At 46.8% G+C, this 131,586-nt stretch overlaps 1 protein-coding gene across 1 annotated transcript; it reads left to right on the top strand.

Moving 5' to 3' along the window:
- Positions 1-4,332: 4,332 nt before the first annotated feature.
- On the top strand, positions 4,333-52,598 carry casz1 (castor zinc finger 1; the record flags this gene model as incomplete). Its single annotated transcript, XM_084339575.1, is given in 19 exon segments — positions 4,333-4,404; positions 4,406-4,958; positions 15,549-16,449; positions 19,286-19,351; positions 21,147-21,227; positions 22,648-22,738; positions 26,056-26,220; positions 28,013-28,185; positions 28,589-29,457; positions 33,324-33,462; positions 34,379-34,442; positions 36,388-36,548; positions 37,077-37,199; positions 37,302-37,631; positions 38,402-38,600; positions 39,576-39,747; positions 43,867-44,015; positions 44,943-45,159; positions 48,803-52,598. Coding segments are annotated over 19 exon segments (5,805 nt in total), but the record flags the coding sequence as incomplete, so codon positions are not given.
- Between the last annotated feature and the right edge of the window lie 78,988 nt (positions 52,599-131,586).

Raw genomic sequence — 131,586 nt, forward strand, 5'->3', positions numbered from 1 at the left:
ACACGTCTCCCTGGAGAGGGGGAGACACAAAAGGCTCCCTCAGCTCCCCACCAGGAGCTCATGCCTTGTCGATTAATCTGCCAGAGGTTTATAAAGTTGTAAGCAGGCTTTTTAAAGAGCCATAACAACTCTCTGTTCCATATTGAAAAGTAATCCTCAGCTGTTGAGACACCGCACAGAGGCCCAGGGTTGGATTAATTAAGTGGAGATATTGCCTGAGTTTTGTCCTCATGTCAGTCAAGGTGGCGGAGCCCAGCAGGAATCTGCAACAAGGCCTGTACCCATGTTTGATTAGGTCAAGACTAGATAAGCTTGACTTTACCAGGTAATGGCTACACCTCTGTCACACACAGGCTCTCTCTGGTGCGTTCTCCATAGAAACTGACAACACTGCAGGGAGCCGCACAGCACTTAGACTTGGAGTGAGCTGTATGCCTCGAGTCCCTCCCTGCTCCTATATGGAGTATAATAGGCTTTTAGGTGCCATCTTTATCATAATGGTTACACATGTCCATTGTTCCCTGTAAAGGCTGATAGAAAGGGGGCGGGGCCACGACCCTGCCAATCACAGCCATTGTTAACACCCTTTTCCCCGCGGCTGCTTGATTACAGTCGGTGCACGTTGACACAAATAATGCACCTCGTTCCAACAGCGTTATTACTAGGATTCGAAACGCCACTTGATTGGGCACAATATCATTCTGGCACCTACTGTAAACTGAAGACTGCATCAAAAAGCCCAAATATCATTCTGGCACCTAAACTGAAGACTGCATCAAAAAGCCCAAGCAGACACTGTGTGGCTCCGTTTGAGGGCTAGATCTGAATACAAGCTGCGTCACCGATAGTTCATCCAGTTCTGAGCAAAAACAGGGCCTTAAAAATAACTTTGCTGCACATCTTTGCTGCACATCTTTTGAGCGTAGATGAAAGGGAGCCCTCAGTGCAAATAGAAGGTTCAAACATAGTTTATCCCCCCCCCCCCAGGTTTGGCCTTATACAGGCAGCTCCTTCCCTGCACTGCACTGTTTCCAGTAAATATACAAAAAAAATACGTGTCCACTGTTAACATAAGCAGTCTGAAAAAATTAGTTTCAGTTGTCGTCCTCCAGATCAAACCTGCCTATTCTTTCCAACTCCCAGTGCTTCCAGAGGCGTCTCCTCCTTGACAATTAGCACAGCGTGCTAAAACAGAGTGTAAATAATGTCCGCCGCGTGTGACAGCAGCGTTGTTTTCCTCTCTGATATTCATTAATAAGGGAGCGCGCTCGCCGGGCTCTCAGGGAGGTGAGAGAGCCGGTCCCAGAGGGGCGAGTTGTTCTCTCATGTAGGTCCCCACTGATTCTATCTCCTTCTACGCTATCATGCACACAAACGACTTGAGGTAAACAGCCGCGCGTTACCATAGCAATCCCTCCTGCAAGCCACGGCAAAAAAAGGCTGCCGTTCTCGATAACATAAATAACAAGTTAGACAGTTTGCGCCGTGTGCACGTCTTGTGAACCACACAGTTCATCCGCACGCACAATTCGGATGTATACTTCACTCTTCTTTTACAAAAAAAAACATCCTTTATTAAGCGCTTGTGTCTGTGTTTGTGTCTGATGATTTAGCCGCGGGCCTGGTAAGGTACTCAGACTGCAGTCACGCTCGCTCATTGTTAACACAGAAATGCACATAAATAGTCACTAATGGAAAGAAACAACTGTGTAGGGGTCATTTCCTACAAGGGGCTGGAGATTGCAATGCAAAGGAAATCGGTAGTTAAAGCATGAAATAGTGAGCCCAGTAAACAGAAAGAATGACCTCCACTGCAACACCCAAATGACCTCAATCTTCCTTGGGAGGGGGTTTCTGAAAAGGTGGGGGGGGTACTCTAAAATTTATGTCTTCCACTTCCTAATAGTTTTTCCAGCTGAAATATTTTTTTTTCTTTTCAAAATTGCTGTCCTCTTAAAAGCTGACCCTTTCACCCCTGCCTGCGATTGTCTAACGCCAAATTGTACAGTAATGCGCCATTGATCCCCCCCCATTTCCAAAACTACATGATTCCTGAAGTCATTGTTTCAGAGAGGAAGCCCACAATGTAAATACAGTAACTGAGAAAGCATGTGTGTTGGGGGGGGGGGGTACAGGGAGCATTGTCTGGTGTCGGAGCTGATCTGTAAACTCACTCAAATTGTATATCCCCTAATGATTCCACAGCTTTGCAAAAGAAAATGAAAACAGGATTTTATGTTGCACCGATGTGATTTACATAATGCCAGCAATGGCTCATGCATGATTGTGCTTGGCTTTATGGCTGGGGGGGGGGGGGGGGGGGGGGGGGGGGGGTGAAGGGGCCCTATACCCATTGTTATAGGAAGTGAATCGAGTCTTTAAGACAGAACTTTGTTTTCCTCTAATACCACACATTCTTCTTGGTCGAAATAATGTGCACAAAGCACAAATATACCGTATTATCTTACCACCGTGTGGCTGGGTGAAGACGAGGGGGGAAGATTGCAATAGAGATTTCACTTTACAAGATATGAAAATACCTCTTCTATGGCACAAAGGTTGCCAATATTTCACGGAGCTTCAGCTATCCCTGCCGTTGACCAAGCATTTCTTTGTGACAACTGGAAATAGAGAATAATTTACAAGTAGATAGTTCTGTTTCCAATCCTGGTGGTCCTGTAAAAGCAGTAAAAAGAAAAAAGAAAAACACAGAAGGAAAATATCCTACACGTCATATTTCTCAGCAAGCATCTAAGCGTTAGTCTTCGCTTGTTCTAATTCCTTTACAACATGATAAAGATCTCGGGACCTGATTTTGAGCCTGGAAAACTCTGTTGGAAGGTGAACTCTGGTGGCGGTGGTAATGAAGTGAAAGGTAACAGAGTGCAGTTTCTGCCCTAAAAAGGCAGCCCTGGATATGGAATGCCAGAGGCAGCTGCTCCTGCCTCATCAGTGGATGTGTTTTAAAGATAGCCCCGCTTGGGTTGAAATAATGCCACCCATTCCTGCCCCAAAGTACACTCTATCACCGCCATTGTTCAGCCAGACCGCACTGGGGGGCGGGGGGGGGGACGGACGCAGAGACAGTATATTCTGCTCAGTAAAAACTTGTAAAAGGTCGGTAAATACAACATTCTTTACGACAGTTTTGTATTAGGTTACTGCCAACAGTGTCAGAGATAGAGAGAGTTTCTCGGATGAACAGTAAAAGCGAGACTGAGACTAAAATAGGAGGCATGATTGTTATGCCCTTGAATAAAGAAAAAGAAACAGCCAACTTTTGTGAGGGGGGCCAACCTCACACGACACCCTGCAAGAGCGCCTCTCCTAAAAAGCCTCTAAAGTGACCAGCCTTCCCACTCCAGAGCCGTGACAGCTTTAACGCTGAGCAGCCCCCCACTCAGTGGCAGGACCACAGGCTCTTGAGGTGGGAGAGAAGATAACATTTCAGGGGTGTCTGTATAGCGCTGTCATGTGAAGGATTATGTAGCCGTGGATTTGCTGCTTGTAGTACCGTAGGGGGTCTGATACCAATCTGCCTGTTTCCCTATTCAGCCTCCTGGGCTTCTCTCTCTCTCTCTCTCTCTCTCTCTCTCTCTCTCTCTCTCTCTCTCTCTCTCTCTCTCTCTCTCTCGCTCTCTCTCCCTTGCTCTCTCTCGCTCTCTCCTCTTTCCCTCTATCTCTCTCCCTCCCCACTCTTTCCCTCTCTCTCTCTCTCCCTCTCTCTCTCTCTCTCTCTCTCGCTCTCGCTCTCTCTCCCTTGCTCTCTCTCGCTCTCTCTTTCCCTCTATCTCTCTCTCCCTCTCTTTCCCTCTATCTCTCTCTCCCTCTCTTTCCCTCTACAGTATCTCTCTCTCTCTCTTTCTCTCTCTCTCCTTTCTCTCTCCTTTCTCTCTCTCTCTCTCTCTCTCTCTCTCTCCTCTCTCTCTCTCTCTCTCTCTCTCTCTCTCTCTCTCTCTCTCTCTCTCTCTCCCCTCTCTCTCTCTCTCCTCTCTCTCTGTTTTATTTAACCATGGCTTTAACACTCTGAGCTGACAGAAATATGTTCAGTATCTCTTGTGTGTCCTTCCCAGTCTTATTGTTAAGTGGCAGTGGTTTTGGGTGTATATTAATAGCAGCTGTGGACTGTTGTTGTCGTATGCCACTTTTGTTTTTCCGTTGTTGAAGCGTCAAATCAGCACAACTGAGCGACACTTGAATAGGATTGGTTCAATGGTGTGTCTGTTGATGATGGAGGGTGTGTCTAGCCCTCATGTGAAAAAACATGCTTTATTTATGGAAAAAGGGCAGGTGTATTATTTTCTTTACTGTACAGATCACTCCTGATATGAGACATCTTTGACTAATGTCATCTCTTTTCTCTCTGTTTTCTCCCCATCAGCTGAAAGGAGTTTATGCACTGAAAAAAACCTCAGGAAAACCCAAGATGGCCGCCAAAAGGAAAGGTGGCCTAAAACTCAATGCTATCTGTGCCAAGCTGAGCCGTCAGGTAGTGGTCGACACAGGCTCCCAGAATGCAGAGGGAGACCAGAGCATAGCGGAGAACAGCGAGAACAGCGAGCGCGGCAGCTCCCAGTACGACGACAGCGAGACCAACTTCCCCGAGAGCCTGAGCCTGAACCAGAGCCTGGAGGAGGACCACAAGAGGCGCCAGGCCATCGAGAAGTGGGTCAACGGTGAGTACAGAGACGAGCCGCCGGCGCCCGTCTGCGGCGAGGAACAGGAGCACGGACTCAAAGTCAGCCATGACGAAGACTGCCCCCCGGAGGGCGTGTACATGGTGCACCCCAAAGGCTGCAGCGACGACGAGGACAACGGGGATGAAACGGAGCCCCTGCTGGACTCGCACGATGGCAGTTACCATGACGACAAAGACTCAGACGACGGGCCTCCCAAAGAGGAGGTCTACATGCCACCGAGCCACGCCCCGAGTCGCCAAGCCCCTTTCTCCTCCACAGGTACCCTTCCTCTCACTATCCCCCTTCTCCTTACTCCTCACCAGGTACCCTTCCTCTCACTATCCCCCTTCTCCTTACTCCTCACCAGGTACCCTTCCTCTCACTATCCCCCTTCTCCTTACTCCTCACCAGGTACCCTTCCTCTCACTATCCCCCTTCTCCTTACTCCTCACCAGGTACCCTTCCTCTCACTATCCCCCTTCTCCTTACTCCTCACCACGTACCCTTCCTCTCACTATCCCCCTGCTCCTTACTCCTCGCCACGTACCCTTCCTCTCACTATCCCTCTTCTCCTTACTCCTCGCCTTCCTCTCACTATCCCCCTTCTCCTTACTCCTCACCACGTACCCTTCCTCTCACTATCCCCCTGCTCCTTACTCCTCACCAGGTACCCTTCCTCTCACTATCCCTCTTCTCCTTACTCCTCGCCACGTACCCTTCCTCTCACTATCCCCCTTCTCCTTACTCCTCGCCTTCCTCTCACTATCCCCCTTCTCCTTACTCCTCACCAGGTACCCTTCCTCTCACTATCCCCCTTCTCCTTACTCCTCACCAGGTACCCTTCCTCTCACTATCCCCCTTCTCCTTACTCCTCACCAGGTACCCTTCCTCTCACTATCCCCCTTCTCCTTACTCCTCGTACCCTCGTCATACACTGATTTAGTGCTACTTCAACTTAAACCAACGCTGCCTTTGCCCTTCAGAACATTCCACTCCATAGTGTTAAGGGGGTAAAGACATTGAGGACGGGTGACATATCCACGTCCACATAAGCTTAAGCGAGCCTGTTATTGGAAAGAGAAGGTCTAGGGTTACAATATGAATAGCCAGTGACCGTATTGCCCTAAAGACAGAGGCAACTGGCAGGGCTGGGGAAAACTGGAAACATTTAGACGCCCATACGGTGGAGAACTGGTCAGACGGCAAGAAGACATGGAACAGGAGGCTGTAGTATTGATCGATAAGGAGGACGATTCATAGGCCTATTGTTATGAAGATGAGTATGGAAGCTATGGTATAGAGTAGACCAACCCAAGAGGCAATCCCCCTCAAATAAATACACTGTACGCTGGCAAGTGGTTTAACGTTAATGCTTGTTGGTGTGTAATTATTGCGGCATATTACAGTGGTACAGCTAGCGGGCGTTTGTGCTGGGCAGTGGAGTGAATATACTATGGCCAATGAAAACCTAGCCGGTAGACCCTCCTGCATATCATCAGTCCCAGGCACGATATAGTCGGGTCCTCTGGGATGAATCCATAGGGAAGGTCCAGAGATGAAGACACTGCAACGTACAGTAGATGCAATCTGTTTAGGTGTGACTGTAGATGTGTGATCTGTAGATGGCATCACTTTTATTGTTGCTCGCCTCTGAAGTAGCGCTGTGGAGTGTAGTAACTTGGTGCATTGATTATTCATGTAACGTGACACGGCTTCTGTTTTTCAAAATATACCGATTAGAGCCAAGTTGAGATACAAGTGCTCTGGACTTCTATTTTGAAGAGCAGGAGCATTATCACATGCTGGAAATAATCAACGTACCTACAGTCTTCCTTAATATGCAGCAGAGAATAAAAGTGAGCAAATAGATTTGCAAGAATCTGCGCGGCTAGCCGGCTACACTCATAACCTCACACATTTACAGAGACCTGAAAAATTCCCCAATGGATTTATTCCAGACAGTTTGGCCAGGGATTCGCCATAATACAGGAGGGTGTAATGAACACTTGTAACGTTAAGTCCTATCGTTGTGGGCATATGTGTAGGCTGCCAGCTAGGCTCCACTGACAGAAGATGCTATAGTATTAGACGTATATCTGTGCGCTGCACATAGCAGCAGTCTGGCTCAGTAGGCAACGACACTCACCTGCGTGTTTCAACGTTGAGGAGTCGAGACTCATGCACACATATGACCACTTTAAATAGAAAGAAAAAAACACTGGTAGTCTTGCATAGCCAGACCTTTCTCCACACTGTGTTAGCACAGTGCCAGCAGTCCACTACTAGACTAGTAGGAGCAGCCATAGAACTATATAAGGGAACAACAAATTTTTTTCTCCCTCCATCTCATGATATGATGATATGATATTTTCATTTATAATGCACCCCCCAGCCAATTTTTACATCTGTCCGGGGCGCAGCCCGGGGGGAAGAATATTATTAAACTTTATTTGTATAGCATCTTTCATACAGAAACTGCAGCTCAAAGTGCTTCACCACAGAAAAAAGACAAGCATAAAATGAGCACATAAAGTGCAGACATATAAAATCACAGTTTTTCACATTAGGATCTAACATCCCAACAGGCCACCTTGTTTATGGTTTGATTCAGTTTTAAATAGACAATAATAAAAAGAGTAAGATAAAATAGACAGAGTAAAATAGTGCAATAGTGCAGTGCAATACATTTTTTGAATATAATAGATAAAAATATATATATATTTTACAGTGCAATAAAATAGTTCTGGATTACTGTTCAACAGTTCAAAGTCGTCTTTACCTTCTCTGTTTGGTATACTATCCACAGTTTAAAACTTGACAGTCTTCCCTCCTGTTTTATACCCACTTTGACCCTTCGAACCTCCCACCCAGGGCAAACCTCCCTCTCAGGGCGCAGTTCCCTCTCTCAGGGTGCAGTTCTAGGCCTGGGTCCTACACAGTTTTAAAGCCTGACAGTAATATGAATAAATGGACAGGACAATGTGGACAGGGAACCAGGCAGACGGACAGACAGAGAACATAAGAACACCTCAGACACACAACACAACAGCAAAGTAACTCAGTGATCATCCAGAGCGAAAAGGTGGGTCCCCCCCCCCCTTCAGTTCGCCGGGCCCCCCCAAGGGGGGCGCGCCCCACACTTTGGGAACCACTGCAGTAGGCTTACACTGCAAGGCCCCCTGTGCTCTCCCCCCCGGCAGCTGTAGGCCAAGAGTGCTTGGCAGGGCCAGGCTAAGCTTCATATTACACCCAGGATTACATATTGAGTCTTTGATTTTCCCTAAGCTCACTAAACTTAGCCGCCGCTCCAAGCCCCTCTATTACACGCAGTAGTAGCCTGCCGTGGAGGAGTTCAGGTTCGTTCCTGGCAAAGATTAGCTCGTAGCCCTCAAATCCCAGAGATCGGTTGTCAAATAAAGTCAGAAATAGAAAGAGATCTCATTTGTTGCAGCAGCCCGTTCTCACTGTGGAATCATAGTTCAGGGGTGTATTATTATCTTCTGACAAAATAATAGTAGTTCAGTGCATTTATTGTTGACAGTTTTTTTTTAAGGAATATATTCCCAGCATGTGCTGTTTTGACTCACAGGCCTTTTCCCCACGGCACTCACTCACTCACTCACTCACTCACTCACTCACTCACTCACTCACTCACTCACTCACTCACTCACTCACTCACTCACTCACTCACTCACTCACTCACTGATCTGGCTGGATGTTTTGTAGGATGCATGCGCAGGTGGTGCTTCTAGTGATGCCTTTCTTTGCATTTCCTAAAATCATCACCTCGCCTGCCATCATCCCACTTTCACTTGCAAAACAGCTGCTTCTGCTAACGCCTTTCTCTGCATCTCCCAAAATCACCACTCTGCACTGCATTACGCTCCTTACACACGATTGTTTAAGCCTACTGTTACTTTAGCTGACCCTAACATGTTAGACTAGACTACTTTAGTTAACCTAGTTAGCACGTACGGATGCTACAGTATCCTGCATGCATGGGTAGGAGCTGAGGACACATAGCTACAACCACTGATACAGAGGTATGGACACACGAAGGACAACAAATAACGTTACAAAGGACAACAAATAACGTTCAGCCAAGTTTTACTCATGACACTTTTAGGATATGACTAATCCCTGGAACACAATCAGTACTTGCTGATTGTATTATGTAACGCTACTCTATGCTAAACCCATATCACATATTAGCTAGTGTTGCATATTGTTACATATACAGCGAGGAACCAGCTAAATTGCTACCACTACTAGTTGTTCGGCAATTCATATAATTCGTACCTTTGGGTAATGTTAAATAATACACATATATCCAGCACTGCAGCATGACTCTAAACCGGCAGTGCTTGAAACTCTCGTTATGCTTGCCACGTCTTCCTTGCCAATCACTGTCTTGACCGCAGATGTAAGTCACATCATTCATCCATGTTCATCCTTGCCAAGACGGGTGGTGGAGGGGGGGGGGGTGCAAAAGAAAACTATATGCCAGCCCCTCTGTCTCATAAAGTTCCTTGCCCTCCCCAGAGCTAAAATGATTGAGCGGCCCCTGACCTCAAACACCTGCAGGCCTGGGACAGCTACTTTTAAAATGTGTTCTATTACAGATTACTGATACCTTGTTTAAAATGGTAACTTCAAACATTATCAATCCCCACGTGCTGCACCGTGGCTGCCTACCAGGTACAGTGGGTTACATGCAGATGACGGTGACCTGGTATAGTGCCCCACACCTACAAGCCTACTGTATGTGGCATAGAAAACCCTTTTTGTAGCCTAGATAACAACATCCTCTTGTACAGGATGAAAAGTAAGCCAGTTTACAGCCTTGTTGTCCTGGACTGCACCTGATATTAGTTCTGCAACGCTGCCTTGTTGAACAACACGTGGAGTACAGGTGAAACGTGTGTCCGGACGGTTTTCGCTGCTTTGTTAATTATTACATGATGTTCCTTTGGTATCATTCAGGGATTATCAAATAGATAAGGGGTGGCACACACTTCCAGCCAGTCGTCCTGAAGTGGCACCAGTATGTGTTAACAGTCTTTGCATTGTTTACAGGCTTGCACCCAGAGACCTGCCGTTTCTGAGAGACTGGCCTGTTTACAAAGAACTCAACACAAACCACAGTAAAAAGAAAAATTCTAAAAGCAGGGCTTGATAATAGGAAGAGATAAGGCCTGTTTCACAGACAACAGGAGGAAAACAATGATGCATTTTTTGCAGTTAAGGCCAGTTGTTGTGATAGGAAAATCTATTTTGTTTTGTGCTTTCTCCTTTGCAAGTTATCTTTTTTAAATTTATTTATCGGGGCTAAGGTGTATTTCTCAGGGTCATGTGAATAATGCAGATTTTCTTCTTCTCTTCTCTTCATTTCTTTTTGTGTGTTTACTTCACTGTGGTCTCACACACACATACCCGAGGGGGGGGGGGGGGGGGGGGGGGGGGTGCAAGGGCTTCTCAGAAAATCAAGCAAATTCCTTTCAGAGGCGAATGAAGACTGCTTTGTGGTTTTAATGAGTCATATTGTGTCTATTTCATGGCCATAATAAAAAATAAAAGGTCTGTCTGTAAATCTGTGTTTGCGTTGTGAAACAGGCACCTTTTCCTCCGCTCCTCTCTCTTCTACATCTCACAACAAAGCTCACACTGCATCAGTCTCTTGTCTTTGGATAATTTTCCCCCCGCTCAGAGTTGCTCTTTGTTGATTGTAACTAGGGCATCTATATTGCCATGGTTCTGCGTGGCTCACAATTAAAACATATTTTTTTCTCTCGCTCTCAGCCGCTGTCTTTCAAAGGCTGATGCGGAGTGCGCATAATTATGCATATAAACATAGTGGCTTAATTATCTCTCACAACATCAGTGACAATGTAATTAACAAACATTGCAAGATCAATGAGAGAAACGGCGACCTTCAAAACATTTAACTCCTCACATTGAGGCACTGTGCAGATTTTCCTATCAGTGTAAAACCCCAGAATTCTTTTCCTAGATCATTTTGATGTGGCATTATTAGAGCTCTCATAAGCCCAGTCAATGGAGAAACCGATGAATAAGAACTAAATAAAAGCAATGACAAACATGCTTGTGGGGATCAGACAGGGCTGACCATGATTACCAATTACGTTTCTGGGTTGATTGTAAAAGGTTCTGGTTCATTTCAAGTCCTTTCAAAGCCTGCCCTATTTACTGTCTGGTAATTAACTGCTACCAAACAGGAAGTTCGGGGGCTCCATGCTGTTCTGTGTCTCAGTCGTCTCAAATTAGTTCATACCGATGCACAAAATATCCCATTCATCTGAACCAACACAATTGGTGACACCACTGCCCCTCAAAACAAAAAGATATTTGCTCACCTAAATCAAAATTACTTAAAAGACAAAAGAAAATGTATAATGCATTAATTCATTATTCTCCATTAATGAACACATTGAATATTAAATACACATACTGTATGTATAAAAGGAAATGGATAATAATTTCTTTAATATAAAATAAAATAAACGATTGAATAAAAATGCCCTTTTTTACACTTTAACTGGCCAATACTAATAAACAATCTGTTTTATGAAAGACAAAGTTTGTCTGAAAAACACAGAATCCACCTCCCAATTAACAAGAGACCGTTTTCTCACCAACTGCTTGGCATTAAGAATGCCTCCTTTATAACCTTTAATTTTTTTTTCATACAGTGTATCCCAACTGTAGATTAGACCATATATAGCCAGTGTACCATGCAACTTGTATCATCAGCGACACCTCTGCCTCTCAGTCCCAGGAGAACAGAAGCCCAGCCTGCCACACCGATGTCCATGTTTGGTCAGTCAAAAGGAGATATAATGCCCATTTGTTATCACATCTGGGAGGGAAAATTTTGCCTAATTGCCTCAAACGGATTGCCTTGGGCCTGTGTCGGTCGTGTTGGAATTTTGTCGGCATGAAGTGGCAAGATTAGGACCCACTTCTTTTTATATTTTCCAGTGACACCAAAGTGAGTGGGGTGTGGTTGGCGGGGGGGGGGGGGGGTGAGAGAGAGACACACAGAGAGAGAGAGAGACAGGGAGCAAGAGAGAACAGTAGCAGTGGTGGGGCCAATCTCACCCCAACCCGTAAGCCACGAGGTCCCCCCTCCCGGCGTTCACATGACATCATTAAGAGGTGGCCAGATAAGGCAGGAGAAGAAAAGTCATTTACATGGTGTTTTAGAAGGTTATCTCCTGTCGGTCCCACATAATCCTTTCACTTCAAGTCCAATCATTTGCCTGCCATTGATAGCATGTCACATGGCTCCGCCGCTGAATAATGTGACTTAGCTCGTTTTTTTTTCTCCCCCTCTTTACTATGACGATAATACACTAAGCAAATTAAAGAGATTATGATAAAATGGATGTCAGTACTCCCACTGCTAAAGTCATTTCTGCAGTATTTGACCCTTGACTCCGCCGCATAGATCACACATGTTATCATTATTACTCTACTGTTGACTACTTCAAAGGCATAATAGGCGTGAAGCTAATCAAAGTAAACACATAAGCATAATAACCTTGACAATAACGAGGATAGTAGTGAAAATGGTGTGAATACCAACGGTGGTAATGAGGTTTGATCAGAGGGATGTTTTCTCCAGGCAGAGGATATTTCCAGGTCTTTGAGTTATTTCTGGTGTAGCTGGGAAGCTGACCTGTTTCTTATCAGCCCTATCTCAAAGAGTAAAGTGCAGTAAAGTGATTGGGGGGGGGGGGGGGGGTCTGCCCTAACTTTAGAGCTATATGATATACCATGACCTGAGATGCCCTGTTCAACACATTAACACTTAATTTACCATGTACTGTAGGAGGGTTACCAAGGAGGGTCAATGAGTATGCATTGAACACTCAAACCAAACAGCAGTTCAAAACCATTTAAATGTTGAAGGTTTTGACAAAGTAGGATATTTTCTTATTTGTATTTTATGCCATTTACTGTTTAATCAAATCAAATCAAATGAAATGTATTTGTAAGGCCCGACAACACATGTTAATGTCCCCATGAGCCGGACACGTCTTCTTTAACACTTTAAGGACCAGCCACGAGTTTATACGTGTTACGGTGCCATGCGTTGTGGACGAGAGCCACGAGTTAACTCGTGGCGAGTTGTTATTGTTTTATTCCATATTAATAACGCTATTAACGTCCCCGATCGACTTGCAGGACCTACCCGCATATTTGATTTTCGAAACATGCAATACCGGCCAGATCCGCTTAGGGGCGCCATCGCTCCACTGCAGTATCATTGAGGGCGATTGAAAAAATAAAATGTTACTGTCTGTGGGCGTTTCATATGAGCCTCGATCCCAGCCGAACATACTCCATCTTTGATCCCGTTACCGAACGCAGATTTCAGCCTGGAATAATGGGATTTATGATCAGCCAATGGACATATCGATCTACCAGATTCTGATGACTAATGACGAAATGCTGCCGGCGATCACATGGGCTGACGGTAGGATACTATTCCCCCAAATTACAGCTGGATTGGACATTGTTTTAAAACGCAACGTGAGCGATCAGTGAAAATGGCTACTTGAACGCACACTCTATTGCTAATCAATAATAGTAATCGGCGTCCCCCGCTACCCCCATTTCATCCATAGATGCTCTGTAATAGTCTGGATGCTACGCAGTTTGTTTTATTTCATTCGTATATATACAGCAGAAATGGCGTTTGATATAACGTGACTAGCATTTAGCCTATTATCTAGCTCCCCAGAAAAAAGACGAGGCGAAAACTGCGATAAACCTTATATTCACGGCGCTATAAAATGACAACCAACCGATGGATTTTTATTTTCTTTAAGCCATTATGAAGGCACGGTTTATGCACTCAAGTGACAATGAGAATGTACAGATAGCAATACTATAAAGTATATATATAGCTGCTTGGCGGTTTGTTGACAAAGCGTTGTCCTCCAGCCATATATTACACTGCAAGCCGTGGTTGTCAATGTGTTAAACAAGTCAAGAAGAAACATCACAATAAATCAAGAATAAAACAAAAACACCATGAAATCCAAAATAAAATGTAAAGTAAATAAATGAATGCAACACTCCCAGACATACCCCACGCGAAGGTAAGGAAAAAAACTCACTAAAAACCTAGCAATAGGAAAAAAGCACCATAACAAAAGCACCACAACAGCAGAAACAAACAAACAAACAAACAAAACCCAGCAATAAGTACTTAATTGCTTGGTATTTAACCAAGTAAGAACATGTCAATTTGCACCAGAATTGCTCCTATGACATCCATCTGTCTTCATCTGCGGTACGTGTTGAAAACATGCTAGATTGGACCAAATGATCCGTGGCAAACATGTAGGTATTTCCTCTCAAATCCCTGATCCATTTCTCTTACATTTTTCATGCCCTTTCGATCCGTCGGATCCCCTTTCATGCCGATGTGACCGCGGAGTGAGGAGCGACCCCGGCGCAGGGGACGGAAATTTGGGGATTATTTTACACGCAGCGCAGGAGATGTGAAAAGCAGGGGGAGAGAGACCGATTTAGCAATAACACAGAAATACGAGCTGAAATATTTTGGTATTAATTACCGGTGCGGCGGCTGGTATTACAGCTGAGCAGCAGCAATGAAAGAAGAAGAGAGAAAAAGGCAATCAAATAAATGAAGAAACGGTCTGCCCCCCCCCCCCCCCCCCCCCCCCTGGGACCGTGCCAAGGGTGAGACAAAAAGGCCAAAAGTTTTACGTGACAGCCGAGTGACGTTGTCATATGGTTCATACTGATGGATTTACGCGCTGATAGCTCTGCCTGACGCGCTGACTGACACAAGGTGAGATGTTTGGAATAGGTCAGGATCAGCAAAGGACTAGCTTTCCCTAGGGATTCTCTCTCTCTCTCTCTCTCTCTCTCTCTCTCTCTCTCTCTTTCTCATCTTTCTCTCTTCTCTCTTTATCTCTTTCTTTCTTCTCTCTCTCATATTCTCTCCTTGTCTCTCTTTCTCTCTCTCATCCTCTTTCTCTCTCTCTCTCTCTCTTTCTCTCATCTTTTCTCTCTCTCTTTCTCTCTCTCTCTTTATTAATTAGGGCCAGTTATGCAGAGCTTTGTCTCCTTTTTGCTTTCAGGCAGAATAATTTTCCCCTCTTCCCACTCTCTGACCCCTCATGCTAACCTGGATGAAAGTTAATGGTCCAGAATTAATCTCCACATAATGCAATCCAACTATACATTTACTACATTTCCCGTGTCCTTGGGGAGGTTGTCCAATTGAATGGACTCTTAAAATAAAAAGTGATGTTTCAGTTCACAATGTAAAAGCACATACCGTATGTGGCCTCCGCAGATCAACGGACATGATGGACTTTCAGATGTATTCTGGTGTTTTAAAGGGAACCCAGTGGAGGTGATCAAGCAAGGTTGTTTTGAAACAACTCATCCCCCCAACGCGTGTGAATTGTCTTGAACATGTACAGTATCCATTGTGATTTCTCAGAAAAATGCAGACAGGCGTGATGCCATCGTTTTCATAATCATTTACCTTTGGTTATTTAATATGACTATACATGGGGAATTCCACTGACATGTTGTTTGCAAAATTTCCAAAATGTTGTTAGAAAAAAAATATATATTGCGACAAAAGAAAATCTTATCAGTTAAGCATTATTGCTTCCCCTTTTCCAGCGTCATGACGGTTCAGTAGAGGAATGTAACTTCTAAAACGTCCTTATTTATATTTTATGTTACAATTGTTGCACTGTATGCTGTAGTTCTTACCACAATAGCTATTCATGCAGGTTTAGAACCTCTCACGGCAGCCATCTCACACAGGAGTGTTCCCCTCTCTTCTCTCTGCAGGAGAAGCATCAGCCCTGCGAGACTATGCAGCCAACACCATGAACGAGTTCTTGGGCATGTTCGGCTATGATGACCAGCAGGTGAGAGATGAACTGGCCAAGAAGATCAGTTTTGAGAAGCTGAAAGCTGCTACCTCAGACCCCTCCTCCATGAGCAACGACGAGGCCTCTCGCCACGCCCGCTTCTCCAAATACGAGGAGTACATCCGCAAGCTGAAGGCCGGCGAGACCCTGCCCTGGCCCATGCACGCTCCCCCGCCCAAACCAGAGGACCTCAATTCCAAACTGTCCCACGACAAGAGCGCCGCCATGCTCCAGACCCCCGGGTGCCTCCCCGGGGCCGAGGCCCAGGTTTACCCCTCCGCCCTGGACCACAAGCAGCCCGGCGGACCCCAGCTGAATGCCCCTCAACCACCCAGCCCCTCTCACATCCAGAACCTGGCCTCCCGAGCCTCCAAGTATGACTTCTTTATCCAGAAGCTGAAGATGGGTGAGAGTCTGCGGCAGCAGAACGGCAACGCCTACAAGCGGCCCTCCAAGTATGACCTCGAGAACGTGAAGTTCCTGCACCTCTTCAAGCCTGGCGAGGGCAACCCTGACATGGGCGGAGCCATCGCCTTCAAGACCGGCAAAGTAGGCCGCCCTTCCAAGTACGACATTAGAAACATTCAGAAGCTGATGCCGGGGAAGCCTGAGGCCTTGCTGATGCCCAGTGTCCTCTCCACAACGCCGGGCGCCTCGGGGGCCCCTGGCGTCCCTACCGTAGGCGCTGTTGGAGCCGGTGTTCCCCCCGGCCTGACCGTGGACCAGACGGGGCAAATTGCCTTCCACACCTCCGACTACTTGAAGGCCAGCTTCTCCAAGACTGACTCCATCACCACAGGCACAGTGTCCTCTGTCAAGTAAGTCAGTTCAAATATCTGCATCTAAAACCACCACATAGACTAGGGCGGCTATACTGTGCATGGAAGGAAGGAGATGGAAGTATTCAACATTATATTTCTGTAACTTTGTCCTCTCAATGCTCTCATTTGTAATTGTGAAACTTGGCAGTTTATTTACAGAAAGGTTGCACCAGTGTGTTTGCACCAAGTGCTTAAAGTCTGGCTAAAGGAAATTCTGAAGTTTGTTTCTAAACACATTATATCACTACTGAAAACTGTGAACTATGTAATAATGAATTGAGGAGTTAGACCGTTAAACAGTTTTTCACCATTTTTGTGTTCATGATTATTTTTGGGCGGGCCTGAAATCATGGCTCGATGACACACTGGAGCCATCCTTAGCATAACCCCTTCCTCAACAATATATAAATACATAGAGAGCATTAGCATGGTTCTCCCGGAATTGATAAGTAGCTCAAGAGTGTAGCATAGTGAAGCTAATGCTAACCGTTTCATGTAAGTGGATGGAACCTGCTAAAACACTTCACGCTTCTTAGTCCGGTGGTATAGTTCAATAAAAACACAGATGTGGGCGGATTACCCTAGTCTGTTAGTCTGTTAGTTAGTCAAGATAACTAGCAGACTACTGGGGTAGTTGATAATAACTAGCAGACTACTGGGGTAGTTGATAATAACTCAAAGGTTTTGCATAGAAAAAGCGCTAATGGAAAATGCTAGAACGATTAGCGCCACACTCCGGAAATACTCCTGACATAATTTCCGGCTGCTCCTGTCTCTCCAAATTTGCTGCAGCTATAGGAAAATTAATGCACTATTAATAGATCGCTCTTTGCTTCGTCTGTGGTTCATTCAGGCTGTGGTCCCGTGAAGAAGGCCTTCTAATATACATTTCTCTCTCTGATAAGGCAGCGGAATTAGAATTCCGAAGCGGAAGTTTCAAATCACAAAAAAAATTGCTTGGCATCGCAGATCAGGCCACCAGCATCAGTGCATTTAGGGTTAGCAATTTGCCTTTTAAAAATTGGAACGTTAACAAATCAAAAAATCCTTTGGTGAAACGCAATTTTTCCATTAACCCCACATGCAGTATCAAGAACAAAATGACTGGTAAAACGGGAAAGAAACACACAGGTGTGAGATGTGATCTGGGTGGTCTAACCTCGTTTTCTAGTTAGTGAATTAGTAACTTTTTCTAACCAAGTAGGGTCTATTTGATAGATTTGGTAGTTTATAGCTAAACATTTAAAGTGATTGAATGGAAAATAAAATGAGCAGCCAGATGAGCTGTTTTTGAGCTGGGTTATATAATAGTTATTATCATTCAAATTTGGCTGGGTGGTTAATAACACATTCTTCTGTGGTGTGACAAACTCAGAACACATATCCATCATTGCCTTACCCGGATTTTAAAACAATGAGCACCTCCAATCAATGAATTATTTAACCACACGCATCATTATAACCTATAGTTTGCAGTGAGCTGATATTTGATGTCTGTCTACTTCTCATTGATAGTCTCTCAGTGGAACACCTTGGAGCTAATGTGCTCCTCACATACACTTAGCTGACACTGTGAGGCAGTTAGCCTAACGCAAAGGTAATTGCAACCTCAACAACAGCCAACGCGAATGTAGTGTGAAATAGTGCATGGCGCCCAATAGATCCACGACATGATGTGTAGCGAAGGCCCATGAAGTGTTTACTCGCCAGAGCTCTCCATGGAGAGTGATTTAGCACAGTCATCGCAAAGTGACTGACTTCCTCCGTTCGGCTGGGGTGTAACAACTCTCCTTTAATTACTTTGGAGCCGTGACTAACCTCCCGGAGAGTCACAGGGGCCGACTCCACGCTGCCTGCCGAGTGCACTTTAAAGCCAGCAAACAAGGGGTTTAGGGAGCTAGCCTAGCGTCTGGCGCGCTAGCATTAGGAAACAGCTCCCCGAGCCTGTTTGATTGGTGTTTGACCTTGTCTCCAGTTAGTCAAGGCCTATCAAAGTCCTCGTTCCCCGGGCCCTCGGGCAGCTGTCCCTCAAGGCTTTTGTCGGGATGGGTCTCGGCGTAGCCACATGCTAGGCTAACTGGCCCCGAGCCTGGTGCTCCTGGATTGGGGGGGGGGGGGGGGGGGATGCTGGGGAGACTGTCTGTGAGTGCAGCCTCCCTCCGGGGCAGATTAACCCCAGGTCATCCCCCTGTGTGGAGCTGCTCACATGGAGCTAAATGCCAGCACTGAGAGGAAGCAGGCGGGACCAATACTGTGTTGTGACTGTCATTCTATAGGCAGGGTTACCGCCGTGGCAACCTAACAACCTGCATTCTTCAGTACGCCTGTACTGATATGACTGTTGTTTATTCACCTAAAGCTGCTTGAGTATCGACAGGACTAGTGGGATCCCTCCCAGTGATGAAGCTGCAGTATACAGTGGGGCTTCTCCCCTCATACGAGCCCTGTCCAGACAGAGACAACATGACGTGAGGCTCTGGAGGCTGGGCGATCAGAAAAGACACTTTCACTGCTTTTATCCCACATCCCATTATCTAGTTTTGCATATGAGCACTCACCAAAATACCCCTATAAAAGATTAATGGCTTTTTGCTCCTGCGTTTTGCCTTTTCCGTCAGCCCGGGAGGCCATGCATCAAACCGCGCTCCCCTATCCCTCCCTGATTCATACCACCGCATGAAAACGCCGCTCCGACACAAGAAAATGTATATTGATAGCCCAAAGTTTGGAAGCGGCTTGTAAGTAAATATTGTGTCAGTTTGTTTTTATTAACAACAGACGGCCCACCGTCCCCATTAATCCTGTCTCTTTTGTGTGTTTTGTGCTGCGTTAGGAACGGCCTGCCACCGGAGAAGCCCGCCAGCGACGACATCAACCTCTACCAGAAATATATCGCCAGGTATGCAAATCCCTCCCGGTCGCTGCTGCTGCTGCCGCGCCGCCGGTGGAAAAATACACCCAACATTGAGACAAACCTGTTTATTAATTGATGGTGCGTTTCACTCAGTGATGTAACTTGGATGGTAGATTGGTATGAGGTTTTCTTTTTTTTGTGTACGGTGAGTGAATTAAGAATAAGCTCTTTGTGTGTATAAGTTTATGTGCTAGGAGGGCATAAAAGGATGAAAGAGAGAGTGAGAGTAATGGTCCCCCTGTAACATACTGTAAAGGGCTGAAATAATGCTCATAAGCTACATGTAGCATCGCACTAAAACGAGCTAGCGTCGCACTAAAACACTGAGGCGTCAATGGAGAACTCTGTGCTGTTAGCGATGAATGAGGTGGTGGTGGTGGTAGTGGTGGTGGTGGTGGTGGTGTTGGTGGGGGATATAAGGGTAGAGGCCATGGTTCTTTTTGGGGGCTGGGGGAGGGGGGTTTTGGGGCTGACTGATCTAAACATCTCACACCGGTAGAGACAAAACATTTGGGAGAGGGGAGGTGTCTCGCGTTTCAATGGACACACAACAATGTCCCCTATTCTGGGTTGATTTTGAGCCACTAGAAAGGTGATTATCACTTTGTTTGTTTATTCGCTTTAAAAAGAAAGAAAAGCAGCATTTGAACAGCCAGAGTGGCTTTGGCGTTAATGATTACTTATCCAAGCCGTAACATGAAGGGCACAAATCAAAGCCTTGGCACTGACAGACAGACACACACACACACACACACACACACACACACACAAATCCTCATCTGCACACACACATACACACACACAAAACCCCTTCCTTGGACTGATTACATTTTGCAAGAAGATTTAATTAAGGAATTTTTAATGAGGCTTCTGCTGGCACTGCCAAGAACTGTTTTGATATTTGCGCTGCATAATGCATAAAATTTGTCTAAACATCTCGGCAGTTGATGCACGGGAGGCTGCAGATAAGCCCTGATACAGTTTCAATTTCCGCGTTGGGGTAGAGAGAGAGAGAGAGAGAGAGAGAGAGAGAGAGAGAGAGAGAGTGAGGGAAGAGGAGGAGGAGGGCTGGGTAAAAAAGAGAAAAGGAGGGCTAATAAAAAAGGGCAAAATGTAGACAGGAACATGTCTCCGGAGCTACGGCTAATGAGAGCACACTTATGCTAAAAACCAGCTTTGTAAACGTGTTCGAGTCCCCCCCCCCCCCCCCCCCCCCCCCCCCCCCACCTTTACGAAAAGGGAAAAAGTTCTGTATCTCGTCGCCGCGCCACTGTTTGATATTTTTTAAAGAGCTTCCCCGGTCGCGTTTAGTTGCCGTTTTCCCTCTTTAACTGCTTTCATGCGCCCACTGTTGCCTCGGCACTTTGATCCGCGTGTCTCCATTGTAACGGGAGATGTGCCGCAATCTCTGTATCGTGGCGATATTAATATTTAATCTGCTGCTGAATAGCAGCGGCCCATTAGGCCCCCTGACGCGGCAAGTGGGAATTGTCCAGAGGCAGAGTGATACAGCTGGGCAATGAGCAGCGAGGGGTGGGCCGCTCTCCCATGGGGTCGGGGCTCTGTGTACACACACACACACACGCGTGCACACACACACACACACACACACACACACACACACACACACACACACACACACGCACAGTATGGAGTGAAATGGGGCTGAGGAGAGCACTGATGGTGGGGGGGCGTACATGTTATAGCGTTGCGCGCGTGTTTTTTGTGTTTGCAGGCATATAATGCTACTTCCGTTTTTTTTTTTGTCTTTTCTTTACAGAAGCCGTCAAACCTTCCCAAAGCCCCCTCTACCTCCACCCCCATACCCCGAGCCCCCCACCACACAACCAACTTTTAAAAGGTAGTGGATTTGCCGTTCAATTAGCTTAATGAACTCTGCAAAGTGATCTGTAAATGCAGCCCTGGGATAATCCTAACAAGCTAAAAAAGGAAGAGAAAGAGAGATGAAAAAAATAAATCTATTACTTAGCCCCCGTTTCCCCCGTCTCTGTTCTGCACTTGAAGCAGATGGAGCTCTTGGCAGCCACAGTGCAGATGTTTATTTGTGTGTTTTGAGTGGTAATTGGAGGTTTCTAACAGTCATCATCGTAAACTCAGGCCGCACTGTAACCAACTGGTTGGTTCTGTTTAACTAGCGCCAATCTGGAAGAGTCCAATCTTGGACTCAGACTGAGAGAATGCTGTCGGGGGGTCGGGGTGAGAGGCCCAATCCACTCCAGCATTTCCATAGACCTAACCTTTTTTCTCTCTGATTAAAGCACTGTGGTTAACCTATGGAGAACTGCACATTGATTTGGCAAAGGGCTTTGAAAGTGTGGGCAAATTAAGTGTGTGTGTGTGTGTGTGTGTGTGTGTGTGTGTGTGTGTGTGTGTGTGTGTGTGTGTGTGTGTGTGTGTGTGTGTGTGTGTGTGTGTGTGTGTGTGTGTGTGTGTGTGTGTGTGTAGGTGTGTGTGTGTGTGTGTGTGTGTGTGTGTGTGTGTGTGTGTGTGTGTGTGTAGGTGTGTGTGTGTGTGTGTGTGTGTGTGTGTAGGTGTGTGTGTGTGTGTGTGTGTGTGTGTGTGTGTGTGTGTAGGTGTGTGTGTGTGTGTGTGTGTGTGTGTGTGTGTGTGTGTGTGTGTGTGTGTGTGTGTGTGTGTGTGTGTGTGTGTGTGTGTGTGTGTGTGTGTGTGTGTGTGTGTGTGTGTGTGTGTGTATGTGTGTGTGTGTCAAGGGAAAGGGTTACAGTTTAATAAGTGTCTCTACAGCCAGCTTTGGAAAATAAATGGAGCTAATTCGGTTGAAATTGGTGTGACAGACGGGTAAATGGTCGCGACGGTGTGGAGAGCAGAACTAGACTTGAAGGTGTGAGGCTCGTCGCTTTGAAGGTTAGACAAGCTTTTTATTTCTTTTTTGGTAACCGGAGAGTCCTTGAGGGCGGGGGGGGGGGGGGGGGGGGGGGCGGGGGGGTCCTCTTGGCGTTTGAGATCACGAGTACCTGAATGATTTCGCACCAATGTTTTTTCTTCTTCTTCGTTTTACTCCATATAACCACTCGGCGTACAGCACAGAGTTAGCTTGTCCATTAACTTAGCCCTTTATAAGCACATAAACATATTTTACTGCCTGGTTCATCACTCCTGATCTGAGCGAAGGAGGGACTCCTGACTTGTTTCCCCAGGGAGAAGGCTTGAAGGAGTGTGTTCCCCTGGTCCTCTGATGTGTCATTCCTTCTCCTAGTGCTGCTCTCTGTGGAACGTCTCCTGTCACTTGTGTGTTCCAGGTTCTCGGGGAGTCAACACTGCGGCCATGTGCACTGTGCCTACCAGTACCGAGAGCACTACCACTGCATGGACCCCGAGTGTAACTACCAGGTAAGAAGACACATAAAGCTGAGTGGGGCCGCAAGCATTAGATAGAATAATTGATTGAATTAATAAAACTGATTGATCGTGCCCACGAGTCTTAGATACAGCTCTGTGAAATGATGAAAATAAATAAACAACGGTAATTGATTAAATTAATAAAACTGATTGATCGTGCCCACGCGTGTTAGATACTGGTCTTGTGAAATGATGAAAAACGAGAAAAGAAAGAAAACGAATGAATAAAAAAAACGCTATTTTTCCACACGCTCCCCGATGTACACGGCTAGCTTGTTCCCCTCGTGTTTCACCACAACCTTCATGTCTGTTAACTCCGGAACTCGACAGTTGAGATTCTCCAGGCCGTGTCACAATGAGATGTGAGATAATACCGTTTGATATACCGTTTGATAAACCGTTTGATAACCGTTTGATAAGGAAATGAACAGCCCAGGTTCATCACCTGTAAGCACACGTCTCCTCCTGCTCCATTACATCTAAAGAGCAGCAAGAGGAGGCTGTTGCCTAACAGTTAGCTAGAGATGTCTTCACAAAGTCCCGAGTCTCATTCGCGGCTATTGACCATATTCACACGGCGGCCATTTTGCTCTTATGTCATGCTTATGGGGGAACAGGGTGGAAAGGAACCCAACCTGAGCATGAGATGAGAGCAAAATGGTCACCGTGTGAATATGGCCATTGGAAACCGTCCAAAAGCTAGCTTTTTCAAGCAAAACCCTCCGCGTTTTCAAGATTCAAGAGGTTTATTTGTCACATACATACCAGGGCATACAGTGAAACACACTTCAGGACAGGGACGGAGGGGAGACGTCAAAGATTCCCCCGGACACACGGGGAGATGAATCATGTGTCATCACCTCATATCTGGTCACACCCTACAAAGGCTCGTGTAGATGAAAACTTTATTGACGTTGGGTCTGCTGAACAGGTTATGACTGTTGGCACAAATCCAATTTCAGAGCAAAGACTCTCCGTTTCCCCTCCCTCGTAAGCTGATTCCGGGGGCACTGTCAGGTCTCTGACAGTTGGCCTTTTATTTTGGGGCGGGTTAATTGTACAAATATGCTTGAAATATGGCTCCTGTGCGATCTCTTTTTTTTTCTGGAGACATCTGCCACTGCCAGGGGCCTGCTTTTAATCCCCTTTCACATTATTAATCTTGTCCTGGTCCTGGGAGTTGTCCTGCATGGCACAGGAAGGGGGAAATATACTAAGCAGACCATAATACAGGCCTTGTGTTTGCGATAGCATAATGGTCTAAAAGAGTTAGACAAACACGGTTCGATTTGTCAAAGACGCCAGGAATCCTCAGGCGGCAGCAGTGCGTGTGTTTTTCCCTCCCTTCTTGACGATTCTCTGAATTAAGGCGTCTTCAACTCTAATCTTCCTCATCTGTTTCTGATCAAGAGAGATTACCACTCGATAAATATTGTTTGCGTGTCGAGGAGCATTACAAGCCCGGCTTTCATTTTCCCGCCGCGAATCCCACTTCACAGCTTGACGAGACGGGGTTTCTTTCGAGGGAACACAAAGGAGAATCATTTCGTGTCATTATTTAGAATATTAGTTCAGGTTATCATGGCAATTTCCACGCTCAACCCCACATTTCTCACTGGCTTTGTGTCGCGTGGAAACGCAGATATGCCTCGGAAACCCGTCTCTCTGGATGTCAATATCCTGGAGGAGGGTGGAGGAAGGAAGAGGGGGGGGGGAGAAAGAGAGAAAGAGAGAAAAAAAATCCAGCCAAGCTGAGATGAGCTGCCCCTTTAGAAGCGATAACTCATGAAATGTTACATGACACACACTCCTGGAATATTAGACCACTGCCAGCCTCAGGGCCATTGGCTGAGTCCGGACATTTTCCTTTCATGGGCTTGTGTGTGTGAGAGAGAGAGTGGAGTGTGCATCTTGCCACACTAGTGGGAATCCTAAAATAAATGTAGCAAGTGGCTCCCAACCTTCATCACCACTCAACTGAAAATGAGCTCTTTTCACCCCTACAACCCTCCCCTCCCACCCCCGCTCCTATTTTGGACACCACCGATGGATCGAATGTACTGTACTATGACCGCAGTTCAACTTGTCATTTACTGCACTGAGAACCCCCCTCCCCACCCAAAACAAAACACAGAACCAAGCTCAGGTTTTCAGGGTTTCTTTGAAAGTCACTAACTTAATATCATTAATTTGTGATATTGATAAAAAAAGAATTATAATAATAAAATAAATCCACAATGAAGTGTTTGCCCCCCCGGTTTACGGCGAGAGCTCTCAGGAAAACATGCGTTGGGACAGAGGCCAAGTGCTGTGGAATGAACAGCTGTGCGAGATCCTAGGGTTTTTTACCCCGTGCATCGACGGAACACATGACGCAAGGCAATTACCCTACTTTGTACAGCAATTAGTTGTGTTTTTAGGAGGATTCTTTCTGATATTTTAGATAAATATGGATTGAAGACACATCTCATTGATTTGTCTCCTGTTACCGTTCTTCCAGCATCAGCTTAAGCCCAATTACAGCAGATTTGGTTGCCGCCGGTCTCTGAGGAGTGACTTTCCTGCACTTCCCTCCCGACTCCTGGGTGCAGCAGGGATTTTTTAATTTTAGACGGGATGGGTATCTTAGCATATTCTCTCATTATTGCGGGCGAAGCCGGCACCAAAAGCGAGCGTTAATGCTTTAATTAAAAATGGAATCATATCTCGGCGAGGGAATTGAAAGGGAAACCGTTTCTTTTTTTTCCTATTTTTTTGGCTTGTTTGTTTGTTTGTTTGTTTGTTTCTGTTGTCTCTGCCCCCCCCTTCTCCCCATTCTCCCTGCGTACATCTGAAAAACCATCTACACGGAACATAATTTTTCCAAAGCCAGAAACATCATAACTGTGATCTTGCATGTCAAGTGATCCGTCTTAATTAAAAACGAAAGTACGGAGGGAATGTAAAGTAATATAGCGGCAGGGGGAAGTATTTCATGTATAGTCTGGAGGCTTCTCTCCTATTCAAAACAAAAGCCCCAATTCTCAGTCAGCCAGTTCTTTGATGTTGGCATTAGGATAATGTCAGAGCTTATTTATTTAAGATAACGTTAAAAGGTGATTCAATAACAATTGAAGATGGCACCTTTAAAGACGGCCCCGTCCCTCAACCCATCGCGGTGTATACAACCACCACGGTTGCCAATTGGCTCCCAGCGCTCTGCAGCTGCTGCTTACCGCTAACGGAGCGATAAAGTGTCTTGTTGCTGATTCTGTGGCTGGTTTTAAATAAACACCGTCTCTCGATGCTGTACATTCTTGTCCGGGCAGAGGTTTACCAGCAAGCAGGATGTGATCAGGCACTACAACATGCACAAGAAGAGAGACAACTCCCTGCAGCACGGGTTCATGCGATTCAGCCCCCTGGACGACTGCAGCGTCTACTACCACGGCTGCCACCTCAACGGGAAGAGCACCCACTACCACTGCATGCAGGTAGCCTACGTGTCCACACACGCACACAGACGCACACACACACACACATGCACGCATGCACGCACACACGCGCGCGTGCACACACACACACACTTATGGCCTTAGTCATCCACCGGCATTACCGACACTCATCCACCAGCATTACCCACCCCCACCCGTGACCCATTGTCACCTATGCAGATCCCGAGCTTCCGGTGGAAGCGGTCTCATGCATAATTCATGGCGTGGCGTTCCCGGGCCTCCACCGCAACACCGGATATACAGTAAAGACTGTGGTCATTTCCCATCGGGTATTCTGATATGAAATGGAAGCGTATTGTCATCCTGAGCCATAATACCCAGCGCGGGCTCACTTTGTGTGTCCATAAAGAGCCTAAATGCCATTACGGAAAAAAACACAACTGACTTTGAGTTATTGTTGGCGCCAATGACACCATTTAGGGGCAATGGGCTGGGATGGGCACGGAGTAAAGATAGGACGGATCTGTCACACGGTGGAGTCAGACCAGGTCCAGGACTTTAACTATATCTATAAAAAAAGGGAATTACTGTTCCTCCACTTTATTTCCATGGATCCAAAATTGCATTTTAAGAGCAGTTTCATTAGTTTGGCAAAAAGGTGCTATAAAGTAAATATAAAAGGGGGGTAAAAAATTAAAAGAAGGAACACACACGTGAGGCAGCCCTCAGCCCTCTTCCTCCTCCTTTCTCTCTCTCTCTCTCTACCTCCTTAATTGGCATGGATAAAATTCAGTTAGGTGTTTATATAGACTACACATTTTTCATCTTTTAGTACCAAGCGACTATTCCCCCCTCCGGATTTGTTTAATTTTTTTTACATCTGCTTATTTTCAAGGTGTCACCGCACTGAGAGCTCTCTAGCCGGCGGGGCAGCGGGCCCAGCACAGGATGGCCCCAGATATATTCTTTTTTAAACCCCTCTAACGGTGTAATTGTTATTAAGACGTTTCAGCCCTGACTGTTTTAACAGTCCCTGAGGACCTGCAGATGTTGGCATCAGCACCTCCTGATTTACAGAGAGAGAGAGAGGGGGGGGGGGGGGGGGGTCAGGGAGAGAGTGGCATTTTTTCCATTGTTTGACTCAATATGGAGAAGTTGCCCCGTGAAAAGTGCCAGAGATGATATACAATTGTTCCTTTAATTCAAACATTAGCTGTTTTCCCACCTCCTGAGGGCTTCTAAGTACCAGGCCCTCTCTCTCTCTCTCTCTCTCTCTCTCTCTCTCTCTCTCTCTCTCTCTCTCTCTCTCTCTCTCTCTCTCTCTCTCCCCGCTCTCTCTCTCTCTCTCTCTCTCTCTCTCTCTCTCCCGCTCTCTCTCTCTTGCTCTCTCTCTCTCTCACTCTGCCCCCACCATTTCCTCATCCCCCACTGAAAAAAGGTCATTCTGCAAGTTACAGTAAGGTTGCGGTAACCACACTCGTAGCTCTCCAAATATGAATTGCATTTTCGACAAGGCACCTCTCTGAATCGAAGCTAAGTTTCAACCACACTCCAGGTCACTGTGACCACTGCCTCTTTCAGTGTTAGTCCTTCCTTTTTTCCATTTCACAGTCGTGACATCGTTTCAAGCCGACCAGAAACCCAGTATACACACATCTGGTGCCTTGAAACCATGCACCGATAGGGCAAACTGGAGATAAAGATGCACTTCTAGGTCACCAAGCGCTTTGCACTTCACCATCACCTAAAAGCGATAGTTCTCTTAAAGAAATGGACGTTCAGGAAACCGTTCTTTGGTAATGCCATAACGCCTTTCGTTTGTGCCACACAGATGGGCTGCAACAAGGTGTACACCAGCACCTCCGACGTCATGACCCACGAGAACTTCCACAAGAAGAACGCCCAGCTGATCAATGACGGTTTCCAGAGGTTCCGCGCCACCGAGGACTGCGGGACGGTGGACTGCCAGTTCTACGGGCAGAAGACCACCCACTTCCACTGCAGGTAAGGAGGCTCAGGGTGGCGCGCGTTCTCTCAGCCAGTCACTTTATGTGTTGCCTTTCCCCAGGTTTCAATAGACATTCACTCAAACCTACTACCAGGCTTATGGAGCAGACAGAAGGCCTCTGTGAATCCAAATTGATCAGTTGTATGTATACTGTAGTCGTATTGAATTGGATGAACTGAGAAATTATTGAAAGTCATATGAAATGGCCTGCGTGGCTCATGAAACAGGCTGTAATGGAATGGATCCCCCTGGCAAAGGTCGACGAAGTGGCGACGTGTCAGCGAGTCACTGGTGTGTCAACTATTTACCATTGTCTCTCCTCCACGATTCCCACAGCTCCATGCTAGTAAAGACGCTTTGCAAGCAGCAGTCGTATCTAATCTTCCCTGTTTCCCTCAGACGCCACGGCTGTACGTTCACCTTCAAGAACAAGTGTGACATCGAGAAGCACAAGAGTTACCACATCAAGGACGACGCCTATGCCAAGGACGGCTTCAAGAAGTTCTACAAGTATGAGGAGTGCAAGTACGAGGGCTGCGTGTACAGCAAGGCCACCAACCACTTCCACTGCATCCGCGCCGGCTGCGGCTTCACCTTCACCTCCACGAGCCAGATGACCTCCCACAAGCGCAAGCACGAGCGCCGCCACATCCGCTCCTCCGGAGTCGTGGGCATGTCTTCCTCCTACCTGGTGCCTAAAGAGGAGCCCGAGGAGTCCAGCAACGACGACCTCATGGACTTCTCCGCCATCAGCAGCAAGAACTCCAGCCTGAGTGCATCGCCCACCACCCAGCAGTCGATCACCGTACCCCACCTGTTGGCCACACCCACCACCTCCATCTGCTACTCCTCCGCCTCGGGCCACAGCCTGAAGCTCACGTCATCGCTGTCCACCGCGGGCCAGCGCATGTCCAGCTTGCTGTCCCAGGCCCTGCCCAGCAACATGCCCGTGGCCCTGGCTCTCTCCAACAGTGCCCTGGCCGGCTCCAACCCGTTCTTCCCCCTCATGCCCAGGCTTCCACTCCAGCTGCCCCACTCGGCTGCCAGTCTGATATCGGCGGTGTCCTCCGGCGCCCACTCCATGCCTACCGACTCGCTGTCCCAGGGCTGCTCTACGGCAGGGGCTGACGGGGCCATGGCCAACACCCCCACCTCCTTCGCTGCCTCCTCAATCATGGAGAAGATCTCAGCCAGCAAGGGGCTGATATCCCCCATGATGGCCAGGCTGGCAGCCGCTGCCCTCAAGCCCTGCCACAACCTAGACACAGGTTAGTCCTTTCACACTTATCTATTAACATACAACCCAAACACAGGTTAGTCCTTTCACACTTATCTATTAACATACAACTCAGACACAGGACACAGGTTAGTCCTTTCACACTTATCTATTAACATACAACCCAAACACAGGTTAGTCCTTTCACACCTATCTATTAACATACAACTCAGACACAGGACACAGGTTAGTCCTTTCACACGTATCTATTAACATACAACTCAGACACAGGACACAGGTTAGTCCTTTCACACGTATCTATTAACATACAACTCAGACACAGGACACAGGTTAGTCCTTTCACAGTTAGTCCTTTCACACTTTTTATGAGGGGGCACTTTTGATTTAGGGATTCTGCTTTTTAATTACTCTTCTTCTTTTTGCTTCTGGGAAAAAAAACAAGAAGTGAATTCTGTGTTAATAATGTACAGTCAGCCAAAAGTAGGAAAATGATACGGCTAAATAAACAATCTGACCACTGCTGAACCATCTGAATAATCGAAGAGAATGGAAGTCGTGTCTGTTGAAAAGAAAAAGCCACAGCTTCCTTCTTTTTACGAGCACGGACTCCATCCACTCCAGCCCCACAGAGATCACCCAGAGTGCACTCAGAGGTCACTCCTATCACTGTCTCACAGTAGAGAGAGAGGGAGAGAGAGGGAGGGAGAGAGGGGGAGAGAGGTAGGCAAACTGGTGGTTTCAGGCTTTGAGGGGACATACTGTTGGCATGGTCCTCTCTGCTCCGGGGCGTGTTATTGTGGTGATGGTTTGTCAGATACCCACAATCCATTTGCAGATAAATGCGCTGACAGGGGAGAGTACAGCCTGTAAAAGTCTCTTACGGCGTTGGGTGGGGTGGGGGCTCCCGGGGGCTTGTGTCGAACATGTTTCCTCATTGGCTCTTATCTGTGGCTGCCGCTCGTTCCCAGCAAATGGAGCTGGAATGAAATTAAGTTCAGAAATTGCAAGAACAAAAAAAAAGTGTTTTTTCTTCTTCTCCTCCTCTACACAAACTGATGTAAAAACGGAAATCGCTCAGGCAGAAACGACTCAATGCACTAGAGCTGAGACAGAGAGTTTTTTTTTTCTTCACCTAAACAAGATCACACAGACTCACAAACACACATACACATTTTTTGCATGTTTTGAAACCTCTCGTTCTCGCAAGAAAAAAACTAAACAAAATACAAATCTCAATTTCCATTTAGCATATAATAAACACACTTCACATAAATATCGGAGGTAATTGGCCCCCGTCTTTGTTTATCACATCGCTCTGGAAACAAAGCTTGTGGAAAAAACGACAATGAAGTGAAGGCGTTAAACTAATAATGCCCTGCTGCAGCGCGCGCTGCTCTCCCCCGTGCCGCTCTGGGGCCTCCCCGTGCTCCTGAGCCCGAGCAGGTGGGCTGCGGAGGAGGAGGTAAATTGGGCTGAACAGGGGAGCGTCTCCGGATGCGAGGGGCTGGGGAGGATTAGGGTGCCCAGTGGTGTTTGCGGGGAGAAGGACAGGCCCTGGGAGAGAGAGCCAGGGCAGCTGCTCTGGGGGAGCTGGGGCTGAACCCGGGCTGTCAGACGGAGCTCCACCTCTGGGCCCCCAGCAGGTACCACCCTCCCAGAACAGGGAGGAGAGAAAGGGCCCCGCTGATGGGTGGGACCTCCACAGATGGTGCCACCGCCAAGTCCCCCCCCCCGCCCACTCCTCCCCTGCAGCTCCCAGCTCCATGCTGGATAACAAAGCTGTCCTCCCCACTGCTTTAGTGTGTGAAGAGCTGCCCCGGTTCAGTCACATACCAGAGTGTGTCGGGTGTCTAAAAACAGAAGCGGACGACAAGAGGGGCTCTTGAGGTTTTTGTTCCTCTGAACTATGTCGTGTTTGCTGCACAAAATATGTGTGTGAACAGGACATTTGGGGCTAAATCGAAGAGGAAGTGGTTTGTGCTTCTGTGTCACAAAAGAAAAGGTGTGAGAGAAAATCGACATTGTTTATGGATATTTTCAGTTTCTTGGAAGGGGGGCTGTAAAACATTGTCTCTAAATGTGGTGAATTATGGAGTTTTTCCGTCTTCCTGTTTTCTGCTTTCAGTATCAGTATTTAATTTTTTTATCCTCAGTGTTCCACTCTAATTTAGCCCTAAGTGTTTTTCCCAGAGATCCAGAGCTTCTGAAGGGTTTACTAATTAGACACAGCGTACAAATGATCTTTCACAAGCTCTGTATCTTATCCGGAGTAATTACATGGTGCTGCATTATTCCTGGATAATTTCCAGAAAAAGACTCTGCTTTGAGTCATGCTCATTTGTTTGTCTTTGGGAAGTGAGGGTGGGGGGGGGGGGGGGTCTCTGAATCCTGTACAACCATATATGAGACTTTCCAACCATACAGTCCACCTTGCCCAGGCAGCCAGTTTGCCCTTGCTAAGCTGGCAGCCGCGTGGCTTTATTGTGTCTCGGTCGGTGGTCATGTGTGTAGATCATATAGGGGGTAGTTCTCCTCGCTATAATGTGCTCTCATTTGGCCATTGGGTTGATGTAATTACCTATGACAAGGCAGGATTTGTCTGGCTAGTTAATTTTGGGCATCCTTTTATCAGGTCGGGGGAGGGGGGGAGGGGTCGGAGGAGACTTAGTAAGCATTCAGTGACCTCACACCAGCCCCACACAACTGTTTAACTACCCCCCCCCCCCCCCCACCTCACTATAGTCAGAGTAAAGTGACACTGACACGTCCTCATCTCCTTGCTTTCAGCTGACATGGCCCAAGACTGGCTGTTCCACTCCTATTCTGTCTGATATGTCTCTGGGTCATCTTGAGGCGCGGGGGGGGGGGGGGGGGGGGCTGCTTTCCGCCTTACGCAGGGCGTTGTTGTTGTTCCTCTCCAGCAGAAGAAGGGAGGGAGAGAGAAGGAGAGACAGACAGAGAGAGAGAGGCCTCGCCAGGCTGAGGGGCCAAGGACAACGCACTTGGTTGCCTGCGACCTTGCCTGTCACAATCCCTCAGTACCAGGCCCCCATTTCCTTAAACAACATACCACCAAACCAATCACTGTTGCCGGTGCTACTGAAAGGCCCTCACCAGGGCCCTCCGCACCTCACTCTCCCTTCTCTCTCTCTCCCTCTCTCTCTTTTATTTTTAATAAAACACCACTTACTGTCTACCAAAAGCCCAGCTTTCTCTGTATAGCCTCAGGACAAATTAATATTTCAATCACTTGGGGATTGGTGGGGCGGGGTCGGTATGGGGGGGGGGGGGGGTGGGTTAGGACTCACCTTCCTGTCAGCGTTTTCCACCCCTCCCTCCTCATCTCCTTGTCTTTATTTGTTTCGCTCCTCCTCGTCCTCTTCTCCACGCCGTCCACTGAATACCTATTTGGAGGAGAATGCAATCGAGAGGTCACGCTATTTGAACTGATCTGATTGGCTGTCATCTCCAATCTGACCGACATAGGCCCCACTGTTCCTCGTGGGCATGCTCAGTACTCGTTGTCAGGCCAACGAGGAGCCGGGGGAGGATGGAAAAGAGAGAGGGGGGTCGGGGGGGGGGGGGGGACAGCCAATCTGAGGCTGCCACTTTCCCTCAGCATTAGCATCTCCCATAATGACCAGTTAAGAGGCAGCCCAGTAAATGAGTTGTGACATGTGCTGTAGAAAAAGGAGTCTTTTTCCCTCATATCTCCCGCCTCTCAATCACCATTAAGAAGGCTTGGCGGCCTGACATCATTCCACAATAATTATCACTCTGAGTATTGTTTTCGTGGGCCGGGACAGAAGTCAGATTGGATCTCGTCACAGAGGGTAATAATGCTGACCAACAATAACTTTGTTTGTCTCTCTCTCTCTCTCTCGTCTCGCTCCTCAGGGAACGGGCACCACCAGCACGCTTCAGCCAGCCGGTTCAATCTGGTTCAAGTGAAGCAGGAGCCAATGGACGCCACCTGCGGGTCCTCCCAGGATTCCATGCAGGAGCATAGCCTGGACCTGAGCAAGAAGGACCACAGGTACTGTACCACCTGGGATATTAGTATTTACTACTAGAGAAGAAGTTAGATCTCAAGTGTGGCTGTAATGCACGTATATATGTATATATATGTATTAAACAGAAGGACCACAGGTACTGTACCACCTGGGATATTAGTATTTACTACTACACTGTAAAAAAAATTATGTTTTTTTTCACGGGAAATTCACTGTATTATTTTACAGATTACTTTTGTTTTTCTACTTTAAGTGTAAATGCTATAAAAATACAGTAAATGACCTTTTATCAAAATATTAACCATTAAATAAAGGTTGTAATCTGTAAATGTATTTGATTTTACTGTAATTTGACAGTAAGTATTTGGCAACCATTGATGCCAGACATTTACTGTTTTCTTGCAGATTTTTTTCTTACAGTGTAGAGAAGAAGTTAGATCTCAAGTGTGGCTGTAATGCACGTATATATGTATATATATATGTATAATATGTATTAAACAGAAGGACCACAGGTACTGTACAACCTGGGATATTAGTATTTACTACTAGAGAACACTTTGTACTTATCAAACAGCAAAAGTAACAAAGAATCTTGGATTGATATCTGATTTCTATATCAAAGAGCCATTTTGGCAGCCGGGTGCTACACCAGCATTGATTTATCAAAACCATTACACTTATCACAATTTGCATACCAATTCTTTATGACGACCCCCCCTCCCCCCAACAAACATATTTCTTCATTTCTCTCCGAGAAGGGATGTTTACATAAACCTTCAACTCCAATCTTCCCCCTAACTTACAAGTAGATTCTCATTTCTTGAGAAGCCAGCATTTTTCTTCTTCATTATACACGCGTACACCTTGCCATGATAAATAGTAATATTTACTGTTCTCATGCAAATCCCGACTAAACATTGTTCATTTTCCTTGTTCCAGTAATGAATCAAACGGACACCCCGTACCGGCGAACACCTCCCTTTTATCCTCTCTTATGAATAAGGTAAGATCCATCCATCAACCGCTTTTTCATCCCCAAGACAAATTAGCGAAGGGAGCGCGGAGGGGCCCTGTTTGTTTTTTAATGTTTCACCGCTAATAAGATGAGTTTGTATCATTTAAATTTTCCAGCCATTTTTCACACGGCGTAATTTCCACTGCACCTTCTCACAAATTAATGTAATGAAGCAGTAGCTGACTGCCACGCCAGATATATAGAGATGTTTGTTTTTTGATGAGCTGTTTTGAACCTGCCGTCCATTTTTTCTCCCGTCTTTTCTCTCTCTCTTTCTCTCTCTCTTGCTCTCTCTCTCGCTCACTCTCTCTCTCTATCTCTCTCTCTCTTTTCCCCCAGCCTCCTCCTCCTCCTCCTCTTCGGCTCTCTATTTATTTATGGAGTTAGTAAATTATTTGATTAAAAACTCAGAGGGAAGAGAGGAGAAGAGAAGCCATCACCCCTCATTTTTTACGGAGACTAAATGTTAGGGGATATTCAAATGTGTGTGTTTTTGTGAAGATTAAAGTGGACATTGTTTTAATCATACATCTTGTGTGACTGATACAAATGCTGCTGGGTGTGGGTTCCATTACCTTGATGATTTAGTGACGGATCAGCCACTGCCTCCTCCCCCCCCCCCCCTCCCTCTCTCTTTCCCCTATCCTGGGAGAGAGGGAGACATTCACGGTGACGAGAGGGAATACTGGGAACTGGTAGTGGACTTCGTCACATGGTGCGATAAAAACCACCTGCAGCTAAATGTGGCGAAGACCAAGGAACTGGTTGTGGATCTGGGGAGGAGGAGGAGTGCACCTGTGACCCCTGTTTCCATCAGGGGAGTCGATGTGGACATGGTTGAGGTGTACAAATACCTCGGTGTGCACATCGACAACAAACTGAACGGGTCAAAACACGCAGAGGCACTGTACAAGAAGGGTCAGAGCCGACTCTACTTCCTCAGAAGGCTGAGATCCTTCAATGTCTGTACAAGGATGTTGAGGATGTTGTTCTATGAGTCGGTGGTGGCGGGCGCCTTCTTGTACACTGTGACCTGCTGGGGCAGCGGACTGAGAGCAGGGGACACCAACAGCCTGGATAAGCTGGTCAGGAAGGCCAGTATCGTGGTTGGGGTGGAGCTGGACTCTCTAGCGAGGGTGGCGGAGAGGAGGAGCCTTGCTAAGCTCCAGGCCATCAGGGAAAACCCCTCCCACCCACTATACACAGACTTGGCTGACAGAAGGAGCATGTTCAGTGCTAGGCTCACACTACCCAAATGCAGCACTGAACGGCACAGGAAGTCCTTCATTCCAACAGCCATCAGACTATACAATGCATCACTGTGCCTCACTGCATCACTGAGCACAGAGTGGCAGTTACCATCTTCCTGGACTTAGTTTGAAACAGCACTGTGCAATATTACACCTACTGTAGACCTCAGTATATTTTTACTGTATTTATTTACTGTATATTATATTCCATTTTTATTCTATTTTACTCTACTCTTATCCTAGGCAACTTGATTTGATTCGTTTTATTATTCTAATTCGTGACCTGTTCTGTCTAAATGTTTAAATGTTGAGCGATTTGCAGTGTCAAATTTCCCACAGGATAATAAAAGTATTTCTATTCTATTCTATTCTATTCTATTCTATTCTATTCTATTCACAAGTCATTGAACCCTGACAGGAGAGCGGCTAGATGACCCCTTGTCCTACAGCTTTCCCTTTCATGTCGGCCCATTCATGTCCCTGTTCCAAACCACCACGTCACATAAAGGGTTCACAATCGCCCGCAGTGGATCCTTGGCACACTTGCACACTTGGCCTTCGCTCAAGCGAAAAAGCCAAATGCAATGTCTGGCTGAGGCTGTGAGCTCATACGTATGTTAATGCGAGTCAGCGTGTCTAGCTACCTGCGCTCAGCTAACCCGGCTCTGTGTTTCCCCCCACAGATGTCGCAGGTGAACCCCGGCCTCTTCAGCGCCATGAACCTGAGGACGGACCTGGAGGCCCACGGAGCCGACACCTCGGAGGCGGCCCAGTATCTGAGCCGAGTCATGAAGAGGCCCATACCGGACAGACCCAGCGACATCTGGAGGACATACCTGCGCAGGTACCAGGCGGCTTACAATCACTGGGGCTGGATTCACTTCACTGCAACTTAAATTGAGGGGAAAGGAACGCAGTTAACTGGTTTCAAAAGTGAATATTTATACAGAAAAGAAAACTGAAAATGAAGAAAATCTTATTTTTTGTTCATTTAAAACAGCATGCAATTTTCTGACACATAAGAGGATTTTCAAGCAGCATCCTCCCAGGATGTACTGCTTATCTGAGCACATTATGTACTTAGAGTGTCTCCCAGTATTTAATTTAGTTTATATCCCATATAATTGTATTCAACCTCTTATATACAGTTGTACAGCCCTGGCCTATATTTTATTTCATAATTATATTATTCTATTGTGCTTAACTTAGCTCATATTTGTGCTTAACTTAGCTCATATTTCATTTTATTTTACTCCACCACTTTATTGTATTATCTGTCTGTTAATGTATGTCCAAAGCAAATTCCTTGTATGTGAAAAGTATACTTGGCAATAATGACCTTTCTGATTCTGATTCTGATTCTGATGTTCAGGTTTGACACGGATGACTTCTGCGAGGCGCAGTGTGACTTCCTGCAGAAGGTACACTTCCACTGTGTGGTGGAGGACTGCGGGGCTCTGTTCAGCACTGTGGACGGGGCCATCAAACATGCCAAGTGAGTGACTGACTCAAAAGGTTCATTACTGCACCACCCAAGGTCTTATACGACACATTTCCGTATTTCGAAAGCTCTTCATGGATCCTTGTGTCGTCTCAGCTTCCACCTCAGAGCCACGCTGAAGGTGAAGTCGGAGCCCATGTTCGGCGAGGCCAGGGAGTCCAGCGACGGAGCCCCCCATCTCCAGCCCGCTGCCCCCGTCACCATGGGAAACAACAACAACGCCTCTGTGGACATGGCCAACCTCACCTCCAGCACCGGCTACGGCTCTCCCCCTCCCTCCCTGCTGGCCTGGAAGCAGCTGACGGGCAGCGTGCCTCAGATGCCCGCCTCCATGCCCAACCTGCCGGCCAACTCCCCGCTGGCCACCACCTCTCTGGAGAACGCCAAGCCGCAGTTCAAACCCGGTTTCCTGCAGTTCCAAGACAAGTAGGACACACATCCAATGTGTCTATATATACTACAGTTCTGATGTGAATGTATTTAGTAGTAAGTAGTAGTAGTAGTAGTAGTAGTAGTAGTAGTAGTAGTAGTAGTAGTAGTAGTAGTAGTAGTAGTAGTAGTAGTAGTAGTAATAGTAGTAGTAGTAGTAGTAGTAGTAGTAGTAGTAGTAGTAGTAGTAGTAGTAGTGGTAGTAGTAGTAGTAGTAGTAGTAGTAGTAGTAGTGATAGTAGTAGTAGTAGTAATATAGTAATAGTAGTAGTAGTAGTAGTAGTAGTAGTAGTAGTAGTAGTAGTAGTAGTAGTAGTAGTAGTAGTAGTAGTAGTAGTAGTAGTAGTAGTAGTAGTAGTAGTAGTAGTAGTAGTAGTAGTAGTAGTAGTAGTAGTAGTAGTAGTAGTAGTAGTAGTAGTAGTAGTAGTAGTAGTAGTAGTAGTAGTAGTAGTAGTAGTAGTGTAGTAGTTGTACAGTAGCTAGTAGTGTAGTAGTTGTACAGTAGCTAGTAGTGTAGTAGTTGTACAGTAGCTAGTAGTGTAGTAGTTGTACAGTAGCTAGTCGTTTTATTCAGTCATCACACACAATATAATATGCACATTCCAGACTGTCAACGGTCTTTGATTTTCAGTGACTGAATTTGAACAAACACACTCATATTCTCTCTCTCTCTCTCTCTCTCTCTCTCTCTCTCTCTCTCTCTCTCTCTCTCTCTCTCTCTCTCTCTCTCTCTCTCTCTCTCTCTCTCTCTCTCTCTCTCTGTCCAGCGATCCCTGTTTGGCCACTGACTGCAAGTACTCCAACAAGTTCCACTTCCACTGCTTGTTCGGGAACTGCAAGTACGTGTGTAAGACCTCTGGCAAGGCCGAGTCCCACTGCTTGGACCACATCAACCCCAACAACAACCTGGTCAACGTGCGTGACCAGTTCTCCTACTACCACCTGCAGTGTCTCTGTCCCAACCAGGTGGGTGTCAGCTGATAAAGCCTCAGGCCCGCTGGCCGGGGAGCTCAATCACCAACTGTCATATCCCGGAGTTCTCTAAGCATGAAGTATGCTATCTATTAGACCTGTATTTGAGGTTATTTGACTCAAGGCTTTCACAATCGCTCCCCACCGTCTTCCATCTCCGCGGAGGAAGACAGTCGACTCACCCCCGTAATGCCTGTTTATATGTCAATGATGTCATTTTGACTGGCGCATTCTCCTCTCAGAAAAGGCCAATTTAGCTGATATTACCCAATAAATCATTGTCAGCGGCACAGTAAACAAGGCTGTCTGGAATAAGGGCAGAAATCAGGGGAATGCTTGGCAAATGAAACCTAAATGGCAGCCCCTGCCTGCTCCCACGAGCCCGTATTTGGAGAGCCGTTTAAATGAATTCATTAATGTGTCGAAAATCACCCCTCTCACCAAAAGCTCCCGCCCCCACCCACCCTCCCTTCCTTCTCCTCCCCGCCCTCCCTCTCCTCCACCTCCTGAATGGTGCAGATCTTATTTGGTCCAGTCCTCTGGGACTCGGGGCTCCCAGACAGATGGCGGGTATACAGACATGTTAGAGGGGAGACAGAATAAAGGGTTGGATATCCAGGACCCGACACATGCACAAGGAAACAGAGGCTTTTTTGGAAGATCCACAGTGTAGTGTTATGAAATCAATATCAAACAACTCCATGTAGGTCATGATTACATTTTGATCATTTTGATCACTTGAAACGAGGGCCGCGTGTCGATCATTAAATGACGTGCTGCTTATTCCACGTGAGTCGAGTCGTCCACGTGAGTCGAGTCGACGCGGTCCTCGTTTGAAATTATACACAAATCTCAGTTAATCTTTAAATATTCAACACTGTCTGACTGATAGAACTGGATGTGGTTCGTCTCGGGTTTGGTGGAAACGGCGCGTGACGTTGAGTGTCTTTCTCCCCCTCCTCCGCGCAGCACTGCGAGTTCCGGATGCGGGGCCACTACCATTGTCTGCGACCAGGCTGTTACTTCGTCACCAACATCACCACCAAGCTGCCGTGGCACGTCAAGAAGCACGAGAAGGCAGAGCGCCGCGCCGCCAACGGCTTCAAGTACTTCACCAAGCGGGAGGAGTGTGGTAGGCTGGGTAATATCTGTAATACATACATACTGATGCTGTCCCTCTCAGCCTCTCTCTCTCTCTCTCTCTCTCTCTCTCTCTCTCTCTCTCTCTCTCTCTCTCTCTCTCTCTCTCTCTCTCTCTCTCTGTTTCTCTCTGTCTATCTCTGTCTCTCTCTCACTCTGTCTCTCTCCCTGTGTCTCTCTGTCTCACTCTGTATCTCTGTCTATCTCTGTCTCTCTCTCTGTCTATCTCTGTCTCTCTCTCACTCTGTCTCTTTCTCTGTCTCACTCTGTATCTCTGTCTCTCTCTGTCTCTCTCTGTCTCTCTCTCTCTCTCTCTCTCTCTCTCTCTCTCTCTCTCTCTCTCTCTCTCTCTCTCTCTCTCTCTCTCTCTCTCTCTCTCTCTCACACATTCCCTTTCTGTGTCACTCACTCCCCACCGCCCTCTTTTCCAGCTCCTGGTGGTGTTTTGCCAGGGGGAGATGTATGGGTTCAGGGTGTGAAATCAGGAAAGATGTAGATTGATTTTCAGTAGCCGTTGCGAGCGGATATTCTCTCTCTCTCTGTTTACAGAGGGGGGGGGGCTGCTCCCAGTGTTGGCAAACGCAGTGTCACGCTAACAGAGCGATTCACGTGGCATGAAACAAGTCTGGCTCCTACCTTTTGTTGCAGCGCTTTGCATATGTGGCGTGGCCCCTCCTGTCCCAGAGGTGCGCTGGCCTGCACTGTGCTATGAGCGACAATGAGGTAAAACGGGGGGAAATCACACCCAGGTTTGTTTCCGTCTTCCTTTCGCCCCGTCAGAAATGAGCAATTAGTTTTGTGTTTGTTAATTATCCGGTTTGTCTGGCTCAGCCTGTCTGTTCTCTGAAGCTGCGCCTCACAGCCTCTCACCGCCATCATCGCCCAACAAATGAATTAAAAGTGATCTCTTTTTTTCTTTTCTTTTTTTTTCTTTTACATTTTTTTTTTTTGCTTTTCAGGCCAGACACACACACACAAAGCAAACAAAAACGGGTCCTAAACAGCTGTTTTTCGTCCCCCACAGCCTGATCTGGCCTGTTGTATTGTTTCCAGCACAGGGAGAAAAACACAGAGGATTAGCAGCGCTAGTACTCCAGTCATAAAGAATTGATGGGTTACCGGTATCCATGGCAGCGACATTAAACCGAGCCCTGGCGGTGTTACCTGCCTCCTCGCTCACAAAAGGCCCTTCGTGTCGCAGGGGTTACTGTTATTTGCTCAACTTTGTGCGTTTAAAGCATTGTGTGTACAAAAGCTTTTTGATGACACCGTCGTTGTTTTGCCCTTGACTGGGTGCCATGGTTACGGACATGCTAGCACCTGCCCAGCATGTTACTCTTTCAATTATTTCTGGCCTGCTTTTATATAATGATATTTGATTAACCGGGCACAAAAAGAGAACATTCATTTAATTTGAAATTGTAAAGCAATTAGAGCACGGAGCGCTTTAAAACAGGGGGAAAAGAGGGGTGAGAAACCAGACAGCAGCCACAATAGCAGACAAGAAAGGAATGACAACAATGGGGGAGATTTTGAAATATGAATTTAATATGGGAATAATTGTATATTTACTTTGGTTTGCAGGGGTGCATTATTGGCCCTTGGAATATGAGAATTTATTTATGTAAATTCCTAATTGAATAAAGTATGTCGGTGTAATAAAAGAGCTCCACAGGTTTAGTCCAGAGAAGCCCAGACTTGCTCAGTGTGACATCGGAGTGATCTAATATTCCTCCTACGTGAGACTCGGAAACACTTTGAGACGCCATCCCTCTTTTGTCCCAGACCTGTGTCAACGTGTGTCAAAGTTGTATCACAAAACGGGAAAAGGAAAGAATTATGAATCTGAAAATGCATTTCTCTGTTTGTTTTTCACATCACACATCACACACACTCGAGTCCCAACCGACACCGGTGCCGGCCTCAGCACAGGGAGCGGGTGTTGACGTCTATAATTGTCTGGGAGTAAAGCCATTAACGCACGTGAACTACGCTTGGTCGAATAATCCAATAGCCTTTTTAATCGACAAATCGGTAGAAATCACTTTCCCATATTGTTCTGAAAATTAATGCAGTCACACAGGCAGACCTCATTAAATATAGCGTTTATTAAAGACAACAGCATATATATTAATGTAAGTGATGCCAGACATGTGCTCATAATGTTTCAAGAAGTAACTCATTATGCAAGAAGACTAATACGCAACAAAATCTTTTTTTTTACATCTGAACCCTTCAGATTAACACTTCCGGCGCTAAACAGCAGAGGGCGATGTGGCCCTTCAGCGCCAGTGCTTTATCCAATGTAGGATAGGACTTATTTGCGAGTGCTTAAAATATATCAAATATAATAGCAATAGATATAAATAATACAGTGATCGTCAATGAGTTGCTTCCAGTCAACATGCACGAAACAGATAATTTTTTCATACATACATTTCCGTTTTATACCGTGATGAATATCAATATATTTCTAGAGCGTTCTGTCTCATCTCAATAAACTCCAGCAAATCGAGCTTCAATGTATTTCGTTAGAAATCATGCCATTTGTCACTTGATCTATGAATCGTTTTCAAATAAACGCTAGATTATTGATATTATATGTGTCCTCATGCACGAACAGAAGCAGGGTCTGAAAAAACGCTTCTCCGTACTTTGGTCAGCGCGAACCTCACACACACACAAGCGTGTGCGCACGCTCCAATGGCGGTGAAAGGAACATCTTATTAACCCAAGATTCGTAACATAAAGTCCTTACCTCACTTCTGATGTCCTGCAAAAAGATTAATCCAATTCCTGATCGCCATTCCAAATATTGATCGATTATTGATCCAACGTTATATATCCAAAACACATAATCCACGCTGCTCCGAGTGTCCCCAGTCAATGTGTTATAACGATACTGCATGCCCGAGAAGTAAAACCTGGACCGGACCTCTTAGATCGATGCACAGCCCCAGCCAGAGGGATTCCAATGATGTGCAATACCATCCGGGAGACGATGGGCGGCGGTATTTGCCCTTTGCGAGCTTAGACCCATTCCCAATGATAACGTCAGGCTGGATGGATGAAAAATGAATGGATATAGCGAATAAAAGAAATATCGATTAAAACCAGAGATTTCTCGGGTTTGGCCTCCAAAGGGTTAACCGAATCAGCCAATTTTTTTACCATATCAGCCCATTTATTATTATAATTTTTTGGGCTTTCTGTATTTTTCACCCATCCCAATTTAGTCGTTATGCCAATTCCCTTCCTGGTCATTGTGTGCATTGCCCCACTGTCGGCCTGGGGAGGGTGTAGAACTACCACATGCCTCCTCCGATACATGTGGAGTTGCCAGCCGCTTCTTTTCACCTGACAGTGAGGAGTTTCACTGGGGGAACGTAATGCGTGCGGAGGTTCACGCTATCTCCCCCAGATCCCCTCCCTGCTGAACAGGCACCGACCAGTAGGAGTCGCAGTTTACAACAACCAGGACACATACCCCACCGGCTTCCTACCCGCTAATACTGCCAATTGTGTTAGTAGGGACGACTGACCAAGCCGGAGGTACCGCTGACAGCTGGATTCGATCCCAGAGTCTCTGCGGTGGTAGGCGAGTGCTTAGTCCACTGCGCTACCCAGATGCCCATATCAGCCCATTTTAACCATAATTATTGGTCCATTTTTAACCGTTTTGAATCGTATCAGTTTGTTTTGATATTCTTTGAACATCCCATGTATCTGCAGTTGAAAAGTCAATCCAAATCACTTTGAGTGTGAATTAGCCAGGAGTAACTGGTATGCATGTCATTGTCATATAGACCTTAAATACATCACCAAAAAGTACTCAACCTCGCCAGTCCTTAAACGGTAACGGTTAGAAATAGGGCTAGGGGTAAAAAATTCTCAGCTTACCCTTAAACTCAAACCCCCAACGCCTTCCCACCCGCGTGGGAAGTCGTGTTCGTAGGGACGTCTGACCAAGCTGGAAGTACCACTACCGGGGATGGAACCCGGGTCTCTGCTTTTACCTCTACTTTTAGGAGCTCCCTCTGAAACTATGACTCGACTGAACTAAGTGGCCTCATTGTAAAAGGAGTAACCAGGTTGCCTGTTTATGTCTGGTTGTTTGCAGGCTGCAAGTACAACCAGGTGAACAGCCACTTCCACTGCATCCGCGAGGGCTGCCACTTCTCCTTCCTGCTCAAACACCAGATGACATCACACGCTCGCAAGCACATGAGGAGGATGCTGGGAAAGAACTTTGACAGAGTTCCATCACAGGTACCAAGACACGTCGCACTACTACACACATGCACGCGCGCGCGCACACACACACACGCGCACACACACACACACACACACGCACGCACACACACACACACACACACACGCACACACACACACACACACACACAGCTGTTACCTGTTCTCAAAAGTATCATTACATTAGAAAAATGGGTAGGTACAGTAGTTTCCATGAAACCGGTCCTGATTTGCATAGTGTGATATCAGGTTTTAACATTTATCATTCCACTTCCTGTTCCTTGGGTCTACTGTGGATGGGCCGTCTGTAGAACCTGTGGTGACAAGCAATGATGAATGGCATGTGAAAATTCCTTTTGTTATATTTATTCAACATTCATAGGCCTAACCTCCGCGGTATGTACAGTATGCGGGTGAGAGATGTATACATGTGGAAGTTCTTGTTCCACATACTCTTTCTCACCAAGGTTAGGCCTTCTCTTCTCAAGTAATGCCGGTCGAATGCCAGAAACACTTACAGCAAAGCATTATGATTACGTGTCACACGTCTGCCCGGCATGTGTTTGTAACGAACCAAAAGAGTTTCATGTGTTGTTGTTTTTTATTTTTTATTAATAGTTTGAAACACAAAACAGCTCAACATAAATACAGTACAATACAGACAAAACAAAACACACAAACATAGTACAATACAGACAAAACAAAACAAAACACACTAACAAATGGGGGGGGGGGGGGGTGCAGATCAAACACTTCTACATTCAGTCATACAGTCTATTCTCTAGATAATTATGTCCTTCCTTATAAAGATCCAGGGACCATCCTCCCCATGGTCATATTCAGCGGGCGTTGAAGCTGCTCGTTCCATTGTCAATAGGTCCATGCGTGCGTTTGTAACGAACCATAAGACATATCAGTCACCACCGTGTCAACCTTGACTTCCAGGCGATGCCCCACGGTCAGAGGGGGGAGGACATGCACATGTCAGGCATGACCTCTGGGATGTCTGGCCAGCACGGCTTCTCCAGCATGATGGAGGAGACGGACGACTACATGGACTACATGGGCGGAGCGGGCAGCCCTCTGGGCCTCTCCTCGGAGTCCTCCAACCAGGACCGCAGCTGCACCAGCACCCCTGTGGGCAACGAGGGCTCTCCATCAGGTGAGTTCCCCAGGACAGAGTGGGGGATTAGTACGGAGTAGCTGGTGCACCTGTGTGTGAGATGGACCGTTAAAAGCTCCGCTATGTAGGTTTGGGAAGATGACCAAAACATTTACTTTTTTTTTATCCACTTTTTCTCATAATTTTTTCAATTTTTCTCCCATCCCAATTTAGCCGTGCCAATTCTCCCCTCCCCTGTCTTGATCGTTGCTCGCATGTGCCCCCCACTGGCCGGTTGTAGGGAGGATAGAAGCCCATCACATGTCCCCTCCGATACATGTGGAGGCAGCCAGTCGCATCTTTTCACCTGCCAGCGCGGACTCTCATTGGCGAGGAGTAACGTGTGGGAGGCTCACACTGCCCCCGCCATTTTCCTGTCTTTTGCTGTGCAGGCACCCTGACCGACCTGTAGGAGTCGCTGTTCACAACGACCAGACTACCACCCATTGACTTCCCTCCCGCTAACTCTGCCAATTGAGTCAGTATGACGGCCGGCCCAAGCCGGAGGCAACGCTGACAGCCGGATTCGATACCGGTGTATCTTGCGTTGGTGACGAGCGCAATGTCCGCTGCGCCACCCAGCCGCTCCAAAATATTTACCTTGAGAATCATTTGTTTCAAATTCTTAGAACGTGTTTCCTAATTTCAAGAAGTGGTTTTCTGGATTCAGCCGGTGTTTCCTCGGATTTAGTTCTCTTCTTGGGACACTTGATTTTATACCTGTGCGCAGGACGATATTGAATACTAAGAGTGCATTAACCCTTTCACTACCACACTACCAAAGGGTTAACCCTTTCACGGCGACAATACAGAAGGTTAACCCTTTCACTGCCACACAACAAAGGGTTAACCCTTTCACTACCACACTACAGAAGGTTAACCTTTCACTACCACACTACAGACGGTTACCGTCTATAGTGTGGTAGTGAAAGGTTAACCTTCTGTAGTGTGGTAGTGAAAGGGTTAAAAAGTAGTATGTTGTTGAACCATGATCGCACGGCCCATGTCTCTCATGTCATCCAATCCCAGCATTATTATTCTATAGTCATGCATTTCCTCAGAGTTAAAAACAGTCAGTCAGTTGGTTAACCGTCTGTAGTGTGGTGGTGAAATGTTAACCTTCTGTAGTGTGGTAGGGAAAGGGTTAAAAAGCAAACAGTGCAGTATGTTGTTAAACCATGATCGCACGGCCCATGTCTCTCACGTCATCCCATCCCAGCATTATTATTCTATAGTCATGCAGTTAAAAACAGTCAGTCAAGGTCGGCCGGTTAGCGCAGCGGACTAAGCGTCTGTCTACCACCACAGAGACAGTGGGATCGAATCCAGCTGTGGTGCTTCCGGGTTGGCCGACCGTCCATACTGACACAATTCGCAGTGTTAGCGGGTGGGAAGCCGGTGAGGGTGGGTCCTGGTCGTTGTAAACAGCGACTCCTACAGTTCGGTCGGGGCGCCTGCACAGCAAGGGAAGGATCTAGGAGAGGTAGTGTGACCTTCCACATGTTACACTCCCCCAGTGAGAGTCCACGCTGCCAGGTGAAAAGAAGCGGTGGGATGGCTACACATGTGTCGGAGGAAGCATGTGATAGTCTCCGCCCTCCCGGACCGACGGTAGGGGGTGGAGTGAGCAACGACCAGGAAGGGGATTGGGAATTGGCATAACGACTAACATTGGGATGGGAGAAACACGGAAAAAGAAGGGATAAGATAATAATAAAAAATTAAATAAAAAGTCAGTCAGTGGCTTTAATGAGCGATCAATCATAATGTAGGAGGTATATATTGATATTCCCGTGTTCCCTTATAGTCACCCAGGCCATCCTCCATAAATCATAAATTTTCCTACTTTAATGGTTTGAGTTATTGCTCTGTGTCTACTATATTACACTTCCTTTTCACCTGAAAGCCATCCCTGTGAGACAGACCTATGTCTATTGAAGCACTTTACTGTAGTGAATTGACCCATCTCAAGCTCCGCCCTACTTTCTTGACCCTCCAATCACAACCGTTGTTTTGAGCTAAGAGAGGGCGGAGCTTGGGATCAGTCTTGTTTTTCTGAGACATTCTGCTCTGCTTTTCTTCTCTTGCCGTCACTCAATGATTTTCACATTTCTTCATGTGTTGCCAATATGATTCACGACTCTCATAGTTGTTGCTTTTGGCTGGTGTTTGGTTACTTGTCTTGATTCAGCTTCATTTTGTATCATTCTCTTATCTTTTCCTCCTTTTTACCTCCCATCCCTGTGTGTGTTTGTGTGTGTGTGTGTGCGTGTGTGTGTGCGTGTGTGTCTGTCGTTGGGTCCCTTGTTTTTTGTGTCTTCCTGCCTGTCTGTCTGTGTCCTTCCTCTCTGTCCGTCTGTCCTCCACCTTCCCTGGTCAACCTGCCCCTCCAGGACAAGGCTACCTCGTCACCTCCTCCGCTCCCTCCACCCCCGCTGACACTAGCGCTCCCCAAAACGCTCCTCCTCCTCCTCCTCCCCCACCACCACCACCTCCTCCTCCTCTTCCTCAGCCCGGCTACCAGTCCCAGGCCCCGCCACCCCTCTCCCCCGCCCTCCTCCGCCCTTCCCTCTCCTCACTCCCATACCTCCTCTCTCCATCCTGTCTGTCATACTCCCTGCTCAGCGCCTCTCTGGGAGCCACGCGGAGTGTTGTCATGCCAACCAACACACCAGCTTTCAGCCCCATCATTGCCACTCCGTCTGCGGTTAAAAATGACGTCCCTATAGTGCAGGATGCTGCAGGTACTTATCCCCGGCGCAAACCGACACTGCAGCTGTCACTGTCAATAGAGTCCAGTTATAGTGTGTTATCAACTCTCACTCTGCGCTACTGATGTGGGGGGAAGGGGACGAGAGGGAACTTGAAGCATGCAACATGTATAGACAGTGTGGAGAAATGCATGCCTTACTGGGATTGGGTTAAACAACAGGGCATCTCGCAGAGGCAAATGTAGGTAATTAACTCCTAGCGTTAAAGCCATTTTCCCCGAGGTCACACCAAGTGCTCCGTTCTCTCACCTTCCCCACTCAAGTTTTTACTCGTGTGTTCCGCTCTCCGGTATTTACAAGGCTTGGGAGAGACGGTGCAGTAAATCCAGCACCTGTAGTCCAAAGTCTTGGCCTTGTTTAGCCTCCATTAACAGGACTGCATCAATGGCCTCTTATTTTAATCACGGCCTGGAGTTTTATCGGGGCCCCACCGCTTCCTGTCGCATTGGAAACGGGGATCACATCATTAGCACTGACCCCAGGGTGGCAGGGAAGGTGGGCGCCCCCTCGTAAAACAACACCGAGATAAGAGGGACGGTTAAGACCCACAGCTCCGCCTCTGTTCGGAGGCTGTAGACACCCTGTAAAAGTGTCATGTTCCTTTTAGCAACAAAGTCAATCTATCATTTCCCCCCCTCCTCCTCCTTTAATCATTGTGGGAATTAGGAATATAAAAAAAGAAACATTCTGTGTAGTGTGTATGCTTACTCAGCTGCAAACCACTTCTGGCTGAGTATGGAGGCATATTAGAGTTTGAACCGATATGATCCCCGTCATGTAAATAGCTTGTTGTGGGTAGATGTTGCATTGAGTGCTGATCGATTAGGATTTAACGTTCTCGCTCCCCTTTTTGTCCCCCGCCCCCTTCATAGGCAACACCATCTCCATCCCCACGGCCACCGGCGCCAAGAAGCGATTCTGGATCATCGAGGACATGTCCCCCTTCGGCAAGCGGCGCAAGACGGCGTCGTCGCGCAAGATGCTGGACGAGGGGATGATGCTGGAGGGCTTCCGCCGCTACGACCTGTACGAGGACTGCAAGGACCCCGCCTGCCAGTTCTCCCTCAAGGTCACCCACTACCACTGCACGCGCGAGAACTGCGGCTACAAGTTCTGCGGGCGCACCCACATGTACAAGCACGCGCAGCACCACGACCGCGTGGACAACCTGGTCCTGGACGACTTCAAGCGCTTCAAGTCCTCCCTGAGCTGCAACTTCCCCGACTGCCAGTTCTCCGGCAACAGCACCCACTTCCACTGCCTGCGCTGCGGCTTCCGCTGCACGGACAGCACCAAGGTGACGGCGCACCGCAAGCACCACGGCAAGCAGGACGTCATCACCGCCGCCGGCTTCTGCCAGTTCAGCTCCAGCGCCGACTGCGAGGTGGCAGACTGCAAATACAAGCTCAAGTGCTCGCACTTCCACTGCACCTTCCCGGAGTGCAAGCACACAGTGGTGGGCATGTCCCAGATGGACTCCCACAAGCGCAAGCACGAGAAGCAGGAGCGGGGCGAGATGCCGTCCGTCTCCCCCATTCAGGAGATGCGTCACCTGGGCGGAGGCATGTCTGTGGTCCCGCCGGCCTCCATGGGTCTTCCTTCTCCTCCCCCCGTCGGCTTCCACGGGATGTCCCACGGCAACAACGCTCCCTCCATGCTCTACCCGCCGGGCGGCATGGTGTCGGAGTACAGCCACCCGTACACTTCCTCCATTAACCTGGACAGCTCCCTCAACCTGGGCACTGACGCCAGCAGCTCGCTGTTCTTCCTGAAGAACGCGGCCGGCCTGGGCCTCAGCGACTCGCTGGACCTCAGCAAGAAGACGTACCGCGACTCGCCCCCCAGGGTCGTGACCTCCACGCCCAACCCCCCCGCGCCCCCAGTGTGCCTGTCGGCGCCTCAGGACGACACCACGGGGACATCCGGCGACGCCGAGGACGACATGTCGCCAGAGGAGGAGCCCAACGCAGAGGAGGAGGAGGAAGAGGAGGAGGAGGAGGAGGAGGAGCTGGCAGAGGAGGACCTCAACACTGACTCGTATGAAGACTCCAATGCCGAGCCTGACGGAGAGAAGGACAATGGCGCGAGTTTGGGTGCTTCCGTTAACCACACTGATACTTCCCAACTGGAAAAGCAAGAGGCCGACCCTTGAATTAAATCCTGAGTGTACAGGAACTGAAGAATCCTGTGTGTACTATGAACAAACAGAAATGAAAGTGGCCTCGTTCATCATGGTTAGAGACAGTCAAGATGACAACACGAAGACAACAACAACAACAACATGGAAAAATGATGGCCCAAAATGATTTATTGTGATGTTTACAAGATGACCAACATTATTAATTCAATTATGCATTAAAAAATGAACGGAGACACAAAGAATCGGGGCCCTCTTTTCCACACGCAAAGGGAGGGGCAGCAATGTAAACATTTGACTACACATCAGTGTGCGTGCATGTTTGACTTTAATTTATTTTTATTTTTATTTTATTTTGTTTTCACTTTTATGTGTGTGAAAAAAATAATGATAATAAGAAAAAAAAACGAAAAAAACTAAATCTCTCTATATAACTATATGTAAGTGTGTGCGTGTGTGTGCGTGTGTGTGTGTGTGTGTGTGTGTGTGTGTGTGTGAACGTTGCTACTGTATACAAAGGAAGTTGCCGATGCAGGCTATGAGCCGCGGGCCCTGGTCACTTAGAAAAGGGAAAATGAATCTTTGAGGAGGAATATGTAACAGAATGTGTTCAAACATTTGATCCTTTTTTCTGTATTATTAATATTATTATTATTATTATACATTGAGAGGGAAAGGGGTCTGTACACGTCTCTCTCTCCACCCGTTGCAAGGTGTTTGTTTAATTCTGACATGTAGAATTGATCAGTGACTGTGATTGTCTGGGCTGCGAATGGCGACCCTCGACAAGCATTGCTATCAGTATATACAGTTGTCTCTCTCTCTCTCTCTCTCTCTCTCTCTCTCTCTCTCTCTCTCTCTCTCTCTCTCTCTCTCCCCACCCACTGACATTCTGCTAGGCCACGTCCCTAGCACCAAAAACCAAGCTTGCCCCTGTAATGTTGTCCCCTCACCCCCACCCATGTTGAGGAATCAAGTTTGTGTATGGATAGTGCACTTTTATATTAGCTGAAGATGATGACGATGATGATTACGATAATGATTACGATGATGATGATAGATACTTCAACATATATTTAAAAAAAATATTTTTGTTACCATTTGCATCATTGCATTACAATTTCGTTCTACGTTGTGTTGCATATCGATTTGTAAAGCAAGCAAGGTCATTACTAATGACCGATGGCGTGTGGGGGGGGGGGAAGACGAGTCACTCAGATGCAATGAGGGAGTGTGTTTTATGTCATGAAATGAAATGTACAGACCGAAAATGACGTCTCAAACGGCATTTTTCTTTTGTTCTTTTGTTCTTTTCCATTCACTATGGCTGTGGTTGAGCTCCTATTGTAAACGGTTTTTATTTAATATTTATGTGACCTTGCAATGAGAAATTTTTAGGGTGTTATTGCACTTTTTAGGTTAATTTTTACCTTCTGAAAAAAAATATGACATATATCTTTTAAACAGGGAATTTTTGCTTTAAGATGTTTTTAGTTCACTTTTGCTTTGATGCACAAGATAGATGTTAGTGTGACAAAAGAACTGTTGTTCTGTGATTTTATTATTTAAAGTAAGAAGACTTATTTGCTTCTGTGATTGGACGGTTTTAAAGAAAAGAAAAAGAAAGAAAAAAAGAAATGAAACGGCCTCACCCCGGAACACGACGAGAAACACTAAAATACAAACTGTTATTTAAATCGATTCTTTCAAATAACTGATACTGTAGTACTAAAAATTACAAAACGGTCAAAAAAACCACCCCTCAGGTTTTCCATGGAGTGAATGTGGAGCTGAGGAGTGGTCATAATTGTGATGATGAGTTTTCTCCTGAAACCAATAATCCTCATATAGGATACAATGTGTGTAGATGATGATGATCCTCCAGATATTGTTTTGAGAAGACAAGGAAGGAGAAGAAGGAGAAGACACAAAAAGGCTGTACAGTATTTTCTCTCTGTATAAAAATAACTATATATGAACAAAATGCTCTTTGATGATCAGCTTCCTTTAAAAAGAAGGAGAAAAAAGGAGAAAGGACTAATAAAGGTTTAAAAATTGAAATAGCCTCACCATAGTTTGCTTGTGTGTGTGACCTGTTTTGTTTTTATTGTTGTTATATACTATATATTTTTTATCATTATTTTACCCCCAGTTTAGATTTCCAGAAGAGATTAGAGTCCTGGTTGTTCATAGCACTGGCAGTAAATATTTTTTTTTTCTTTTTTTTTTACATTGTCATTTTTGCATCAGAATTTTGTTTTCCTCGCCCCCAAAAGATGTTTAAAGCTCATATAAGAACTCATTGATTTGAATTCATTCATGGATTATTTAACAAACTTGTTTTATTCATTTCCGTTTTGTCATTTATTTTGTGTGTGCTTTTTCTTTTTTTTCTTTTTTTATTGAAATTCTTGATTTCTATTTACTTTGCTGTGGGCATGCCTCGCCTCACAGAGCGAGACGTCTCCCCAAGCAGCGTATTTACTTTTATTTTTGTTTTGTTTTCTGCTACATTGTTGAAATAGCTATCAGAGGTGGGGTGGGGATGGATTGGGCGGGCTGGGAGACTTTGTGCACTTGAATACAGTTGATGTGTGTGCGTGCGTGTGTAAAATAGCAGGATTTGTAAAAAGTTGAAAATAAAGAAACTCTAATTATTCTACCGATACATATGTACTGCTTGATAGTGCTTTAGCCTGAGGACATTTTGGGGTATTGTGCAGAGATGGTGCTGGTGGGACTTAGCCACCAGGGGAGGGGGGGGGGGGGGGGGTTAAACCGACAACCCAAATAGCGACAGCAGAGCATAAGGTCACTGAGGTGGTCACCCTCTATGTGCTACTACTGAAGGAGGGTGTGTGTGTGCACGTCTGGTCGCTTCCCCTGAGAAAAGACAGACTGGCTACTGTATGAACACAGACCTGTTGGAAGCACTCCGGCTGCCTCAGTGCCGTAAGGCTTCAATCCATATTTCATGACCTCACAGCGTCCCCCAGTGCTTTGAAGCAACAGAGATGGAATTGAGATAGTTTTTCCCAGAATTCGTAACGAGGAATCAACAACATTTGTTGTCGGGGGGGGGGGGGGCTTTCTAGTCTGAGAAGATCAATTCTGGGACCATTTTAGAGGTTTTTTTAAGAGGCCGGCAAACAAGATGGCTCCCCGTGTCTCGACCAATAGGATAGGTGCACATGTTTAGGTTCTGGTAGTCTTGGTGTGCTCCCCCCCCCTCAGTGACACACAGTGGCCAGCATGCCCCCCCCCCCCCCCCTCTTACAGCTGTTCCTCCATCTCCTCCTACTCTTCTTGTAATGTTTCTTTAAATAAAAAAGCGGGTAAAGGCATCACCATCTGTCAGCCAGCTGGCATCCTGTATATAATCTACGAGGGGGGAGAGGAGGAAAAAAAGAATAAACATGAAAATTATATTACACAAAAACCAGACGGAAACGACCTCCAAATCTTGCATAGGCTGCTGCTCAAACGATAGATCGTTTTACTGTTTTAATTAACGGGAGAAAACATGGTATAAAAGTAGGAAGGGGGGGGTAAACTGAGATGTATTTCCTCTCCAAGGAGCAAATATGAAATATGAAAGGCAGTCTGACTGCGGTGTAGTGGACAAACAGAGCAACGCTTTAGCCTTTGTAATATATATTGCACTTTTGGACTAAAAGCCATCTCCAGTTAGCAGTCAATTTGGCTCCATTTATAATAACCATCCCAGGAAGTCCAATCAGACGTTTTATATGAAAAGCAAACAATAAAGCAATTGAGAGAGGGGGGGGGGGTGTTTCTCTACTACTTGAATTTGCTGCCCTCTGCACTACTGTTCCTACTGTTCATATTGCGTATTTCCACTTGGATGTAGTGCTGTTCATTGTGCTATATTTATGTTTCTTTGTTTTTTTTCTTTTCTGCATGTCTTATGCAAAATTGAGCTTTTCACTCAATTAAATAAAAATGTACTGAACAAATTTTAGGCCTGTTTCAATGTTGGTGTGTTTTTAAATTGCAGGTACTGTACAGTAGTGTACAACCCCTGTGTCCACGCAGTGCCCTCTACTAAAGAGACGTACTGTATGTACGCCTTTACTATACTGTGTCGTATGGGGGCCAATATGCACGCAAGTTTACGAGTGTATGTCTGTCTTATGTGTGTGTGTGTGGTTTGTGCACGTACGTGTCTATGCGTGTTGGCCACCCCTTGACGTGTCTGGGGTTGATGTGCCAAGAACAGGTTGTGTGGGCGGGAGGCGGCACAGAGAGAGGGAACACACACACGACAGGTGTGCACTGCATATGTGGTCACATGGTGCCTATAAGGCAGATTAGGGGTCCAAACAGATGAAGCGCTGCTTAATGGCAGCTTTTATTAAGTTCACAAAGCGAGGGGAGGGGGTTGGGGAGAAGAGAGCAAAAGCAGGTGGCCTCTGTACAGACCTACAGTTGATGAAGATACATACTGTACGGGGGGGGGGGGGGTAGAGATGGGTGGCCATTGTGGGGAGATTTACGACTGTTTCGCCGCCCTCGCCACACCGCCCTCCTGTCCCAGAATTCTGCTATATAATGGCCATAACGGAACTTACTGGAAACGCTCACAGAGAAAAAATTTCCCTACCGAGAAATATATAGCCATTGACACTGATCACATCATGTATGTAGTATGACAGAGTGCTAAGCTGTACCTTCCATTCCGGCTCTGTGCCGTTGGACGCTTTCAACCACAGTTATCCCATCTCCCTCCTCTCTTTTAATCCGTTGCCCTTTTCCGATAGGTGTCCGTTTATCTATTTCTGAACGTTTATTTTGGAAGGGCCTCGGTCACACGGTATGAAAAAAAGAAAAAGAAAAGGCTGCTTTGCCTGGTAGCAGCTGTTACTGCTGAGCCACCCCAGAGGGAAAGGGGGAATTGGACACACATTCAGCCAATTTACCATTAACAAGACCTTATTGGAGGCAGGACCACAAGACCATGCAGCTTTGCCGTATGGGGCTCTGTTTATATATTCTGTAGTTCCCCTCCTTCAGATGTATGGCATGGATGGAACCGTCGTGAGATACGTGATTGGACATGCGAATGTAAGGAAGCAAATCTCTAGTCTGTGAACAGTCAGGGAAAAGTGTTCAGGTCGAATCCGCTTCAAGGCCCTCGACCTGGCATATCCTGCGGCGAAGGGAACGGCTCCCGCCTACCTCCGGTCAATGGTCTCTAACTACACACCCTCAAGACCCCTACGCTCTGCATCCTCTGGCCGCCTCAGACCTACTCCTATCTGAGCTCCGGGAGGGTCATCAAAGAAAAGTCGCCTATTCTCGGTCCTTGCCCCACAATGGTGGAACGAACTTCCCACCACAGTTAGGACAGCCGAAACCCGTCCAATCTTTCGCTGTCGACTAAAGACGCACTTCTTCAATCATTATCTGAAATGAAAAAGAAAAAATCTAACCCTAACTAACCTTACTGTCATGCACTTGTCCTAATATACTAACCAACAATATTAGCACTCAACACTTTGATGAACATGGTTACTCAGCTGATAGAGTTGTACCCTTCCTGCTGTCTTGTTGTACAAAACTTGTAAGTCGCTTTGGATAAAAGCATCAGCTAAATGACAAAATGTAAATGTGAATGTAAGTGTGGAGTCCATTGTAGTTATTATATAAAATAAAGAAGACTTTCATTTATTTTCAAATACAGTAGAGTAGGTATGCACATTTCAGCAGTTCTACAGTGTAAACTTGTTTCTAGTACTTATAAGCATTCAAACTAGCTGCAACATCAGTCTGTGTCTCTGGAAGAATCACTAGTTAGACTCATACGTAGGAAAGTCTGAGCAGTTAGCAAGATGAGATAATTTCAAACATCAAACACGAGAGTTGGTCCTGCAAAGATCTGCAAAGGCAGATTTCCTCCCCTTTTCTATTTTCCATAATAAAAACTAACCACACCAAGAGAACTCGTGTTTTTAACATTTCAACATAGCAACCGCCGGTTGAAGGACTTCAAGGACCATGATTTCATCCATTAATAAATGTATAATTATCTATTAGGGGGGACTTACGCTGTATAGACATAGAAGTATAATATGTTCTTGTGTTATTTCTTTATTTTTTATCCACTTTTTCTCTCATTTTCAATTTTTCTCCCATCCCAATTTCGTATCGTCCAATTCAACCCTCCCCTGTCTCGAACGCTGTTTCTTGCCTCCCACAAGCCGGCTGCAATGTGGACGAAGCCATACATAGCACGAGTCCCCTCCGATACTCGAGGTAGCAGCCGTCGCATCTTTTCACCTGCGCGGCCCGATCTTTCAGCGTCTGGGGTCTGCGCTTTGGAGGGGCGCCGCCCCCATCGCTTCTTGATTCTACTGCGCAGGCGCACCAACCGACCTGTAGGAGTCGCTGTCCACAACGTCCGATCCCCACCCCTCCGTTTTCCCTCCCCCTAATACTGCCAATTGTATTAGTACGGACGACCAGCCAAACTGAAAACAATGTGGAGAGCTGGGCTCAAACCCAGTTCTTGTGTTATTTCTTCAGATAAAGGCTACTTTTCTTCTTGCCTCACCTGTACTTGATGTTTCAGGTTGGGTGACATTTCCCAACCTGCCCTTTTTCTGTAAACACACCTTTCCAGATCTCTAAATCTCTGCCTTTCAATACATATTTCTGTCAAGGCGTAAAGATAACAAGACATTCTTTTCAATGTTTTCCTGGAACGTTCTGTTAGTTCAACAAACCGTCTTTGTGCTTATTCACACGGAAAACCAGAAAAACTGGGGGAGAAAAATTCTCGGCCAAAAGTTCAGCAAACGTCCCCTGAAGACAGAGAGGAGTTTATTTATATAACTATGAATTAGTATGTGATGATAATAGAAGAGACATAACATTTTATCTAGATCAATATCTAGTCGATGTACCTAGAATTTTGTGATCAGTAGGGTGGTACAAAAGAGGATGTAGGAAAATACTGTAGTTTGAGGGCCTTGTGGTGCTTGAGTGCAGCACCTTGAGGGATATGAGGTGCTTGAGTGCAGGCATGTTGAGGGCCTTGCGGTGCTTGAGTGCAGCACGTGCACAGACAGGGTCTAAAGGTTGCCCTGATACAAAGTGTCCTCATAGAAAGTGCTGGGAGATATATTTCTTTGTACAGATTTCAGTGAACCAGCAATGTCACTTAACACAGGACAAGCTAGGTATTTTATTCAAAAGATACAATAAAAATGCCAGGTATTTGCATATCCCCCACATACATACACAAACTTTAGTCTGTACAACTAAAACGTAATTAGAATTGAATTTAGATGCAAAGGGCTCACTGTCCACAGACTAAAAGGTCTGCTGCCTCACTGCACATGGAACTCCCATCTCTGACTTGAGTTTGAAACAAACACGCCTCATGTATTTCTTTGAGCTCTGTTTGAACTAAACACATTTTCAGCCAGGGTGGGTGGAGAGGGGGGTGTTATGTTGCAAGGGGGACATTTTACTTGGTAAACAAGCCGTTCTCATCTCACAAACAAACAGAATCCAATGGAAAGATCACAGTTGAGACCCTATAAACAGCTTCTGAAAAGTGAGACGCCTGTCACCCCTGTTGCATAAATGTTTACCCAGAAATACCAAACACACTGTTCTATTTGTTTTAGTTAGGCTGAAGTTTGCCCATCGCCATAAATTATGATAAGTCTCCCCGGTGTTAACCAAAACAAGTGACTAGTAGCGGGACGGCGACCAGGCACAAGTGCATTACACGGTCAGTCCGGCCTGGCGCGCCGCCACGGGGCCATTACCCTTCAAGTAGTTTGCTTAAAAACGGGACCAGAGGTCTCCGGAGTTGGAGTGGGAGTGTTTCATCACTTTGTAAGTCTTTCCAAAAGCGGAGGACTGGGAGCAACGGTCTAATGGCCCGGAGCGCACTGAGGAGCCGGAGTCGTTCTCATTCCACTTGAGTCGCCACAGAGCTCGCTGGCAAGTGAGGCCCGCCGCCTTCTTGGCAAACGGAGAACTTCTTAAGTGCTAAGCTGTAAATTTCCTTAATTTGACGTGAGTCCGAGGGGGAATGGGATCGTTTTCTTTCAGGGGAAAAGCCCGGCAGATTGGCTGACAATAAGCCAGAATGGTCCGACATGGTGTTTCTACGTGTGATGGTGGTTGGAACACAGGAGTGACAGGGCTGCATAGAGCTGTAAAAGCGTTGGACGTTGGCAGCAGCTTGTATGACTCATTGTGATGTGAATATTGTGAAAGCCCAGATCCCAGTAATTCCACTTTATGATAATGGTGATAATTTTTTTCTCCTAAAGTGGCTGAACTGAAAACCTGGCGAAATCGGGACCAAAACGTTGCACTTTACAAATACAAATGTTTGCCTTAGTTAATTTAATGACAACATAACTGTTAGAAGATAGGCTACATAATTGCCAAAACACAGTTTACTGTACAGTAGGTGTTAATTACATTGTTCCACAACTGTTGCCACATAGTAAAACTACAGGGAGAGAATAGCTTCACAAACCAAGCACTTTCCTTAAAGGGGCACTTCACCAAAAAACATGTGTGATCTCACACACACATACAAAAACTTTGCACACATACATTTTGTTTGACAGTTATTGAGAGTAAAATGAGTTTGAATATGGCTGCCAGTGATCGGGGACGTTGAATCCTTGTTAACCTGTTAAGCCGTAAGGTCCCCCAATTGGGGGACCCTGCTTTTCTTTATCACAAATCGATCAATAGAGACCGTATTAGATCCCCAATTATCATATCATGGGGTATCGTTGGAAAGCCACACTCATTTCCTACAATCCTGTCCAAACATTTCCGAGATCGCCAAATGATTGACGGAGCTAGAGCCCCCGGAGGTCGGGGGTGGTAATGTGTACTTTGGCGCACGCCTCACATATCGGCATGTAACTCGAGAACCGCTGAACGGATTTTGTCACCTGAAAGGGCAACAAATAGGGCTTTAATTCTATCTATATATTGTATTAAAATAAATGCACACCCGAGCCGCTAGAGGTCGGCAAAGTGGCGCGTCGCGAATCGTCCTCATGAGGGCCCACATGTGGGCCCTTGGAGGTTAAGATATTTTTTTGCCAAGAGTAAAGACCATAACCCTATCAAAACAGCAGTCAAAGTGTATATTTTAATTTTTACCGATGTTTTGTAAGATTTACCGAAAATAAGAATTTATCGAAAAATGCTAATTATATCTCTTATCGTAAAACCGTGAGGAAATGACTAAATCCAGATGTAACACTGCCATTGGAAAGAGGAGCCTTTCCCCGATCCATAGATGTATGATTTGGCCATAATAAGGTCAAGTTCAAGGTCAAATATGAATTTATAATTAAAATCGATTATCATTTATTACTGTATCTACAAATCCTTCTATTTAATCATCTTCCCTTTATTAATTTGCTTAGATTTTTTGTACACTTGATCTCAATAAGGTGGTGAATGAGCTCATGGTGCGAAATCTCTTTGTGACAATTGTAACATGGTGTTATTCAGCGGCACAGATGCAAAAAAATATCATCATTTATATTCTCCTTTTTTTCATTACAATTTACTCAAGCCTAGTAACAGACACAATATTTCTGACACTGGGAATACATACCCCCAGGTCACTAGATGTTCCTAGATACCAGGAACATGCAAATTGACCTTGTAGAAGTGGAGCAATCTTCCATTTACTTAGGCATGTACCTTTAGGCGAAATTTCTGAAAATAGGGCTACAGCTTAACAGGTTTTAATCATAGGCGGCGGATATATAAGGCTAGGCGAGGCTATGCCTTACCCAAATCGTTATGCTGGGAATCTTGAAATGTATATAATATATGCGCAGGCTGCTGGCTATTGTGTGTGTCTTGTGCTGCAGCCGGCTGGCCGAGGTGTCAACGACGAAGGTGTCAATTGGTGGCAGCGTTTAACATTCCAGGTACAGGCAGTAACCAATCACACATAGGCTCAGGTTAAATAATGTAGCCAATCACATCATTCACATGATCATCCTGATCCCGCAGGCCGAGTAAAGCAAACATCTGCGTTCCGAATTTCAGCCCGCCGATCGCTTTGTAGCGAACACCAGCGCACTATTTTGAGTAAAATTTTCAAAAAGCTAAATGGATATACGGTATTTTTCCAAGGCATAAACAAAGTAATTTAGAAGCTGCACCGGGCTGGCCCTGGGCATAACTACCGATCACCTGAGGCATATGTTGTTTTATCTTGGCAAACAAGGGCTTGCTCTAAGAGGACATGATGAGAGTCCGAGTACATCAAATTGTGGAAACTTTTTAGAGCTACTGTGAGGTTCGCCTTTCCCTTGACCTTTAATTCCCTGTCTCCTCACCTCACTAGCCCCCACCCTCGCGTTCGTTTACTCTCGTTTGCTCTTCAGCAGCCACACCCTTGGACTACCTGTCATTATGTGTTTGATTGGTCTGGTGCCGAACACACACTTCTAGTTCGAGTATCAATTACCATCACGCACCTGATGTGTATTCTAATTAGTGCCCCTGTGGGCTTTAAGTACCTCGCTCTTCCCCTCAGTCCTGGTCGGGTCGTTCCGTATCATATCTCTATCACCAAACTCCTTCGGGAGGTTCTCTGTCTGTAGGCTCCTACGGGAGTTTCTGTCTGTATGCTGTTTTATCTCCGGCGTGAGACGAGGTGCAAGCTTTGGCCACCTGTCGCCGTTTGCCTGGAGGGAGACATTGTACTGCGCTCTCTAATCCTCTACGGGAGGTATTCCAATGTTCCACTCCAGACCTCCGCGCCAGATGCGCTCAAGCCTTCGCCACCTGATGCGCTCTCCGTACCGGCGCGTACTCAAAGCAGACGCGCATCCAGACCTCCGAGCCAGACGCGCTCTTCACTCCAGACGCGCATCCAGACGCGCATCCAGACCTCCGAGCCAGACGCGCTCTTCACTCCAGACGCGCATCCAGACGCGCATCCAGACCTCCGAGCCAGACGCGCTCTTCACTCCAGACGCGCATCCAGACCTCCGAGCCAGACGCGCTCTTCACTCCAGACGCGCATCCAGACGCGCATCCAGACCTCCGAGCCAGACGCGCTCTTCACTCCAGACACGCATCCAGACGCGCATCCAGACCTCCGAGCCAGACGCGCTCTTCACTCCAGACGCGCACCACTCAGACCTCCGCGCCAGATGCGCTCTCCGTACCGGCGCGTACTCCAAGCAGACGCGCACCACTCAGACCTCCGCGCCAGATGCGCTCTCCGTACCGGCGCGTACTCCAAGCAGACGCGCACCACTCTGACCTCCGCGCCAGATGCGCTCTCCGTACCGGCGCATACTCCAAGCAGACGCGCACCACTCAGACCTCCGCGCCAGATGCGCTCTCCTCCAGACGTCTAGCCTGCGCCTTCCTACTCCTCCCTGTAAGCAGCTCCAGCCCTCGCCCTGTTCCAAGGCCTTACCCTGTTTTCTCTATCCCTGTCCCCAGCCCGCCTCCGCGGGTCTCTGTCCCTGTTTCCCCTCTCTAGTCCTCCTAGTCCTCCCTGTCCAGTTCTCTAGTCCTCCTAGTCCTCCCTGTCCAGTCCTTCTAGTCCTCCTAGTCCTCCCTGTCCCCAGCCCGCCTCTGCGGGCCTCTGTCCCTGTTTCCCCTCTCTAGTCCTCCTAGTCCTCCCTGTCCAGTCCTCTAGTCCTCCTAGTCCTCCCTGTCCAGTCCTTCTAGTCCTCCTAGTCCTCCCTGTCCCCAGCCCGCCTCCGCGGGCCTCTGTCCCTGTTTCCCCTCTCTAGTCCTCCTAGTCCTCCCTGTCCAGTCCTCCTAGTCATCCTAGTCCTCCCTGTCCAGTCCTCCTAGTCCTCCTAGTCCTCCCTGTCCAGTCCTCCTAGTCCTCCCTGTTCCTGCCTGTTCCCCTGCCCTGGCCCAGTCCGTTAGCCTTCCCTAGCCTTCCCCTTAGCCAGCTCGCCTCTTAAAGGCACTGGTCCTTTTCCCTTCTTGTTTCCCTGTGATTTGTGTTCTCCCTTAAAGGGACAGTGCCGTTTTCTGTTGTTTTCAATAAATGCCCAGTTCTTGGCTTACTCTCATACCTGTCTTGTGTTGTGCGATTGGGGTCGGTTACAAACCATAACAGTACGACCCGACCAAGTCGACGACCCCAGCCAGCACAGACGGTGTATGTTGAGTTCGCCTTTTTTTTGTTCCCTCTAGTTCCCCTGTTAGTTCCCCTGTTGACTCCCCTGTTTAGCCTGTTAGTCTCCCCTGTTAGCCCTGTTAGCTTCCCTGTTAGCCCTGTTAGCTCCCCTGTTAGCTTGTTAGTCTCCCCTTTTAGCTCCCCTGTTTAGCCTGTTTAGTCCTTCCTGTTAGCCCTGTTAGCTCCCCTGTTAGCTTCCCTGTTAGCCCTGTAAGCTCCCCTGTTAGCTTGTTAGTCTCCCCTGTTAGCTCCCCTGTTTAGCCTGTTAGTCTTTCCTGTTAGCCCTGTTAGCTTCCCTGTTAGCCCTGTTAGCTCCCCTGTTAGCTTGTTAGTCTCCCCTGTTAGCTCCCCTGTTTGCTTCCCTGTTAGCCTTGTTAGCTCCCCTGCAGCTTGTTAGGCCTCTACTACCAGCATGGCCCCAGTCTGCTAGCTTAGCCCCGGCTGCTAGCACAGCCTCTATGTTAATGCAGCCCTTGCTGCTGGCATAGGCCCTGTAGCTAGCCATGCCCAGGCAGCTAACCCAGTCCCTCTGCATGGCCCCAGTCTGCTAGCTTAGCCCCGGCTGTTAGCGCAGCCTCTATGTTAATGCAGCCCTTGCAGCTAGCATAGGCCCTGTAGCTAGCCATGCCCAGGCAGCTAACCCGGTCCCTCTGCATGGCCTCCACTTTTTGTGTAGCCTTCCCACTGCTAGGACTGCCCTTTCAGCTAGCAAGGTCAGTTTTCTCCCACTGCTAGGACTGCCCTTTCAGCTAGCAAGGTCAGTTTTCCCACTGCTAGGACTGCCCTTTCAGCTAGCAAGGTCAGTTTTTTCCCACTGCTAGGACTGCCCTTTCAGCTAGCAAGGTCAGTTTTCTCCCACTGCTAGGACTGCCCTTTCAGCTAGCAAGGTCAGTTTTCCCACTGCTAGGACTGCCCTTTCAGCTAGCAAGGTCAGTTTTCCCACTGCTAGGACTGCCCTTTCAGCTAGCAAGGTCAGTTTTCCCACTGCTAGGACTGCCCTTTCAGCTAGCAAGGTCAGTTTTCTCCCACTGCTAGGACTGCCCCTTCAGCTAGCAAGGTCAGTTTGCCCCACTGCTAGGACTGCCCCTTCAGCTAGCAAGGTCAGTTCCCCACAGCTAGGACTGTCCTTCCAGCTAGCTTGTTCTCTCATGCTGGTCCAGCCCTGTCTGCCAGCCTAGCTCCGGCAGCTAGCGCAGCCTCTATGTTTATGTAGCAGTACAGCTAGCATAGGCCCTGTAGCTATCAGTGCCCTGGCAGCTACCCTTTCCCTCTGCTAGCCCCTTCCCTGTTCCCCTCTCCAGTGCCCCTGTTCCAGCCCTGTCTGCTAGCCTAGCTCCGGCAGCTAGCGCAGCCTCTATGTTAATGTAGCAGTACAGCTAGCATAGGCCCTGTAGCGATCAGTGCCCTGGCAGCTACCCTTTCCCTCTGCTAGCCCCTTCCCTGTTCCCCTCTCCAGTGCCCCTGTTCCAGCCCTGTCTGCTAGCCTAGCTCCGGCAGCTAGCGCAGCCTCTGTGTTAATGTTGCATTACAGCTAGCATAGGCCCTGTAGCTATCAGTGCCCTGGCAGTTACCCCTCAGCTCCTCTAGTTACCCCTCAGCTCCTCTAGTTACCCCTCAGCTCCTCTGGTTACCCCTCAGCTCCTCTAGTTACCCCTTCGGCTACCCTAGTTACCCCTCTGCTACCCTGGTTGCCCCTCAGCTACCCTTTTCCCTTTGCTAGCCCCACTTTTGTTGTAGCTTCCCCTGCTAGCATGCCCAGTACTTTTTGTTTGTTGCCTTGTTTTGTCCCCTGCCACTCTGTCTGTATTTTTGGGTCGCCCGGTGGCTCCCGTGGAGGGGGGAGTACTGTGAGGTTCGCCTTTCCCTTGACCTTTAAGTCTCCTCACCTCACTAGCCCCCACCCTCGCGTTCGTTTACTCTCGTTTGCTCTTCAGCAGCCACACCCTTGGACTACCTGTCATTATGTGTTTGATTGGTCTGGTGCCGAACACACACTTCTAGTTCGAGTATCAATTACCATCACGCACCTGATGTGTATTCTAATTAGTGCCCCTGTGGGCTTTAAGTACCTCGCTCTTCCCCTCAGTCCTGGTCGGGTCGTTCCGTATCATATCTCTATCACCAAACTCCTTCGGGAGGTTCTCTGTCTGTAGGCTCCTACGGGAGTTTCTGTCTGTATGCTGTTTTATCTCCGGCGTGAGACGAGGTGCAAGCTTTGGCCACCTGTCGCCGTTTGCCTGGAGGGAGACATTGTACTGCGCTCTCTAATCCTCTACGGGAGGTATTCCAATGTTCCACTCCAGACCTCCGCGCCAGATGCGCTCAAGCCTTCGCCACCTGTCGCCGTTTGCCTGGAGGGAGACATTGTACTGCGCTCTCTATTCCTCTACGGGAGGTATTCCAATGTTCCACTCCAGACCTCCGCGCCAGATGCGCTCTCCGTACCGGCGCGTACTCAAAGCAGACGCGCATCCAGACCTCCGAGCCAGACGCGCTCTTCACTCCAGACGCGCATCCAGACGCGCATCCAGACCTCCGAGCCAGACGCGCTCTTCACTCCAGACGCGCATCCAGACGCGCATCCAGACCTCCGAGCCAGACGCGCTCTTCACTCCAGACGCGCATCCAGACGCGCATCCAGACCTCCGAGCCAGACGCGCTCTTCACTCCAGACGCGCACCACTCAGACCTCCGCGCCAGATGCGCTCTCCGTACCGACGCGTACTCCAAGCAGACGCGCACCACTCAGACCTCCGCACCAGATGCGCTCTCCGTACCGGCGCGTACTCCAAGCAGACGCGCACCACTCTGACCTCCGCGCCAGATGCGCTCTCCGTACCGGCGCGTACTCCAAGCAGACGCGCACCACTCAGACCTCCGCGCCAGATGCGCTCTCCTCCAGACGTCTAGCCTGCGCCTTCCTACTCCTCCCTGTAAGCAGCTCCAGCCCTCGCCCTGTTCCAAGGCCTTACCCTGTTTTCTCTATCCCTGTCCCCAGCCCGCCTCCGCGGGCCTCTGTCCCTGTTTCCCCTCTCTAGTCCTCCTAGTCCTCCCTGTCCAGTTCTCTAGTCCTCCTAGTCCTCCCTGTCCAGTCCTTCTAGTCCTCCTAGTCCTCCCTGTCCCCAGCCCGCCTCTGCAGGCCTCTGTCCCTGTTTCCCCTCTCTAGTCCTCCTAGTCCTCCCTGTCCAGTCCTCTAGTCCTCCTAGTCCTTCCTGTCCAGTCCTTCTAGTCCTCCTAGTCCTCCCTGTCCCCAGCCCGCCTCCGCGGGCCTCTGTCCCTGTTTCCCCTCTCTAGTCCTCCTAGTCCTCCCTGTCCAGTCCCCCTAGTCATCCTAGTCCTCCCTGTCCAGTCCTCCTAGTCCTCCTTGTCCAGTCCTCCTAGTCCTCCCTGTTCCTGCCTGTTCCCCTGCCCTGGCCCAGTCCGTTAGCCTTCCCTAGCCTTCCCCTTAGCCAGCTCGCCTCTTAAAGGCACTGGTCCTTTTCCCTTCTTGTTTCCCTGTGATTTGTGTTCTCCCTTAAAGGGACAGTGCCGTTTTCTGTTGTTTTCAATAAATGCCCAGTTCTTGGCTTACTCTCATACCTGTCTTGTGTTGTGCGATTGGGGTCGGTTACAAACCATAACAGCTACTGTATGTACATTGTTTTCAAAGCATGATGAGATCTAAATTACGAAAAACTTTCCCTTCATTGCAGTGGTTGCTTGTGATTCAGGTTGTGAACGATCTTTCTCACCAAGACGAAACGTCGCATTTATCTGCATTAAGGTAAGACAATGGTTAATATATTATTGGATGCCTTCATTTGAACACTTAATTTGCACTATATGAAATGAGTGGGGCTCGCTGTAGTAGCCTAGTAGTGTGTGTGTGTATATGAAATCAGAACCTGGACAGCATAATTTGCGTGCAACCAAAAAAAAGTAAAATTGTGCGCGCTCCACGCGAGGTCCATTCTAATAATAGCCTTCCCGAATGTCAAGCTCACCCGCCGCCTATGGTTTTAATTGCAATGGAATTAACACTGGTTGATAAAGTAGCAGACAAGGTATTGCTATTTCTTCATCTACATCATAAAAATGTAGCTGTAATTAACACAACACAAGGATTTAATGGCCCACGTTGACATCACTGGTGGCCATATTCAAACTCATTAATGTATCAACTGTCAAACTACATTAATGTGTGGGAAACTGATTAAGAGTTTTTGGATGTGTGTGAGATTATAGATTTTTGGTGAAGTGCCCCTTTAAGAGTCGGGACCAACTCTTGACTATGAGTAACCCTGACGGGCCTGACAAGGGCCTTTAAAAAGACTGGTTTCAGTGTCACAGCTGTGTGTCCTTCATAAAACAGAGCTGCCGCAACAGGTGGCCATGATGTGTGCTAATCTTCCACATTATGCTAGTTGATAACAGACACTCTGCAGTCAGCTCAGTTAAAACGCTGTCATTTAATATGGAATACATCAGCAATGTGACATTTGTAGCACGGAAGACGCCAAAGGTTGGGAAAGATTGGACGGACGCTAATAATAGCAAATGTTCATCACTCACTTCAGGTTTCTGTTACCAGAGGAATTTAGTGAGTACCGCTCTCGTCCCAGAATGAGACCCTGGGAGTCCAGTGGGGGATTTTGGGATTAGCTTCTTTTTTTTTCTTCACCCAACTCTCCTTCATGCTGAGGGCATGAACATGTGGATTGTATTTCGGAGTGACAATCCATGCCAATTCTTCTGAAGGACAAGGTCGGTGAACAGACAAGCCCTCCCCTTTTCCACGAGACCCACCTCTTATACCCATCAACCTTGTCACGTGACACGAGCTGGGTGGGCGTTCTGGGCCACGAGAGAGACTGAGCTAGAAAGCATGTGATTTGAAAACTATGATGAAACAAGGAATGAGAAATGAGGACGTTTTGGTACAGTATTTGGAAAATCACATTACGTAAGCTAGAAGAATAGGCTTTGGTATTGTTTGATTTGAGTCCATTATTAGACAGCTATAGCAGTATTGAGATCTGAGGATTTCAAATGCAGGCTAAGGATACAATCGGTTTCAACACTCCTACAGTAGTAGTAGCATCTTCAAAGTTTCTGAGAAAGTCTTCCCGGGATTTCCATTTGGCGTCAGCCGATGTTTGTCGGTCGTCTCAGACTCTGCGGACCTTTTTGGATCCCGCAGCAGCGAGGGCTACATGAGTGGCGGCTAGGGCTGCACGATTAATCGTTTTTTAATCGAAATCGCGATTTGGAATGATGCAATTATCAAATCGCCAATCCTGCAATTAAAGAAAAATGTTAACCAGGAAGTCCCATTGAGATACAAGATCTCCTTTGCAAGGGAGACCTGACCAAGATGACAGCAATAACATTTGCAATACATCACACAGCAATAAAATGTGCGATACATCACACAAGAACATAATAAATGTGCATGTATACAATATACAATACATCACATATAAACACAAAAACACAAAGCAGAATGGTCTACATGATAGTAAAAGTGTATAATACAGGGTAATGCAGTAATTTTGCAGTTGGGACCCGACTACAGAAAGCAGCAACATTCTTCTTGTAGGAAGTTATGTAATACAGATTTAAATTCACCAAGAGAGACCGGGGTGTGGATAATGGTCCTGTAGCCCATTCCATGCCCAAGGTGCGAAGCTTGAGAAAGCTGTTCCTAGCTAACCCTGCTCAAGACAGAGAAAACATCTGAGCTGAGTAAGGAAAGGGTGGGGGGGGAGCGGGGCTCGGGGGGGGGGGGGGCATCTCTCTCTCTACTGGTTCAATTAATGTAGAAAAGTAGAAAAACGTTGCACTATAAAAACGAACTGGATAGTTGTTGATAATAAACATTTAACTTCATTAGCTGAAGTATTCTAAAATCATTTAAGCCATTCTCCTTTTCTGTGTGTGTGTGTGTGTGTGTGTGTGTGCACGCGTCTCATATCTGGTCTGACATCAGAGGAGTTTGATAGTATTTACTGAGGATTGCCAGATAATGTTGATATTTAAACACAAAAAAAATTATAATACAAAATAAATATACATACCTCCTCCTCCTCCTCCTCCTCCTCCTCCTCCTCCTCCTCCCTCCCTTTGCCTGCCTGGCCGCTGGCATGCTTCAGGTGTTCTACAGTCGGGCCCTGTGATTAGTCTAATTTGCACAAACGTTGGTGAGTGCTGCTCCTGTTGCCCCTGTGCAGCCGGCAGCCCTGGGCCCTCGACAGGCTGAGAGACCCGGGCCAGGATCATACATTCTTCTCACAACGCCGCCACCGAACCCACTATCCGCTGGTGTGCAGGACAAGCACCATGGGCGACCGGGCCTTCAGCTCGGCTGCTCCTCGCCCGTGGAATGCCCTCCCTGACTACCTGAGAGCACCACAGACCACTGCTTCTTTTAAAAGAGGACTAAAAACGTACCTCTTCACAAAAGCCTTCTCTTATTTTTAACCTTTTTAAAGCCTATGTTTTACCCTGTAGCACACTGAGATTTGGTCTCCAAATGTAGAGCACTACAAATTGAATGTATTATTATTATTATTATTATTATTATTACTATCCGCTAGTGTGCAGGACAACTACTCTCTCTCTCTCTCTGTCTCCCTTCGTGTTCTCATAACCGCCATGCTCCTGATGGCTCATTACTGGGCCATTCATAAATACTGCTGGCTACTATAACCCCCCCCCCCACACACACACACACACACACACCCTCATCCACTTCCAGGGGCTTTTGGTGCTTGAGAGATTTATCTTGCTCTTTTTACAGTCGTGGTATTGTTCTGTTCTTTTATCCTCTGACACCTTTACTTACCTGCCAATAAGGTGAGTAAAGCTTTCCACCTACTTCACCCCCCCCACCCTCCATGACAACCTGCCAGTATACCTCGTGTTCCATTTGGTCTTGAAACGGAGCCAGGAGAAAATCAAGTGACACAGGCCACACAGAGTGGGGGGGTAGTGGGAATGTGATCCCACTCGATTGTTGAGAGTTTATATAACGAGTGATGACAAAGTGCTTTATGACTTTGCAGTGTTCACCGGGGCCCAGCGACTGAAGCCTTATACAGGCAAAGCCCCCTGGTGACCTTGACTTGTCAAACACTCATTTTCACCGGGAAGGAGCCTCTGTTCAGCTGCTGCTTTTAGAGAGAGACACAGGCTACACAGAGCTTTTAGAGAGAGAGACACAGGCTACACAGAGCTTTTAGAGAGAGAGAGAGGCTATGGATAGCTTTTAGAGAGAGAGAGACACAGGCTACACAGAGCTTTTAGAGAGAGAGAGAGAGGCTATGGATAGCTTTTAGAGAGAGACACACAGGCTACACAGCTTTTAGAGAGAGAGAGAGAGAGAGAGAGAGAGAGAGAGAGAGAGAGAGAGAGAGAGAGAGAGAGAGAGAGAGAGAGGCTATGGATAGCTTTTAGAGAGAGACACAGGCTACACAGAGCTTTTAGAGATAGACACAGGCTACACAGAGCTTTTAGAGAGAGAGACACAAGCTACACAGAGCTTTTAGAGAGAGACACAGGCTACACAGAGCTTTTAGAGAGAGAGGCTATGGATAGCTTTTAGAGAGAGACACAGGCTATGGATATATTTTAGAGAGCGACACAGGCTACAGAGAGCTTTTAGAGAGAGACAGAGAGCTTTTAGAGAGATAGAGATACACAGGATACAGAGAGCCTTTAGAGAGATAGAGAGACACACACACACATAGCTTTTCGAGAAATAGAGAGACACATGCTACACAGAGATGTTAGAGAGAGAGAAACTACAGATAGCATTTAGAGAGAGAGACAGGCTACAGCAAGCCTTTAGAGAGAGACACAGGATACAGATAGCTTTTAGAGAGAGAGAGAGAGAGAGAGAGAGAGAGAGAGAGAGAGAGAGAGAGAGAGAGAGAGAGAGAGAGAGAGAGACAGGCTACAGCGAGCCTTTAGAGAGAGAGACAGGCTACACAGCTTTTAGAGAGAGAGATGGAGAGAGACACACAGGCTACAGAGAGCTTTTAGAGAGAGACACACAGGCTACACAGAGCATTTAGAGGGAGACCCTGGTGTAAACAAGACGAAAGTCTTTCTCTGGTCTGCATCCCCTTAACAATTGTGTGTATTGAGCTGTACTGTATTGTACCCATTCTGCAATCTGTTAATAAAGTTTTCAATCAATCAATCAATCAATCAGAGAGAGACAGGCTACATAGAGCTTTTAGAGAGAGACACACAGGCTACACAGAGCATTTAGAGGGAGAGAGAGACAGGCTACATAGAGCTTTTAGATAGAGACACAGGCTACATAGCACCGGACATCCTCCCATTCCTAACTGCAACCATCAACTCCTCACTCAACTCGGGGGTGGTCCCCACCTCCCTAAAACAAGCCAGAGTCACGCCCCTCATAAAAAAACCAACCCTGAACCCCACCGTCATAGGCAACTATCGTCCTGTCTCTCTTCTCTCCTGCCTTTCTAAAACACTTGAACGTGCTGTATCCAACCAACTTACTGTTTATCTCTTACAGAATGACCTCCTAGACCCCAATCAGTCTGGCTTCCGGACTGGCCACTCCACAGAAACGGCCCTCATTGCGGTCACAGAGGCACTTCACTTAGCAAAAGCGAAAGGCCTCTCCTCTGTCCTGATTGGAATGGGAGTGGCTGGATCTGCGCTGACATGGCTGACATCATACCTCAACGACCGCTCCTACCAAGTGTCATGGAGAGGGACTCTGTCGGCCACCCGCCCCCTGCGGACGGGTGTCCCCCAGGGCTCGGTCCTAGGACCCCTTCTCTTCTCCCTCTACACTAAATCACTGGGTAACATTATCACGTCTCATGGCTTCTCATATCATTGTTATGCCGATGATACTCAACTCTTCCTCTCCTTCCCTCCCTCAGATATCCACGTCTCTGAGTGGATCTCGGCCTGTCTGTCCGACATCTCCGCCTGGATGACGACCAACCACCTCAAACTGAACCTAAGCAAAACAGAATTGCTCCACCTGCCGGCCAAATCCTCCCCCCTGACCGACCTCTCCATCACAGTCGAGAATGCAGCTGTGACCGCGTCCCCGACCGCCAAGAACCTTGGTGTTGTCCTCGACGACCAGTTGAACTTCTCTGCTCACATCGCAGCGACAACCAGAACCTGCAGATTCCTCCTGAGCAACGTCAGAAGGATCCGCCCCTTCCTGACAAAAGAAGCCACCCAACTCCTCGTCCAATCAACAGTCATCTCCCGCCTCGACTACTGCAACGCACTGCTAGCTGGCCTCCCGGCCACTGCCACCAAGCCTCTTCAACTCATTCAAAATGCAGCGGCCCGCCTGATCTCAAACCTACCGAAGTCGGCCCATGTCACCCCACTTCTTAGGGACCTGCACTGGCTCGATCCCCATTGCTGCACGTATCCGCTTCAAGGCCCTCGACCTAGCATACCGTGCGGCAAAGGGAACCGCTCCCGCCTACCTCCGGTCAATGGTCTCTAACTACACACCCTCAAGACCCCTACGCTCTGCATCTTCTGGCCGCCTCAGACCTACAGTACTCCTATCCAAGCTCCTGGAGGGTCATCAAAGAGAAGCCGCCTATTCTCAGTCCTTGCCCCACAATGGTGGAATGAACTACCCACCCCAGTTAGGACAGCCGAATCCCGTCCAATCTTTCGCCGTCGACTAAAGACTCACTTCTTCAACCATTATCTGAAATGATAATAAAAAAATTAAAAATTAAAAAATTAAAAAATCTAACCCTGACTAACCTTACTGTCATGCACTTGTCCTAATAAACTAACCTACACTGTAACACGCAACACTTTGATAAACATTGTTACTCAGCTGATAGAGTTGTACCCTTCTTGCTGTCTTGTCGTACAGAACTTGTAAGTCGCTTTGGATAAAAGCGTCAGCTAAATGACTAAATGTAAATGTAAAATGTACATAGAGCTTTTAGATAGAGACACAGGCTACAGGGAGTTGAGAGAGAGAGGCTACAGGGAGCTTTTAGAGAGAGAGAGAGAGACACACAGGCTACAGGGAGTTTTTAGAGAGAGAGAGATAGGCTACATGGAGAGAGAGACCTGTACAACTATATAAGTTAAAGTAATGTCACATCATACCTACCTGTACAACTATATAGGTTAAAGTAATGTCACATCTTACCTGTACAACTATATAGGTTTGAGTAATATGTCACATCTTACCTGTGCAACTATATAGCTTAAAGTAATGTCACATCTTACCTGTACAACTATATAGGTTAAAGTAATGTCATCTATTTTATTTAATTTTTTTTTTACTTAAAGGGGACCTGCATTGCTATTCCTAGCACTATTTGGGCCACTTTACACAATTCCTGTGAGTCTATGGAAGACATCTGTAAGGTTTATTAAAAAAAAAGAATCATTGTTTTATATTTCTAATGGAGTACCGCCCATAAGCACTTTTCAGTGTCATCCACACAGTCTGCGAGTGGCAGACAGAGAGAGAGAGAGAGAGAGCACTGTGTAAACACAGCTGCGAGCGAGATACGCAGGTCCCCTTCTCTTTCTCTCTCTCCCGTTTGAGGAAGTCTTCCACTGTGCCGCGCGCTATGCTCCCGATTCGAGAGAGAGAGATAGAGGGGGAGAGAGAGACATACCGAGAGACGACAGCGCATTGCGCGTGTGTGTATGTGTGCTCTGTCGCGAGGGTCTATCTGATTCTCCCTCTCTCTCGCTTGCTCTCTGTCAAACCCTGTTTGGTGCGGTACAACCACAGAGCCAATCGGATCACTATCCGCTCCATCCTCACCACGTGACGTCACCATGCGAGTCAAATCAGAACGACCTGATTAAAATGGACCAGGAAATGAATGACCTGAATGACGGCAATCCACCAATATGGTATTTAGAGACACAAACACATTGATACTAACTCCTATTACTATGATACAATGCTAGACACTGAAAAAAGACATTTATAATATAATGCAAGTCACCTTTAATTTTTTATTTAAATTTTTTATTTACAAACATACAGGTACAAAATACAAAATACACAGACAAAATTTACAAGTCAAGTCAAGAGTTTTATTTGTCATGGCATACAAGTATACAATGAAATGCGGGGGGTCTTGCCCGCAACGATGTGCATAATACAATAGTAATATATAATAAGAATCCAATAGAACGACATTGTGCAATAAAACAAGTAAACAAAGTAGGGCATATCGGTATATATACATGAGTTATTTACAGAGCATGGTAGGACATGCTAGGTCCTGTGGTCAGGGGTGTAGCTCCAGATTCTGGGCCCCATGAAAGAATGTATTTGTAGGCCCCCAGTGAATGCGAGCGTGCGAGCGGAATTTTTTTGGCAATTTTTTATTGATGAAAACGCATAATATGGTTTTTACCTATACATTCGGATCAGCAGTTCAGCACCTGCACTGTTGGTGGGTGAGCCTAGTAAAGGATGTCGCATTGCGTTCATCTTCAATGAATGGACCAATGCAATAGTCTACCAAAGCCCCCCCTCTCTCTCTATATATCTCTCACACACACACACACACACGCACACGCACACGCACACACACACGCACACACACACTTCAGAAACAAACATAGTATCAATGAGAGCATCAATAATACACCTGAGTGATGTCTAGAAAAAAAAAAAAAATAAAATTGGGGGCCCCCCCAGTGCTGGGCCCTTGGAATCATCCTAAGCTAACCCCCCGACCCCCCCCCCCCCCCCCCAGCTACGCCCCTGCCTGTGGTAGTGCAATATACTGTTAGCTACGGATGAGGCACTGGGTCTTTATGTACAGTACACTGTTATACAATGCTATATTATACAATCTCAAGTTATACTATTCTGAAAGTGACCTTTCCTTTTGTAAAGTGACCATAAGTGTGAGCGTGTGCAGCATGAGTGTGTGTACTCATGTTAAAGTGGCTGCTAGTGTGTGAGCATGTACAGTGTGTGTGTTGTGTGTGTGCTCATGTGTGCTTGTGTGTGGAGAGTTCAGTGTTCAAGGCTCTGATGGCCTGGGGGAAGAAGCTGAGCCGAAGTCTCTCTGTCCTAGTTGCTGGTGTTCGCAGGCGTTTGCCTGCCTACAATACTATTAAACAGACAGAAACAATAAAGAAAAAATTATAATATCAAAAAGAAAACTGAAATAAAAGACAGGGTGTGACATGGGTTCATTGGTCATTTCTATCTTTACATTTTTTATTTACATTTCAATTTATTTTCTTGTTTCCTTTTAATCCTTCTGTGATGTTGTTCCTTTTCTTCCTATATTCCTCCCACTTTTCCCATTTTGACTCAAATTTCTCCTCTTGCAGCCTCAGCATATGCGTGATTCTCTCCATTTCCTGTATTCCCTCTATTATCTCTGTTCATTGTTCCTTCGTCTGTGCTTCTACCCTGTACCACAGCTTAGTCAGTGCTTTCTTGGCTGCTACTAATAGTATCTTAATCAAATATTTGTCTTCTCCCTGAATGTCTTTCTGTGTTCCCTAGGTATAGTACTAGACCTGTCTGGGGTATTTCATATCCTACTATTTCATTTATTATCTCTCCTATCTCTTCCCAATAGTTTCTTATTTTCTGACATCCCCAGAATATGTGTGTGGTTCGCTACTTCTTGTCCACATTTTCTCCAACATGGTTTCTGTGCTGGTGTGTAATAATTGCCCTGTATTTCTGGCGTTATAAAGAATCTAATTATGTTTTTCCACCCAAACTCCCTCCATATCCTTGATCCTGTGGTTGATTGTTGTATCTTACATACAACTTACCATTCCTCCTCTGTTATCTCTATTTCTAACTGTTTCTCCCACTTTTCTTTTACATACAAGGTTGTAATTCCCTTACTGTCCATTATTGCCGTAAGGTTATGTATATAACCTAGTTATATGAGTACTGGCTAAGCGTCCCGCTCTTTAAGCCTATCCAGATATACCTCATCTCATGTACCTATTGTACTCCATCAACAAAAAAACAAGTACACCTACACCTGCCGGGTCCCGCCCCTATGGAGGCGTAGCCTATAAGACAGTAGGCATGGTCACCAAACACTCTTCCTCGCCAAAAATCCCGTTTCCAGTAAAAGATCCCTCAAAAGGGAACTCAGGGCCGCTTAAGAGCGGGACGCTTAGCCAGTACTCATATAACTAGGTTATATACATTACCTTACGTTATATTATCGTACTTGGCCATTGCGTCCCGCTCTTAAGCCTATCGAGATATGGGTTAGAGCGGACGCGAGGCCCGACAGATGCACCCCCTGAGGACCCGTAAGCCCACATCAAGGGGTTTGGGGAGTCCCGTCACCCCATCCTTCCTAATGAAGGGGGGGCGCAGTCAACTCCACCTGAGTGCGAGCAAGAGGGAACTAGAACCCCTTGAACACACAGCACAGGCGGAACCACGTGTGACCTAACACACTGTGGCCCATACCCACACACTCCTGCTACCCTACCAAAGGACGGGAAGCAGGAAAGGCCACAGACCCCAGAACCGCCTGGGAGACAGAACCCCTGGTCATGTCCATGAGGTAAAACCTTACAAAGGGGCCCGGGGAGGACCATGAAGCTGCAGCACAGATGTCCTCCACCGAGGCCCCACCCAGGAGAGCGGCAGAGGCAGCCACCCCACGAGTGGAGTGCGCCCTGACGCCCCCAGGGGGATCCTGCCCAGCCAACGTGTAGCAGAGGGCAATGCCCTCGCACAACCAATGGGACAGGCGCTGTTTCGACAGTGCCTTACCGACACGAGAACCACCGTGACAGACAAAAAGCTGATCGGTAACCCTGAAGTCCTGAGTACGGCTGAGGTAAATTCCCAAAGCACGGACCGGACATGACAGGTGAAGGCCCGCATCTAACTCACTAGTGTGAGGAGGAGGACGAAACGCCTGAACCACAATATCCTGGGAGCGGAAGGAACTCCGGATATTCTTAGGCATGAAAGCAGGATTAGGTCGCAGAGTGGCACCGCAATCGGCCCCGAAAAGACAGGCACTCTGGACGTACCGAAAGAGCACAGAGCTCACTCACGCGTTTAGCGGAGGTGACAGCCAGCAGGAACGCGGTCTTGAAAGACAGCTGTCCCAACGGCGCCTCGAGCGGCTCAAACGGGGCCAAGGACAACCGACCGAGGACCAATTGAAGATCCAAGGTCGGAGCCAAAGAGCGTTGCACCGGCTTAACGCATCGAGCGTCAAGCAGGAAACGCTTCACAAGAGGGTGGCTGAATAAGACATTCCCCTCAAACCCCTTATGATAGGAGGATATAGCTGCCGCATATACCCTCACCGTTGAAGCCGACAGTCTACCAAGGAGAGACTGGAGATAGCTAAGGACAGCATCCAAGGGGCAGGAGACTGGGTCCCAGCCCCCCGCCTTACACAACTCTTGGAACATACGCCATCTGCCCGCATAAAGCGTGACAGTGGAGGGAGCATGCGCATTCCGGATGGTATTAACCACAGAAGGGTCCATCCTCTCCAGACTTACCCTCCCACCAGCCACACCAACAGGCGTTGGCCCAACACCGGGTACTGGAACCCGTTTTGCTGCGAGAGGGCCGTCGTCGACCAAGGAATAACCCAAGGTGGAGCGACCAGTAGCTGGATCAAGACCGGGAACCACACTGCCGTCCCCCGGTCCGGCGCGACCACGACCACCGTCCTGCGCTCCCTCCGTATCCGCTCCAACAGCTGACCCAACAGCTGTACAGGAGGAAAGGCGTACAGAAGACCGGGCGGCCATGGAAAGATCGAGAAGGCATCCACCCCCAAGGGGGGATGATCTGCTCGACTGACCGAGAACCACAAGGGGCACTTGTGAGAGCGTCGGCTCGCAAACAGATCTACCGAGGCCTCCCCGAACCGATCCCAGATCTGTCTGACTATGTCGGGCGGAGTTCCCACTCGACGTAACGAGGACCGCCCGAGACATCATATCCGCGCCCACATTCTCTGCCCCAGGGATGTGGAGCGCCTGTAGACTGCGCAGCCTGCGAGATGCCCATAGCCAAAGTTCGACCGCCGCCCGTTGCAGGCGGATGGAACGAGTCCCACCCTGCCTGTTGATATACGCTGCTGCCGTCATACTGTCTGTCCTGACCAAAATGTGCTCGCCTACCACCGGGTGGTCGAACCGTTTGAGGACCAGGAGGACCGCCTTCAATTCCAACACATTGATGTGCGGGGTAGACGGGCCAGCATGAACCTTCGCCCAGCTGCCCCCCACTGCGTGGGTCCGACACGTCCCTCCCCAACCCGTGAGAGAGGCGTCGGTGAAGAGCGTGACATGTGAGCGCCTGCTGCCCATGGGGACCCGAATGGTGAGGATACCCAGCCTCCTCCAATGGGCGAGATCTCCCCATATCGACAAAGGAACCGTCAACCGTTTCCATTTGTCCCTCACCGGATCTATTCCCATAGAGGAAAACCACCTCTGTATCCTCCTCATGAAGAGGAGGCCAAGAGGAACCACTGTGTGAGCAGATGCCATCAGACCGAGCAGACGCATCACTTGCAGCGCCGTGACCGTCCCTCCCAGACTGAAACCCCATAGCGCGTGACGGATAGACACCCTCCGCTGCTCCGAGAGGATTGCAATCATGGGTCTCGACCTCAGCGTCAAGCCCAAGTACTCCACCTGTTGACTGGGAAGAGGTGTACTCTTCTTCCAGTTCACAGCAAAACCCAGCCTGGTGAGGAATTCCACCACCAGCCTGGTATGAGACCTGGCAACCTCCTCCGAACGACTGAGGAGTAGAATGTCATCGAGATAGAATAGAACCCGTATCCCCCGATGACGTAGAGGCTCCAGCGCAGTCGCTACGCACTTGGTGAATGTGCGGGGAGCCAGAGAATAGCCGAACGGCAACCTCTGGTACTCGTACGCTACGCCCTGAAACAGGAACCGCAGGAACTTCCTGTGAGGAGGGAAAATCGGGATGTGAAAATACGCATCCTTCAGGTCTATGGAGGTGAACCAGTCTCCCCTTCTGACAGCACGCAGAAGGAGTTTGACGGTCAACATCCTGAATGGTCTCGCTACAATCAACCGATTGAACGCGGAAAGATCCAGTATAGGTCTGACCCCCCGTTTTCTTGGGTACCAGAAAATAACGGGAGTAGACGCCTGACATCGCGTCCTCTCTCGGGACCACGACGGCGGCCTGCTTCGCCAACAGAGATTGGATCTCGTCGGCCAGGGCTGTCACTGCTTCTGACCCTAACAATAGGGTCGGCACCAAACCTGAGAACGGAGGGTGGGGTTGCGCGAACTGCAACACAAGCCCCTCTTTCAACGTTCTCTCTATCCACCCCCCCAAACGGCATTCTTGTCGCCATATGTGAAAATAATCCCACAGCGCACCCGCCGTCAACTGACGCTGGGCCGCAAGGAACAGTAGATAGCTGGCCCGGTCCCTCCCGCTGTGCGACGCACCCAAGGGGGGACCCCGACAGAAAGGGCCGGTTTGATACGGGAGAAGCTGTCAACTGGTTGACACACACCCCCCCCCTGAACACCCCTCTAGCGCATGCTGAGGAGTTGTTCTGCAGCTAGACACGCAAGGCATGAGGACCCCATGGCCTCCTACACGCCGAAGCCCTGCAGTGATATTGCTATCACCAAAATCACGCTCGCCTCTTCTTTGCAGACCACTGCCGCTCTCACGGGAGTGGGAGGCATCAGCGCGATACCCCGCCTGGCGAAGGCGAGGCCGGGGTAACCCTTGCTGTGCATTCAACAGAAGAGGCCTCGAGTCCCCCTGCTCAGGGGTTCCCAAACTTTTCAGGCCGGGACCCAGAAAATAAGGCGTCAGAGAGCCGCGGCCCAATGCACATCGTCAGTATTTTTTTTTTTTTTTTTTGCCAGGCGACCGATTTTTTAAGCCAAATATCACTTCAATCCTATTTGTTAGTTCAAGTTAGTTTAAATTAGTTAATCATTTATATGTGCTATTTATGAGAGGGCTAACTTGTTGCAAAATAATAATGATAATAATAATAGCCTCATTAAAATACTATTGTTGCTTCGGTTGTTTTCAGCGTTTTATGTGCATAATCTGTTATTTAGTTTGAAATATTCGTTGAAATAAGTAGATTAAGTAAATAAGTGTATTTTTTTTTCTTTTTTTTTTTTAATCATCTCGCGGCCCTCCCATGGCTGCTCGCGGCCCACCTTTGGGTCGCGACCCCGACTTTGGGAACCACTGCCCCTGCTGACCACTGTAGCTAGTGGCAGCCGTAACACCAGGCTCATCCATCACACAACGTGTGGTGCAGGAGCCACGCGACAGCACAACATTCTCACGGACAGACCCAGGCTCAGCCATCAACTGGGTGTCAGCCCCTGTCCCCATGAGAAGTGAAGAATGGGGCCGCATGCGCTTCAAAGAAGGTTCGCGGCCCGCAGCCAAAGGAAAACGATCAGAGCCCCGCTTCCGTGGGTAACAGAGAGAGGATTGAACGGGGAGCAGGCTGCTTGCGGCAAAATGACGACGGCTTGTATTATCCAAGCCGAATTCACCCAAAATGGCCGATTCCTCGGCCGCCAAGGCTGTCGGCCTTGTGGAACCCTGTTGACTCTCCGCCCAGGGCACCACTGGCGGAGAAAACATGGCCGCCTGTCGAGGGCCTCGCCACAGTCGTTGACGAGGCCGTGCTCCCACCTCTGGCTGCACAGCGTGAGGCGGTGTGGGACCCAGATCAACAACCGCCTGCGCCTCCACAGAATGACCAAAAAGACTTTCCGTGGAAAAAGGAGTCGTGAGGAGAGAAAACCTATCCTCTTCCCCAAGAGGAGAGTGCTCCAACCAAACATGCCTAACAACAAACGTTGATAGCATCCTAATCCTCCCCGCAGTTATAGCTTGCGACTGAGTCAAGATCTCTATAACACCACAAACATGCAACATGTTTACAATGTCGGCTGGACCCAAAGCCCCACTACCCGACGCCAATGTGGATAGGAAACTAGCCAGCTGAGCCATAACACTGGCCGCCGCTAAAAACCATCCTGCAGCAGTATACCACTCATCCGTCCATACTGCCACCCTCCGAGCCTATTCGCTGTCAAGCATCGGCCGGGTGGGACATCGTTCATCCCCGCCGGGACACAGGATCAAAGCTACCTGGCTACGTAGCCACGGTACACCCGGCCTGCACCCTGTTGTTAGCCCTTTTACACGTAAAAAAGGTAAATAAGACTCGGCGAAACCCCCCACATTAGCAACCGACTGACCTTCATCAATGAATCGGGCAAGAGGAGGGAAAATCGGCAACGTCCCGCGGCGGGGAGTATTAGAACAACGACCCATTTCAGCATCAACATTAGCATTAGCAGTAGCGTTAGTAGCATTAGCGTTAGCAGCGTGCTCCAGGATCGCCAGGAAAACGTCCACTGCAGTGGAACGTTCACCAAGCCACCCCGGCCCTGGCGCCGAAACATCCTTCACAGCATTACCAATACCGACATTAATGCCTGATGACACAGGGCCTACCTTTGTACAAGCCGGCTCGATAGCCAAACCTTGTACGCTGCTCCTTGGCCTGCTGCCGTCAGACGAGGAAACATCAACATAGGCCCGACGTGTCGCTGAAACATGCCCCGAAGATTCCAGGGGTAAGCAAACCTCCGGTAAGCATTCAACATTACGCAATTTCTCTGATCTTTTCATAACACTAGTTACATAAGGTGCACTGCGACCGTTATGATGGAAACGAAATTAGAGGAAGAGTGTTTGGTGACCATGCCTACTGTCTTATAGGCTACGCCTCCATAGTGGCGGGACCCGGCAGGTGTAGGTGTACTTGTTTTTTCGTTGATGGAGTACAATAGGTACATGAGATGAGGTATATCTCGATAGGCTTAAAGAGCGGGACGCGATGGCCAAGTACGATAATATAACTGATATAGTGCTGATATAACCCTCCCCTTCCTTCCTTCATATGATTTTAACATTATCTTAATTACCCCATTCTGTTCTTTGTCTCTGTCTTGTTTTATTTCTTTGTTATAGTAATCTCTAATCTGTAAATATCTAAAGTGGTCTCTATTCTCTAGTCCGAATCTTTCTTTCAATTTTTGTAGAGTCTGCATCTCCCCACCTTCTATCATTGTACATATTGCGTTCCCATCTTTTGAACCCATGGTTGTCTATCCCTGGTTTGAATTTGTTGTTGTGTGTTATCCATCTCAGTATCTTGGATTATTTTTCTAGCTTGTATTTCTTTACTATTGTGTTCCATATGTAGCATCCTGAAAATATGCCTATTATTCAGAAGTGCTGACTTGCCTTTTATCTCCCCTTTGTGCACCAAGACATTCTAATTAGTTTCCATTAATATTCCCTCAAACAATGACGCAGGCTCCTCCTTGGTCTACTCGCTGGAATATGGATTATGAACAGTATCGCTGGACCATATTCACTCACCCAGCCTCCCTGTGTGGCTAGTTGGCGACCAGCAGGGGGCGGTGGCAGGCAGAGAGCGTACCAGAGAGCCGGGGGAGCAAGTAAATGGGGACGGAAGAGGGATGGCGAGCCTCTTCTGCTTGGGATGTTGCTGTGAACGGTTGCAGCTGCAACGGGAGGTGCTTTGGAATAGCCCCGTTAAAGAACCCTCAGAGAGCCCCGCCGGAGCGAGCGACGGGTTATCATAGGAGTATCCGTGATAGTGCGTGAGTAAGAGAGACTGAGCCACAGGACTGACGTCCATAGTTATCGGGTTACAGTAGCAGTGTGACGGTATAATTAGCATGCGGCTAACGGCTATATCGACTCCAGTGCAACCCTAGCGCGAGGCGCTGAAGGCGACCGGTGGTATAGTCAACCACGTTGCGCCACAGTATAATCATGTAGCAGGTGGGCTGTTTGGGACCCAGAGTGTAGCTTCAGTGTGAGTGAGGGCAAGCTTATGGATGCGCGCCATCGAGTCTGCTCTGGCTGTCTACAACCGTTCTGCACCGGCTGACTTCAGGCCAACACGGGAGATCGTCCCGACCGGCAGAGGTCGGCAACACCCAGCCCCGCTTGTTAGCACCTGCGACGAGAGCGTTCGACGCCATCTTGCCACCCGGACGGTGGTGGTGCGGCGCGGCCGCCATTTTGGGTTGAGTACAATTGAGCATCAATGCTCCGGAGCTATTACACAGTACACAGTGTGGTGCAGCCTGCGGGCGAAGCTAATGGTTGCTAACTACAGTTCATAGAGGGGTACCCCAAACATTACATGCCGGCATTAGCATAGGACTTTTGTTCTGGTACAGTGGGCCCACATTTTTGGTTTCCTTTTAAGTGTGATAACGTGTTGTTCTTTAATAATATTTTCCCATCTAATTAACCCTTTCCCTGTGGGGAGGTTACAGACCTGGTGCATTATAAATAAAGCCTAGAGAGGTATTATTCTTGCCGTATAATTAAAGCCTGTCAGAGGTATTATACAGGGTGCTGACCCAGACGTGGGTGAGGAGTCAAACACATTGCAGTATATTACCCCTGATACTAACTCAGAGGTGGGTGTAATATACGGGTTTATGAGGTATTGAGTTACAAACGGAATTATAGTGGGACTTCAGTCCATTTGGTCACTAGTATTAAATCATTGTAACTGACCAGTATAATTAACATTAAAGAATTAGATGGGAGTTCTGTGTGCGTGTCTATCCATGAGCCGTTTAACAACTCTTTTGGTGTGGGTAACGTTAACATAATTAACCCCTTCCTATTCCACCTTTCCCTTTTCATTGTAAGGTTTCTAGGGTCATTGAGGGAGGGTACTGCTTGCGGGGGGAACCCAGGGTATTTATTTACAATTCAGTCACTAGGTGTGGGAGGGTTTAAGGAGCAATTGGGGGAAGTGGGAGCGTGTTGGGGAGTACTGCTGACCGCCCTGCTGCAGGGGAGGAAGACCAGAGTACCAGACCAGGTTGGTAAATCCCGGGCCCCATCCACTCACACTACCAGCCTCCAGTCGAAGCTCCAGACTCAAAAACGGCGGTGCAGTCAGACAGAGCTCTACTGTGTCTCGCTACCCAGTGATTGTGCCCACGAAGCAGGGATAATCAACCCTGCTACACATATGTTTATAGTGCATTTGGTAATTGGGTCCAGTAGTTGTTCCTGTCTTCTGAACAGCTCCCTATCTCCTATTAGTGCCTGCACTTCGAATCCCTCTCTTTTGGTTTCTATATCTTTCCATTTGGCTTCATAATTCACATTGCACCAGCATGCTACTGTCCTAAGCTGTGCTGCATAGTAATAGCCTTCTAAACTGGGTACTGCCATTCCTCCTTTCTCCTTTGGTAGTTGTAGAGTCACATATCTGATCCTTGGTCTTTCCCCCTCCCAAATGAATCTTGATATCTGTCTATCCCATTCCCTGAATTGTTTTTGTGGTATTAATATAGGTAAAGACTGAAATAGGTATAATAACCTTGGTAATATGTTCATCTTAATGATTTCGATCCTTGAGCTGAAATCTAGGGGCATTACTGTCCATCTTTCTAGGTCTCTCTTGATTTTCTGATTAATCTGTGTATATGTAGCAGCCTGAAGATATTGCTTATTATTCAGAGCTGCTGACTTGCCTTTTTGTTTCCCCTTTCTGCACCAAGACATTCTAATTAGTTTCATTGAGATTCGCACAAACAATGACACAAGCGTCTCCTTCTTATATCGCTGGAATATGGATTATAAGCGGCATTACTGGACTCGATTCATCATCCTTCCCTTGTGTGACTGGCAGGCGGGACCAGCAGGGGGCAGTAGCAGGCAGAGAGAGATGGGAGAAGATATATGGAACTGAGAGACGGAAGGAGAACCTCTTCGGCAGTGAACTTGAACACGAACAGTCGCAACGGACGGGGGCTCTGGAGAGCCCTGTTGCAGATGTTATGTTGGAGAGCCCCGTAGAATAGTGACGGGTGATAGGAAGTACTTGCTAGTTGACTCGACATCCTGGAGGTACCAGCGATAGTGTGTGAGCAAACGGTACAGAACAAGGTACTAACATTGTCGGGTTACAGTAGTTACTGTGTGCGGTATAAGTAGCGTGCGGCTAATAACATATCTGAGTCCTTAGTAGTCGGGTTATAGCAGTTACTGTGCCGGTATAGAGTGCAAGCCCAGATACGTGCGTGGACCTACAAGCAGTCTGCTCCGGCCGTCAGCAGCCGTCTTCACCGGCGTTCTGCATCAGCTCTGCACCGGCGGGGAGCAGCCAGCACGGGAGTCGTCCCGTCCAGCAGAGGTCGCCAGCACACAGCACGCGCTCTCAACCCATCACTGCCCCTGCCCCAGCCCCGCTTGCTAGCACCTGCGACGAGAGCGTTTGACGCCATCTTGCCACCAGGACGGTGGTGGAGCGGCGCGGCCGCCATTTTGGTAGAGTAACATTAGGGCTTCGGTGCCCAGGATCTATTGCACGTTACACAGTGTGGTGCGGCCTGCGGGCGAAGTGAACACTAACAACCAGTGTCTAAGGGGAACCCCAGACAATATATGCCGGCATTAGAATAGGACTTTTGCAAGGTATTAGTGGGCCCACACGTTTGTTTTCGTTCCTTTCCTTTGAGCGTGATAACATGTGTGTTTAATAATATTTTCCCATCCAATTAACCCTTTCCCGGTGGGGAAGTTACAGACCTGGTGTATTATAAATAAAGCCTAGAGAGGTATTATTCTGGGCGTATAATTAAAGCCTTTTGAGGTATTATACAGGGTGAAGACCCAGACGTGGGTGATGAGTCAAACACAGTGAAGTATATTATCCCTGATATTAACCCAGAGGTGGGTGTACAATATACGTGTTTATGAGGTATTGAGTTGCACACAGGAGCTATAGTAGGACTTCAGTCCAATTGACCACTAGTAGTAGATCATTGTAACTGACCAGTACATAACATTAAAGAATCGGATGGGAGATTTGGTGTGTGTGTCTATACATGGGCCGGTTGACAATCCTTTTGGTGTGGGTAATGTTGATATAATTAACCCTTTCCTATTCCACCGTTCCCTCTTCATTGTAAGGTTTCTAGGGTCATTGAGGGAGGGTACTGCTTGCGGGGGGAACTCAGAGTATTTGATTACAATTCAGTCACAAGGTGTGGGAGGGTTTAAGGAGCAACTGGGGGGAGTGGGAGCGTGTTGGGGAGTACTACTGACCGCCCTGCTGCAGGGAAGGAAGACCAGAGTACCAGACCAGGTTGGTAAATCCCGGGCCCCATCCACTCACACTACCAGCCTCCAGTCGACGCCCCAGGCCCAAAGACGAGGGTGCAGTCAGACAGAGTTCTACTGTGTCCAGCTACCTCGTGACTGCCAGCAACCGTTCCCACGAAGCAGGGATAATCCACCCTGCTACATATAGTTTGCCTCGTATAGCCCCTCCACCCCTCTTGTAATGTTCACCCCTAAGTACTTGATCCTGTCCATGTCCCATTTAATTTTGTATTTTTCTTTGATCTCTATCGTTGGCGTGTAGTTCAGTGCTAAAGTCTGTGTCTTCGTCACGTTGAGTCTATACCCTGAGTAACATCCATATTCTGTCAGTAAATCCATCAGTGTGGGAAAGCTTATGTCTGGTTGCCTCATATACTATCACGTCGTCTGCGAACAGTCCCAATTTATGTTCTGTTCCCCTTATCTCCACCCCTTTGATGTCTTTGGTCTGTCTAATTAGTTGAGCCAGTGGTTCGATGAATACATCGAAGAGCGTCTGCGAAAGACAACAACCCTGTCTGGTAGCTCTCTCTAGTTTAATCCGGTCCGTCAGACTACCATTTACCTTAATCCTTGCCGTCGGTTCTTGATATAATGCCCTAATTGTTTTCATAGCGTTTTTGTCTAATCCAAATGTCTCCAATACTTTATATAGAAATATCCAGCTTACACTGTCAAATGCTTTTTCTGCATCTATAGGCTAACTAATACTGCACTTCCTCCTTCCTTTTGTATCTCCTCTACCACCTGCACAGTCTTCCTTATGTTATCCTGTGTCTGCCTTCCTTTAATGAATCCGGTCTGGTCCTCGTTGTTGAAGTCAGAGGTTCTGTGTAGGATTGTTAGTAACTGTCTAACTGTATATATGGCTGTTTACACTAGTAACTGTTTACCTGCATATATAACTGTCTCCACCAGTAACTGTCTAGCTGCATATATATCTGTTCCCACTAGAGGGCGCTCTAGGCGGAGCCACCCAGGTACACCACCATGTGGCGAGTATAAAAGTAGATGTCTCCTCCCACTTCTTTCTCTCCCCCATGTCTCTCAGTGAGAGAAGACCTGTGTTACTGCTCTTTCCATGTGAATAAAAGAAACCACGCCAGTTCAGGCTCAAGATAGAAACCATGCCTCTTGACTACATTATTGTCGCCCTATAGCCGAATTCTGTTAACACTCGTCTATAATATCTGTCATAAATGTCTCAAATATTTTGGATATTATTAATGTATACATCTTGTAATCTACATTAACACTTTGAGTGCCAACGACGAGATTTCTCGTTAGTTCATGCCAACCGTTGAGTGCCAGAGAGACGAGAGATCCCGCTTTTAATCGTTTTCTTTTTTATTAGCGATTTCCATTCATATTTCCATCAATCTAGCCTCCCGTTACCACTGGAACTCTCTCTGAGCTCCATTGGGAAAATACCGCCCCCTATCGTCTCTCCCTGTGGTACTGCACCCCATTGGATTAGACTGAATGAAAAGCATGGGGGGGGGGGGGGGGGAATCCTGCTTCCTCATTTTACTTCTCAGACAAGTCACCCGAGACGATCGGATTCATTCTGGACCATCAGAACAGCGTGGAATGGAATCGGTGTTTCGACCACCAAATGGTGGATCAATAAACGCGATAGATATTTGGAATGGCGATCAGGAATTGGAATAATCTTTTTGGAGAACATCTGATCTGAGGTAAGGAATCTATTTTACCAGTCTTAGGATAATCAGAGCTTTTTTCACAGAGATATCAACGTGGGCCCTATGTGTGTGTGTGTGTGCGATCAGGAAATAAGAGATTCGATTTTTCAGCCCGCTTCTATAACGTGCATAAGTACACATATACTATCGATAATCTAGCGTTTATTTGAAAACGATTTATAAATAGGCCGAAAAATGACAACGTGTTTTGTGTATTACAGTAAAGGGCGTTTATCACAGAATCTTCTGAAATCTTCTGGAAGTTTCAAGAAACAAGCGTTTTTCAAAATGGTATAAAACGGAAATGAACCGATTACAAAACAATCTGTTTCGACAATGTTGACTGCAAACAAGTCATTGATAAGCGACGGCCAGATTAGACACATAATTTAAGATATAGTAAATGCGTTCACAAATGCGAGTGCTCTATCATTGAAGTGGGTGGTGGCATACGCTTGCTTTTAAACCACGGGACCCGTGGCATCCAAAGTGTTAAGTATGGACACAGGTCTGAAACTGCTACATAGTTCTCTATGTTTCCCTTCTTTTGGAATTGTAGTAATTATGGCTTCTTTCCATGAAGGTGGCATTGTGCCTTCTTTCATCGTGTGTCTGAATGCTGCTTCTAATATGGGGCTCAGTTCCTGTCTAAATGTTTTGTAGAATTCAGAGGGGAATCCGTCGCTACCCGGTGACTTACTGCTCTTTACTTTACTGATCGCATTCCCCACTTCTTGTTCTGTAATCTCTGCGTTTAATATTTCGTTCTGTTCCTTCCCTATCGATGGTAGATCTAATTTTCCAAAAAAATTCTCTATCTCCTCTTCTCCTGCCGCTATCGGTTGTGTGTATAGTTTCTTATAGTATTCTTCAAATGTCTTCTCTATTTCAGCTGGTTCTCTTAGTATTTTGTTTGTGTTCGTGTCCCTTATTGTGTGTATTGTGTTCAGTTTTTGTTGTGTCCTGATTCGTCTAGCTAAAAGTCTGGTCGCTCTCGGTCCTCCTTCATTGTCATAATCACAGCAAGAGCGTACTTCACCCCTCCTCCTTCTCCCCTCACATTCACCATGCACTCCTCCTCATCCTCCCTTCCATCCACATTCACCACGCACTCCTCTTCATCCTCCCTTCCATCCACCACGGAAGCCTCACGCCCTTATACGGTCAACAGCACCCCTTCACCTCCTGTCACTCAACCCAGCTGCACCTCATCCCCTGATTCACACGCTGTCAGGCACCTCACTCCTCACAGCTGTATCCCATCCCCTGATGATGAAGACCCTACTTCAACCGGACGACGCTGACCAGAAGTCGTTGTGGTGTTAGTATCATTACCTAGGTACGACGCCTCAGTCTGATGACCTGCTAGGCATCCCCATGTGATTATTCCCTGTTCTAACTTTCCTCTCTTGTGCCCAGGACCTCCGTGCCAGAGTGTCCCTGTCTGGACCCCCCTGGAGCTGACCAAGGAGTTCCTGCTCCCTCTCTCAACACAAACCCGTGTCTTCCATCTGCAGTGGCACTGGAGTGCACCTGCTCCCTTTATCCCCAAATTCATACCTGTTGTACATTTCTGGATGTAATTCTTGCCTACTTGGGAATACCATTAAAACAACCTGAAACGCTCCATTCTCCTCTCCTGTGTTCAGCGATTGGGCTCTGCTTAAAACCCATTCTCACATTCATAGTATGTCTGTTTCATGTATCTAGCTTTCTTCTCTATTTCTGTTAGCAGTTCTTTGTTTATCTTTCCTCTAACTTCCTTTACCTCTCTAAGTGTCTTTTGGTTCTTTGAGCTTTGGTGTTCTTTCTCAAATTATTTCAGTTTCTTTATCAAGTTCTGGTATGTCTCTATTCTGGCCTTCTTGAGTAATGCCGTCTTTGCTATACATTTTCCACATATTACTACCTTTAGTGCATCCCATAAAATGTTTGGGTCTACCTCTCCATTATCATTTTCTTCTCTGTATCTAATTATGTATCCTTTTACTTCATTAACCAAACCTTTGTTATTTAATAGTCCTACATTCAGTCTCCAAACTGTATTTCTCCGCCTACTTTTAAGATTCACTGTCAGATATATTGCGCTATGATCTGATATGTCCGTCACCCCTATCCTACAGTCTTCTACCCTGTATCTGTCCCCTGTTGTCATGAGAAAATAGTCTATCCTTGAATATGTTGTGTGTGGATGCGAATAATGTGTGTATTCTCTATCTAGTGTGTGCATTTCTCTCCATATATCCATGATTCCTAATTCTGCCATTTGTATATTCATATATTTGCTAATGTTTGTCCTCCATTTCTTTGTGCTTGTCGTGTCTATGTCATAGTTCAGTACTACATTAAAATCACCTGTACAGATTAGGACCCCTTCCCCTTCCATCGCTATGATATCAAAGATTGTTTCAAATAAATATTTCTCACTTTCTGGTGGAGCATATTACCATTTGACCTTCCATTTTCCCCTTGACCATTACATACCTCCCCTCTTATCCCTTATTTCCCTGATCATTTCAAACTTCACTGTGTTCTTAATTAGTATACAGTAGCTACTCCTCTTCTAAGGTTCTGTTTAAAATAACTATAAAACAGATTCTCATACCCGAATCTCTTCAGCGTTTCATGTTCTTGTGATATTAGATGTGTTTCTTGTAAGAAGATAACCTGCGCCTCTTCTTTCTTAAGTTTCGTCATCACCTTACTCCTTTTAATCGGATTATTCATACCATTTACATTCAGCAACATCATTTTGATACCCTTAACTTGTGTCATATTTCTTTTCCAAATGTTCTCCCGTTCTACCCATGTCACATAAAATAATATTTGTGGTTGTAGCCACTGCTATCCCTGTCTGATTTACATACATATAACCATTGTTGTGAAGGGCCAGATTAAACCGAATATATATATTTATTTATATATGTATATTTAATTGTATTTGTATATTCTCTAATATTCCCTGATATCCCTTGTATATTCCTTGTACAATATGCATTGAATATCCATTCTAGCCTACTGAACATCCCATAATAGTCTCCATTCTACTATTGGTCGAGACCTTGGTGCCAGGCTGCCATACCCCTCAGACCCAGTTCAAACGTACCGCTCCACATGTACGAACAAGTCCTAGTTCCGCGTAGGAATCTGGCTACCGCACCACTAATGGGACTATTTGTTCATAGTGCGTATATATACTGCGCTACTAAAGTAGGACTTCCTTTTTCAGTCCAGTTTCTTACCCTCCAATAGAGTCACAGACGTAAAGCCTCCCCGTGACGCCACGTGTGGGAGTAAGGCCAAGTTCGCCTACCATCGGTATTGAGACATCGTGTATATTAATATTTGAATAGTCATATTTGGCACTATATCGTCGAGTTGGACGTAGTCTATTAAGCTAATAATAGTCTGTTAATATATAGTGCTTCGTGCGGTGAGAATACTACCGTAGTCAGTACCCCATCGTTTCGGGCAGAGAACTGGCTGCTTACCCAGGGTGGTTGACCCCACGTGAAGCTGCACCCGAGGAGCCCCAGAGCCGACGAGCGAGTGGACCTGTATACCGGATTATTCTACCGACGACAGCCCGCCTTCCCAGGCACGGATTATGCTTTGTACACCTTGATTATTCCATGGATAAAGACCCCCGACACTGCCGTGTGTTGGAACCCCCCCCCCTGGAGAGGACGCAAGGTGAGGAGACGCTCTGCAAGACGAGGTCGCTTCACGTCTCTCCTCCGTGGACCGGATGACGCCGGCCCACAAAGAGTCCACCTGCTTTCATCTGTGGTCCAAGGATCGCCGGCGCATTGAACGGCACTACAGTGGGTTCACCTGGGATACCCTTGGCCGGATGAGGCAGTCGGATTCTACCCCCCCCCCTTCCTACTCCTGTCGGCTTACAAGCGACCGGATTAACCCCCTCTAGTGTATCCAGTATATAATCATTAAAGTATCATTGCTGTTATTCCTTAAACTATTCCAGGTCGTATATGTACCACCTGCGCCTTTAGAGATTGGACATTCTCTATTGATATACCGACGAATACTCTTGCCATAAAAGTGCATACTAATTCCATTCATAAATGTGATTGATTTGATTAAGTGCTTGCTCTACACACCATCGCTGTGTAGAAATAAAGACCTATTTCTAATTCGTACATTTGTGTTGGATCCGTTTCATCTACGTGACAGTGTTCATCATAATATATTTATGCCGTGTACTGGGTGGCCGAATATTAAGTACAAAGGTAGTGGTAGTAAGTATCATATCTAGTAATACAGTCAGGGAATTGTACCCCTCAGTTACAATTGGTCCTTCGAGCCGGATGGTAATCAGTGTAATATTAATATAGTGTTATTAATATTGAAATGGCCTATGATGAACACTCCACGAAACGATCCTCCTAACCAACGCCCGCAGCGCGAACGACGGCTCCCTCAGTACTTAGAGGCTTACGCTGTCAGTCAACAACCTAGTCTTCTACTAACAGTAAACGCGGTAAAACTAGAAAGTAAAAGTATGTCTAACCCCAACGCCCAGACTACCCCGACCATAGAGGCCCCTACGGGCTCTAATGTAACTGACCAAGTTCACGGTGGGGACCAGTGGGAACCAGACATGACTTCACACCCCGCCAGTACTGAAGAAGTAGTCCCCGATGAGTCCCGGGAGGAATACAACGCTACCGAGAGAGAACTCGGCACGGAAGAAGACGGGGAGAGCACCGTGGAGATAGAGCTCCAAGGCTCCGCAAGGAGTACCCCGAGGGAAGGCTCCCCTATACAACCGCCTTCTCCCAGCGAGGCAGAGAGGACCCTACAGCAGGCCTTCCTCATCAGCCTGAACGCCGCTGCTGAACGCGACCGACTGCAGATCCAGCAGCGAAGCGAACACGAGCAGATACGTCTAGAAATAAGACGCATTCAGATGGAAGAGAATGTGGCCCGAGAACGAGCCGGTGCTCAACGGGACGCAGCGCGCGACAGACAGCAGTCGCAACTAATAGAACAGCTGATCAGACGGACAACACCCTCTCCCTCCGCCAGAGGCTCCAGGAACTCGTCTAGACACACCTCCAGGGCGGCATCCCCTAGCCGAGTAAACAACCCTGAACTTGACCAACAGACGAGGTCTATACCCCCCACAGACCACCTCCCCCCACCGGTCCAAGCGAGACCTAGCAACCGGGAAGGAGCAGCATATCCTGTGGAGAGGCTAAACCAGAGACTACAAGCACTGGATGACCTAACTGAAGACGAAGAGGAAGAGGAGGAGAACCACGCCCGAAGACAGCACAGTACTCTACCGGACCAGGAGGTCCGGTACAGCCCAGGCTATACTCCCGCGGAGCTGCGCTACAGACCCCCGACTCTATACACGGGTGAGCACGACGCACGACCCGCACCGAGGAACAGCACCTGGACAAGCGGGCCATGGTACACTGCCGGTACCAGCCCATACCAAGGAGCGGGAGGAGACTCGCCTAGGAGGCCTCTCCCCCAACGCTCGCCGATGTATCCACAGTCAGCGTCATACATTGGCACGCCTATGGTACCCGACTTCACCCAAGAGAACCGGGCCCAGTATACAGAACTCCGCATGTGTCTGGAGACCATGTTGGTGGATGTATTGGATGAACGCCACAAATACGCCATCCTACTGAAGCACTTAAAGGTGCCCCGCGCACATAATATAGCGCTCGCCTACGCGACTTCCACCACCCCATACACAGCAGCGCTGGTAGCATTGGACCAGAGGTATGGGCGCATATGGGATTACGTGATCCAGGAGATCCGACACATCGACCGCTTACCCCCAGCAATAGACAATCGAGCACTGGACGACCTGTCCATCAGAGTGCAGTCCCTGGTAGGGATGTTGGGAGCGCAAAGAGAAAAGGGGAGGCATGAACTTTACGCCAACTCAAATGTGGAAAGGATTCTGGAGAAGCTGCCGCCCGCTCGTCAGGAGCGCTTTAGGCGGCAGAGGGACCACAGAGACCCGAATGGCCCCGAACCGAACCTCCTCGATCTAGCAGACTTCCTGGCGAGAGAAGTCAGCAGCCTACGGCTAGATACATTCGGACGGAGCACCCCTGGCTCCAGAGAAGGAACCAGACGACTAAATGATGGAAGAAGATCGGTGACTGTGATGCACCAATCGGAGTCAGTACCGAGCAGCAGGAGCCACAGTACCCCCTCCAGAACGGAGAAGTGGAAGATAGTGTGCCCCTACTGTGAGAAAGAACACTGGCTAGCGCAATGTGACTCCTTCCCCAAGCTGAACGCGGAGGAAGCAAGTCAATGGATAAAGTCCAACAAGCGCTGTTTTCGCTGTGCGCGCTCACACATGGCAGCCGAATGCCGCTTAAAGAAAAGGTGCACCAAGTGCGATGGAGCCCATCTGGACATACTTCACGACAGTAACAGACGGCGCCCTTCACCCGCACCACCCAGCCGCAAAGCGAGCGTCATGTACATCGATCCCGCCAGCAGCAGTGGAGCCCGAGTACTCCTAAAAGTAGTGCGTGTGACACTAAGCTACCAGAATAAAGTCCTGGACACTTACGCCGTCCTCGATGACGGGTCAGAGAAGACCCTGCTGCTCGCCTCCGCTGCGGCCCAGCTAGGGCTGCGGGGAAGCGAAACCCAAATGACAATTCGGACAATAAGACGAGATTTGAAGACGATAAAGGGCGAGAATGTCTCATTCTCTATCGCAGCAAGCGGCCAGCCTGAGCGACGGTACCAGATTACAGACGCTTTCACCAGCCAAGAAATAGGACTGTCGCGGTACACATACCCCGTCGCCAAGCTGATGGAGAAATATGTACATCTGCGCAAGTTACCGATCCCGCTCATAGACAATGCTATGCCGACCCTGTTGATAGGCTCCGACCATGCAGACCTCATTGTCCCGATAGACCGGGTTCATACCGGACCCCGAGGCTGTCCTGCAGCAGTCGAGACCCGTTTGGGATGGACTCTCCAAGGCCCGCTCGCCAAATCTCTCAACCGAAGTACAGCCACTAGATGCCTCCACTCCCGAGTCACAGAGGGAGAAACCGCACTCCTGCAACACGTAGAGCGGCTATGGACCTTGGAACAAATGCCCTTTAAGAACGGAAAGAAAGACATTCGCTCTAAAGATGACATTTACGCCATTCACCTCCTCGAGACAGGGACCAAGAGAGTCCCGGTCAACGGCGTGTTGAGATACGCCACGCCACTCCTGCGGCGAGAAGGAATGCCTACTTTCCACGCCAAGACAGACGCCACAGAACGGTACCTGCTGAACACGGAGCGGCGCTTAGCCAAGAACCCCGCCCAAGAGAGTGTATACCGCGCTGAGATTGAGAAGCTCATCACAGCGGGACACGTCACAAAGATGGACATTAAAGAGGCTGACCAGACCACTGAATCGTGGTACGTGCCTCACCACAAGGTCCATCACAACGGTAAAGACTGCATAGTATTTAACTGCAGCTACCAGATCGGATCCCAAAATCTGAATAAAGAGTTACTGCCCGGTCCCACACTCGGCCCCTCCCTACTCGGCGTTCTACTCCGCTTCCGCCAGGAAAAGGTGGCCATCAGCGGGGACATTAAAGGAATGTTCCTGCAGGTGAGATTAGTAGAGGCGGACAAGCCCCTGTTACGGTTCCTATGGAGAGAGAAGCCAGGAGATGAGCACCCAGCCATCTACCAATGGGAAGTCCTCCCCTTCGGAACGACGTGCAGCCCCTGCTGTGCTACATTTGCACTACAGAAACATGTAGCAGAGGACCCAGCAGCGGACGAAGAGGTCCGACACAGCGTAAAGAACAGCTTCTACGTAGACAACTGTCTACAAAGCCTTTCAACCCAAGAAGAAGCCGAGGCTCTCCTGATTAAACTCCGCGCCTCATTGATCAAAGGCGGCTTTGATCTCAGGCAGTGGGCCAGCAGCGATCCGCAAGTACTGCGCAGCCTCTCCTCCGAGGACAAGGCAGCCAGCAGCGAGACCTGGATGGCTACAATCCCGGGAGAAGCCCAGGAGATGACCCTGGGATTGGTGTGGCGATTCAAAACAGATTCGCTTCACTACAGACACAAGCCCCTGACTACGGAGCAGGGAAGGCCGGCGGCGGCGCCGACCACCAGACGGAGTGTGTACACAACACTCGCCCGACAATATGACCCGGTAGGATGTATTCTACCGTACACCACCAGGGCAAAAATGATTGTACGAGCATTGTGGGACAAGGACCAGGGCTGGGACGACCCCATTCCCGCACACCTTGCATCCACCTGGAGAGAGTGGAAGATGGAGCTACACTCACTCCCAGGCGTTAATATGCGCCGAAGCTACTTCCCACCCACGGTGAGGCCAGAGACATGTAAAATGGACTTACACGTCTTCAGTGACGCCTCAGAGGTCGCATACGGATCAGTAGCCTACTTGCGGGCCCAAGACCAGGGGGGAGAGATCTACACAGCATTTGTCCTCGCCCGCTCAAGAATAGCCCCACGCAAGCAACAATCTATCCCACGTCTAGAGCTCTGCGCAGCCCTAGCCGGAGCGCACCTAGCCACGCTCATCCAACGTGAGCTCACCATACCGGTGTCTAGAACAATCCTGTGGTCAGATTCCACGACGGTACTCGCCTGGATCAAATCGGACTCATGCAAGTACAAAGTCTTCGTGGGAGTCAGAGTCACCGAGATTCAAGACTTAACCGAAGAGTTAACCGGAGAAACAGAGTGGCGCTACGTTGATACAAAACAGAACCCAGCTGACGTCATCACCCGGGGGATGCCCCTGGATGACCTCACCCGTCGCAATGTCTACAGTGACGGCCCCGCATTCCTAAGACTCCCGGAAGGACAGTGGCCCATGCCTATCCCGAGGGAAGCAAGTCCAGAGGAGGTGGAAAATAAGAAGTCTGTGTTCTGTGGATTGAGCACCGTAGCCTCCACCGACCCTAACATAGACGATTGCACGTCCATAGAGAGTGCACAACAAAGAACATTCCTGCGGTACCACCCGGAGTGCAAGTCCCCCGCTGATATGTCAGCAGCTAACTACGAGGAAGCAGAATTGCTTTTACTGCAGCGAGCCCAGAGAGACTCGTTCCCCGATGAATTGGCCTGTCTACAGGGAGGAAAGCCCGTCCCATCCGACAGCAGATTAATTCATCTGGCCCCCGAGAGCGACGCTCATACCCTCATCAGAGTGGGTGGTCGCCTACGCAGAGCCCCCAATCTACCGGATGACATTAAATACCCGATCGTATTGAACAGCCGACACAAGGTCACAGAGCTGATTATAAAGAAATACGATGAGGATGTACATCACGCAGGAGCAGAAAGAGTCCTCACGGAGATTGAGGGAGTACTTAACTCGAAGCCCCTCGGATATGTCTCCAGTGATGTGGCGGATATCGACCCAGTTACCCCCAACACACTCCTGATGGGGCGGCTAGATCCTGCATTACCACAGACAATGTACCGGCCTGAAGAAGCGAACGGCCGACGAATGTGGAGGTACAGCCAGGTATTAGCCGACAAGTTTTGGAACAGTTTCCTACTGCACTACCTACCGTCTCTACAGACCCGCCAGAAGTGGGTAAAGGAGAGAGACAATTTGACAGAAGGAACAGTCGTCATGATTATTGATCAATCACTGCCCAGAGCTATGTGGCCGGCCGGCCGCGTAAGCAAAGTGATCACCGGTGCCGACGGCAAGGTCCGAGCAGCTGAAGTGCTCGTCCAGGGTCGCACTTACACCCGTCCCGTGGCGAGGCTCATAGAACTGCCTCGACTCCCAGACACAATCGATGATGACCATGACCCTACAACCCTATGACTTTGTGAAGTTGACTGACCCCTACAGCAAACCCTTATGTGTAAATAGACAACGCGATTAATCTGTCTCTGTTTAACTGATTAGGTCTGGGACCAATCAGGGGGTGGCTGTTGTGAAGGGCCAGATTAAACCGAATATATATATTTATTTATATATGTATATTTAATTGTATTTGTATATTCTCTAATATTCCCTGATATCCCTTGTATATTCCTTGTACAATATGCATTGAATATCCATTCTAGCCTACTGAACATCCCATAATAGTCTCCATTCTACTATTGGTCGAGACCTTGGTGCCAGGCTGCCATACCCCTCAGACCCAGTTCAAACGTACCGCTCCACATGTACGAACAAGTCCTAGTTCCGCGTAGGAATCTGGCTACCGCACCACTAATGGGACTATTTGTTCATAGTGCGTATATATACTGCGCTACTAAAGTAGGACTTCCTTTTTCAGTCCAGTTTCTTACCCTCCAATAGAGTCACAGACGTAAAGCCTCCCCGCGACGCCACGTGTGGGAGTAAGGCCAAGTTCGCCTACCATCGGTATTGAGACATCGTGTATATTAATATTTGAATAGTCATATTTGGCACTATATCGTCGAGTTGGACGTAGTCTATTAAGCTAATAATAGTCTGTTAATATATAGTGCTTCGTGCGGTGAGAATACTACCGTAGTCAGTACCCCATCGTTTCGGGCAGAGAACTGGCTGCTTACCCAGGGTGGTTGACCCCACGTGAAGCTGCACCCGAGGAGCCCCAGAGCCGACGAGCGAGTGGACCTGTATACCGGATTATTCTACCGACGACAGCCCGCCTTCCTAGGCACGGATTATGCTTTGTACACCTTGATTATTCCATGGATAAAGACCCCCGACACTGCCGTGTGTTGGAACCCCCCCCCCTGGAGAGGACGCAAGGTGAGGAGACGCTCTGCAAGACGAGGTCGCTTCACGTCTCTCCTCCGTGGACCGGATGACGCCGGCCCACAAAGAGTCCACCTGCTTTCATCTGTGGTCCAAGGATCGCCGGCGCATTGAACGGCACTACAGTGGGTTCACCTGGGATACCCTTGGCCGGATGAGGCAGTCGGATTCTACCCCCCCCCCCCCCCTTCCTACTCCTGTCGGCTTACAAGCGACCGGATTAACCCCCTCTAGTGTATCCAGTATATAATCATTAAAGTATCATTGCTGTTATTCCTTAAACTATTCCAGGTCGTATATGTACCACCTGCGCCTTTAGAGATTGGACATTCTCTATTGATATACCGACGAATACTCTTGCCATAAAAGTGCATACTAATTCCATTCATAAATGTGATTGATTTGATTAAGTGCTTGCTCTACACACCATCGCTGTGTAGAAATAAAGACCTATTTCTAATTCGTACATTTGTGTTGGATCCGTTTCATCTACGTGACAGTGTTCATCATAATATATTTATGCCGTGTACTGGGTGGCCGAATATTAAGTACAAAGGTAGTGGTAGTAAGTATCATATCTAGTAATACAGTCAGGGAATTGTACCCCTCAGTTACAACCATAATCAACATTAACTTCAACATTAACACTTGGAACTTCCATGGTAGTTGAGGGGAGTAGTGGCTCTCCTAGTGAGAGGGCTCCCCCTAGTGGCTAAGAAATGCGCACTATACATGTCCAGCTCATTCTGTGTGTGACCTCCGAGCTCCCGGTCATAAGCTCTGCATTAGTCACTTTCATGTTCCCGTCTATTTGTATTATGTGTCATGTGTAATCCTGTGGTTCTTTCATATCTGCCTCAATATATCTCTTGAATCTCCATGTCCTTTTTTTATTACTTTTGGTATAATTATCTCGTATGTACTTTACCATCTTCTCATTGTATAAGTCCTTTTCATGTTTACCTTTACTTGTATTGTGTGTGTCCCATGTATACCAGTTTAACATCCCCATAGTTGAACATTTTATGTACTTAGGCATAGAGATTTTCCCCACACTAAATAAGCTGGCTTTCTCTCGCGCTCTCTCTCTCTCTACGTTCAATGATTTAAAGTAGCCAACCATTACAGTATACATACTAACTGGATAGTTGATGATATAAACATTTCATTTCATTATCTGAAATATTCTAAAATCATTAAGTCTGCTATAAGCCATTATCCCTTTGTGTGTGATTATTATTTTCTCACAGTAGTGTGTATATAGTGTTGGACCATGGCCATTCTACATGGCCATCATTGAGTCCATCCTCACCCACTCCATCATCTCCTGGTTCCCCGCTGCAGCGGCAAAAGATCTCGCCAAGCTGCAGCGGGTGATTCGCTCCGCGGAGAGGGTGATCGGCTGTCCCCTGCCCTCCCTCAGGTCCCTGCACGACTCCAGGGTGCTGAAGAGGGCGAGGAAGATCATGGCCGACCCATCCCACCCCGGTCACAGCCTCTTCACCCTGCTCCCCTCTGGGAGAAGGCTGAGGATCGCTCGTCACAGACTGAGCTTCTTCCTCTCAGCCGCCAGGCTGATCAATGCCTCAGGCCCCCCCCCCCTCTGCCCCCAAGTGACACTGGCACAATGACACTGACTGCACTGCACTAGTCCTTACTGGAACTCTGCACTCTTCACTTTATATATATATATGTATTTTATTGATTAATCCTCCACTGCACTGTTTCTTGTCCTGTGTCTGTGTTGGTGTTGGTGTTGTCGTTTACTGTGAAAAAAAGAAAGGAAAAAATGCATACACTGTATTGCTGCAACAATTACCAATATGTTTTTACACAAATGGCTTAATAAAGGAATCTGAATCTGAATCTGAATATATGTGTGTGTGTGTTTGGCTAAAGTGGATAGAAAACACAGTACTGTGCAAAAAACGTTGTAATTCTTTGAGCGACGAAGGGCGTGGCCAGTCCAAGACTGCACTCACCTTGGCTGGATCCATGCGAAGATCACCCTTCGTCAACACAAAGCCCAGGAAAGACACGGTGTCAGTGTGAAACACACACTTCTCTGCCTTAACAAATAGTTGATGCTTAAGGAGACGTTGAAGCACCTCACGAACATGCAGTTGGTGTTGCACCATATTGCGAGAAAAAATGTGGATGTCATCTAAGTACACAAATAATGACACCCCATAAATCCCGCAGCACGTCGTTGACCAGGGCTTGGAAAACTGCCGGAGCATTAGCTAAACCAAAAGGCATGACTAAATACTCATAATGCCCATTAGGAGTGTTAAATGCAGTCTTCCACTCGTCTCCCTCTCTAATCCTGACCAAATTGTATGCATTACGTAAGTCAAGTTTAGAAAAGACCTGCGCCCCCTGTAAGCACTCAAAGGCGGTGTCCATGAGAGGTAAAGGGTATCTGTAACTGAGGGGTACAATTCCCTGACTGTATTAATCAAGTATGGTATCATTAAACCACTACCGTCTTATGTACATTACTGGCCATACCGTACACAAGTATATCAGATGAGAACTCCTCCACAATGAAACGGTTTCCACACAAATACTCGTTTAGAATATTTATTACAGCAAGAATATTATATTACATTACTTAGATGCGCTTATAAGGCAAAGAATGTGCGTAGGCAAGTCAATATGGATATTAGGAATTATATCTCTGGTACTCTGGGGAGATAGCTAGAAAGGGGGGTACTACCGGTTGTAAGCCAGCAGGGGGAGGCGATGCTCTATGCAAAGTCAATGGGTTCCACAGGGACTTCAACAAGCCCTGCTCGGGGGGCGATCTTACTCCCTGGAGCAGCGGATGAAAACGGCAGCTGTAATCCCAGGGTGCACGCCGCACAGGTGAAGCCGTGGAGTCTCTCCTTGAGACGGGCTCGAATGATGTCCTCACGGTAGATCCCACACAGCAGCGGGGTAGACGGTTCTCTGCTCCAGCAGCCACAGTCAAAGCAATGAAGAATAATAATAGTAATCCTGCCGGAAAGTGGCTCTACTGGCGCCGGGGAGATCCTCCGGTGCACGGTGGTCCACGGTTGAACTTGACGTTACTATCCTATTAGCACGCGGCAATAAGTGCTCTATGTAGACACACAATTACCCACTTCACGTGGTCTTTGACTCGTAATGAAGGCTTACTAGTAAATAGCGAACGATACGTTGAACAAACGTAGTAGGATAACACGACTCTATTTGAGGCAATACGAGCCCTACTCTACCGCACGTTGCATAGTGGGTGAGACGTCACTTGGGTAACTGAACAAGACTGAACTCCAACTCGAACTGAAAGGGAACTGAAAAGGGGCGAACTAACTCAGTATTCACCTACGCCATATTTATATGTACAGGGAATAATCAAGTGCCAGCCTGCTCACTGTCTCGTAGCCCTGGGCAGAAGCGGGCATGTTGAGACAAGTCATGTCGGTAGCTTTCAAGTCGGCTCTAGGGGCTCGGCACTGGCGCTGGTGGCACGCCATCCAATAGGAGAATGAAATATTATGGGCTATAGTAGGCTAAAGGGATATTCCGTGTATATGTACAAAGAATATACAAGGGATATCAAACGACATACAAATACTATTCAATATATATCCATAAATAAATATATATATTCGGTTTAATCTGATCCTTCGTAACAGCCGCCCCCTAATTAGTCCCACCTAATTAGCTAAGCAGAGACAGATTAACCGCACTGTCCACTACTCAATGTCCGTTGTGAGGGGTCGGTCAGTTCACAAAGTCATGGGTCATGGTCGTCATTAAGCGAGTCGGGGAGCCTTGGCGACTCTATCAGCCTCGCCACGGGTCGGTTGTAGGTCCGCCCTTGGCCGAGCACTTCTGCCACTCTGACCTTTCCGTCGGCACCAGTGGTCACTTTGCTTACGCGGCCGGCCGGCCACGCAGCTCGGGGTAGTGACTGGTCTATGGTCATGACGACTAGACGGGATGAAGGGGGGCTTAGGAGGAAGCGGGCCTGAGACTGCTTTGATCTGTGCTTGGCTGTGCCTCCTCCGTCTGTTTCTCTTGTTTGCTCTGTACCCCATCTGAGGAGGGGCCGGTCCCGGCCGCCCCGTCAAGGAGTCGCTTGGGGTGCTGGGTTCAAGGTCAGCCACGTCTGGAGCGCAGCTGAGGGGGGTGGAGTTCCGAACTCCCTCTGGTGCCCACGGTTCTCTCACGGGCCTCTCGCTTAATGTCAATAGCCTCTGCTGTACGGGGGAGAGGCCGGTGTCGCTCGCCTCTGTGTGTAGGCAGCGTGTAGACGTGGGTTGACTGTCAAGTCCGTAGAGGGGGCCCTGGAGCGTCCATCCCAGTCGGGTCTGAACCGCGACTGGGCATCCTTTGGGTCCGACGTGGGCCGCCTCAATTGGGAGAATGAGGTCCGCGTGGTCGGAGCCGATGAGCAGGGTCGGTGTGGCGCCGTCGATAAGCGGTATAGGTAGTTGACGTAGGTGCACATACTTAGCCATCAGCTGTGGGATGGGGTAGGTGTACTGAGACAGGCCTATGTCGTGGCTGGTGAAGACGTTAGTTATACTATACTGCTTCTCGGGCTGGTCCACCGCTGCTATCTTGAAGGAGACCTTTTCACCCTTTATGGTCTTCTGGTCCCTTCTGATGGTGCGTATGGTCATGGTATCTTTGACACCCCGCAGGCCCAACTGGGCTGCTGCGGAAGCGAGGAGGAGAGTCTTTTCAGACCCATCGTCCAGGACGGCGTAAGTGTCCAGGACCTTGTCCTCGTAGCTCAGGAGCACTCTGACCACTTTGAGGAGCACACGGGGGGTCCCGCTATGCTGGTCAATGTGGAGCACTCCTGTTGGTTGGTTGCCTTGGACCTTCTGGTGGGCTCCGCACAGTGCTGCGCGGTAAGCGGCGCCCGCCTGGGCCGCCCCTGCGTGGTAAGCGGCGCCCGCCTGGGCCGCCTCACGCCACTGGTCCACTTGGACGGGGTTCAGTGTCTTATATTCGGCGCACTGTGCCAGCCAGTGTCCGCCGTCGCAGTAGGTACAGTAGGGAGCGGTCTGGTGGCTCTTCGGTGCTGGTGCCACCGCCTCGGCATGGTACATTACCGCGACGGGCCCACTCTGTTGTCCTGGCTGACGCCTGTTGATGTCATGCAGGACCTCCAGGTGGGTGCCACCGCACCTGCTGCACTTCTTCTTCAAGCGGCACTCAGCTGCCAGGTGGCTGCGCGCGCAGCGGCGGTGGTCCTTGGTCCACTGACTCACCTCGTCCGTGGTCAGCTTCCCGAAGGTGTCGCATTGGTACAGCCGATGTTCTCCCTCACAGTACTGGCACTCAATCTTCCACTGGTCCTCTTTCGTCGAGGGGGTGTTGTGGTTCTTGTGCTGCGGTACTGATTCGGCTTGGTGCATAACGGTCACCAACCGGCGGTTATCCGTTTGTCCCCGAGGTCCGAGTCTTGGGCTTGGTCCACTCCATACGAACGTGTCGAGTCGTAGGCTACTGACCTCCCTGGCGAGGAACTCAGATAGGTCTAGGAGGGATGCCTCTGGACCGTTGGGGTCGCGGTAGTCTCTCTGCCGCCTGAAGCGCTCTTGTCGGGCGGGAGGGAGCTTCTCTAATATCCTCTCTACATTAGAGTTAGCGTACAGTTCATAGATACCCTTTTCCTTTTGGGACCCCAGCATCCCTACCAGGGACTGTACTTTGATAGACAGGTCATCTAGCGCTCTGTTGTCTCTGGCTGGGGGGAGACGGTCAATGTCTCTTATCTCCTGTATCACATAGTCCCATACGCGTCCATAACGTTGGTCGAGTGCTGCTAGAGCCGCTGTGTATGGGGTAGTAGAGTTGGCATAGGCCAGCGCTATATTGTGCGCTCGGGGCACCTTGAGGTGCTTCAATAGGGTAGCATACTTGTGGCGTTCATCAGCTACATCAACCATCATTGTCTCTAAGCACATCCGTAGCTCCGTGTACTGTGCTCGGTTCTCATGGGTGAAGTCTGGAAACGTCGGTGTGCCAAGGTACGATGCCATGGATGACTGGCACATCGGTGAGCGTTGGGGAAGAGGCCTCCTAGGCGAGTCTCCTCTTGCGTGTCGTCTTGGGCTGGTACTTGGTGGGTACCGAAGGTCGGGTACCCAGGTGCTGTTCCTCGGGGCTGACGGTGCGTCAAACTCACCCGTGAGTGGAGTCGGGGGTTTGTAGCGCAGGGCCTCGGGGCTAACTTCTGGGCTGTACTGGACCTCCTGGTCCAGAGTACGTTGCTGCTGGTCGGGGCTGTACTGGGCCTCCTGGGCCAGAGTACGTTGCTGCTGGTCGGCTTGACATTCCTCCTCTTCCTCCTCCTCTCCCTCTGCTAGGACCTGGAGTCTTCTGTTCAGTCTCTCGGCGTGGTCCGGTTCTTCCCGGTTGCTGGGTCTCGTATGGACCGGCCGGGGAGTGGGTTCGGAGACGTGGACAGGATCCTCCTGTTGGCGGGGTCCCGGGTCGCTTCGTCGGGTAGGGGAATGTGTCCTAGACCCATGTCTTGACGATCTCTGAGAGCTCCGTGCGGAGTGAGGGGGTGTCGCCATGGCAACCAGTTTGTCCATCAGCTCCGCCTGCAGCCGGTCGCGCTCTGCCTCGCGCTGGGCATGGGCTGCGTCGCGCGCTGCTTCGCGCTGGGCATTGGCGGCGTCGCGCTGCGCATTGGCGCTGGCCTGGGCGGCGTCGCGCTGTGCGTGGGCGGCGTCGCGTTGGGCATTTGCGACGTCGCGCTGTGCATTGGCGGCGGCGTGCTGTGCATTGGCGGCGGCGTGCTGTGCATCGGCGCGGCTTCTCTCAATGTTCTCTTCTGTCTGGAGGCGTCTGGTCTCCAGTCTTATGCGGTCGTCTTCACTCCTTTGTTGCGCCTGGAAGCGCTCTCGCTCGCCTGCAAAATGTTCGCGCTCGCGCGTCTGTTGCGCTTGAAGTCGATCGCGTTCGGTGGAGGCTGCCAGGGTGGCGATGAGTGCTTGCGCCAGCATCTTGTCCGCCGCGCTGGGGGAAGACGCCGTTCGGAGCGATCGGCTCCCGGCAGTACTTGTTGGAGACCCGTTCTCCTGTTGCGTACCGAGGAGATCCATCTCCTGGGTGCGCGTCTCTTCTTGTGGTGGGTCGGGTTCCATCCCGGGAGGGCTTTCTTTATCCTGGAGCGCTCCGGGGACTACCTCGTCGGCGTTGTCTGGGGATAAAGTCGTGTCAGTTCCCTCCTGGTCCCCACCGTGAGTTTGGTCAGTTACATTAGAACCCACTAGGGCCTCTGTTGGCGGGGTAGCCTGGTTGATAGGGTCGGACATAATTTTACTATCCGCTTTAGTTATTTTATCCGTATTTAAGTTCCCTTTAAAGCTAGGTATTGGACTGACAGCGTATGCCTCTAGATAGGGAGGTGGCTGCCGTCTGCGCTGCGGGCGATCTAGCTTAGGAGAACCGTTTGTGGAGTGTTCGTCATCGGCCATGTCAATATTAATATTATATTAATATTACGCTAATTATTATCCGGCTCGAAGGACCAATTGTAACTGAGGGGTACAATTCCCTGACTGTATTAATCAAGTATGGTATCATTAAACCACTACCGTCTTATGTACATTACTGGCCATACCGTACACAAGTATATCAGATGAGAACTCCTCCACAATGAAACGGTTTCCACACAAATACTCGTTTAGAATATTTATTACAGCAAGAATATTATATTACATTACTTAGATGCGCTTATAAGGCAAAGAATGTGCGTAGGCAAGTCAATATGGATATTAGGAATTATATCTCTGGTACTCTGGGGAGATAGCTAGAAAGGGGGGTACTACCGGTTGTAAGCCAGCAGGGGGAGGCGATGCTCTATGCAAAGTCAATGGGTTCCACAGGGACTTCAACAAGCCCTGCTCGGGGGGCGATCTTACTCCCTGGAGCAGCGGATGAAAACGGCAGCTGTAATCCCAGGGTGCGCGCCGCACAGGTGAAGCCGTGGAGTCTCTCCTTGAGACGGGCTCGAATGATGTCCTCACGGTAGATCCCACACAGCAGCGGGGTAGACGGTTCTCTGCTCCAGCAGCCACAGTCAAAGCAATGAAGAATAATAATAGTAATCCTGCCGGAAAGTGGCTCTACTGGCGCCGGGGAGATCCTCCGGTGCGCGGTGGTCCACGGTTGAACTTGACGTTACTATCCTATTAGCACGCGGCAATAAGTGCTCTATGTAGACACACAATTACCCACTTCACGTGGTCTTTGACTCGTAATGAAGGCTTACTAGTAAATAGCGAACGATACGTTGAACAAACGTAGTAGGATAACACGACTCTATTTGAGGCAATACGAGCCCTACTCTACCGCACGTTGCATAGTGGGTGAGACGTCACTTGGGTAACTGAACAAGACTGAACTCCAACTCGAACTGAAAGGGAACTGAAAAGGGGCGAACTAACTCAGTATTCACCTACGCCATATTTATATGTACGGGGAATAATCAAGTGCCAGCCTGCTCACTGTCTCGTAGCCCTGGGCAGAAGCGGGCATGTTGAGACAAGTCATGTCGGTAGCTTTCAAGTCGGCTCTAGGGGCTCGGCACTGGCGCTGGTGGCACGCCATCCAATAGGAGAATGAAATATTATGGGCTATAGTAGGCTAAAGGGATATTCCGTGTATATGTACAAAGAATATACAAGGGATATCAAACGACATACAAATACTATTCAATATATATCCATAAATAAATATATATATTCGGTTTAATCTGATCCTTCGTAACAGTATCAGTTCTTGATGGAAACGTCGTTCAATCCCCTATAATCTATGCACGGCCGCTGACCCCCATCCTTTTTAGCAACAAAAAAGAAGCCAGCGCCTGCAGGGGATGTGGACGATCGAATATGCCCCGCGAACAGTGCCTCTCGAATATAAGTGTTCATGGACACAGTCTCGGGCAGAGAGAGAGAAAACATCCGCCCACGGGGTGGAGAGGTACCAGGAAGATTAATGGGACAGTCGTAAGGTCTATGAGGCGGTAGTGCGTTAGCACGCGTCTTACTAAAAACGTCCGCCAGGTCAAAATAGACCGCAGGTACTCTTGCCAAATCGGGGTTGGGAGATAAGACGGAGTCTGCAACGTTCACCGTCATCCTGGAGAAAGACACAAGAGGGGGGGGCGGGTGAACTCTCGCCAGCGTCAGCCTTGACACCGCTTCCCATGGAGAGTTCACCCGTAGCCCAATTAATACACGGGTTATGCACAGCAAGCCAGGGGTGACCTAGCACAATCGTGGAACAGGGAGACATAACCACAACAAAAAACCGCAACCCTAATCACCAGCAAATTCATTTTTTATTATATTCATAGGATGTATCTTACACCTAGGAAGCTGTTTGCTATGGCAGGGGTTCCCAAACTTTTCAGGCCGCGACCCCCAAATAACGGTGTCAGAGAGCCGCGACCCCCACAATTATAGGAGGTAAAAAAAAATATTATACTTTTATTTTTTTTTTTATAAATGGAAATGTATGGTTGAAACGCGTGTAGTCTTTTACTAACACACTTGCAGTTCCGCGTTCGGGTTCTGCGATCTGATTGGCCACTGACGTTTCTCTCTGCGCCAATCGCCACGTAGCTGCCGCCTCGCCTAGTTCTGCTCTACTATGCTCAGTTAACGTAATTTATATAAATGGAAGTATTGATTTCGCCGTAACGAATCATTAATATACCGTTAACTGGAATATGTTAGTTTCTTACACATATGTTGGATTATGTAATTGGTTTGTCATGACAAACCAATATAAAATCGCGAATTAACCGGTGGTTATCCTATAGCCCTAGTTATATGTACATTTCAACAAAGTGGAGCCGCAGGGGACTTCCATAGCATACGCCTTCAAATCCTTTTACCTTGACGATTAAAGTTATTCCCATGGCTGGTGTTGATATTTTACGATGCCAGTTTGTGAGAATTTGTTGTAGCCAGCCAGCTAGCGTTGATGCTATTCAATGCTATCATACCCAACTAACGTTAATGCCATTCAGAATTTATTACCATAGCTACAACAACACAGTAACGTTAATATAATTACATGCATCATTGTTTACAATGAACGGTGGGGCTAATCGAAAGGACTGGACACGGACAAGTTAAACAGCAATCAATTAATTTAATACAACAGCTAATGTTAAAACCAACAAACACAGAACCGGACACACAAGCAGAAAAAGAAGCATCATTTTTACTTCCGGTCGGGGGGTTTCAAAATAAAAGAGCGATGTCTAAAGCACCGGAAATACGTTTATTTTGTACATTATCTAACGTTAAAACGAACCTAAACTAACTTTAGGTTAACTTTAGGTTTGTTTTAACGTTAGATAATGTACAAAATAAACGCATTTCCGGTGCTTTAGACGTCGCTATTTTATTTGAGTTCAGATCGCAGAACCCGATCGCAGAACCCGAACGCGAAACTGCAAGTGTGTTGGTAAAAGACTACACACGGTTGAAACATGCAAACGTTCAAACGCACACACACTAATAAGCATTGGAGGCTTTTAACCAGGGCCGGACTGGGGAAATCAGTCAGGCCAGGAAATATAGTGCAAAATATAGCCCCAGTCAGGCCACTTTTTAAGCAGGGGGTCTGGGGGTCCCCCCACCAGGAAATTTCATTTTCTGCATTCTGGTGCAGGATTTTTTTTATTTGTACCCTTTAAATGCCAGTGTTTGTGATGGCATCACAAATTATTGTTAAAAAAACAGGCTAGCATATGTATGATTAGCAACAACACTGATTTTGATGGATTTTCAGTTTCAGATTTTCAGAATCTTTTATTCAACTTCAGCCCTGATCATAACACCACATATTCATTTTATAATTCTAACCCGTTAAATGCCAGTGTGTGTGATGGCATATATTTGCAATATATCAAATGCAAAGTAGATTTTTCTGGGGGGAATTATTACAGGCTAGCATGTGTCAATGATTAGCAACAACAGTTTTTTGTAAGGGTCCCGCCTCCACCAATCACATGCGGCTCCCTTTGTGTGTGTGTCAGAGCAAGAGAGAGAGAGAGAGATAGTTCTCCAACTTGTGTGAGTTGCAGTGATCTCCTGGTTGTTCCCCACCTAGGTTATCTAACTATTGCGCTGCTGCAACTAGAAACACTGGCCTGGCCTGCTTCTAAGTTCAGTGGCCTGACTGCATGAAAAAAAAATAGATTTTTTTAGTCATCTGGCGACACCCCCCCCCCCCCCCCCCGCGGCGGCTCGCGACCCCCACTTTGCTAACCCCTGTGCTATGGGACTGGTGACTGACTCTCTCTGGCACTTATATGCACATGTTCTGGGATTGCCCACCAGTAGCCAATTTTTGGAAATCCATAACAACTAAACCCTCAAACATTTGTAACATAACATTGGTCATTATTGTATGATATGGACACCATTATTCTTCCACCCCCGTTACGGACACTCTGGAAGCTCTCTGAATAAGATTAAAACATGTATTTGTGCTAAAGTCAACATTTCTATAATAATTAGATGTCCTTCACACCATTTCTATAATTGCTCGTCTAAAAATTACGTAAAATCCTACACTTTTGCTATTCTGAACCCTGAATTTGCCTTTTTTTGACAGCGGCCGTAAGCTTTTTCATCAGAAATGTGATTTGACCTCAGATTTTGAACTAAAATCGATATTCTTATGTTTGCTCTAAACGTTTCAGACAAAATTATTCAAAAGTTGAATTTGTTTTTCATAAACTTAAAGAAATTATTAATAAACATGTAGCTGTAACAGGGTTGAGTCTAGGGTAACATGTGAGCACACACACACAGCAACATGCACATTACAATTAATATGTATGTGGCATAAGCATGTTGAAAAAGCTCAATAATTAATTTAACTATTATTGTATAACTTCAAAATCAGTGTTAAAATCACAACCCCGTTACAATCTCACAACCCCGTTACATTCAAACTTTACATTCAAATGTAACGGGGTTGAGTGTAACAGGGTTGTGATTTTTTGCACAAAATGGTTGCTACTCCACATGTGGTGAATACCAGGAGAGCACATGGCATGCATGATATTAAGAAAGCATCTACATTTTTTTAATAACAAAGATCATATTCACAAGTAATAGTTTGCTATATTTTTTTCAAGTAACGGTGTTGAGTAATTATGCTTGACTACCATAATATTACATGATAAATGACTGAAAACATAGTACGATGAGGTAGCTATTTGCCTGTTCCTGGTGTTGTGTTTTCCAAAAGACTTCAAAGTTGTCACTTCCTGTTTCACATGCTTCTATGGATTGAACCATTATTTTTGTGGGGGGGGAGAATGCTCAGTGTAACGGGGTTGAGGGTTACTGAGGGACAGACTGAATAATGTTATTTTAATGAATAATTATTCATTTATTTTGAAATAAATCATTACCAGCATTAACAGCACAGATGGATGTGTATGTTCATGGAAAAAAGTATGGACTTTTTACAAATTTTCTTGGTCATATCCCAAATAAATTTTCATGAAATGCCACGAGGGACATGTCAAAATACATGGTGTCAACTGAAATAACAACATAATGTATAATAAAAAAAATTACATTCATGCAATGTTTTTTTTTGTATTTAATTTTTTTTATAATTTTTTAAACAAACACATAAACAAACATGATAACATAAAATTAGATATACAAGCATTAATTAACAGTGCACATCCAATGAAATCACCATTTAAATAAATGTCTTATACAAGATATACACCTAATACCTGCTATCTAATACCCTACACACATATTCTGTCGCTCGCCCCCCCCCCCGGGCCCCCCATTGGATAATCCATCCATTATCATTCACTCCTAACCAGGCACTACAATTATATGCTAGCTTTTATTCTCTCCACCACTTCTAACCACTTTGTAATTTTGGATTCACTGAGACCCAAAATTCTTGCTGTAGATATTTCTAGATAAATCACATAGAGATATGTGAGAATCCAGGGCCCTCATTCATCAACGTGGCGTAGAAAATGTTCTATTTCCACACGTAAGCACAGAATGTAGAATCAGTGCACGCACAGAAAAAGCGTGTTATGAGACAGGCTGACAGACGTGTACACTTACGGTGATGTCGGATATGATATCTATTAACCATTGCTGCCTGGGCAGCGCAAACACTAATAAAGACCATGCTGGAATATGACTGCCTTTTCCCGTGTTGTTTGATTAATACCCAGGGATTAAAGTTCTCCTCAATTTTATTCCAAATCGCGATGGATCTTCCGTCAATTTTCTACCTGCTGCATATGATTTCTAGAGGCATACTACAATCTATTTTGATGTCAGTATTGGGTAGCCTATATAAACAATAATACGAGAGCATATACAAGAACAATGAATCTCACTGCATGTATGATGTAGCCTGCCTTTCAATACATGAACTTGAATTCCATCATGTTTGTGTGCGGGACTCACAAGGCTGTTGTCACAATGGGTGGTACCGGTACAGTAATAACAGTCTACACAATATCACGATGGACCATGCCATATCCTATGTTCTATTATGACATGATCTGTGAGACAAATGTTCTAGAATGTTTGATTAAGATATCATACTCTGACAGCATGCCTATGATCAACAAAAACGCGAACTTGAATCCCATCATCATATTTACATAGTCTGTCCACTATCTGGTGTCATTGCAATGCGTTTTTTATTCTTTCTTATACAGTAAAAAGGGGGAAGAACACTATATCGTGGGTGTTCATATGACTTGTATTCTGCTTACAGCTTCGAAATTCCACTTGTTTCGTAAAAAAAACGTAAAGCCTTTTAAATATAATCAAAACGTTCCCGTGTTTCTGCGGTCTGTGCGCAAAATAATAACGAGTTGAGCTACGCGGAGCGCAGTCAGTCAGTACACCCCGTATATTCCGATAACGCTATATAAACCATGCTGCATTCATTCTGAGAGAAATATCTATTATTCCAAATGCTATTTATAGGGTTTTGACCATAATTACACTACTGTTGCTATTTTACAATGAACTATAATGAATTACGGTTCATACAGAACATGCCAGTGTTGAAACTAATGCACAGAAGCTCATTTCCTTGTTGTAATAATATATTCTACCACTGGGCGTTAGCTAAGTGTGCTCCGAGCTGTGCGTACACATAAGCACGAAGTCAAGTTCAAGTTGAAATTGATGAATCCCACTATTTGCTTAGAAATGGTCGTACGCACAGGTTAAGCACATATCTGTGTGTAAGACACGTTGATGAATGAGGGCCCAGATATTCCGGCAAATTTTTTCCGGTTGAAACCATCGTGATGCTATCAGCTTTTTAGCCGCTGTGATACCAGATAAAACCAATCTCTTTAGCTGTATAGGTACTGCACACTCAAAAACATCATTCAACAGTAATACAGAGGGGTGTACAGGTATATTCAGAGTTAAGAGATTTGATAATTGCTGGGTCACTTCTTTCCAGAATATCTTGACTGGTGGGCAGTCCCAATACATGTGCATAAATGTACCCTCATCCCCATTTGTACATAAGGAGCATTTGGAGTCTTGTTTAAGACCCATTCTGTTCAGTCTTATAGGAGTCAAGTATGTCCTATGAATATAGTTAAGATTGATTTGTTGATGGTCCGGGTTCCGTGATGCAAGTCGAACATTTGCCCAGGCTTCTTGCCAATCAAAATATATTTCCAGGTCTGGTATATCCCTCCTCCAGACTGAGTCTAGGTGGAGGATTTCATACGAGGACATTAGTAATTGATGATAAAAATCTGATACAAAACCTCTCGATGTCTCTCTTTCATAGAAGAATTTGTGGTATCTGTGGTGTACAATTGGTATCCTTAATGGGACACCGTGAGCCTTCAAACATAACAATAACTGTGCGTAGAAATAATATGTGGAACCGGTGAGATAAAATTTGTTGTGTATTTCCTCATAACTACAAAAACCCTGTTTGTTGAAAACATCACCTAATGTGTGTATGCCCTGCTTTTCCCATCTAGGGAATCTTATAGGTCGTTTTCCAATCCGGAGTGCATTGTTATTGAATAAGGGAGTATGATTATGCCATTTATGTGGGTTCGAATATTTTTTTTGTGTTTCACGCCATATCCGGATCGCATGAGTAATAATGGGGCCAAATTTCAGTTCGCATTGCTTAATTGATAATTTGCTGTATACTATGTCCTGCAGTCTATGTGGTGCTACGATATTTACTTCTAAATTTCGCCAGAATACTGATGCTTGGGGATCAAACCAGGTTGTCAGTGGTCTTAAAGTGTATGCCTTAAAATAGTGGAAAAAATCTGGAAATGCCATACCTCCGTCGGCTTTGTTTCTCTGTGCGGTGGATCTTTTTATACGTGGTGGTTTGTTATTCCAAATAAATTTGTATGCGGAAGAGTGTAATATTTTCCAGTAACCATCTGGAGGGGGTAACGGTAGCATTGAGCTGATGAAGTTGATTCTAGGTAGAACATCCATCTTAACTATTGATACCCGTGCCTGTACTGAGTTTTTAAGTTTTGACCACCTGTCAAAGTCGTATTTTATTTTATTTTGGATTTTTATGTAATTGTGCTTCACCGTTTGGCTTATGGTAGGGAATACTTCAACTCCCAAACATATAAGGTATTTAACCATTGGTATCGCTTCTGGAAGGAGTATATTTTTTTTTGCAGGGGCGTTAAGTGTAAGGAAAGCCGACTTTGGCCAATTTATCTTAAATCCCGATAGATCGCCAAAGTCATCAATCAACTTGAGAAGATGAGGCATTGCGGTGTTGGGGTTTTGCATGAACAGTATTACGTCGTCCGCATATAAACTAATTTTATGTTGTGTGCCCTTGATTACGATTGGTTCTATGGATTGTCTTATATATTGTGCTAAAGGCTCTAATGATAAATCGAATAGTCCGGGACTAAGAGGGCAACCCTGTCTAGAAGAGTGTGATACCGGAAAGATTTCGGAGGTGATTATACCTGTTGTAATCATGGCCGATGGGTCTTTGTATAATACTTTAATCATATCAATGAATCCTTTTCCTAACCCCATCCTTTCTAATACTGCCCATAGATACGACCATTCCAGCCTATCAAAAGCTTTCATTGCATCCAGGGACAGCATCGCCTTAGGTGTGGTGTCGTCCTTGCTGGCATCTAGTACGTGTAGTAATCGTCTTATGTTATCAGTGATCAAGCGGCCTCTTATGAAGCCAGTTTGATCCGGATGAACTAAAGACATCATATTGAAGTCTGATGGCTAATACCTTAGAGTACAGTTTGATATCGGTTCCGAGGAGGCTTAAGGGTCTATAACTACCGCACTCGGTGGGGTCTTTGTCTTTTTTAAGGAGGACTGTTATGAGTGCAATATTGTCATTCTTATGGAAGTTCCCCTCCTTGACGGAGTATAAAATCATATTAAGTAATAGTGGTCCAATTATGTCCCAACATGAGAGGTACATTTCTGGTGGGATACCATCTCTTCCAGGAGCCCTACCACTTTGCATTTCGGATATGGTCTTCCTGAGTTCCTCTAGTGTGATAGGTGTTTCTAACTGTTTAGCGTCATCCTCTGAAAGTTTGGGGAGGTTAATTTGATTAAGATATGTGTCCATTTTGTTTTGGTCGAAGGTCGTTTCTGATTTATACAAGTAGGGGGTCTGTAACAAGTCCTTGTTGTGCTTTAATGGTAGTTATATCTGCAAATTTTGCGTTAACTCTTAATCGCATAGCTAGTAGGTGACTTGGTTTAGAACCTTGAGAGTAATGCTGTTGTCTTGTGCTACGTATTTGTACTTCAGATTGTTGTTTATAAATGGCGTTAATCTCTTTTTTTAGTACATTAACTTGAGTTTCCAGTCGAACCGAGTTGTTGTATTGTAAAGAAGTAAATAACGTAGAGTAAAGCGTTTCCAGTTCCGCCAGTTTTGAGCATCGATTCTTGCGTATTTTGGAGGAAAAGCTATCAGTGAAATCCTTGATCATTCCCTTTACCGACATCCATAATATTCTGGGGTCCTGCACCGAATTCGCATTCTCCAGTAGGAATACTGAGAGAGCTTCTTTGAGTTGTGTAATGAATTCCTTGTTATTAAGCAGCATCGAGTTAAATCGCCATCTTGGGGCTCGGGATGACAGTATACCAAATGATCCTTTTAGGAGTAAATAACAGTGATCTGATAATGCATTGGGTACCATTTCCACATCATAGTTATCAAATAGTCTCGGGATGCAAAAACATAATCTATTCTGGATAGTGTGTTATGTCTTGCAGATCGACAAGAGTACTTCCGGGTCGTGGGGTTGAGTGATCGCCATAGATCATTTACACCTGTATTCTTCGACCAATCCTTTAACGCATTAGATGAATTTTTCTGTTCATTGGAAAGGGAGGGATAAGATTTATCCATCCCTGGATCCCAAATGGCATTAAAATCCACACCAATTATAAATTAGTATTCGGGAAGGTCTAACATAGTTCTGGTAAGTGTAGTGAAGAAATTAGCTTCGTACAAATTTGGGGCGTATACGGCTACCAACGCTATTTTCCTGTTCTTGTGTACAATCTTAGCTATAGTTATCCGACCATCTGCATCAGACCATACTCCCTTCAATTCAATATTCAACTTCCGTTTAACGACTATGGCAACTCCACAGGTTCTCGTTCCAAAGGAAGAGTGACTAATGTTATGGTATATGTTGTCCGCTAACGTAGCTATGTCTTTCCCTAAAATGTGCGTTTCGCTTAGCAGAGCCACGTCAACCTGATTGTTTTTCATCAGTGTGAGCACGCTTTTGCGTTTGTGTTGATTATTTATTCCCCCAGTATTCCAGATCATTATATTCAAACTAGCCATAATCTATACATGTTGTTGTGTAGTTGTTGGTAATGCTTCTGGAGTGTGAATCTACAATAGATATACATCCAACTATTGAGGTCCCGTTGAGAGCCGAGCTTAAAAACATACATACAAATAATAATCCCCTAAATCCCCCTCCCTCCGAGAGTCATACAGGACTGTGTTCCATAGACACATCCTACGCATATGACTCCCTCCCTTAAGCCACCAGGTTGCCCAAAATGAGCTTTCTAACCCTAATCTTCCTATGCTAATTGCCATAGGATCTAAAACTTTCATTCTAATTTAATAGAATGTAACTTTTGGTCTTGCGCCTTCCCATTAATGTAATCGAAAATAGTGTGAAAAATAAAAAATATACCTCCATTGATATATTTATTTGAACCTTCTACTAACTTGTATATGTTGGAACCTTCAGAAAAAAGAAAAGAGAAAAAAAAAATTACAAAAAATAAGAAATAAAATAAAACTCAACAAAAAAAAGAGATTTTTAGAACTAAATTATGCAAATCCCTAAAGCAGTGGAGTAATTGCTTAAAATTCTAATAAAAATTATAAAAAGCACAGGCTCATGACAGCAACGTTACGTTAGTGACTTGGTTGAAACGTGATTCCGGAGTGATACCAAGTAAAGTGGAAGGCAAATGCATCCTCGCTATCTCCTCTGACTGCGAGCAGTGCTCTGCATGTCCGGCTGCACTGCCACACTGTCTGTGTCTGTGTACTCTGCTCTGGTCCAATCACATTCAGCGTCCCGTCAGCGTTTCCCCCCCCACCCACAGTCTGCGAATCAGATGCAGAGTAGGGCGGGTCTTAAACAGTCCGAGTCAGAGCAGAGTTGACAGCGCATCTACAGTAGCCTCGCTCCCAGTTTTATCTCTGTGAGATAAATGTAGCTAGTAGTTTCGCCAGCAGGCAGCCAGCAGAAAAATATGGCATGTTCAAAGATGGTTAGTAAAAGGAAAGTCGACTGCAATTCAAAGGTGAATGGACTGAAAAATATGCGTTCATCCTGAGTCCCAGCACCAAACCAATGTGACTAATATGTCAAGAAACGGTAGCTCTTGTTATTTTAATGCAACCTTTCCTCAAAATTCAGTGCTAAGAACCACAAAAATAAATGGAATGAAATCATCATATCAAGCTGCAAGCAGAATTATTGTTAAATCTATGTCACAACGAGAAGCAACCAAGTCCTCACTCAGTGTTCAGTGACATGGGTGTTGGCTAAACACAAGAAGCCATTCTCTCTCTCTGATGCATACATAATAAAATAATGTATGACTGAAGTGATGGAGACCATGTTTGAAGGCAAACAAAAGCAAATCCCCCTCAGACCGCACAGCAACCAGAATAACTGAAATACTGGCTGGTGATTTGATTAAACAGCTTTGTGATAGAATAAAAAAATGCACAGTGCATTTCCATAGCTGTGGATGAGTCCACTGACACCACTGAGAAGAATACTTGAAACCCTTTTTTTGTGGAATATTTTATGCGGCCCGGCCTCACCCAGACTCTACCTCCAGCGGCCCCCAGGTAAATTGAGTTTGAGAGAGAGACACAGGCTACAGATAGCTTTTAGAGAGAGAGCGACTCAGGCTACACATAGCTTTTAGAGAAAGAGAGAGAGACACACAGGCTACAGAGAGCTTTTAGAGAGAGAGAGACACAGGCTACAGAGAGCTTTTAGAGAGAGCGAGACATAGGCTACAGAGAGCTTTTAGAGAGAGACACAGGCTACAGAGAGCTTTTAGAGAGACACAGGCTACAGATAGCTTTTAGAGAGACACAGGCTACAGATAGCTTTTAGAGAGAGACACAGGCTACAGAGAGCTTTTAGAGAGAGACACAGGCTACAGAGAGCTTTTAGAAAGACACAGGCTACAGATAGCTTTTAGAGAGAGACACAGGCTACAGAGAGCTTTTAGAAAGACACAGGCTACAGATAGCTTTTAGAGAGAGACACAGGCTACAGAGAGCTTTTAGAAAGACACAGGCTACAGATAGCTTTTAGAGAGACACAGGCTACAGAGAGCTTTTAGAGAGAGACACAGGCTACAGATAGCTTTTAGAGAGAGACACAGGCTACAGAGAGCTTTTAGAGAGAGACACAGGCTACAGAGAGCTTTTAGAGAGAGACACAGGCTACACAGAGCTTTAAGAGAGAGACACAGGCTACAGAGAGCTTTTAGAGAGAGACACAGGCTACAGAGAGCTTTTAGAGAGAGACACAGGCTACACAGAGCTTTTAGAGAGAGACACAGGCTACAGAGAGCTTTTAGAGAGAGACACAGGCTACAGAGAGCTTTTAGAGAGAGAGACACAGGCTACAGAGAGCTTTTAGAGAGAGAGACACGGGCTACAGAGAGCTTTTAGAGAGAGACACAGGCTACACAGATCTTTTAGAGAGAGAGACAGGCTACACAGAGCTTTTAGAGAGAGAGACACGGGCTACAGAGAGCTTTTAGAGAGACACAGGCTACAGATAGCTTTTAGAGAGAGACACAGGCTACAGAGAGCTTTTAGAGAGAGACACAGGCTACAGAGAGCTTTTAGAGAGAGACACAGGCTACAGAGAGCTTTTAGAGAGAGACACAGGCTACACAGAGCTTTTAGAGAGAGAGACACGGGCTACACAGAGCTTTTAGAGAGAGACACAGGCTACTGAGAGCTTTTAGAGAGAGACACGGGCTACACAGAGCTTTTAGAGAGAGACACAGGCTACAGAGAGCTTTTAGAGAGAGACACAGGCTACACATAGCTTTTAGAGAGAGACACAGGCGACACAGAGCTTTTAGAGAGAGACACAGGCTACAGAGAGCTTTTAGAGAGAGACACAGGCTACACATAGCTTTTAGAGAGAGACACAGGCTACACAGAGCTTTTAGAGAGACACAGGCTACTGAGAGCTTTTAGAGAGACACAGGCTACACAGAGCTTTTAGAGAGAGACACAGGCTACACAGAGCTTTTAGAGAGAGACACAGGCTACACAGAGCTTTTAGAGAGAGACACAGGCTACACAGAGCTTTTAGAGGGAATGAGAGACACAGCATTTGGACTGGAGGTGAACTGCACTTCCCCTACTACTCCTGTCACAGTGAAACATTATTGACTGAACGTGTCAGAGCCTGGCGAAAGCTTCAGAATGGCCTCGGTGAGGATGTCCCGATCATATTTTTTTGCTCCCGATCCGATCCCGATCATGTGATTTTGAGTATCTACCGATACCGATCTTTTCCGATCCGATCAAAAAAAATTAATTTAAAGAACTTTTTTTTATTTATTTTTTTCATCCCAATTTCTCACATTACATTCACCCTGAATGTTAACGTTATCCAGGTGAAAAGTTAACTTCATTCAAGCGAGGCATTGCAATCCTTGACATAAATCATTTGATGTATAATTAAATCAAAGGAAATGCGTTTGTTTTGGCAAAATTCTTCTGCTCTGTGTGACAATAAATAAATGAATGATGATATGCAATTTAAAACCAAAACTAAGGCCTCAGTATGAGTTTAAGACGTGAACATGGTCATGTTTGTTGAATAAAAAAAAAAGTAAAACAAATTTAAATAATCCAGATTCTTATTTAATTTTTTTTTGCCGATCCCGATCTTCGGAAAATCACATGATCGGCCCCGATCCCGATCACGTGATCGGATCGGGACATCCCTAGTTCTGAGGACATGCAAAGTGGACTGTATTATGAAGCTGATCCACGCTGTCATCCAGGGACCAAACTGAAGGACTTTGACCAAAACAAATCTAGCAAAATTCCAAACTGATTTTCAAGTCAAAAAAGGTCAAAAACAGTACTTTCATTTTCGACATCAAAGCAACACAGAGCCTCTTGAATAACACCACCGGTGTGAACTGCAGCATCCTGACAGCATCAGTCCAAAGCTGGAGGTTCCCTGAGAGTAAAAGGATATTTCCAGAGGGGTAAGCGGCCCAGTGGTGTTCCAGCGGCCTCGTCACACATCAAGCCCAAACATCAAAGTAGGCCCCATTCCGCCCTCTCAACGCCGCGTCGCTGCACACCACATGCATCTTATCTCAAAGGAAAGAGGACGAAGCAGCATTTCCACCATCGCACCCCCCCCCCCTCCCTCTCTGTATGGTCTGTGACCTTTTCCCCCATGCAAAATGCTACAGTGGAGAGGTCCTGGAGTAGTCTGTGGACCATTGGTGGGTGAAGTTTAATGGGATGGGGGTGAATCCAAGACTTTGCTGGGGATCACTCTCCCCTTACCCCTCGGTTATTGTGATGACAAATCAAAGCTGGCCTGGGATCAGTCTTTGGGAGTCTAAAAAGCAGGGGTGTAAAGTACTTGAGTAATTGTACTTTGTTACAATACTTAAGTACTGTTTTTGGGGATTTGTACTTTACTCAAGTATTATTAGGTTTGTATACTTGTACTTTTACTCAATAACATTTCAGAGAAAAAAAACATACTTTTTACTCCTTACATTTAAAATGCAGACCTACAAAGTACAAATCTCGCAGGTCCAACAATTTTAATTAGTATATTTGTTTCTGTGGCCGAACTAACGTTAACGTTATTAATCCTGCGGCCACGCTTTATTTAAAAACAGCCAGATCCCCATCAATGGAAAATTAACCCGCCCATCCATACCCATGCTGATTGGTCCTTGTGCAAGACTAGAAAGCGGGAAACTTTGATTAAACACCTGCTATCAGAAGAATAGACAGTCAAAAAAAAGTTTAAACTTTTTTAGTACTTAAGTACATTTAAAAGTAGAAACTTTTAAACTTTTACTCAAGTGTGTTTTTAGCCAGATACTCTGACCTTTACTTGAGTACGATTTTGAGACGGTACCCATACTTTCACTTAAAAGTATAATTTCTGGGTACTTTTTACACCCCTTCTAAAAAGTCTCAAGGACTTTGTTCCAAGGAGCTTTAGAGCGGCAGCAGGCCAGACAGGCCCACACAGTAGCCCTCTCTGACTGGCCGGTCTGGGGCTAACAACCCTCTCATTGATCCGAGGAGACACTCAGCCCCTTAACCTGCTGAGTGCTCAGTTCCACTGAACAATGGAGTTCAGAGTGCGTCGATACACTATCCTATTGAGTGCTCCTCCGTTTAGCAGCGAGATTGATGAGGTTAAGGCTCCTAACTGGGGGAGACAAACGGTGTCAAAACCAAGGTGCCGCTTTGGACAAACAAGCCCTCGGCGCCGGGAGCTATAGCGTGGGCGAATACTCCGCTGTCTTCCAGGGAAGCGCTGCGTGTCTCTTTGTGAGGCGTTCTTCTGAAATGGTATGCAAACGGGAGGCGGCTGGCGAGCCGTCCTCGTAAGATGGAGATGAGAATAGGAGATTAGGATAGACGAGCGCCTTCTGGGCAGGAATGCACTGCAAGTCCCATAAGACACTAAATGATGTAGAAGTGCATTTATTACAGTAGGCCCCTATAAATCTAAGGTTGGCCTGAACTCCGGGGAGAGGTTAATGGATTACAAAGGGATGCGGTATCGAACCTTGAAGAACTTTATACACCTCATCAATATGTGAAACGCTATTGATCACTCAGACCTTGACAGACAAATTAAATTCATAAACTTGATAATGCATTGGAATATTTGTACTGCCTCAGTATAAGAGAAATGGCGTTTTTTTGGTGCAGCTTTTCTTGGGATCAGGGTTTATTGATGGTGTGTGTGTGTGTAGGGGGGGGTGTTATATTGGCAATCTCATAGAAACTACCAGAGTGCTTATTCTAAGCAAAAACAAAATGGAGTAATGAGTGATGCGAGAAACCCACACTCAACATCTGTCGTCCTGACTGTGATTCTATTACTGTACCTGCCATTTGCTCGAGCTTGAGCAACTAACGATAGATCAAATGAAAGTTGAGATTCCAAAGACTCAATGATACTTTAAGCTGAAAAGGAAATATTAGTAGGGGCAACACAGTTTACAGTTTTTAATGCCTGTTAATCTGTAGACCGTTTTCGCCTAAAGGTACATGCCTAAGTAAATGGAAGATTGCTCCACTTCTGCAAGGTCAATTAGCATGTTCTTGGTATTCTAGGAACATCTAGGGACCTGGTGGTATGTATTTCCAGTGTCAGAAATATTGTGTCTGTTACTAGGCTGAGTAAATTGTAATGAAGAAAAGGAGAATATAAATTATGATTTATGATTTTTGCATCTTTGATCAAAAATGTATACGGGTAGGAGAAAATGCTCACTGAGCTCATTCACCACCTTATTGAGATCATGTGTAAAAAAAATCTAAGCAAATGAATAAAGGGAAGATGATTAAACAGAAGGATTTGTAGATACAGTAATTAATGATAATCGATTTTAATTATAAATTCATATTTGACCTTGAACTTGACCTTATTATGGCCAAATCATACATCGGGAAAATGCTCCTCTTTCCAATGGCAGGGTTGAATCTGGATTTAGTAATTTCCTTGCGGTTTTTACGATAAATTCGTATTTCCGATAAATCGTATAAAACATCGGTAAAACGAAAATATACACTTTGACTACTGTTTTTGATAGGGTTATGGTCTTTACTCTTTGCTACAAAAACATTAACCTCTTAACATCCAAGGGCCTGCATGTGGACGATTCTTTGCCGACCTCTAGTGGCTCGGGTGTGCATTTCTTTTAATACAATATATAGATAGAATTAAAGCCCTATTTGTTGCCTGTCGATTGCCCTTTCAGGTGACAAAATCCGTTCAGCGGTTCTCGAGTTACATGCCGATATGTGAGGCGTGCCCCAAAGTACGCAAAAGTACACATTACCACCCCGACTCCCGGGGCTCTAGTTCCGTCAATCATTTGGCGATCTCGAAAATCTTTGCACAGGGTTGTAGCCAATGAGTGTGCTTTTCCAATGATACCCCATGATATGATAATTGGGGATCTAATACTATTCATCGATTTATGATAAAGAAAAGCAGGGGGTCCTATAGGGGGACCTTAAGGCTTAACATGTCATTTCTGGTACTTCCATGGAAAATGGTATCATGTCATTGTAAAGACATACTGTTCAGATGAAGTGAAAATTAAGTAGACACACATACCATACATTTTTTATATAATAATGGGTTCGGTATTTTTCCCATAATGCCATGCTATCTGAGATTGGGGTAGATAAGATAAGATATTTCTTTATTGATCCCCTTGGGGAAATTCAGGCATCATAACAGCATGTGGGAGGGGAGGTATAGGTAGTAGAAGACATGTACAAATAAAAATATAATAATAATAATAATAAATTGTAATTGTATTGCACTTTTCGTTCACTAGGATCCCAAAGTGCTACAGGGTTAAAACATAAAATAATTATTAATACAAAATAAAATACAGAATAAAAATAGAACATAGTTAAAAACATAGTATAAACAGGCAGTGTAAACAATATAACAATATAATTAACTCTGGACATTTGCCCTACAATAGTTACAATATATAATCTAGTAATCCAATAATCAAAATCGAATCTAATATATAATCTAAAAAACCCAAAATGCTAAATATATGCAATATATAATCTAATAATTCAATAATCTAAATCTAATCTAATATACAGTATAATCAAAAAATGCTAAATATATGCTCTGACGAGGTATACAGTATACACATAAGGTGTGGTATGCATAAGGTAAACTTATTGTCCTTTTAGGTGGGAGTCAGCTACTAGGTTCCTAGTAGTTGGATGTCTGGCAGCAGTCCCTGCCCACTGTTGTGGAGCCTGACGGTATGAAAGACTGGCTGAGGCGGTTAGTTGAGTGTCGGGGGGGTATGAGTCTGTGACTGAGGGGGTGAGAGGGATTCTCCAGGATAGCAGCCAGCTTCCTTCTCATCCCCCTCTCTGCCACCACCTCTAGTCTGACCAGCTCGACTCCCACCACGGAGCTAGCCTTCCTCACCAGCTTGTTCAGTTTGTTGGTGTCCCTCGAGTTAATGTAGCCCCCCCAGCATAGAAGAGGATGCTTGCCACTGCAGCCTGCTCTGTCCCTTCCTGTGTTGTCCAACCAGTCCAGTTTATTGTTCAGGTGTACCCCAAGGAACTTATATGACCAGATGTGTTTCATTACACATACTGTACATACTTACCAACTGTTTCGCCTGTTTTATAGCACTACTATCACCGACATCTAAGAAGGGAGATCCCCCCTTGAACGGCCCTTCTAAGGTTTCTCCCCTCCACATTGCCTGTGGTGCTTTCTTCCTATTGCTAGGTTTTTTGTGAGTTTTTCCTTACCTTCGCGGGGGGTATGTCTGGGAGTGTTGCCTTTATTTATTTTACACTTTCTTTTGGATTTCATGGTGTTTTTTGTTTTGTTCTTGATTTATTGTAATGTTTCTTCTCGACTTGTTTAAAGAAGACGTGTCCGGCCCATGGGGACATTAACGTGTGTTGTCGGGCCTTACAAATACATTTTGGGGTATAGTGGAGGGGGGCATGAGTAGAAGTCAAGAAGGTATAGTTAAAACACAGATAACATCACAGGCCTACTTACCCAAGATAGAGAAAGTTACAGTGTAGCCTCCCAGTAGGGGTCTGAGAATCCTTGTTGTGTAGATAAACCCACCATGTGCCTAACTGATCGGACAGGATGCAGGTAGGGAGATCAAAATGAACTGGCTGATACAGTATCATCATAAGCTGGAAAACCTGCCTCATATCTGGGAAGATACAGGAGAGAAGGAGAGGCCGTGAATGTGGGAAGGTTACGAATTGTAATGCGCCGAGGGAGGGGTCTCTGCTTTCCCGTGCGTAAAAGCGCACGCTCCACTAAGATAGTGCGCTCTTATCTCAAAGAGGACAAAACAGTGTCTAGGCACACTACATAGGGAAGGGACCTAGCAACCATGTGCCTAAAGACTCCTCATGACGGAGGATGTTCTTAGGAATGAAGGTGGGATATGTCTTAGCATGCCACCATTGCCAGCCTGAAATTTGGTACCTTCTGTTAAGATAATGACTGCAGCTTATCTTTGCGTTGCATTCGGAGGAAAGGAATCGATGAGACGATGAACTCTTTAGACTTTTTGGCTTGGTTTATTTCACATTGGTCATAAACACTGTTGCAGTGTGCACCTGCTACTTTTATTAAATTTTTTTTATCTACTTTTTTTATCCCCATTTTTCTCCCATCCCAATTTCTTTTCCCTCCCCTGTCTCGAACGTTGCTAGACCATGCCTCCCACTGGTCGGCTGCAATGTGGACGAAGCCTTGCATCACGTGTCCCCTCCGGTACACGAGGAGGCAGCCGTCGCATCTTTTCACCTGTACAGCGCGATCTCTCAGTGGCGAGGAGTAACGTGTGGGAGGCTCACGCTGCCCCCGATACTTCCTGATTCTGCTGTACAGGCGCACCAACCGACCTGTAGGAGTCGCTGTCCACAACGTCCGATCCCCACCCACCGGCTTTCCCACCCCCTAATACTGTCAATTGTATTAGTATGAACGACCAGCCAAGCCGGAAGCAACCCAAGCCAGACCCAGCATATCCTGCGTTAGTGGCGAGCGCCTTGCCCACTGCGCCACTTAGCCGCCCGTGCACCTGCTACTTCAAGGTGCAGCTGAGAGGATGAGAGAGAGAGAGCTGAGCAGGTAGACACACCCCTTTTATAGGCTCAGTACGTGGAACAGATGTGCACCTCTACCTTTAGTTAGAGCGCCCCATAGTGTTACAACAACATTACTGCACTCATGATATATACAGAGAACACATTGATATATATATATAGGACATTTTACCTTTACTCTTAACACATTCGGGGCCAACCACGTATATATACGTGTTTCGGATCCAGCGCTTTACGGCCAACCACGTATATATACATGGCAAGGTTGTTTTGGCTTTTATTCCATTGTAATATCCTACTCAATGTCACAGAGCGGCACTGCAGATTTACCCTACTCTTGGAATTCGGAAAAGTTACCGGCCAGATCCTCATAGGGGCGCTGTCTCGATAATGCAGTGTTCCCTGTTACAGACCGGTGTTTTTAAATTTTTTATTATGAATGGGCTTTTCTGTTAGCCTAAAGCTATGCGTGTAGCTTTTGGGATGCTGATTTCAGTATGCAGTAAAGGAATATATCATCAGCCAATGGACATATGGATCTACCAGATGACGATCGATAACTGGGAAATCCTTTTTGGGATCCAACCGGCCACAGGTAAGAGCGATTTGACGTCAATTACAGCCCGATCGGGCCTTGCTCTCATAGCCATCCACCCGGTCAGCGAATAAGGCTACTGAGGCTATTGCCGTTATTGGTAATCAATAATCAGAAACGACATCCCCCGCCCCCCCCCCCTTTCATGCATTCATGGTGGACCATGATACCGACAATAAGCATTTTGAGTTTTAGCTCTAGCTTGTCTATAGCCGAAACGCCATTCGATTGAACGTTATTAGCTTAGCGCCCTATAACTCGTGTTCCAGGAAATACCCTAGAACATTCTGCTATAACGTTCATATTCACGACGCTATAAAATGGGAACGTATTGATGAATTTTTTTTTTATTTAAAGCATATTGAAGGGACGGTTTATAGTGTCAATTGACAATGAGAATGGACAGATAGCAATAATATAAAGTATAGATTTAGCTCTACAAACAGCCTCACGCACAATGAAAGTTTGTTTTGATATGCTGGCCGTATAGAGTGGGCCCCGTCTAATTCTAATGGCCCCGAATGTGTTAACACACCCACTTGAACTCAGGTTGTTGTATTGACAGAAATCATATATCTTCACACATTTTTAACTCCAAAAATGATTCCTGCAATCTTCTTCAGTTTCAATCTTGTTACAGGTTGTCATAATATCAGCTGTCATCTCTTCAGTAGGACAATACATCAGTTACTTTTCCTTCGTTCACAGTAGACCTTATAAAATGATATTTTATGTCTATGTGCTTACACCTCTGTGTGCTTACAGGGTTTCTGGCTAAAGCTATGGTTCCCTGATTGTCCTCATATACCCTTGTATGTGTATATTCCTGGTCATCAATACCTTCAAGTAGTTGTTCTAGGTAGAAGAAAAGTTGAGATCCAAGGCAGCTCTACAATTTTTAAATGCCTTTATTAATTGGCTTACATTATTTAGAAAGTTTTAAAATACCGACATGTTTCGGCCTACACATGGCCTTCTTCAGGGTGTTGTTCTAGGTATATGCACTCCTGTATCGTTGAGGCTAGAGCCATGTATTCCGCTTCACAAGTAGAAAGAGCTACTGTAGGCTGCTTTCTAGTTTTCCATGAAACTAAGGCGCTATTCTCACTCAGGCTTACACAGTATCCTGTAGTACTACGCCTGTCTCTTGTATCAGCAGCCCAGTTGGCATCACTGTAGGCTACTATGCCCAGCTCCTCACTGACGTTTCTTCTGAAACACAACTCCTTCTCTGCAGTGCCTCTGAGATATCTGAACACGTGTTTCACTGTGACCCACTGTTCCTCTGTAGGCTCAGCAAAATATTGTGATAATTTGCTCACAGTAAAACTCAAATCTGGCCTTGTACATGTGGTTCGATATATAAGGCTACCTACCGCCTCTCTATACATTTTGACATCATCCATTTTTATAGCATTTTCAGTGTAGTCTAGTTTCTGATCCAGGGGGTTTCCCTTGGCTTACAGTTTTGCATATTAAACCGTTCCAATATCTTGTTGACATATTTTTCCTGTGACATCTTTACACACCCATCAGACTGACTGAAGTCGATACCCAGGAAGTGTTTTAAGGCGTTTTCACACCTGGCTCGTTTGGAGCTGTTGATCCGAAACCTGGAGCGTTTCCCCCCTATTTCGGTTCAGTTGGGCATATATGAACACAGCAATCACATTCTGTTGCGGAACAAAACAAGCGGGCCGAGACCACCTAGAGAGGGTGATCTCGGCGCACTTCCAAACGAACCCGACGCGACTCGTACGCTGTGAGAATGCAATCGACTTAACAAACCGACACAATAATAATAATAATACGTCGTGGGTCAACGTGGAGCAGCGATGAGGTACACTGCGTCGTTGATATTTGGGCAGACGATCACATTCGTCAGATGCTGGAGAACACAAGTACACTGAAGTGTACAGACAGTTTAGTGACCGAATGAGGGAAAGGGGCTTTGAAAGGTCTCTCTCTCTCTCTCTCTCTCTCTCTCTCTCTCTCTCTCTCTCTCTCTCTCTCTCTCTCTCTCTCTCTCTCTCTCTCTCTCTCTCTCTCTCTCTCTCTCTCTCTCTCTCTCTCTCTCTCTCTCTCTCTCTCTCTCTCTCTCTCTCTCTCTCTCTCTCTCTCTCTCTCTCTCTCTCTCTCCGCGGTCATCAGTAAAGTCAGGGTTAGGGGGGGGGGGGGGGGGAGACACCCCAAAATCTGACCAATGAGTGACAGTTTGCTCGCGCATGCATTTGTTTTGGTCCGCTATTAACACAGCCGTGTGAACACAAACGAACTAAAGGACAAGTGCAACATTGTATCATTATAGTCCCTGTGTCTCCCTGAATCGGAACAAAGCAAACGAACTACAGGTGTGAAAACACCCTTAAGGCCCTCCCATAGTCGAGCAGACTGTACGTGGACTGGACTCAGCGGAGGTCCACTGGACTCTTTGAGCTTTCATAGTCGAGCGGACCTCCGCGGACCAATTTCCTACATGTCACGCGCCAGTTTACACAATTGTCCCCACGCTGTTCAACTTCTGTCATGTCGTCGTCATCCGATGTCAAAATAAAGAGTATGTTATCTCCGTTTCCAATATTTCGATAATAAAACGGGCAGTTTTACGCACTTGAATAACAGGTATATAGGCTTGAGGTGGACAGCGCGTGGTGCTGAAATGACAAACACGCATTGCATGAAATAAAAGCACCAGTTTGTATGCAGATCGGCGTCACATTAAATGCAGTTCGATGTCAACCAAAACGCAGAGCAGCGTTTTGTGTGACACCAAGTCAGCGGCGCGGACGTCCGCGCGTCAGAAAATAGGAGCTTCGCACTTGGACTCTGCTGTGGGTCTGCTGTCCGCTGAGATCAAAGCTCAAAGAGTCCGCGCGGACCTCCGCGGAGTCTGCTCTGTGTACAGTCTGCTCGACTATGGGAGGGCCTTTAGTCTGCCCAAATCTTTCATCTTGAATTTTGCTGACAGCATTCCTTTAACTTCCTCCAGTATTTGTTCATTACTTGCTGCGATTATAAGATCATCTACCCATATAATCATTATGACCTTCCCGCTCTTTGTCTCTTTTGCATAGACACAGTTGTCTGCTGGCTTTTGTTTAAAAACCATCATTGGTTAGACAATCGTGTAAGATTCTGTTCCAATTTCTACCTGATTGTTTTAGACCATAGAGAGACTGCTGACAGGTAGCCATTCAATATCGAGCTCTTGTGGAGTGGAGTTCCATAAGAACGGCAGCCACATCAGACGACAGGTGTTGAATTGGTAAAAGACTACACACAACCTAGTCAATTGAGTCTGGTGGGCGAGATTATGCATGACCAGCCTGTGATCTAAAGAGCATATTACCTACAAATAGAATGCTCATGCGGTTTTTAGGCTACTGGTAGGCTATTCTTATGCCATGCTCACTCCGGCGTTAGAAGGTAGCCTAATAACTGGCATGTTTCAACACCAGTCATCTGTCGTCTGATGTGGTTGCCGTTCTTATGGAACTCCACTCCACAAGAGCTCGATATTGAATGGCTACCTGTCAGCTGCTCAAACCTAGATACAGTAGAAACAGCTCGAAAGCACACATGGCTACACTCTGTATGCAGCAATGACCGCCTCCTGACCTTAGGCGGATTATAGCTACCCGAATAATCAAGATATTAAAACTCACTGCTCGTCCACCCAACGTAAACAGAGCAGAGATAAGCTTCAAATCACTGCAAGATCGCGCAATAATGAGGTCGTGTTTTGAACATTTATGTTGTGTTGATGGAATCACGTTAATATAGAGAGATGAAAACAATACGTTATTTCGATTGATATGAATTGGATAATGCTAGCAGGCTGCAGGCTGTTCGAGGCAGAAATAGCGTAACTCGCTGTTTGGGCGTAGAGAGAGCGTACGTCAGTGGCCAATCAGATCGCAGAAGCCGAACTGCAAGTTTGTTGGTAAAAGACTACATGCCTCCAGGACATGACCGATCAGTTGAATGGGAGGGAAGGTGTGGAGTGGGCAAAATCATTGGTTTGTCCTGTGCTCTGTTGGTGAACCATAGGAGGCTGTGGGTGGTCAAAGAGGTCCACATTCTCTCTACCAAAACAGTGCCAAATCTGTTTGGCAATATCAGAATGTAAGTCACTTGTCTCATAGGGGCCTCCCTTGAGACATGAGATCCGCTCCTAGATTGTTCAAACATGCAATGTTTATCAGCCAGTCACTTGCCCCTCTAGGAGCCGGAGGGTTGAGACTTGGCAGGCAGCCATTTCTTGGTTAGCGCTAGTTAGCTGGAGCGCCGGGGTGTGAGCGCATCGGTATAGGAACCAGAATAGGTTAAGCAGGAGGCAGACGGGCCGTTTCTGTGACTGGACCTCAGTGTTGCATAGAACCACTGTAGGTAGAGAGGGACAGTAGCTAGAGTTGCGATAATTTAAATACAATTTAAATACAATTCTGAAACTTACTACATGGATCTGGCTTCCAACCAATCAGGGAAACGCCCATACTTTGCTGGCTGCACGGTTGTCAATCAATCTGATGTGAGAGGCAAGAGCAGAGAAACATGGTGAAAGCAATGCAGAATGGCAGTATGGTATTTAACTTATTTTGTGAAAATGTTTTAATGTAACATATTCTCAGATGTTTACCATCAGACTGAGTATTTCAGTGTTAAAAAAAATAGGTATTTATTAACACGATCATGGATTCCCCACTCTTGCTACTTAAAAGGAATTATTAGTTATTTCTATAGTACTGTACAGCTCAGTTTTGATTTGTGAATATTAACTTCTTAAGCTGAACACCTGAGAGACAAGACTCCTAAAATAAATCTTGGTGCTGCTCCATAGCCAGTGAATGGTGGAACAACTCTCAGGACACTGACAGTTACCCATGGTGATATTACTGGGATATAGGTACATTATCTCATTCAAAGCTGTGAACTACATTGAAATAAAAATCATTTGGATACAATAGTTCAAACTAAAACTCTATGATCCACTAAACAATTCAGGCACCAATTAATTGTCCATGGACCAATGGATGTCATTTGATGACATCACAAATCTATGTTTTGAGGCTTATTTCCAGTTTAAGGAGACAGTTGTCTATGTTTGAGATTAACTGTCCAAGATCATTGGAATAGCAGAATGTAAATTCAGTTTTAGGGTGCATTTTCCATTTAATCAAACATACCAACTGGGGCTTTAAATTACATGTCAAACTAGACATTTGCTATTGGTGGCCGACAGCGGGGATATACAGTAAATGGCCATAATCCTCAATCCACCTTTTGATAATGACCCTCATCTGGTCAAAAAATTTGGCCTACTGCCTTTATACAACTTTAAAAAATTGTGGTCACTAGATGCCACCAAGAGGTTTAGTGAGAATCACATGAACGGACATATAGTTTTACGTCTCACAATGCTAGGCTATCACAAAGTACTCCATATTTGAACTCATTTCAAATATCATGATCGGGCAAGCCGTTCAAATATCATGATCGGGCAAGCCGTTGAGTAGTTTTTAGTTTTATGAGAATAGC

Source organism: Notolepis coatsorum, assembly GCF_963971535.1.
Source record: "Notolepis coatsorum genome assembly, contig: SCAFFOLD_381, whole genome shotgun sequence".
Taxonomy (NCBI): domain Eukaryota; kingdom Metazoa; phylum Chordata; class Actinopteri; order Aulopiformes; family Paralepididae; genus Notolepis; species Notolepis coatsorum.